Source organism: Carettochelys insculpta, chromosome 2, assembly GCF_033958435.1.
Source record: "Carettochelys insculpta isolate YL-2023 chromosome 2, ASM3395843v1, whole genome shotgun sequence".
Lineage (NCBI taxonomy): Eukaryota > Metazoa > Chordata > Testudines > Carettochelyidae > Carettochelys > Carettochelys insculpta.
The window spans coordinates 177,339,965-177,484,143 of NC_134138.1; the positions used below are offsets into that span (position 1 = coordinate 177,339,965).

At 44.3% G+C, this 144,179-nt stretch overlaps 1 protein-coding gene across 2 annotated transcripts; it reads right to left on the reverse strand.

Moving 5' to 3' along the window:
- Nucleotides 1-9,765: 9,765 nt before the first annotated feature.
- CUL1 (cullin 1) lies at nt 9,766-82,078 on the reverse strand. 2 transcript variants are annotated; one of them, XM_074988054.1, is made up of 22 exons: nt 82,020-82,078; nt 65,947-66,234; nt 57,616-57,790; nt 56,121-56,288; nt 53,162-53,212; nt 51,491-51,581; nt 50,606-50,769; nt 38,590-38,752; nt 34,538-34,668; nt 32,040-32,147; nt 31,845-31,951; nt 30,102-30,150; nt 29,526-29,657; nt 28,703-28,820; nt 26,339-26,415; nt 25,376-25,507; nt 22,205-22,297; nt 20,358-20,405; nt 20,189-20,271; nt 12,613-12,718; nt 11,031-11,144; nt 9,766-10,386 (listed from the first exon to the last, which is right to left on the reverse strand). In XM_074988054.1, the coding sequence occupies exons 2-22, from the start codon at nt 66,084-66,086 to the stop codon at nt 10,306-10,308; spliced, it is 2,331 nt and encodes a 776-aa protein (XP_074844155.1). In that variant the 5' UTR covers nt 66,087-66,234; nt 82,020-82,078; the 3' UTR covers nt 9,766-10,305. The 2 variants fall into 2 exon arrangements, with proteins under 2 accessions (XP_074844155.1, XP_074844156.1); XM_074988055.1 differs by lacking the exon at nt 82,020-82,078 and adding an exon at nt 79,402-79,419.
- Nucleotides 82,079-144,179: the final 62,101 nt, after the last annotated feature.

Here is a 144,179-nt window from a genome sequence, read left to right on the forward strand (position 1 = left end):
ATTTTAAAGTGATGCTCAAAGCAAAGGCAGGTGAAGCTATTACTCCCAACCCTGCCTTTGACCTCCTGCTTCCATCCTGCTTCACACACTCCCATTCTAAGTAGGCCAGTGCAGTGAACCTACTCACTAGCCTCAGTTGCCTATTGGTGCACTATATGCTTATGTGGATGTTTTGATTCTCTCCTTAGATACAGCTGTTATTATTGAGCCGTGGCATAAGTTCTCTGCTTTTGGTGCTCAACAGCTGTCAGATCCCCAAAGTTGCAAACAAGGGAAGAATATAATTTCACAAAGTAGGCAGGTTAACTACATCATACCAGATAGCAGTACAATTTTTATCTCCTAGTAGTTTTTTGTTTGGGTGATCATGGTAATTAACATCTGCCCTATAAACCTCCAACCAATAACCATTGCTGGGGAGGTCCAAGGCTGGTGCTACTAGCTTGCATTTCAGTGGCTGTAACAGCAACAGTACCTTTACTGGGGGTATTACTCTGTCATGCTAAAGTACTACAGCAATACATTCTAGGGTTAGACAAGTTGTCTGGTGTGAACTTCATCAGTTGATGTTCCAGCAGTCAACCAGATGGTGAAAGTTGGCCTCTTTTTTCAAAAGCTCCAGCAGAAATTAAGCATCCACACCTCATTACTGAAAAAGTTTGGAAAAACAGCAGCCACTCAGGCCTGTGGGATACCTAAGAACATGGGCTGGACACACCACTGCACAGAAGCAACTACAACTAGGGCCCAACATTATTGCAGCCTAGAGCTATCTTTTGAAGTCATCAAGTGTTCTCTACTCTGTGGCCCCCATCAGTATTTTGGAAGAGCTAGCAGAAATGGGTGATTTGTTAGCTGGGGTTCTCCACAGGCCAACTCGATGTCGTTAAATCTTTTTCCTTGTGCTTTCAGTTACTTGTTAAATGTATTGCTAGCCCTTTGACTGACTACTTGCATGAAAACTAGGAAGGCCAAAAGAGAATTTAAAGAACAAGCAAAAAAAATGGTTTACTGCACCAGAAGCAGGAAGCTTGCAAAACCAGTGGAGCCATACAACAATTGAGATGCTAAAGGAACACTCAGAACTACTAAGTCAGCTTCTGTACCAAATGATCAAATAGCTAATGTGACAATTTTTTAAAAGGGTTCTAGATGTGAGCCTGGCAAGTACGGGCCAGTAACTAACTTCAGCAAAGAATAGACTTGTCTTACAATTTGTTGTATAACAGTCAACATGGTTTTCGTCATGGGAGATCATGTTCTGGAATTTTGAGGGGTCAACAAGCACAGACAAAAGGGATTCATTGGATATAGTGTACTTATGTCCAGAAAGGCTTTCATAAAGTTTATCGCCAAAGGCTCTTATCCCATCACTGCTTCCTTTGCATTAGAGAAGGTCCTCTCATGGATTGATAACTGGTTAACAGAGGGTTAGGAATGAAAGGTCATTTTTCCCCACAAAGAGGTAACAGTGCCCCCCAGGGGTTCATAATGGGACCAATCCTATTCAACATTCATAAATGAACTGGAGAAAGGAGTAAAAAACAGCAAGATGGCAAAATTAGCTGAAGATTCAAAAATGCTCAACACAGTTAAGTCAGACTCCCTTCAAAAAGAGCTCAAGAAACAGACTGGGAAACAAATGGCAAACAAAATTCAATGCTGATAAATGCACCTTGCAAAACAATCTCATGTATGTGTATAAAACAATCTGGAGAGAGAGAGCGAGCACAATCTTGACACTGGATTAGTACTGTGAAAACATCTATTCAATGGGCAGCAGCTGACAAAGTAAATGTTGGGAAGCATTAAGACAGTATTTTATCTCTATATAAATCCACGGTACACCTACATCTCAAATACTGGATGCACATGTGGTTGTCTCATCTCAAAAACCTACAGGAATTGGAAATGGCTTAGAAAAAGGACAAAAATTATTAGGGGTAAGATGCTATATAAGGAGAGTAATAAAACTGGGATTTTTCAGCCTGCAAAAGAGAAGTAATAGAGAATATGACAGGTCTGCAAAACCATGACTGGCATGGAGAAAGTGAACAAAAGTTATTTACTTGTAACACAAGAACTAGGGTCACCTAATTATGACTTGGCAGCAAGTTTAAAACAAAAGGAAGCACTTTACACAATGCATGGTCAACCTTTGGAACTACTTGCCAGAGAGGATGATGTTAAGCCTAACATTATTCAAAAAAGAACTAGATAAATTTATGGAGGTAAGGCCTTTAATAGCTATTAGCAGAAGCTGGGAATAGGTAAGAGAGGATAGACCTCGATGGTCTGTTCCTGCTCTGTTGATTTCCTCAGGGCACTTGACAGTGGCTGCTGACAGAATACTGTTCTAAATGGATCTTTGGTCTGGCCCATTTGGTCATTCTTATGTTAAGTACATGACCAATTCACTGGAACACAGCTGATCCTTCTTCAAGCTGCAATCTGAATAGATCTTGGTAAGCCATGATGTAACAATCACACTTGGACCCATGCCACTTAACCACTGCTCTTTATGCTGAGTTTTCAAATAAAAAGTGTTCACAGCAACCATTTCTGGCACTGTCAACATTTTCTCCCCCCTCCACTGATAGCTTAGTCCTACTTCCAATGGAAGAGTGCTGACAATTCTGCAGAAACATTTTCAAACGAGCCCAGTCCAAAACCACCACTTCCTATTTCCACTGCATGCCTTGCACACAAGTCAGTGTTAAAGCTGGCAAAAAAAAACCCATCACAGACTACGTTCCTCTAAAACAAATGGAATTCACCTTCACAACAGAGTTTACATTACTGCAAGGGCAGACTAATGTAGTGACAGACCTAGTAACAACAAGCACAGAAGTCTGAAGAGGTGGTTGTGACACAAGACTTTTTAAAAACAAGTCAGTATAGTGTAGTAATTTTTGTTAACCCTTCACTAGGACAAAGCAAGAGCACTCACAATAAAACAAAACCAGAACAGTTCTATGCCCTTTAAATTCTTCAAGTCCAGAAAAGCAATGCTGCCAAGACAATTTTATTATAATCATTGTGAGCCACCTTTCTTCTATTCCCATTATGAATACTGTGATGGAATAGGTATATCTCTGGGGGTGGGTGGAAAGGTTTAGTGCCTTTGCACTGCCCAGCACTGGAGGTGCACCAAAAAAATCAAGGTGGAGCTTCTGGTCACAGTGAAGATTGGGGGGGAAAAAAACACCCTAAAAAGAGAAGTTACTCACCTGTAGTAACGATGGTTCTTCGAGATGTGTCCCCATGGGTGCTCCACAATAGGTGTCCGGCTTGCTCGGCGCTGCAGATCGGAAATCTTCCAGCAGTTCCTCCTGGATTGCGCATGCGCCGGCGCGTGCCGCCCCCCTGCGCGCCCCCGGCCGTGTGCGCGATCCGGTCCCCGCCAGTTCCTTGACCAACCGCCTCAGATGCTCCTGAAAAACACTAGACAGAGATCCGAAGCAGGGAGGATGGGCGGGTGGTGGAGCACCCACAGGGACACATCTCGAAGAACCATCGTTACTACAGGTGAGTAACTTCTCTTTCTTCTTCGAGTGGTCCCCGTGGGTGTTCCACAATAGGTGACTACCCAGCAGTAACCCAAGTAAGGAGGTGGGTAATCGGTTGATGTGCAGCTTGCCCCTGAGAGGACTGCTGTTGACAGGCGGGTATCCTCTTCGAATACCCGAGGCAGGGCATAATGCTCGGCGAAGGTGTCGTAGGAAGACCAGGTTGCCACTCTACAGCTGTCTTTTAACGCGATGCCCTTGAAGAAGGTTGTTGACGCCGCCACCGCCCTGGTGGAGTGAGCCCGGGGCGGGGCCAGCAAAGGAGCAGTTTGAAGCTCATAACACATTTTTATACAGGACACAATGTGCTTAGAGATTCTCTGTGAAGAGAGACCTTCTCCTTTTGACCTGGGAGAGAGAGAGACTAGGAGCCTGTCTGTTTTCCGGAAGGACTTAGTTCTGTCTATGTAGAAGGCCAACGCCCTCCTCACATCCAGGAGATGCAGGCATGCCTCTGTGCCGGAGCTGTGAGGCTTCAGGTAAAAGAGGGTAAAACTATTGGCTCGTTAAGATTGGACTCCGAAGAGACTTTTGGAACAAAGGCTGGGTGCAGCCTTAAGGTGACTGCCTCCTTTGAGAATACCGTGCAGTGCGGCGTTGCCATCACTGCCGCGAGCTCACTCACCCTGTGGGCTGACGTAGTAGCAAGGAGGAAGGTTTTTTTTTTTTTTTTTTTTTTTTTTAAATCATAAGGAGACGTATGGGAACTGTGGCTAATGGTTCAAAAGGTGGACCCGATAGCATGCTGAGCACCAAGTCCAAATTCCACGATGGTGGAAGCGGTTTCCGAGGGGGGTACAGGTTTACCAGCCCCTTCTAGAACCTGGTAACAATAGGATGGGCGAATACTGTGGGCCCTTCCTCTGTATGCCAAAAGGCTGATATAGCGGCGAGGTGGACCTTTAGCGAGGATAGAGAAAACCCGCCTCTCTTGAGGTCCAATAAGTATTCTAGTATTACAGGTATAGGAACGTCAAGGGGAGCTAACTGCTTGGCGGAACACCAGGCTGTGAATCGAGTCCATTTCTGCTTGTCAGTCCTCCTGGTGGAGGTCCTTCGGCTACATTCCAGGACTACTTGTACTCCCTCCGTACACGTGCTCTTTAAAGAGCTGAGCCATGGATTAGCCATGCTTGTAGGTGCAGACCCTGAGGGTGCGGGTGCACTAAGGACCCCTGAGCCTGCGTGAGTAAGGCCGGTGCCACCGGTAGAGGGAGCGGTGGGCAGTCCGACGTGCAAAAGCAAGGGAAGCCATTGCTGCCGATCCCAAGCGGGACTATGAGTATCATGCAAGCTCTCTCCCTTCTGGCTTTGTGCAAGACCTTGTGGCAAACAGATTGATCTGGGGGAACCCCCATGTACAAAAAATGCGCCGTAGCAGATCGGAGCGGATCTGCCATTCGTGCATGATTGCAAAGCGCCTGCTCAGCTGATCTGCTTTCACGGTGTGAGCGCCCAGCAAGTACGAGGCTTTAAATGTTATGTTCTTGGCGATGCACCAATTCTACAATTGGACTGCTTCCGCACATAGGGCACAGGATCGTGCTCCTCCTTGTCGATTGATGTAAAACATAGTGGAGGTATTGTCAGTATTGAATCCCGACTACTTTGCCACGTAGGTAATCTCGAAAATGTTTGCAGGCATTGAACACTGCTCTCAGCTCCGGCATGGTTATGTGCAGTGTCCGTTCCGCAGGGGACCATAGCCCTTGCGTTACCTTGTCGCCGATGTGCACTCCCCATCCTATGTGGGAGGCGTCAGTAGTAAGAAAAAATAGAAATTTGTGGTTGGTGAAAAGGTACCCCCACTAGCAGATTCTTGGGGTTTTCCCACCACGCCAGGGATCTGCGCACCTCTGTTGTGGGCGACACCACCCTGTGGACAGTGTGGGATGCCAGTTTGTAAATGCTCACCAGCCAATGCTACAGGCTTGACATGTGCAACCTGGCATTCTGTACCACAAACGTCGCTGCCGCCGTATGGCCCAGCAGCTGTAGGCACGTTAAGACCGGCACCGTGGGGCTGTATGTAATGACTTGCACCAGCGAACTGATTGCGCGGAAGCGGGCGTCGGGTAGGTACACCCTTGCTGTGATAGTTTATGCGTGCCCCTATGAACTCTATACGTTGTGTGGGTTTGGACTTTGACTTTGCGAGGTTGATGACTAGGCCCAGCAAAGAAACGTGTCCGTTGTGACGCATATCATGCGTGAGACCTCTGCCTTCGAGGTCCCTTTTAGCAGGCAGTCGCCCAGATATGGGAAAAATAAACACCCCCTGTCTGTGCAGGTAGGCTGATACCACTGCCAGGGTTTTGGTAAAGACTCTGGGGGCCGACGAGAGGCCAAACGGAAGAACCCTGTGCTGGAAGCGCTCCTCGCCGACCGTGAAGCGGAGGAAGCATCTGTGTGCCAGGTGGATTGTTATATGAAAGTAAGCATCTCGTAAATCGAGTGCTGCAACCCAGTCTCCATTGTCCAGTGCCGTGAGTATCAAGGCAACTGTGATCATCCGAAACCGTTGCTTACGCACGTAACTGTTGAGGCCCGAAGATCTAAGATGGCCTCCAGTGTCCTGTTTTCTTCTCTGGTAGGAAGTAGTGTGAATAAAAACCTTCCCCTGGAATTATTCCGGCACTCTTTCCACCGCCCTTATGAACATAAGGTGAGTCACCTACTGCTTGAGCCTCGCCTTGTGGCAGCGTCCCTGAGGTGAGGCCTGGTGGGAGGCTTCGTCGGTGGAAGCGACTGGGAGGGGATCGCGTAAGCCGTGGCTATGATCTCCAGCACCGATATGTCTGTGGTGATCTTTTGCCATTGGGAGTGGAACGGTCTGAGGCGATGATGGAACATGAAATGAGAGTGGCATGGAGCGAGGGTATTGATAGTGCAGCCCCTGACATACCCATCAAACTTGTTGCCTTTGGGCCTGACCCGAGGGCGTACGGCTTTGTTAAGAACGTCGCCTAGGAGTTCTGTACTGTTGCCACTATTGATAGCGCCCTTGGCCGTAGCCCCATTGATATTGAGCACGCTGTGGTTGTAAGTGTAGCGTCTTTGCTGAGGGTGAAAGTTTTCCCTCCTGTATGGGGGAGTATAAATGCCCGAGGTTCTAAGTGTGGCTCTCGAGTCTTTACTGGGGTGAGGGACCGAGTTGGTTGAGTCCGCAAACAGCTTTTGTGTGTCAAAGGGAAGGTCCACGATCTTCGCCTGTAGGTCCCTCGAGATACCCGACGTCTAGGGCCAGGATTCTCTATGCATGACCACTGCTGTAGCCGTTGAACGTGCCGCCGTGTCCGCCACCTCCAGGGCAATCTGGACTCCCGTCCGCGATGCTGCGTAGCCCTCTTGAACCATCGCCTTTAACACCGGCTTTTTATCTTCCAGAAGTGAATCCATGAGGGGAGTAAGCCCGCAGTAATTATCAAAATTATGGTTTGCTAGGTGTGCCCATAATTTGCCACACTCAGTAGCAGGATAGGAGAGGAATATACCTTCCTGCCAAACAGCTCTAGCTTCTTAGCATCTTTGTCCGATCCCCCGATTTATACTGAGAAGCCTTTGACCTCTGATGGGACGATCCGACCACCAAAGAATTTGGTTGTGGGTGACTGAAGAGGAACTCCATGCCCTTTGCCAGGACGAAGTATTTCTTATCCGTTCTCTTGTTCGTAGGCGGAACAGAGGCCGGAGTCTGCCATATAGTAGTGGCTGACTCCAGAATGGCTTCGTCCAGCGGAATAGCAATTTTCGATGAAGCTGGGGGTCTCAAATTTTTCAGGAGTTTGTGATGTTTCTCCTGCACCTCTGCCGTTTGAATGTCTTGCGTGAAAGCCACCCTTCTAAACGGCTCCTGAAACTGTTTAAAGTCATCCGGGGGAGACACGTCCCCGGGGGCCATGGCCTCATCTGGGGAGGATGAGGAGGAACCACTAAGGTAAACCTCCCTCGAACCCTCGGGTTCCTGCGGTCGATGATACACTTACTCCCTGGAGGATCGTGAAGGAAAGTCTCGGGGTTCTAAAATTAACTCCCCTTTAGACAACTGTGTTTCCGTCCCCGATTGGGAGTGCCCACGGGGCTATTGAGTGGCCGGGGGGGGACCTGCCCCTGGGTGTAGGCCTGTGGTTTGTCTGTGTCCAGCCTGATAAGGACGACCATGGCACCACGGGCAAGGGTCCGGGGATGGAGACCTAGACCACTCACAGGGTGTGTACCCCCGATGTCTGGGAGAGCGAGACCTCCGCGATGACACAGATAGAGGTGAAACTGGCTTGTGATAGTACGCCAGGGGATCCAATCCCAGAAATGGTGAAGGTGGCCCAAGCCATGGTGACATTGGTTGGAGGAACAGAGGAGGTTTTTTTTTTCTTTTTTCCGGATGAGCCGGTGGAGACACGGGCCTTCGGTGCAGTGTGTGTATCACAGGGGGAAGGCTTGGTGCTAACAGCAGCGCAGCCCTGTCCAGAGATGGACTGCGGTGCTGGGTTTTTGATGTTGCCTTGCCCCTCCGCTGCGGGGCCGGCACCGCCCCCTTCTGTGCCAGGGATCTCGGCCCTGCTGTCGGTGCCGGGTGGGTATCCCCCTCCGGTGCCTGCAGGCTCCGTGCCTGGCAGCCCTGCACCGCTGGTGCCGCGGGGGTCTGTGCCGCCGGTTCCGGCACTTGCCTGGCTCACGTTCTAGGCGCTGCGCGTGCCGGCTGTTGAATAATCGGAGGCTTAGCCTCTGCCACGTGTGCTGCCGCTTGCCTGAGTATGCAGCTGGTGGCTGTGTGCTCCGCTCATCCTGCTTGCTGCAAACGCACGGCAAGGATCGAGCCAGGGAGAGTTTCCTCTGTTTCTGCGCTGAGGGGGGTCAGAGAGAAAAGCTGCCCTCCTCTTATGCAACCCAGAGGGCCCTTCTGGGTGAGGCTTCTCTGGCAAGTCCGGCTGGAGAGCCTTATCAACAAGAGCATTTTACGCCTCATTGCTCTGTCCTTCCTGGCCCTGGCTGTGAGCTTAGCACAGTGAGAATGCATCTGGGTAAGCTGTAGTTCCCCCAGGTGTCGGATGCCTTCGCTATGCCCCACGGAGGCCGGCATAGCTTCACGGCATGACTCCCGCTTTTTAAAACCTGAAGAGACCATTGCAGTGAGTCCTTTATTGTTAATAGGGTACTTAGCACTTAATCCGTGCCTTTCCACCCCAAATAGTGATCACCAGCCTGCGGGGCAGCGGGCGGCCTAAATGGCCTTCACATCCGCTCTTCTCTTCTCTCCTCCTCTTTTTTCTTTTTTTGCTGATATTCTCTTTGTCTTTGCTTTCTCTTTTTTTTGTTTAATAACTGAAACAACAAATTACACGTGGAAAAAAACCACAAAGTAATCTGACTCTGGCCTTAGCCTGAGTGGATTCTGTCTGCAGCCGATGGCGGTTGAGAAGGAACTGGTGGGGACCGGATCACGCACACGGCTGGGGGCGCGCAGGGAGGTGGATCGCGCCGGCGCATGCGCGATCCAGGAGAAACTGCTGGAAGATTTCCGATCTGCAGCGCCGGGCGAGCCTGACACCTATTGTGGAGCACCCACGCGGACCACTCGAAGAAGCAGCAAGAATTTTACATTTGTAGGGATGGTGAGTGTAGTACTCCTACCATTAGGAAACTACGTTTTGGCTTTGACTGCTGTATTGCATTTCACAACCAGGAGCACTGCTAAGTCACATGTAAAGTTAAAGAGCTTAGAGCCACTTCTTTGAAAATGAAAACGAGAATTAGCAAAATATGTAAGCAACACACATGCTCTGAGGTTCAAAAATCAAAGCATTTATTCCCACTTTAAGTATATAGTTTTGTCCAGGAATGTGCATCCAAAATGCACTGCCACACTATTGATTAAAGTGGCTTAATTACTCTGATTAATCTTGTGCAAAAATTACCTGGCAGTTTAAATAGATGAGTTTAGCATCTGTTGTATCCATTTTGAGAGAAACTCAAATGCCAAAACATTTTTGCATATCTTCCAAGTGTCTGCTATTGTGATTTATTAGCACATCTTGAGAAAAATCAGTATGCACAATTCAATGCACACTCTTCCCTGTATTCAGGCGCACTCTTGTCCAAAAAGCCACAAATACAGAATCATTTTTCAATCCAGGGGTGTTTTCCTTGAATAACTCAAAAACAGGAAAGAAAGCAAAACTTAACAAATTACTGTAGCTTTCAGAATCATCATACCTTTTATTTACATTTAGAAAGTAGTGAAACAAAACAATAAAACCAAATGCAACTTGTACAGAAATCTTTTAATTTTTTTTATTTTTCACACATTAAAAAATGAAACACACTATACAAATGGTTTTCCATAGCAGATTACACATACGTCCATTCAGACTCGCTCTCAAAGTGCTGCCGAGATTTCTAAGTGCTGCCTGTGATGGCAGCTATTTATCATATAGGCAATGTATTGATTTAAATGCAGTAGCATGCAACCCTCAGTGAAGAAGGGTTTGATTCCTTTCTGTTCTTAAATTAGGTTAAATGGCATTGGTGTCCATATTTACATACTTGAAATGTATCAATCCTGAGCAGTTCCAATGTAAATCTGAGACTGGCTGATGGGAGTCCTGGTCTCAGATATTAAAAAGGGAGGTCCAAATGGCAGCAGCCTGGCTGCTATGAAGTTCAGTTGTTTTCATTCTTTCCATCATGTAACTATTCTGAGTGTCTCACACAGTCAGTACAACTGCTAATAAAAATGCTAAGCCAAGTAACTGTAGGTGTCCTTCTCCCCATCGACACGCTCCAAGTACTCCTTCTCAATCAGAATGTCAATGCATTTCTGTAGGGGAGATGTGGAAAGATAAGCAGCATGTTTCATATCATTGAATAAAACAAACCCCAGACAAGCACTTTGCCACAGATATTTTAAGAACAATAATTTTTTTTTGTTTTTTGGTTGCTACGAGCTTATCATCAGTCTTGGCTGTTAAGTACCATGCTGAATACATGTTTCTTTTAAACATTAGCACTAAAACTCTTAAGCAGGAAAATAGCATATATTTAGACTATGACCATTTAAACTATGGCAATTTACAAATTTTGACCATGCCTAGAGGAGGCCACTCATGAACACCATTTAATGGATTATATAATTTGACACAATGAAATGACACTAATTCCCTGGAACATGATTATTCGATAAGTGAGCAATGCAAACCAAAACGTATGGGATTCCTTTATTTTGACAACTGTATAATACATTATTATTTTACAATACACACTACAGCATGCTTATTGGCACATGAAGTCTTTTTTAGCCTCATGATACCATTATGTGGGCTAGCATTTGAGAAGCTGTAGGAGTAACAGTTTCCTACTTAAAGTATAATTGATTAAAAACCTATTTAAGACTTTCTAAACTCAGCCTTTAATTTATTAACAAGCACCTGAGTTAAGATACATTATTATTGTTTTGATATATACCTTAATTACTGGAACTCGTGGTTTGAATCTTGAGGAAAGCTGGGTTAGAACTTCTCCAAGCAACTGCTGATGCTTTAGAACCTTTCTCATTTTCATAATTCTCACAATAGCAGCCTAAACAGCAAAGTAGAAACAGACCTTAAACACACCTTGTCATTCTGGATCCAGCCAGTAGTTCCCAAACTTTTCACTAAGACTATCTACTAACTGCATTTGGTCTCTTTATAAGACTCATCCAGGGCCCAAATTTGTTGGAGAAGGGTGGAGCAAAATCGTAAGTCGGCATCCTCCTTCGAATTCCACCCCTTCACCCAGCCAAGAACATAAATCACCCACCGCAGTGCTCTCCCCTGCAACCATGACCCCATCTCAAGGCAGCACAGCAGCAACTCCAGTCCCATGGGGCTGGGGTCAGCTTCCAATGACAGGGATTGCAACACAGCACGTAGGGTTAAAGCACCACTCAGATTTCACCCAGACTCTCCTCCTTCACAATGGAAAGGCAGCTGAGCCGAATTAGGGAGACTAGTGTTTCACGACCTCGTCATAACACCAGGAGTTGGACTTGGTCCTATGGCCCAGGAGTCACCACGAAATAGCGGGCTCACTCTCCCAACGCCCTCTCCCCCATCCACAACCCTTCTAAGACTGTTTGGGCAACAATGTCTTCAGAACTTTATGCCTCTACCAGTGGCTTGTATCTGCTAACAAAGAGAAGGATGAAAGCCCTGCCCAGTGATAGGGCTCATACTGAGAACTTCCAGTGTCTGATTAAAATAGTCACCTCTCACTACAAGCTTGGCTTTACACATTAATCTACACAATTACAAACTGCTTTGCTTAAGCCAGTATTAGTAACGGACATCAATGGCAATATTAGCCAGAGCCCTGGCAAACTAACAGCCTACTTCATTAATCTATTTATTTTCAAAATGAGGCTCACAACTTTCTCCTCTAGAGGTGGATTCAGAGTTGCAGCAGATGCAACACAAGCCAACTCCATTCTGAAGACTCTTCACTATGCTGTTCGTCAGCAACAACAAAAAGCCTCTGCCACACTCCTATGTTTTCTACAAATAAAAGCTATCTACATATTTGAAAAAACTGTTATAGGTTTTGTTTCAAGTTTGTTTTGCAGAAGAATATCACACTAGCACAATTAGTCTTTTAGGAATAAATATGAAAAGTAAGATTCTGCAATATTTTACTGAAAAATGCAGCAGGGTTATGAACTTTAATTCATGGGGCTGAGGTATACTCAGACTTAGACTAAGTCACAGTTGTGCAATCTGACTTATCTAGTCTGACCTGTATAGAACAGGCTACAGGACATGCGCCACCCACTCCAGTAATAAAACTTAAGCTCCAGGTTAGTTAATGAAGTCCTTAAGTCATGATTTAAACAGGTTATAAGGAATTCACCATTTAGTCTAGGTAAGCCAGCAAACCACCCCTTCTCCATGCTACAGAGAAAGGCAAACTGCTCCTCTTTCCAACCCTGCCCGCCCTCAACTCTGCCAGTATGATTTGGTATATTGCCTACAATGACATGTGGTCAATCTCACACTACTATCCAACCCACCTGAATCAGCAGTTTCCTATCTTCCTCTATATTTTTGTGTGTTGTTTCCTGCTCCTGCTTCTGTTCAGTCTTCATTGGCACATTGATGTTTACCCTCAACTTTTTGCTGCCAGGAAGAGGACGGTAAGTCAATAAATAGAAACATTTGTGGTGACTCCATTTATTTCCCAGGTAGTGATCTTCAAAAGATCTTAACACTTATATTCTTTATTTTCAGAGCTGCCTCAGCCAGGTGGAACACCTTTCATAGTACTCCAGACTACACAAGCACAACTGGACACTAAATTTAAACCAGTTGCAAAACACCATAATCTCCACCAAATGGCTGCAAACTGTCAAAGTGATAATTGGATTTATTCATCAAAAACTCCTCCTCCCACTGAGTCTCCAGGATCAGAACACATCTGCACAAATCCTGGTTCAAAAGCACATGTACAAATTGGGAGAACTGCAATCAAGCTTTGAGTTTTCTTTTAAGTAGAAAATCAAAATAGATCTCAAATTATGGCTTTATTTTCAAAATAACTAAGTTAACAAAATCTAATGTCTGAAATAAGAATTTTGGTTACAAAAATCAAATGAAGACTTCTCGTGCAATTTGACTGCTAAGCTAGTACAGACTTAAATTTAAAAGGACCTTATTTTTAGCAAAAAAACAATGGTTTACCTGTATTACTCAGTTTTAAAGTTAATTTATTTTTACCATCTACATTGGTTCATTATTTATATTTTACTTCTATACATATTAAATTTGCCTAAAAATAAAATATACAAGGCTGAAGTGCTGTTCTATGTGCCAAGGATAACATTTTCAAAAGAACCAAAGCCCTTTTTTCAAGGACTTGGGTACTTAGGGAACCCAAGCTTCACTAAAAGTGAGGCTTGTAAATTATTTCTGAAAGCTGAACTTTGACAGTTTACCACATCATCTTCCTCAAGAACAAGCTGAGAACAATTCAGATTATTGTTTGTTTACAGATCAAATGCAATTAGTTCTCACGTAGGCTTTTGGGCTTTATTTGGTCAAATAAAAGATTAAAATGTAAAATAATGTTGTTTTTGCAGTTTTGCCTCTAGTAAAAGAGAAATGAAATAGATGCTGCACTCCAGTTACATGAGCATATGCATGGGACAACAGAGAATACTGACATTTAGGAGAAAAGTCAATATGCTGGTTTACTTATTATATTGTGATCATAGTAAGGAGATTAAAAAAATTGCAAAATTAATCTTCCATAATAATAGATTTTTCCTCCAGTCTAGCTATTGTTGGAATTACAAATTAATATATTTTGCGAAGATTTGTAGAAATCACGACCCAAAAAACAATACTACAGTTTGATACTTCTCAAATAAACCATATTTGTGAACATCTCTGTGAATCCACTGCACTGTTGAAAACAGTGACTGATCAGAAACATGTCAACTGATTCTGAAATTCAAAGAAAAGAAGTGGTTGATTTGTAAAAGGGAGAGTACAAAAAAAGAGTGAATATTATATTAAATTAAGCAAAACAAGTGGAAATAATCCCATGTTAAAGAAAATGGAAAAGGGACGATCATGTTACTTGCTGCTCACATTACTAAGTTACCACCATTTCACAATTAAACAGTGATTATTTCTGAACACTAGATCATAAAATTTGTAAATGTGACATAGCTACAATTACATGTAAGTCATAAGTTACTTCTAGAGATAGTATAACAATGACATCTGTGTTGCTAACACCAAGTAATATAACCATTTATACATTCGTAAGAGAGAATACTCAGCTCTCATTGCTCAGATAGGCAAGAAAGGAAAAAATACATAAGAGAAGATTTCTAAATTAAAATATTCATTTCAGTTATTTCATTTCACACAAAATGGTTAATTTTTTAGAATGTGGATTAAGTTCCATGCGCTACATTAAAAGGTTCTTAAATAAAGCAACATCAGTATGGAATTCATACCCTAGATTAAACCTACCCTTTGACTAAGCACACAAAAATCACCACTGTGCTTTAAGTAATTTGAGACACAAAGGTGAAGGTAAGATGGTAGGCCCCAAAGGCAGCACTACCATATGAGAGTGGCTGGCTAGGGGCAGGACTCTGGATACTGTTGTTACACTGGCCACTGTACACCCATAGGGGTCTCATGCCGGGGCTGGGTACAGGCTGCCTACTCCTCCCATCCTCTTATGGAGTCCAAAACAATCCCCCTGCCCTGACCACTGGGATGGGGGTAGTACGACCCAAATCCTAGTGAGCCTGAGCCAGCACCCGGGGCAGCATGGCCACAGTGCAATCAAATTCCAGCCCTAGTGCTGAGGAATCCGGGCAGTGTGGTGGTCACACTTCTTGCCCTGAGCTTCCACACCCACCACAAACAATGGTCTGGAGCCCCCCTACACTTCATCCCATACAAATTTCTTACAGGAAATGTTACAAAACAATCCACCCTCAATCCCGGTCCTGAGACAGCCTCCTCCTTGAGAGAGAGAGTGTGTGTGTGTAAGCACGCAATACAACAGTACCTGTAAAAAACAATTACTCACCATTGTAACAGTGGTGGTTTGAGATTTGTTGCTTTTATCTATTCAAGGTAGATGTGCGCATGCACACGGCTGTCAGAAAGCTTTTCCCTAGAAGCTACCCATTGGGTTGTCTGTGGACCCCTCCAGAGTGGTGCCACTACAGACCCCTGTATATGACTTTCCTGACCCAACTCACCTCCATTTCCTTCTTGCAACCACTAAGATGTTAGGGGAAGTGGGTGGGTTTTGAATACGTATGAGCAACATATCTTGAAGAACAACAGTTAAAACCATGAGCAACCATTTATTCTTCGAGTGCTTGCTTATACCTATTTGAATTAAATAGTAACAGAGTAAGCTGTGCTAGTCTATACACTATCAAAACAAAAAGCAATCAAGTATCACTTTAAAGACTAGCAAAATAGTTTATTAGGTGAGTAAGTCAGACTATGAACAGGAGGCAGCCAGACAACTCTCCAACACCACATTTTACAGACCTCTCTCCGCTGATCCCACTTTGGAATTCCAAAGGAAATTACAACAACTACTGAAGGAACTCCCTGCTGCTACTCGGAACCTCATTAAGTCAGACACACCGTCTGAGCTGCAGCCTGGATTATTCTATTTACTTCCCAAAATCCACAAACCTGGAAACCCTGGACGCCCTATCATTTCAGGTACTGGCACCCTCACCACCGGACTATCCAGTTACGCGGACTCCCTCCTCAAACCCTATGCCACCAACGCTCCCAGCTATATCCGAGATACCACCGACTTCCTGAGGAAATTACAAAACATCGGAAAAGTTCCTGATAACACCATCCTTGCCACAATGGATGCAGAGGCTCTGTACACTAATATTCCACATAAAGACGGATTACAAGCAATCAGGAACACCATCCCTGATGCCACCACAGCCAATCTGGTGTCTGACCTCTGTAACTTTGTTCTCACACACAATCATTTCCGTTTTGGGGACAATTTATACCTCCAGATTAGTGGAACTGCTATGGGCACCCGCATGGCCCCACAATATGCTAATATATTTATGGCTGACCTGGAACAACGATTCCTCAGCTCTCGTCCCCTATTACCACTCCTCTACTTAAGATACATTGACGACATCTTTATGATTTGGACTCATGGTACAGAGGCTCTAGAAGAATTCCACAGAGACTTTAACAATCTACACCCCACCATCAACTTATGCCTCGATTACAACATGCAAGAGATACATTGCCTGGACACTACAGTACTAATCAAGGATGGCCTGATCAGTACCACACTGTACCGAAAACCTACTGATCGCTATACTTATCTACACCCTTCTAGTTTCCATCCTGCACACGTGACTAGATCCATTGTTTACAGTCAAGCTCTTACGTATAATCGCATTTGCTCTGATCCAACTGACAGACCAAAAACTACAAGAACTTTACCAAATATTCATAAACCTGAATTACCCACCAGGAGAAGTAAAAAAACAAATTGAGAGGGCCAGACGCATACCCAGAGACCAGCTACTCCAAGATCGGCCCAAAAAAGCCAAGAACAGAACACCATCACCTACAGCCCCCAACTCAGACCACTGCAACGAATTATTAAAGACCTACAACCTATTCTTAATCAGGATGCTACACTCCAGAAGGCCCTGGGTGACATGCCTGTTCTCTCCTACAGACAACCTCCCAACCTCATGAGGATCCTCACTAACAGCCACAGTCTATACCCCAGGAACACCGGTCCTGGAACCTTTTCCTGCAACAAAGTGTGCTGCCAGATTTGTCCACATATCTTCTCTGGAAATACCATCACTGGACCTAACCAGGTTACTCACAGAATCACGGGCACTTTCTCATGCTCCTCTGCTAACATCATATATGCCATCATGTGCCAACAATGCCCAGATGCTTTGTATATTGGACAAACTTCTAACTCCCTTAGACAAAGGGTCAACGGGCACAAAACAGACATCAAAACACTCCAGATCCACAAACCAGTTAGTCAACATTTTAATGGAATGGGCCATTCTGTCAATGACCTCAAGGTATGTGTGTTACTGAAGAGACATTATTGCACCGTTTTGGAAAGAGAAATGGACAAGCTGACTTTTATATTCAAATTCGGCACATTAACACATGGTTTAAATCGTGATGGGAACTTTCTGAGTCACTATAGGGGCTCGTCTGCATACTTGGCTCAATCTAATTCTTGACCTTCCCCCCCACCCCTCCACACACTGATTTGCTCACCTTGATTATCTTTTTCTGATTTGTCCTCCTTGCTTACTGTTTTTGGTTCTCTGTGTCTTAAATATTGAGTCTGTTCTGGTCTGGCTATGGTCTGAAGAAGTGGGTCTGTCCCACGAAAACTCACCTAATAAACTATTTTGCTAGTCTTTAAAGTTCTACTTGACTGCTTTTTGTTCTATTTGAATTAAGTGATTCACATGCTAAACGCAGGTGGAGGGGTTGGAGTCAACATGTGGCCAACTCTAGGACAGCATCCCTGAAGGCTGCATCCTTTATAGATTGCTGCACAAGGCATAAAAATGCATACAGAGGACCACGTCACAGCACAACAGATTTCATGGAGAGGCACAATAGCCAGGAAGGCACTTGAAGAGGCCTGAGCTCACGCAGAATGCACATGACAGGTGACAGAAAAATCTTAGGAAGGTCGTAGCACATCTGTATACGAGACGTGATCCAGGAAGCGATGCACTGTGACAAAACAGGAAGCCCCTTCATGCAATTAGCAATGGCTACAAAGAGCTGTGAGGTGTTGTGGAAGAGCTTGGTCCCCCAGGAATGCCAGTTTCCAGGAGAGATAGAGAAGGGAACAAGGGGCCACAAATTTCAAGGGGGACCCATCAGCACCTGCAGCACCAGGTTAAGGTCCCAGGCTGGAACCAGCTGACAAACCAGCAGGTGAAGGAGGTTCATACCCTTGAGAAAGCACCCCATCATAGGGTGTGAGAAAAGAGATCACTTGCCCTCCTGGGGACGGAAGATCAAGATGGCCACCAGATGAACATTGAGGGAGGAAGAAGAAAGGCCTTGCTGCTTCAAGGAAGTGAGATAGGCTAGCACTTGTGGTATCGAAGTAGATACAAGAATGAGGTCATGCTGACTGCACCAACAGAAGCACATCCACTTGGCCAAGTACGATTACCCATGTACAGCTTGCAAGCTCCAAGCATGCCTGGTTGACAAGGTTCAACCATGAAGACTCCAAGCCATGAGGTGAAGGGACTGGAAGTCTGAATAGCACAGGCGACCATGCTTCCGCATGATGAGGTCCAGAAACAGGGGAAGTTGAATGGGTGGAAGCATGGAGAGCTCTATCAGCATTGTCAAGATGAAAGCAGGACTGGTGAAGCATGGTGTCAAGCATTGAAGCTGGAATCAGATCTGCCCAAGTCAGAGACGCTTGAGCACAAACAAGCAGGAGTCAAGTGGGATGGAGTTCAAAGTCACAGGTGTGCCCGGTGCTGAGAGTAAGACCAACACTGCCATAAATGGCCAGTTCAAGACTCCGAGCGGGGCCAGGACTCTGAGCAGCCAGGTGCTTGTGCCTGGACAGGCGTGGCCAGAAGAGCAGATTTGCCTCTGGAGAAGCACTGAGGGGCAGGAGCCTCAGCCTTCGCCAGGGAGTTCGTCTTGATAAGTCCCCATACTGCCCAGTTACCTATCAGGCATAGATGAAGAGCCAACTGGCACTGGATTGCCTCTGGGCGAGTCCAGGAGGACTGGGCTCGTTGTATGTGATGCTGTGGTGTCAAGATCATAGGCCCCAAGAGCATCTGGTGCTTTCTGCACAGAGGGTGTCGGAGTTGATGGAGCCAGTGCTGACAACTTAGGTGTCTTGGAGGCATGCAGAAGGGAGCACAAGTAGTGCTATGCTGGAAGCTTCAGGTGAGAAACTATTTTTTTTGGTGAGGGCCAGGAGCAGAGGGTGACATGCTGAGCACTGAAGGAAGGGCTGTGGAACTCCGCCACAGAGGTTGAAGTGCCAACTCCATGAGGAACTGATGGAGCCGAAAGCCACGTTCCTTGCGAGTCTAGGGTTTAAAACTCCTGCAGATAGGGCACTTAGCTGGTTGATGACTTTCACCCAAACAACGAAGGGAGGAGTTGTGAAGGTCGTTCACTGGCATGGACTTTAAGCAGGCACTGCACTGCTTAAAGCCCTGATACTTTTTCATGACTCTGACCCTTATAGGTGAGACCTACCCTACTGCAGAGCTCCCTACCACTAACTAGGAACAATGGTTATGCTAAAGACTACTATTTACATGGCATAGCAACAAGTACTTAGCCACAATACCAACAGCCTCACAGGCAGCAAAAAGGACACTGGAAGGAAGTCGGGTCAACATCATCATATATAGGCCAAAACAACAGGTAGTTGTTAGGGAAAACTTTCCGATAGCTGTGCATATGTGCGTGTGTGCAGCTAACTCGAACAGATATGTGCAAGAACTCGAAGAACACATTAAATTTATTTTCATCCCGTTTGGATATGTGGCTATAAAAATGGCACTGGGGTAACAGGAACAAAAAGTTACTTCATAGAGAATCTTGGTTTTTAAAGCACTTTGGAGCTTAAATCTCTACATAAGCACAGTGATCTCTTGCAGGGACTGATTTTAATAGTCACGTGCTTAAAACTTTGGATTTGGTACTTTTTTTCTTTTAAACAAAAAATGTAGTAAGTAAATTAAATGCAATTTACTTGGCATGTGTAAGTCAGGACTAATGGCCAAAAAACAAACAAAATTCAGTGATGGCATGCCAGCCAAATGTATCTATGTAATCAAAGTTTGTCTAAATTAAACCAGTTTTTACTATGCCCCAATGATTAGCAGAAATCATGAGCGGAAAGTGCGAGAGAGTACGTGTGCTGACACTGCTGCTAAGTGCCATTCTGTTTGCTTTAAAGTCCCAGTAGAGTGCTTGCTCAATCATAGCTACTCTTACAGCTAGCATGAGCTTCTGAGAAACAAGTCAGTATCATTCATACATAACGGGCTTATATGATTACATTTTTCTTACTTTTTGTAACCAAGATATAGTTTTATTAAAGTATCTGGCTTCAACTCCACCTCATCAACATTTGCATTTTCATCTTCCAAAACCTACAAGAAACAAAGAATTAATATAGATAGATATTTGCTAAGATGTTTTGTATAAATTAAATAAGCAATAAAGCAAAAGACCTTACCAATAACTTTGACTTCAGTAAGATCTGTAGAACTTGTGCCAAGATATCCTACAAGTTACAGGAGAAATTATCAGCGCAAACTTTCAGCACAGTTTTTGTTCAACTGTTCAAAAGAAGGGCTCCCTAACACTAACTAGGAACAATGGTTATGCTAAAAATGGCACTGGAGTACCAGGAACAAAAAGTTACTTCAAAAAGAATCTTGGTTTTTAAAAGAAACTTTGGAGCTTAAATTTTGTCCAATGAATTTTGACAATGGGTTATAGCAAAATAGTTGAAAGATCCTGAAAGCATTGGAACTATTTATATTGCATTTTTCATAACTATAAAAATATGTACTGTAGACAGAACTGAAAAAAATAATCACCAATAAATACAGAACAATCACAAAAATACAACATATAGAACATTCAGTGAGAATTAGTGACTGTGAAATATCACACAAGCATATGGGAAATACTACCCAAAGACTATTTCATTCATGAGAAGTAAGAACTCAGAAAACACAACATAGCAGAATTAGAATACTCCTCAAGCCTTAGCGACACCGGGGTTTCTTTTCCATCACAAACACTGGAGGCTAGTCCCTGAGGAAGGTGCACCAGTTTACATCTCAAGTACAGACACGTGAAGCTCCTCTTTGCCCTGATGAAACTGAGCCTGGTTTAAATCAGGTCAACCACCTATGTAAATAGCAGATTTGTCTGGTTTTAATTATGAGTTTGACTTAGGTGCAGCTACATCGGTGGTTGACAATATTCATATCAGAGGCACTTACTTAGTGTAGATAACACCTATGAATTTTCTATGAAACATCCACGCTCTAATTTGAATGCATAGATTTATTCTCTCTTTGGCAGGTTACTTAAGTTTGCTGACCAGAAATAACCTGCCTTTCCCCAATATGCCTTAGCAGATCCCATGTGACCCTTCTGGAAAAGAGACACCTGTTTTGTAAGCAGTTGAGGTACAGTCTGATTTTGAAGAAACAGTAGGGAATTGCCTCTCCCATAAAACAAACACTTAGCTAATGCACCTATGTTCTCAATGTGTTATCTTTCAGAATGTAAATCAGGTGGGAAACTCCCATGATAAAGGGAAACCACTATATTTCTCCAAAACAGGAGTTTTAAAACAAAAACGTGCACTGGAAAAATCAATGAATAATTACAGGACCAGAGGAGGAAGGTAGTGGGTAATATTATTCTAAATGAGTCAGCATAGGAATCATTTGAGATGGTGTTTCATTAGAAACCTTAGAAATAAAACCTAGAAGAGGTTATGATTACAGGTTGCACCTCCTAAAACCGGTACTCTCTGGTCCAGCTATATCCCTTGTCCAGAAGAATCAGGGATGTTCCTAGACCAGAGAGTGCAGGCAGGAGGGCAACCAGCTGGCAGCCCCACACAGAGCCAGAGACCAGGGCTGGAGCGCTGCCATTCCCTGGCAGCCCAGCACAGCTGGAGTGCCAGAGAGCCGGCTGTGGTGATGAGCCAGCCAAAGAACTGGGAAGCCAGAGGGTCAGCAGGGGGCAACCAACAACCGGGCACAGGGAAGGGGGCATTAACCTCCCATGGTCCAGCAAAATCCTTTGTTCAGAACCACTGAGGTCCTGAGGATGCCGGACCAGAGGGGTACAACCTGTATTGGAAATGGAACATGAAAACAGTTGACCAGCAAAGCAGCACAAGTGATAATTAAGGAACAAAACCTAGCAGAGTCAAACAGATTTGACCTCCTGCTCCCCTTTTCATGATAACTGTAAGTGCGTTGAACCCTACGACAAGACACTTTACTCACAATGGTAATACAACATTAGTATAATATAAGACAATTAAAACACTACCATTTTTATCTGAGTGCTGTCTGTCAGCTGTTGCACAGTATAAGCGTCTTCTGTGTTGTACTGCAGTAGGATTGCCATCTGGAATGTCGATGCCTTTCAAATACCAAAGAAAGAAAACAAAGGCCAAAGAGAAAATGTAAGCAAAAATACACACAACTTCAATGCGTATTTGAACTTAAATGCCTTGAAAAATTCACTAATCATGAACAGAAACAGACACACGCACCTCCCACCTCTTCCAAACGGAAACCTTGACAAACTCTGGTAGATTAAACAGTTATGGCTAAGACAAAAAAAGGTTTATTAAACTCTATTAGAAACAATCGTCACTGTAAAACAGTAAAGATGAGATGTACTTTTAAATGACCCTTCATATGTAAGCCTACCATTTCTTCTCTCTTATTAAACAGCATTTGATTGGATGTTCAACGAAAATAATTTGTCAAAGATGTACTTTAAAAAAAAAAACGGAGTGAGGGACTGTACTAATTGGCTACATCTACACTAGCCCAAACCTTCGAAATCGCCATGCAAATGTCCATTTCGAAGATGACTAATGAGGCACTGAAACACATATTCAGGGCCTCATTAGCATGCCGGCGGTCGCCGCACTTCAAAATTGCCGCTGCTTGCTGCCACGCGGCTCGTCCAGATGGGGCTCCTTTTCAAAAGGACCCCGCCAACTTCGAAATCCCCTTATTCCTATCAGCAGGTGATTTCGAAGTTGGTGGGGTCCTTTCGAAAAGGAGCCCTGTCTGGGCAAACTGCGGCAATTTCAAAGTGCCGTGGCCGCTGGCATGTTAATGAGGCGCTGAATATGTATTTCAGCGCCTCATTAGTAATCTTCTAAATGGCCATTTTGAAGACTTGGGCTAGTGTAGACACGGCCATTGTATTTTTAAAAGAAGACTGAGTAAATTTTCCTCTATGCCCAAGCATGAGAAAGTAAATAGGTACAATCAGTGCCTTTTTTGTGCCAGTACTTGCTCGTACTGAGTACCAGCATCTCGGCAGCCCCAGCCATGGGATTGGCTAAGCGAAGTGGGCAGGGAGCTGTCTTTTTGTTTTTTTTTAAAAACACTGGATATAATGTGTGCAGTACAACTAAAACAGTGGGAAATATTCATGCCTTCTGATACATCTGCACAACACAAACAAGTGAGGATTGTAAAGTGTGAATGATAACTGAGAAATTAAGCCACATGCTTTCCAACTAAGCTCTTGAAAGAGCTACATGCGACTGCCAATAAAACACAATTTGCTATTTAAAATAGGAAATAAATCTTCATACCCAGAACCTTAAATGGAATTATTATGAAATGCAGCAAGTCTCTCTCTATATTTTGCATGTGCCGGTATTATACTACCTATGTTCCAGTATTCTTAAAATCTAAATCCTAAGCTCATGACCAATTCAACTACCTGCTGACACTTCCTTCCATGTATCTTTGTGTCATAGCTATAGCTTGTTTTTTTTTAAACCATGCTTTTTTATTTCAAAATATTCTGCTTCAGCTTTTTATCCAACTAGGCATATTTTCCATTTCAACCCAAACACAGGACAGGATTTCACTACTTGACATTAGAAACACTTTACATACAACTTTACATAAGAGTAATTTTATCAAAAGGTGAGTTAATGAACTACAGGGAATGAACCTATGGTTTGTTCAAGTTTTCCAACCGTAGTAGTAATATAATAAATATACACTAAAAACAAATTCCATATTATGAGTAAGGTGTTTGAGAAGGCAAAAGTCTCAGTTTTAGATACTCAGATAAAAGACCTGATCCTGCAAACCATTATGCACACACAGCTTTACAGCCAACTGGATTACTCATGTGAGCTCAAAAGTGTCCTTATGTGTTAGAGAGTTACAACAGATACAGGTTTAAGGTCTGACACTAGGAGCTAAGAATCAGATTTCCTTGTGTGCGTACAGGTACTTGCACTAGCTTTCATCGAGCTAGCACAAGCATAAATAGCAGTGTAGCCAGGATAGCATACACAGCAGCAGTAGAGGCACAACTGATCAGAACCCAGTACACACATGCCTGAAAACATGGTCTCAGCCATGCCTCCACTGACCTTACCAATGCTACTGCAGCTACGCTGCTGCTTGATGAGAACTAGCACGAATGTGTGTACATTAGCTGAGGAATCACACCTATTACTCATAGTGTGGCTATAGCCTTAGAGAATTAAAGAAAACAGCAAATGAATTTAAAATGCTAACATCAAATTCTATTTTTAGCATTTGCTCACTTTAATTTCAGTGCTCAGAAAAGTACAGAATAGATCTGAACATCCCCTGTATTTCTATTACGCTGGCCATGCACTAACATAAGTAGGCACTGTTTTAATTTAGGACAGAGTCTAAGTCAGATACAGTCTCTCCTTCAAAATCAGAAGTTACACCTTACTGAACAACTCTGGCAGGACATAAGTACACAGTCACTTTTAAAAGGAGCATAAAATAGGTACTTGGCTTATAAAACTCTAAGCTCCCGATCTCATTTTTTTGAACAATTTATCTTCTTACAATGACTACATCAAGGACTGCTTGCATACACTGATTAAGACAAGCTGGAAAACTTTTGGAAAAAAAGCAATGGAAAAACTTTTAAGGCCAGCTTCTCAAAAGAGCACATCATCTATTCAGGCACTAAAAGGAAGCGGGAAAGGTATCCAAAAGGAGTCTTTCAAAGGTTTGAGCACTTTAAAATCTGCCTGCTTCATTTTTATGTCTAAGCTGGCATTGAGCTCTTTGGAAAATTTGGCCTTAAACATTTTAAAATGAAACAGTGATAGGCATAACTTGTAAATGATCTTCCATCTTGCTGTTTAACCACCTCCAAAGTTTAGAACTAAAATATAGTTTCTAATTTTTTCTCCACCTGTGCAAGCTCATGTTTTGCTATAGTAGGTATGCCTGTCTTTATTTTTAAAGTACACAAAGCATTTTTTTTCTGAAACTTCTCTCTCCAATACACAAAATTACATACATATTTTGTTATTTGTTTCACACACACACACACACACACACACACACACACAAAAAACACTTCACATTGAGCTAGAGAACAGCAAGCTTGGAAGAATTCATTTCAAAAATATTTGGACTATTAAATTATTCATTACACCTTTCCCTAACACAAGGTTATTCTTACCTGTAACGTGTATCTATTTTTGAAACAGTTGGTAACCAGTTCCCCTTTGGATAGCTGATACAACCAGGTCAATTTCCTTCCACTGTGACGACTGGCATAAAAAGCTGTAAATCTCTGATAACTGCGTTCCAGCTGTATAAAAAAAATGAACATTTCCATCACTGCATTGTCACACTCCAAAGTGCATTTGACTCTACAATGTATAAACCAGTCCAAACCACCCTATGTTAACATGCCCTCTCCTGGGGTATAGGAAGGGAATACAAAATTTTAAAAAAGGTTCTTCAGACTTGTATATGAGTTTCCTCTTGTGATCAACTTAACTTTACATGTCATATGGAAAGGAAAAGAAAACAGGCTCATGTTCTTCTGGTTCTTGGCAAAGGTAATCTCCTTTCCCCTCACTTCTCCTCTCCTATTCACTAGTTACTCAAGTCTTGTCTAGCCTGAGGACAACAGTGATTAGAAACCCAGTCACTGTGTCATCTCAAGAATCAAGAGATTGAAACCTGAGTAACTGAGAGGGTCAACACTTATTAACAAAAACAAGAACTTTAAAAGTATATACCCATTTTACCTAAATGACTACTGAAGGTTTTGGAGGAAGGTCATCTTGGTTAAAGATTTTCTGTGATCCATAAATAAAAAGGGATTACATACCTCAGACCTTCCCCTGGAAGGTCCTCCAACACAATCAGGAAAGACAAGACTTGACATTGCTGATATTTAAAAAATTAAAAAATAAGCAAGAAAACACTTCAGACTCTTTATACACCACAAGAGAGACTTAAAATTTAGCTCCTTATTTGAATAAATAATTTGCAGGTCATCTTTAACATTCAAAAGTGTTCATGTCTTGATATTTTATGTCAGAAAATATCCAAGAATTCATTTTAGGTCACCTCTGAAAAAAATTCAACTGAAACTTTAGTTTATTAAATAGACGATTAAAGAGTATCTCACCTCAGAAGGCAGAGCAAATGTGCACGACTGCTGGAAGGGCCATGATCCAGAACTCAGAACCTGTATACTGAAATCCACTAGAAAAGAAACATACGTAGATTAATAGGGTAACACATGGATGTCCAACCTTTTGGCTTGCCTAGGCCGCATTGAGTGAAGATAGTCTTGGGCTGTGTACAAAATACATAATATAGTTAATGTATATAAACCACATAAAAATGTTAAAAGTTTACGATCTTGCGGGGCCGCATTACTAGCTGTCCAGGGTCGCAGGTTGGACACGCCTGGGCTAACAGCTCTCCCCTCTTTGGTATTATGGATATGTCCATGTGCAGTTTGGGAGATGACAACTTCAAACAGGAGAGGTTTTTGTTTTGCCTGGCCTAAAATAGTTTGGACCCTAAACACGGTTCTACACTAGGATAATAAGTCAATTTCAGATACACAGTTCTAGCTTTGGCAATTGTGTAGCTTTAATTGACCTATCTGGCAGAAACAGCGAGGAGTACAGGGGTTGACTGCCAATTCCAGACAGATCAATTTCACCATACACACAAAATTGAACAACAGAGGATTGACCCTGAGCAGGTCAATTTTCTGCGTCATATAGACAAGCCCTACTACAAAAGATCATTGGCATTACTATCTGTAAAATATAATGTTAAAAATTGAAGAGTCTGAGAGACAAAAGTAGGGTTGAAAGTTCAGATTTGTATTGACTCCAAATATAACTCAGAATTCCCTGATATTTCCATCAATTTAAGCTAATTCATTAGACTGCATTTAATTTTCATAAAAAGAGAAAATGCAAGGTTTTCCAAAAATCAATGTATAATCATTTAATTAAAAAACTGTTACTGGCAAGAATATAAATAGCAATTTTATGATTGTAAAGTGCTTTTGTGACTCTGTGGGTAGCAAAGCAGTGAGTCTCAGAGTGCAGTCAACTGGGACTAATGCTACAGGGATAAAAACAGAAGTGTAGATGTAGGAGCAGTGGAATGGTGGTGGGGTGGAGTTCTCACTTCTTACCTGCTTTAAGGTCAAGGAACAGGGGAGAGGACAGAGACGCATAAAGGAAAGGGTCTCAGAAGGAAGAAATAGAGTGTGGGGGGGGATAAGGCTGTGGAATGGGTGTCGGTGGAAGCCCCCATGCCTTTAGGGAGCTTCTGGTGCTCCTTTGTAGACAGACATTCTCACTCAGGTTGCGGCTCAGGCGCTTAGCCCTAGCAAGAAGATGTGGGTCTCAGAGATGGGGCTCCAGAATTATGGGGAATGTCTACATTGCCATTTTTAGCGCTGCTGACCTGAGACTTAATGCTGTAGGGCTTTCTGTGCAGTGTAGACACAGGTACCAGCCAAAAGTGAACACATTCTATATTATAACATTATATAAAACCGGAAATGGACCTTGCACACCAGACTATAACAAAGTAAAACCCAAGTGACAGCTATTATGAAGCATTCTGTTTCAACAAAAGAAGAAATCAGAGATGTCTCAATATGAAAGCAAGAGGACTATTTAATGAACTAAAGGTGGACCTGCCTTTTTTCAGTATTATGTCTAAGAAAGTATCCCTGCTTAAACAATGATTTTGGTCAAAGACAAAATTATAACATCAGGCTTCACTTTTAGCAGAGGAGCATACACTAAGGCCATATCTACAAAGCCCAGGTCATCAGCTCCGCTGCTGGCAGAGCTATGCGAAGCAGGTTTATTTGCACACTCATGTGGCTAATCAGTATAGCCACACGAGATTTCACTCTCAGCAAAGGGGTCTGCCGACAGGAAAGAGGTCACGTAGAGGTGCCTATGCCAGCTAAACCCTCCTCCTGTCACCAGTCCCTGAATTTTTTCAGGCATAAGGGAGTGGCAACAGAGCAGGGTTTAACCAGTAGAAGCACATCTACACAGCCTCTTTCCTGCCAGCAGACCCCTCTGCTGAGAGTGAAATATCACACGGCTATGCTAATTAGCCGTGTGAGTATCCAAATGGGATGCCATTTGCAATTTCCAGAAACATACTTAGCACACCTCTGCCGGCAGCAGAGCTGACAACACAGGCTGTGTAGATGTGCCCTAAGTGGAACCCTCTCTTTGTAACAGCTAATCCCCCCTGTGATCTATAAAAAATTAAAAAGAACCTATTCATATAAGGAGGCATGATGTGCTGTATGAAGACCCAAAAAAGTCTATCCAAGCTGAAGTTTTAATAACTCTAGTTTTCAGTGGCATGCTAGATGAATTAAATACTTTCCTCATTCAATAAATACTTAGTCAGTTCCTTGTATCACTACAAGGTGTGGCTAACTGAACAGTAACTCAGCTTTAAAGAAAAAGGTTATATTAAGTTTAATACTTACAATCTAATGGCTCTGAATTTGTCAGGTGCTTTTTAAATTGCTCATTCAAGTCCTTGCTTACACCAATGTCTTGGAACATTCGCTGAAGTTTGGAGGTGTATTCAAAACCACAAGCTTGCTGTAATTAAAGAGCAGAGCTTTGTCTGCAAAACCATGTATTTTGACACAAGGAGAACGAACACAACGAGAAAAATAGCGTTTCTCGGAATCAATTTTGCTAGGAGAAATATATGACGACTTATTCCCTGCTTGTCCAAAAAACACTGAAATTTTTGAACCCATTTAGATAACTAATGTGAATTTTATTGTTTTTTCTGTATATGGCCTGTTATGGAAACATGACAGGAAACACTGCTATGAAAATTTACCAGTCTCAGTATATGATCTATTTACTAGCCCTTTATAACAAATATGAAACCGAAAAGTTACGAAAAGCCCCCACTCCTTAAAAAATGCACACAGATAAGATTTGGCAAGATTGTAAACAGCAACGTAATTACCAAATTAATTATGAACTCAAGTGTACTGACTATGATTATTTCACTTATTTCTATTGTCAAATTCCAGCACACAAACAAATCAATTGTTCTTCAAGTTTCAAGGGAACTGAAAAAATAGACTGGACAGCTGTTTTAACAGTTGTTTGCTTCTAACAAGACTGCTTAAAGATTTCATTTCAAAGCAAAACAGTGACTGAAAACCTATGGGGTTAAATGACTTGTGAACATGAAGTTTTGTATTTTTCTGATAAAAATTCAAGAGCTGCTTGAAAGTTCAACTCAACAGTGCTTCCGAAGCCAGTGCTAAGAAAGGAAAGATGTACCTTAAGTTTAGAGATCATGCTTGCTTCAGCATCATCACTAGCACTGTTCTGGTGTACCAGTCTCTTTGCCAGCATCTTGGCATAGAACTTTTGAAACACATCTTTGTCCTCAATGTACTTGAATACAACCATCTGGAAAAGGGCAGGGTGCGGGAGAGAGAAAAAAGCTTTTTTGAAAAATAAACAGCCTTGCAAATTTGTATCAAATCCAATTTTTATTTCATTAAAACTGTAATACAGTTGAGGTTTTTTTTAATAAGTAATGGAGTCTTTTTGTTACATGTTAACCTCTGAAATAGTTTAGAAGAGATCAAATGGGTTTATACCATAATAAAAACTGAAAGAAATGTTTTTGTTCAGCTTTCTTAGGCATAATATTATTTGAAGAAGAATTCTTTCAAAAACAGGAAAGACTTTTGTTTTAGTTTTTTAAAAAAATGTTACCAAAAGCTTTACATATGAAAAAATACACAAGTTTTGACTTCATATAACCTGCAACCTTCTTCGATGAGCTTAACATTTTTGTAAAATTTAAAAGGTTATGTAGGGGAAAAAAACTGTATTTCAGACACTTACTACTTGATTGAGTGTATCTTCTAGCTCGGCTTCTTCTGGATTCTTTGAGCTGCGGTCAAAGAAGTGCATTACTAACAAATTTATTATCCATCATTTAGCAATATCCTGTCACATTCTAGATGCACGACATGGTATGTATGGAAAATTGTTTCACAAGTAAAGAGTGCTGGTAAAAGGATGTGTGACTCAAAACCCGTGTTTCATAGAATTTTTAATACACGAGCAAGTTTCTCTTCAAAAGAGCAAACACTGTTTTCCCACACTCTAATATAAAAATTATACACAAACTGATGAATTTAAGTTACAAAAATAGAATTTTAGTTGAAGTTCAGACCATCAAAACTGAACTGAAAACAGGGCAGGAGCTTCATGACGGCTAAGAAAGAGCTATGTCCACAGTGAAGCAATGAATCCTGCACAAAATTTCAGGGTGTCTTCTACTGAGTGTTCTGTGATTATCTTAGACATTGCCTAATAATTTCTGGAATTTTTACACATGCATTCTAAAAAGACCAATGTTATAGATCTGAATCTTGGAAAGTTGAGAACATAAACAGACAACACAAAGCAAGTTTTTCACACCAACTGTTCATCAAGTATGCCTCAACCCTAATCTAGGCACATCAAGCACCCTAAAGGGTTCATGCTAATACTTTGTCTTTCTGTGAAACAAGAAACAGGGTTGCCAACAGGGAGTTCCACAGCTGATGCAGGTCCCGGGGCAAGGTGGAGGGGGGCCCGGCTCCGCACCCTGGAAAGGGTAGGGTTAAGGGCAGTCAGCCCCAGCTGATCATGGCAATGCCCCTGCCACCCAAACCCCTTCACAGCAGCGGAGCAGCATTTCAAAGGGGCCCTGAATTCTGGCCACCACAGGTGCCAAAGTAGCAGTGGCTGTGGCCAGAGCTGTGGGCCCCTTTAAAATGCCAGGCCCAGGAGCAACTGCCCTTTTCCCCCTTTACCCCCATCCCCAGTCAGCAGGCTTGGCTGCCAATCAATTTCAATACAGGCTGCACCTCTCTAATGCAGCACCCTTGGGACCCGACTGGTGCCAGATGAGAGTTTGTCAGACCACAGGATGTTAATACTGTGGGCTCTTAGAAGACATTTAAAGGTAAATTACAGCTAAACAACAGCACAGAACACTGAAAGCTGGAGGTGAGAGGTGGCTGGAAACAAACTTCGTGGGATCATGGGAAACTTGGCTGCTCCCATAATAAATGATCATCCAGCTAACTAAAATCATGCTAGATTATGGATATTGCTGGATGAGTGAGTTCCGAATTATAGAGGTTCGATCTGTACTGACTCCGGTCCCATAAGAACAGGATTATTAACTGAATCCACGAGTTACTCAACCATTAGATAGCAAATACTTTAATCAAACCACGGATCACCAAAGCGTACAAGGCAGCTTTTTGTCCTCAGTTTGCACTCAGATGGAGGGAAAATACAGAAAATGAAAGAGGAAGGCAAGAGATTTAAAATAAAAGAGATAATGTCTTTTCCCTTCTGAACTGAAAGTTCAATCAAACATAGGGCTTATCTTTGCAAACCTACATTTGGGAAGTGTTCATATTCAACTTACCAAGCAGCCATTATTGCATTTTTTTTTTTTTGCTTGAGTTTAACCATGTATGTATATTTTCATATAAGGCAATATGTAATTTCACTTCATAACTATGTTTACAATTTTTTTTAAAGAAGTGCTAGAAAAGTGATTTTTAATATTTCCTATAAACATACCTTTTCTTTAACAAGGAATCACAGTATCGTGCCAGCAACTCTGGAGATTTACTGGATGACTGAGCCATTTTTGTCACAGCATTATTATTTATAAATCGACCACAAGCCTGAAAATTGCACAAGAAAGTCAAAGTTTTGGAAATCCCCTACATCAGAGAGATATAATAGTTACCACAGACACTGAACAAAACTTACCTTATCTAGTGCAGCCACAAATCCAGCATCATTGTTGAAGGCAGACATGACGAGAGCATTGTATTTCTTATGGACATCCAATACTGTTTGTACATACATTTTTGGATCCTGAAAAACAATACAGTCTGTTGCTTGCAAGGAAACTTGTTAAACTTTTTAAAAAATTTCTCAAAAAAAAAAAAAAAGCATCTGACCTACGAGTGAAAAGTTTAAGAAAAGGGAGATTACAAGTATTTTAGAAAAATAAATAAATAAAAAGCAGAAGTAGATTTTAGACTACTAAGAGCATTCAAATATAAGGAAATATTCTAGTCATTACTACAGTAACACCTGTAACTTGCTCAGGTTTGATTTATATATACTTGAGAATGCTGAATGTCCATGGAACACTCCTACTGCATAAAGTATAAAAGGAAAATAGATGATTTAGTCAACCACAACTATATAAGTGTTTAATAAGGAAAAGTTTTGAAGATTTAAGTTTAATTAAGTGCAGATCTAAAAGTTCATTCTTCTATAAACCAGGTGACAATTTCTAAGACAAAACCATGCAATTAGTTTTCCAATAGTAAGATCTTACTTCTAAATACTTTACCAGAATGCAAATTATCAACAAATTTTAGCCAAGATAGAACAAAAAGCTAACACAAAAGGTTCCTCCTTGAATAGCTACATGCACTTCAAGAAGATTCAGGATCAAGAACAGCCAGATGGCAAGAACCAGAAGGTAAGGTTGTCAGAGATTCTTGTAAGACAAAAATGGAGGCTCCTCATCTCAACATGCCATATCTGAAGATATTAAATGTTACAAGATCATGGGTCCAGTAAGTAAAGAAAAGCAGCTATATATAGGTATAAGAAGAAGTATATTCAGAGAAGTAGGCATGGTTGGACCCAAGGAAATGCAATGGAGGTGCTGGCTTGGGATGAATAGGGAGACAGGTATAAGGAATTTGTGGAAGGCAAAGCAGAAAAAAGGAAGAAAAAGGCAATGTTTCTTTCACTGTATCACCTGCTAGAAACTTATCTACTTCTTTGCTCAAAAAAACATAACTGCTTAATCACAGCTTTCAAAGCCTCTACGCACGATGAAGCCATCAATTTATTTTTGTAAGACAACTTTTTGAAAACCAGACATGATTTTGCTTCTGAAGTCCAAGCTCAATTTTTGTACATAATGAGAATATACTGTTCTCCCTAAACTGCCTATCCCCTCCATAAAATTAAAATACCTTCAAGTATGTGAAAAACAAACACATTTGATATTCTGCAACATGTGTGTTTAAAGTTACTTAAATACTTTTCAATGAGGCAATCCGAGTCTTTTTTGATTACAGGCAGGTGCCTCATTACATGGATTTCTTTACAATGCCAATTATAATTAACCAGCACTACTTTTCCTTAACAAAAACATTGTACTAATAAATAATTGTATATCGTTGTAAACAGAACTGTTGTAGATGAGAGGATGAGAAACAATGTGTGAAGCACTGTGTTCCAACGACCCACTTCTACAGATGGAAAGGATAAACTTTTGAGTACCACAGACTTAAAAAGGAAACCTGTGATGCTCAAACGCTTGTCACATCAACAGAAGTTAGTCAATAAAACACTAAAAAAATTACCACTCGTCTCAATTTTATACAGCCAACCCTCGGTTTTCCAGGCCCCAATTTAGTGGACTTCAGGAACAACGGACATCCGCTAGCCCTCCCCGTTGTTCCCAAAGTCCACTAAATCCACCAGCCTTCCCTCCACCCACACCCCGCCACCTGGACGGCCACTAGACACACCACATGCACTCATGTACATGCCCCATCTGTGGTGGGAGGAGTGCATGGCGGTCCCGGCTGTGGGTCCAGCGACTCTGGTGAGTCACCTACATTTATTGGGAGGGGAAGGCAGGGGGGTTTGGGGGAGCCTGGGTGGAGAGAGCAGGGGGCACTATGTAAACCCTCATATTTAAAGAGCTTTCGGGTTAATGGACCTCCCCTTTCCTGCATTAGTCCATTATATCAAGGGCTTACTGTATAGATACATTCAGTACATGATACTGCACATGAAGGTAATAAATGGCAAATCAATTTAAAATGTTACAAGTTGACAAGCACAAATACTTAGGAAGCAATAAAGAATAAACAGCATGTTGTCGTTAGACCCCGAATATTTCTTCAAATGAAGATTTTCATATATTTTATGAAAGGAAGAAATTTATCAAGCATTACTGAAAGGGTTAGTTCCAGCAAATGGGTCAGTGGAAAAGGCGGCACAAACTGGGCAATGGATGAAGGAGAAATAAAGAAGCTTGACAAAAAGTAGCAATAACATAGTTGTACTATGATTATTTTATTTTCAACCTACTCTACTCATTTGCAAACTCTCTAATCCCCAATGGTGTTATTCTGTGTCTTTATACACACAGGACTATCAAAGGCATTCATGTCACAAAATGAACTGTTAACAGTCAAATATGAAACTATATCTGAAAAGATACTTGCATTTAGAGCAGCTTCTCCACACTTCTCAATAGCAGCTAGACCCTGATTATGAATGTGCGTTTCCAACAGTTTTTTCAGCTCTCCAAGGCCATCTTGGATTCGAGATACAAGGTTATACATGCGTCCCAAGTCTGGAAAAAAAGGAAGCCAATCTCTCTCATCTGTGTTAACTATGATTTCCCTTCTCCCAACATTCCAATTCCATATTTTGAAGTGGCCAAAGAATAGAGCCACATATTCATCAACCTACGCACACTTGCAAATATCACGTAACAAACCAAATTCACACTAAACAATTCTAGAGTAATACAAAGAACCTGATGGAACTGAAGGATAAAAATCTGTGCCAATAAAAAACAAAAACAAAAGACAATTCTGATTAAGAATTAAACCATTTCTTATTTCCAGTACTTATAAACATACCAAGAAGAGAAATCATCATATAAACTACAGTAAAAGTTAAATTATTTCTAGTTTTCATTAAGTTCTCACATTTGAGTGGAGGTGCTCCAAGTCATATTTTAAACTTTGAGTATGTAAAAATTAGACTTTTTTTTTTGCTGTTGAGCCTTCTAAAATTGATACCATTGTTTCAGCACCACCAGCAGAAATAGCGGTGGAAATGTTAATGTAGTGTAGGCTCCAACTGGCCACCAGTGTAAGAGCTGTATTCTGGAATCCTCTCAAAGCATGTACATATAGCATAGTACTTTAAGCCTCAGAAACCACCTGCAGCTTTCTTTTAAAAAAGCCACACTAATTCTCCCACTGGTGAGAATAAAGCAGTGTTAGTAACTGTAGGAAATCTGAGGCAAAACAAGGGTAGGTGTGACTGTTGAGAGAAAAGTCAAAAAATGAGGTATCTGAAGATGTTGCAGGGAAGTACTACTGTTTCCTCTCCAATTCCCCACTTTTTCTGGTGGGGTGGGAACATTTAATCATTGTAAGTTTTAGCAAAGTCATTTTTTTTTATTTAAAATTTATAAATCCAACTAAAGAGAGATGGACAACTGACAAAAACCCCACTACAAAATTCAAGGTCCCAGCATGAAAAACAATGGGCTTGTTTATTGGACATAATTTTGCAACACTTTAAAGACACGCATAAACACACTGCAGCCAAGATCTTCCAGTGACTGTGCAGCGTCCAGACTAAAGGGGTTTGATGCCAAAGGGCAATTACTCAGCTCTTTTTGAAAATAAGGCCTTTTACAAGGTCTCAAGTTGGGCACCCAAAAAAGGAAACACAAAAACATCACTAATCACTACAGAAAATCTTGCTCTTAGTAAACAGTACTCAAACTTAAAGGTAAGCAACCAATTAGCGGTTACGGATTAGGTTCCATGAGATGTGATAATCCAACTGGGTGATGTCAGGTTTTTCAGTTATAACCTACCCATGGTAGGAACAATTTACTAGATGCACCAAATTAGTGCACGTTAAATAAAAAGTAGCATTGCTCACTAATATCTACGACATATTTAAGAGAATTTGTTTGAGTCCATTTGTTCAAGAACTCCTGATAAAAATGGTAAGAGCTAGGACCACCAAGTTTGGTATGCAGGTTCCTCTTATAACTTTAAACCAAGGTCAAGGTTAGGTTGTGCTAGGACAAGGGGATGTGTGTGGAATGTGACTCTTTCTCATCAAATGGAAAGGAAGGGTCTGGTAGCAGGGACAGTTACTTTCCAGTATGACCACATGGGGACAACAAGTGTGTGTCCCCATTGCCCTAGGGAATAACACCACTGGCCAGGTAGCGTGGCCCCCAGGAACACCACTTTCGACTGCCCCCGACTCCTGCACCCTAGTACCTCCCGCCCCGACTCCTGAACCCCCACACCCTGAGCCCCTTGCCCTGACTCTTACACCCCTCACCCTTAGCCTCCTACCCTGACTCGTTCCTCTCCCTCTGTGCAGCTCAGGGAGGGAGGGAAACAGCCAGGACAGGATGAGACTCAGATCTGCAGCATTTCAGAACTGCTGGGATAGAGGGGGAAGAGTAGCTAAGCACGGGGACCCTATGCATGACAAGGGGGTCAGAACGGGGATGTGCAGGCTGCATACAGAACACTGAGTCAGACAGGACCCACAAACTGTAGGTTGACCACCACCGATATATTAAGATTGCCTCAAGCTTTTCCTGAAAAGATTTTCTGTATAATTCAAATTAAAAAAAAAATCACATCCATAGGTCCTCTTTTTTGTTTCAGGTCTCTAGTAAAATCTTTGGAAGATTGGAACAGTAACATGAACTAATGCTGTCACTAGTGATGAAACCAGGGTTGCTGAGTCAGGCTGTCTTTATTTGGAACTAAACAGAAGACAAATGCAACAGGCTTGCTGACGCTTTCACGGATTTATCATGTATTTTTTTCCTAAGACATCTTATATCACACCCAACACAGATATTTATTCCCAGCAGTAACTGTACTGATGTGCATAAATATCAGTTGACTAATACACACTATCTTGTATATTATTTGCATAATATGTATAAGCAATTAGACAACATCTCAAGAAAGAGAAGCCTGTAACATAGCATGTCTAGAGTACTTTATATATGAAAGACCAAAAAGACAGCGCATTTTTGGGAGATGAGCTATAAAGAGTATCCTATGGTATGTACCTATAATACAATTTTCATTTCTGAGTTAAGACAATCTAAAACAGCTTTCATCAACATTTCATGGGATTAGGTCCAACGACCTGAGACTTGACTGGGCTAGATACAAAGGATTTATATTAAGACTCAATTTCCAGGCAACAGTTTGTAACCATACTGAATCACAAGACACTGGATCTTAAAATGATCAAGGAGAAACCACTGTCAGTTATGCAAGTGAAACCAGTTTAAGGGAAAAGGAAAACTTTTTAGGAACTGGTGGCTCTTTAAAAGCTGCTCAGAGATTTGGAATCATAGAAGTTGGTGAAATTAATGCACAGACAGAGGAGGAACCGGACAGAGATGCACATTAAATGTCATAAATCATTTATCACCATATGGTACACAAAAGCTCACATGAACCTTTGTAATAAGCTTAGTGATTTTTTTTTTATAGTTAGTTAAAGGCTTATTAGACAAGAAATTTATATTTTACAAAGGCAGTAGTTTCCTATTTTTCAGTATCCATACACTGCAAAATTGCTTCAATCAAGTGGGAAAGAATTTTCTGATTTATAGTGCCAATCACTTAACAGCTATTATGAGAGGTAAATTAAAGCATATATAAATTTAGCATACATACATTTTTGGCCAACTAACCCCATTAATGTTTTTTTTTTTTTTTTTTTTTTTTTAAAAGTCTTAGGTATTGATGGTTTTAGTACAGCAATGGGTTTCTTACCTCTTCTTCCTGCTAGTGAAAAAAGAGTAAAACTTCATAGGGCTAACCCTTAGTACCTTTAAAAATAAGTAGTGATGGCCATTCTAGTCCTCCATTACAGTTGCTGCTTTTAGTATTTATTAATGTTATCTCTATGATCAAATCATTTCACTGTCCCTGTCTTCCACAGTGTCCTCTGAAACACACTAAATCTTGACATTTAGCAGATCTATTTTATCTCCCACAGAAATCTTACATCTATTATACTTCAGATAATTTCCTCATGAATAAACCTTTGGCTATTTATTCCTCAAATTCTGCCCCCCCCCTCTCTCTACTCCTATAGCCTCCATTTTAGATATCGACTGAAGTGATGCTAGTAGAAATGAATATAAACTTAAAAGACCCATTTCCTCTAATAAAAAGGATCCCTTTTGACATGAATGAAAATTACTTGTATCTCATCATGCAGTCATTTCCACCTTTTTCTTATGCATTCTATCTGTGCCTCTAGCTGGTATTTTGGAAGCCACCAAAGCATATCCTCTGGATTTCGTTTTATTAAAATTTCCCATTTTGCAGATTTAAAAATTTCTTTATTCAGTGTTTACCATACCTCTTGATGTGACCCCAGCCAAGACATCTAAGTTACAATTATTATGATCATTAGTACTATTAAGGGCATCATCTCTAAAACTCCAAAACTGAAATTTGAACTGACTCACCTTCATTTTTGTCAGCATCGAGTAAATTCTGAAACTCCGTATGAAAAATCTCCAAGTGTTTTTCAATAAGTACTTGCTCGCATTTTCGTGCTAATTCATCCTGTGTGCTCTCGTGAAGATAAACCTGAACTCTACGCTGTTCCTCCAAAAGACGAGCTTCTGCCTACAGAACAAAGATTCATGTACTTATGTATAACACCTGGGAGGTAACAGCAGTAAAACCAATGACTGCAGTGTGAACTGCTGATTTTTTTAAATCTGTTAATGTAACATTATAGCTGTCATTTAAATACGGATAATATAATTCTCACAGAAGAAAGTGTGTCTGCTTTTTGTTTATATGTAATATTTTGTGGTAGTGTCCACACCATTAATTGTGTATTTTAATTCATAAAAACAGGATGGAAATACTTTTTTCAGCGATATATCTCCAAAAACCAAAAGTTCTTCAAAAGAAGTGAGAAAACAGCCAAGGCAGAGAACCAGCAGAATTTAAGACATCAGGCTTTCCAGCTTACAGCTAAAAATAAACAAACAGAATGTCCTCCATGCATACACAAAAATTAACAGACAAAAGTATACAATATTTTGATCCATGGAGTATGACATATGTTTCTGCTGACCCACTATCAACAGTCAGTAGTAAAATAGCATCTATTCCAAAATGTAAAACTGAATTTGTTTTTATACGATCAAGTGTGTTTTGTTTTTAGAATGTGCTAATGGTTCTCTTTATAAATCAGTCTGTGAGAACAGCATGTTAGATGATGAGACACATAGGACACCTCATTCACAGCAGACTACCGATATTTATTTAAAAATCCATCACCATAGAAGGAAAATCAGAAGACAAATTTTTTTCATTTTCTTAATAATTAGCAATATAGACTAAGCATGAAAGACACTATTATAGGTAATACCACACTCAATTTTAAACCTACATGTTAGACTAAGTTCTTGCACAAACTAAAGTTTTCAAATTACGCAGACTTCAGTCTTTAGCCCAACCTATTTTTATAAAATGTACTACATGCCTCATCATCTTCTCTATGTCATGCATGTGGATAACAAGCTTCCACAATTACAACAGTAAGGACTAAAAATATTAAAAACAAAATCAACGGTTTGGGAAAGGGATATAAAGCCCCACCCTTCAGGGAAAAAAAAATTCTAGCCCACAGGGATTAGGAATTAATGTTTCCTACAAGTAAATTATTTTCTTTAATTGCCCACCACAAGGCTTACTGCACCTTCTTCTGAAGCATCTGGTACTGACCAGTATCCAGAGCACTGCTCTGGAAGGACAGCTGGTTTGATCCATGGCAATATCTACAAGTCCAGAGACTGTTGTTTAGCCACTTCTTTTCATATGTAGTATCAAGAAATTTAGCAGCCAAAAGATATTTTGTAAACTTTAAATTTATTCATTTCAAAAACATGGGCTCAAAATAATTTCTGATATTTCCCCTATTCAAGTTCCTGAGCCAATTTCAGTGCTTTCATAAGTATCTTTAAAAGTATTTCACTACGCAAGGGGAGAAAGACAACCCCACAAAGAAAGCAATAAAAACAAGAAAAAGTAAATGTTTCTTTCATCTGTTGTAATGATCTTAAGTGCTTCTATAGCACAGGAGTAGATAAACCTCAGAGTGATTTTCATTATTTTTAAATCTGATTGGTCTCGATGAAGCCATCCTTTTCCTATGGCTACACACCACTTTGCAGCTTTACTCATCCCCATTTCCCATGGAGTGAGAGCACATTGCCCCTCAACTCAGCAAATCTATCTGCCCGACTGTCCATTTCTCAACTTTAATTGAGATTGACTCTAGGCTGTTTACACAAGGAATCATATCTGAACCTCCACATGCTTATGCAGTCCTGATTTTGTGGACAATAATTCACTACAGTAGTATGGGAGTGGAAATTACTGCACAATAAACACTATTCATCTTCACCAAGAATTTAGCTGATGTCACTATGTATGAAACCCACTGAGAGTCAATCAAGTGCAAACTGCTTTATTTCGTCTCAGTTTACTAATATAGATGGGGATAATGATTTTGTTCCAGGCATTTGTGTTGCACAGATTACCATAGTATTTGAGCAGATGACCATAGTATACAAGTATATGAGTCTGAGAAGCTGAAGAAAAATTAAACCACTTGCAGTATTGGAGTGAGAACACCCTAAGGGCACTGAAGAGGGAAAATAATCTGATACCTAATAGCAACGTAACAGTTCTCTTAACTTGTGCAGGTATTTCTACCAGTGTAGCCAGATCACAGAAAATAATCAGTGGAGAAGAAATCTGTTTCAGTGACCTAGCATCTAGCCCTACTGTACACCCAGTGGAGATCCACATCTCTTGTGTCTGCATGTGTTGTGTTCCCACACATTCTAGACTGATGTCTAACGTGCAGCATTTTTGTTTTTGTTGGCTGAATTATTACGAGGTTGTTCCTTCTGTTCAGGTAACTGGGAGCTTCATTTCCTTGTTGGATCATACTCTGTGAGGAGAAATTCAGATGGTGAAGGCGATCTTGGAACTGGTGTGTTAAAATTTGACCTAAAATGGATTCCCACTGAAACTGTAAACTGCCTTTCTGAAAATTTCTTTAGCACTCTGATCACATTCATCTTTCCCAACTTCAAATCACCATCTTGGAAGCAAAAAGACCCTATTCTTTTTGGCTGGGTCTACATGTGCCCCTTCCTTTCAAAAGGGGCATGTTAATGAGCAGGTTCGAAAGATGCTAATGAGGTGCTGCTATGAATATGCAGCACCTAATTAGCATAATGGCAGCCATGGCAATTCGAAAGTGCGGATGTTTGAATCACACGCTACCCATGGAGACAGGACCTTCCAAAAGGAACCCCCCACCCCCAGCAAGTTTTCGAAAGCCCTTCTTCCTATCTGGTGATAGGAAGAAGGGCTTTCGAAAACTGGGGGGGGGGGCCCTTTTGGAAGGTCCTGTGTCCACAGGCGGCGCGCGATTTGAAAAGCCGCACTTTCGAATAGCTGCAGCCGCCATTATGTTAACGAAGCGCTGCATATTCATTGCGGCGCCTCATTAGCATCCTTCGAACCCGCTCATTAACATGCCCCTTTCAAAAGGAACGGGCACATGTAGACACAAGGTGTGTGTGTTTTTCAGGCTTCCAAGGTTGTCCAAAATCCTGTTAAATTCTGTAAATTTGCCATTAACCCTTGGTTCTTGAAATAGCTGCAAAGACCTTCAGACAGCTTTTTTGATGTTCTATCGTGAGAAAAACCTAGATTAATCCATTGTCTAGATTGGGAAAGAAAGGTTACTCACCGTAGTAACGGTGGTTCTTCGAGATGTGTCCCCGTGGGTGCTCCACATTAGGTGTCGGGCTCGCCCGGCGCCGCAGATCGGATCTTCCAAGCAGTTTCTGCCAGACTGCGCATGCGCCGGTGCGCGCCGCTCCCTTGGGCGCTCCAGGCCACGTGCGCGATCCGGTCCCCGCCAGTTCCTTGACCAACCGCCTCGGATGCTCCTGCAAAACACTAAACAGAGATCCGGAGCGGGGAGGATGGGCGGGTAGTGGAGCACCCACAGGGACACATCTCGAAGAACCACCGTTACTACGGTGAGTAACCTTTCTTTCTTCTTCGAGTGTCCCCGTGGGTGCTCCACATTAGGTGACTACCCAGCAGTAACCCAAGATAGGAGGTGGGTAATCAGATTATGTGCAACTTGTCCCTGAGAGGACCGCTGCCGAGAGACGGGTATCCTCTTGGAATACCCTGTGAAGGGCGTAATGTTTGGCGAAGGTGTCACAGGATGACCAGGTCGCCGCTCTGCAAATGTCTTTTAGTGCAACGCCCTTGAAAAAAGCCTGTTGATGCTGCCACCGCCCTAGTGGAATGAGCCCTGGGCATGGCCAGTAAAGGAGTCTTTTTGAGTTCGTAGCACATTTGTATGCAAAATACAATGTGCTTCGAGATTCTCTGCGAAGAGAGACATTCTCCTTTTGATTTGGGAGCGATAGAGACTAGGAGTCTATCCGTTCTCCGGAAGGACTTGGTCCTGTCTATATAGAAAGCTAGCACCTCCTCAAGTCCAGGAGGTGTAGGCGTGCCTCTTTGTTAGAGTTATGAGGCTTTGGATAAAACGAGGGTAAACGATAGGTTCGTTAGTATGAAACTCAGAAGAAACTTTAGGAACAAAGGCTGGATGCAGCCGTTTGGTTACCGCCTCCTTGGAAAAAACAGCGCAGGGTGGCGTTGCCATAACTGCCGCAAGCTCGCTCACCCTGCGAGCTGACGTGATTGCGAGAAGAAAGGTCGTCTTTATCATAAGGAGGCGGAGGGAAACCGTGGCCAAAGGCTCGAACAGTGGTCCCGTTTTCGCATTAAGCACCAGGTCCAAGTTCCACGAAGGTGGAAGCAGTTTCCGAGGGGGGTATAGGTTTACCAGCCCTTTGAGGAACCTGGTAACCATGGGATGGGCGAACACCGTGTGCCCTTCCTCTTCGTGTCTGAACGCCAAAATGGCGGCAAGGTGGACCTTTAACGAGGATAGTGAGAGTCCTCCTCTCTTGAGGTCCAGTAAATACTCTAATATCACAGCCATAGGTACCGAAATGGGGGGCTAGCTGTTTGGTAGAACACCATGCCGTAAAGCGAGTCCATTTCTGCTTGTAGGTCTTCCTGGTGGAAGTCCTCCTGCTACTTTCTAGGACTTGCTGCACTTCCTCCGTACATGTGCTCTCTAGGGAGCTGAGCCATGGATTTACCACGTTTGTAGTCGCAGGCCTTGGGGGTGCGGATGCACTATGGACCCCTGGGCTTGCATGAGCAGATCCGGCGCCACCGGAAGGGGCATCGGTGGCCGGTCCGACATGCGCAGGAGTAGGGGGAACCATTGCTGTCGATCCCACGTTGGGACTATCAGGATCATTCGGGCTCCTTCCCTCCTGGCTTTCTGCAACACTTTGTGGATGAACACTGTGGGAGGGAAAGCGTAAAGCGGGGGCCCCTCCATGAGATCGCGAAAGCGTCCCTCAGGGACCCCCGTCCCAGTCCTGCCCTGGAGCAGAATCGTGGGCACTTCTTGTTGTGCTGAGTAGCAAACAGGTCTATCTGGGGAAAAACCCCATGCGTGAAAAATCGGTCGCAGCAGATCGGGACGGATCTGCCACTCGTGCGTGAGTGCGAAACCCCTGCTCAGCTGGTCTGCCTTCACATTGTGAGCACCTGGTAAGTACGAGGCTTTCAAAGTTATATTGTTGGCGATACAGCAGTTCCACAACCGGACTGCTTCCGCACATAAGGCACGGGACCGAGCTCCTCCTTGCTGATTTATATAAAACATGGTGGAGTTATTGTCTGTACTGATCCCGACTACTTTTCCTTTTATATGGTCTCGAAAGTGTCTGCAGGCGTTGAACACTGCTCTGAGCTCCAGTATATTTATGTGCAGTGACTACTCCGTGGAGGACCACAGCCCTTGCATCACCTCTTCGCCCATGTGTGCTCCCCACCCTATGAGGGAGGCATCTGTAGTAAGAAAAACCAATGTGTGTGGTTGGTGGAAGGGTACCCCTGTTAGCAGGTTCTCAGGGTTTACCCACCATTGCAGGGATTTGCGCACCTCTGTTGTGGTTGACGCCACCCTGTGAACAGTGTGTGCTGCTGGTTTGTATACGCTCGCCAGCCAGTGCTGCATGCTGCGCATGTGTAACCTGGCGTTCTGTTCTATGAACGTCGCTGCTGCCATGTGGCCCAGCAGCTGTAAGCACGTCAGAACCGGCACCGTAAGGCTGAAGGTGAAGACTTGCACGAGGGAGCCGATGGCCCGAAAGCAAGTCTCTGGTAGATACACTCTCGCTGTAATAGAATTTATGCGTGCCCCTACGAACTCTATGTCCTGTGTGGGGTCTATCTTTGATTTTGTCAGATTGATAACCAGGCCGAGCGAAGAGAACGTGCCTGCTGTGACACATATCATGCGTAGTACCTCCTCCTTCGAGGCCCCTTTGAGTAGGCAGTCATCCAGATACTGGAATATAAATACCCCCTGTCTGTGCAGGTAGGCTGACACCACTGCCAAGGTCTTGGTGAAGACTCTGGGGGCCGAGGAGAGGCCAAACCAGAGGAATCGTAGGTGAGCCGGATGAATAGTTATGTGAAAATACGCGTCTTGTAAGTCGAGGGCTGTGAACCAATCTCCATCGTCTAGTGCCGTAAGGATGGAGGCGATTGTGATCATCCGAAAGCGTTGCTTGCGCAGGTACCGGTTGAGGCCTCAAAAATCTAAGATGGAACTCCAGCCTCCTGTCTTTTTCCCCGTGAGAAAGTACCTCGAGTAGAACCCTCTCCCTTGCAGTTGCTCTGGCACTCTTTCCACTGCCCCTATGAGCATGAGATGGTCTACCTCCTGCTTGAGCCTTGCTACGTGGGAGGCCTCCTGGAGGTGGGGCCTGGGTGGAGGTCGTGGCAGTGGGAGCGACTGGAAGGGGATGGCGTACCCCGTGGCTATGATCTCCAGCACCCATTTGTCTGTGGTGATCCTTTGCCACTGGTTATAGAATGGTCGGAGGCGATGGTGGAATAACCGCTTCGGATGACCTTGTGCGATGGTAGTGATGGCGCAGCCCTGGATCTGTGTGTCAAACTTGTGGCCTTTGGCCCTGCCCCGACGACGCACGGCTCTGTTGGGAATGTAGCCTGGGAGTTCTGTACTGCTGGTGCTGTTGATGTCGCCCTTGCTCGTAACCCCTGTGGTACTGGGGACGCTGTTGCTGGTACTGGTACCGTCTTTGTTGAGGGTAGTACTTTTTCTTTCTGTACGGAGGGGTGTAAATCCCCAGCGTCCTAAGTGTGGCTCTTGAATCTTTACTGGAATGAAGGACCGAGTCAGTTAATTCAGCAAACAGCTTCTGCGAGTCGAAGGGAAGATCGACTATCTTTGTCTGCAGGCCCTCGGTATACCCGGAGTCTGGAGCCAGGACTCCCTTCGCATCACCACTGCCGTAGCTGTGGAGCGTGTTGCTGTGTCCGCAACATCCAGGGCGATCTGAACTCCCGTCCTTGAGGCCGCGTAGCCTTCTTGCATGATGGCCTTGAGCACTGGTTTCTTGCCCTCTGGACGCGAGTCCATGAGGGAGCTTAACCTAGTGTGGTTGTCGAAATTATGCTTCGCTACATGCGCTGCGTAATTTGCCACTCGCAACAGTAGAGTGGAGGAGGAGTAGACCTTTCTGCCGAACAGCTCTAGCTTCTTGGCATGTTTGTCTGTTCCCCCGTGTTGCGACGACTCCACCACCAAGGAATTTGGTTGTGGGTGGCTGAACAGGAACTCCATGCCCTTTGTCGGCACAAAGTAATTTTTTTTTTTTTTTTTTAATCCGCTCTCTTGTGGACAGGCAGAATAGTCGCAGGAGTCTGCCATATCATAGTGGCGGACTCCAAGATTGCGTCATCAAGCGGTATTGCTATTTTGGAGGAGGCCGGAGGTCTCAGATTTTTGAGGAGCTTATGGTGTTTCTCTTGCACCTTTGCTGTCTGGATGCCTTGCGTGAAGGCCACCCTCGTAAAACAGCTCTTGGAACTGTTTGAGATCGTCCGGAGGATGGACATCCCCTGGGGCCGTAGCCTCGTCCGGGGAGGAGAGCGAGGAACCACTAGGGTACGCCTCTCTGGACCCTTCCGGTTCCTGTTGGTGATGGTACATCCGCTCGCTGGAAGCTTGCAAGGGAAAAATCTCGGGGTTCCATAACCAGTTCCCCCTGAGATACTTGAGTCTCTGTCCCCGTTCGCGATTGCCCTCGGGGATACGGGACCGTCTGTGGGGATCTTTCCCTGGTAGACTGCCAGTGGTGTCTATGCCCTGCATGATAGGGGCGACCGTGGCAGCATGGGCACTGCTCTTGGGAAGGTGACCTAGACCACTCCCTTGGTGCATACCCTCTGCGTCTGGGGGAGCGAGATCGTCAAGAGACCTGGGACACTGGAGAGAGCGATTCGTGATAGTACTCCAGCGGCTCAAACCCCAGGAAGGGTGAAGGTCGTCCCAGCCAGGGCGAGGATGGTTGTAAAAATGGAGACGGGGGCTCCAGGTAGGCTAGGGGGGACCCCTGCCTCCTAGTCGGAGTCTGCAGCATGAGCGGAGGGCTGAGAGAAAGCAACTCTGCAGCCCTGTCTGAAGAGGGGCTGCGGTGCCTTGTTTTGTGTGCAGCCTTCCCCCTCCCTTGAGGGAGTAGCTCCGCCCCCTGACGTGTAGGGGATCTCGGCCCCGTCCGCACCGTGCTCGGCACGCTTATGGGTGGTGCCGCACGGGTGGTGTCCTCCGGTGCCTGCAGGCTGCATGCCTGCGCGCTCTGCACCGCCGGTTCCCCGGGGTCGGTGCTGCTGCTTGCGGTGCCGCCGGTACCGGCGCTTGTTTAGCCGCGGCCCTGCCCGCAGAGCGGGGCGGCTGTTTGATTATCGGAGGCTGAGCCGCCTCCACGTGGCTCTCCGTGCCGCTGCCGATCAGCTGGTGCTGTGGCTGGGGCTGTGCGCTCCTCCCATCCCGCTCGGTGTTGCTGCCGGCAGGGATCAGGCTGGGGAGATTTTCCTCCGTTTTTGCGCTGATGGGGTGAGGGAGGCGGCTTTCCCTTTTATGGGCCCCAGAGGGTCCCTCCTGCTGCGGCCGTCAAACAGCATTTCAAGCCGCATCTCCCTTTCCTTCCTTGCTCTGGCTGTTAATTTTGCACAGAAGGAGCATTTCTGCGTGACATGGGACTCCCCCAGGCACCTTATGCAGTGACTGTGCCCATCAGACGCTGGCATTGCCTGTCAGCAAGACTCACATTCCTTGAATCCTGAATAGGACATTGTTGGTGAGTCTTTCAGTTGTTAATGGGGTACTTAGCACCTTCTCTGTGCTGTTTTCCCCCTCTCTGATAGCCTGCCGCGGCAGGAGGGCTAATGGCCCTAGGCTCCTGGCCTCCGGTGCTCCGCTTGTTACTAGGACTGGACTGAATGCCGTCCCGCTTGTTGTTTGTTTTTTTTTGAAAATAACAACTGGCTAACTTAACAGTAGACTAAGAACTTGAAAACTTTAAAGAAAAACAGTTAAAACCATTGAATACGCTAACTTGGCCGTAGCCTAGTCGGATTCCGTCTGCAGCCGACGGCGGTTAAGAGGAACTGGCGGGGACCGGATCGCGCACGTGGCCAGGAGCGCGCAAGGGAGCGGCGCGCACCGGCGCATGCGCGGTCCGGCAGAAACTGCTTGGAAGATCCGATCTGCGGCGCCGGGTGAGCCCGACACCTAATGTGGAGCACCCACGGGAACACTCGAAGAAGAATTAATGTACTGAGATTCTTTCAGTCTTCACTGCTGTAGCCAGTACCATTTATGTTCGTGTGTGATGTCAGACATGTAATACATTGATTGACTGAGGTCAGACAGAAAGCCAAGGCAATAAATCAAAGGGGAAATGGGAATTGCTGATTCAGCAGTTACTGGAACACTAAGATAGATATGTCAGAGATTGACTGACACAGTAACTACCCTAAATCCAGTGATGTTAGGATGGATTTTAATGTATCCCTGAATTTTCTGCAAATCATCCACTTTAAAAATCAAGTGTCAAGCTAGCTCGTTTCAGTCTGAGATAAAAACAAAACAGCATAGCATGCACCCTGGTACAACTATAACTAGGACTATGATTGTAAACCATTGTAAAGTATGTTTTCATCAGAGGCTGCATCTATACTAGCTCCCTACTTTGAAGGGAGCATTGTAAGTAGGGGTATTTTGAGGAGTTAAGGGACTTCGAAGTACCCGTGGGTTAGTACACATGAGCGGGCACTTTGAAGTTTAACACTTCGAAGTTGCTGCAGGGGAGAATTAGCTTAATGAAGTGCTGCACATACACCGCAGCACTTCATTAATAACCTCCCAACACCCTACTTACTATGCTCCCGTCAAAGTAGGGAGCAAGTGTAGACACAGCCACAGTATACTAAAACCTCATGTTTTCATCAGATGGGAAGGAAGACTGGGGGAATTTACTGAAAATCAATATAACAGCCATTATTTCAGATAGCGTCTTTTTATTCTGCATACAATAAGACTGAGCAAAGGAGCCAGGCTGAAAAGTGTTAAAGACTCTGTTTCCAACTTGTTCCTAATTGTCTGAGAGACTTCCCAATTAAACTACCCAAAAATTTCAGTTCTTGATGGAGATATTGTGTAGGATCCTTTAACTCCAGAAGATCCAGGAGACCTATATTATTTGATAATCCACTTCAATGAGGACCATTCTGGAAGGCAGTGGTATGGTGGCTGGATTTCCTTGTGTAGTCTTCAAGTGCCTACATACACCATTTAAGTGCCACTGACATTTTTATAACCACCACTCAACTAGCACCTAAAACCGCCTTCCACCTACATTTGTCACAGCGTTTCTGGCATTTGCAAACCCCTGACACTTCCACACATCTAATGACCAACTTGGAGTCTGAGTTAAAATTACATTAAGCAGGGCCACTAAAATATTCTAAACCTAGGTAAAAGAACACCTACATCACTGGTGGGTCTCAGTCCCACAGGCATATTCAGAGTAGACTTAAGATCTCACACCTGTCAGACCTTGAAACCCAGGGTTCAGATGCAGGCCACTGATAGCTGGGCAAATCAGCACTTACACACAAGACAGCCTGAGGCAAACAAGCACGATCAAAGCATCAAGCAGGAGACTGATATGCAGTTTTGGCTGCTAGGCACAGGCTACTTAAATTGGCACCTAACTCCAGGAGAGGCTTTGCAGATGAGGATCCTGAGCAGGCACAGGTGCCTCTCTGTGGTCCAGAAGCCCCTTCCCTCAGCAACACACTGGCAAAGTTAGGTGGCTCACAGCTCAGCTCACTAGCTTCTGAAGATCCCTTGCTTAGGCATGCAACTGTACAGAAATTGTACAGAAAACATGGCTCCTACCTCAAGACCAATGAGCAAAAGGAAATTAGAGATAGCAGTAATGAGCAGATCAAGAGCTTTGATGATCTGGACCTTTGTCTCTTAAAAACTAGACAGGCAAGTTTTGGTGGAGATCACTTCAATTCTTAAATAAAGCAATGATTTTAGAATACAATATTCAGCCATCATCCTGTTTACAATCACATTTCATCCCCACATTCTTTCATGTGCTTTGATCTTTCTGGAAGTCCATGTGGATATCAGCCACAGGAGAAAAGATTTGGAGTGAAGCACGTTACAACACAATGATCACCAGATTCAAGGTACACTAGTATTTGCCATCTCAATCCATGTTTCAGTTGCACAATCACTTTTTGAACGTTGGCAGAATAAAATGTCTTGAAAGATAGTGTTGGTGACAGACATCAAATAAAGTCAAAATGCAAAAGCCAAAAAGAATGTCTCCAATTTGTTTTAATGTCAAGAGAAGATGATCATTGCCTGCACTAATACAGCTGGATCATTGTGGAAGCAACATCTGAAACATCTTCACACTGCAACCCAAGCAAAAAAGACCTCTCCCTCCCAAGCTGGAAAAATAAAATCTCCTTAAAAAAAAAAAAAAAACTGCAGAACTTTTCCTAAAACCTGCTTATTGATGAAAGGAGGATTTTGTCTGGCCAACAAAGACAATGCAAGCCTTTCAGTACCATGCTGAAATGGAACCCATGGGGCTGGTGGCCCCCAAGACATAGTTAATAGCATTTTCATTGGAAAATTTGATAGGCCTTTGATACACCTGAATTTATGCCATCGCCTTGTTTGCCTTGCCCATTAAAAAAGGAGAATTTCAAATCACTGTAAATACATTGAAAGGGAGGAATTTCATACCAGCTTAGAGCAACAAAGATAGAAATAAGAGCATCTCTGTCAAAATTGCAGTGGAAAGACAGCAAGCATTTTTGCTTTACTATAATAATTGGCATCTTAAGAACTCAAACATTTGTACTAGTGCTTACCTCTAATGGACAGCTGGATACAGGAAATAAGCACTGAACTCTAGCTACTTAATCATAGCTCACCTTTTTCATGTATTCTGTGACTGGGTTCTGTTGCAAGAATTCAGTACTTTCTCTTGTATAAAACCTCTCTGTGTCAGCAAGAAATTGAGATTCAAAAGACTCTTTATATACTGTTAGTGTAGGCCCCTTTGCAAAGGCATCATCTTCATTCAGTCCCAGTTCCACTAAACACCAAAATAGACAATGATTAATTTACCATTTATTAAATGATCCACTGTATGTACTGAATGTTTAGAGTTGTTTTTAATTAATTATAAATCACAGAAGTGCATCCTTAAATCTAAACCAATAATGTGCACTGAGAGATGCTCCCATTAATCATGAATGTATTCTGTATAAAATTTTTGATTCAAACAAATTTATTGAGGATACATTAAATGGTGGTTAATGTGGGCTTACAATTTTCACCTAAATAATAACTCTTTAAAATAAACTGATTCTCCTAGCTTGAGCTCTGGAACAAAGATATTCCTGTAGCCTCTTGCTCATCTTCGAGACAGGTATATTTTTCAGACTGGAATAAAGTGTTCTTTATCTTATTACTCAACTGAAATATCATAACATTTAAGAGCCTCAGATATGGAACAGGATCACATTGTACTAGGCATTGTACAAAAGGAGAAGAACAATTTCTGAAAAATTGGTGTGTTACATCACAGAAACCTGAACTCCATCTGAATCCCAAAGCCTGACAAATCCACTATATCAGAAAAATCAGAATCAAAGCTGAAAGGATATTTTTAACCTATACCAAAGTATAAAAACACTGTGACATGCAGTTATCAGGAACTTAAACAGAATAGAATCATTGCATTCTCTTATGACACTTCACATTTTTAAGTCAATTAATTGTGCAGCCTTGAACCTTAAGGAAAACTCATTTACCATAAGATTGTACGACTCCACTGATCAGCCTGGTATTGATAGTTTCACCATTTCTTTCCTTTTCTATCAGTTTCAACACAGCATTTGTTACCTTTGAAATATGGATTAAAAATGAGTCAACATATACTAAAACCAACTACTTGATTAACAAACACAATAATCATTCAGGCATACATATCCACGTTCAAGACAATCCATACCCTTGAAAAAGATTTAGGCATTGCACTAATCTTAACACTCAAAAGAACTCCCGAAAACATCACTGAAAGTTGTGCATATTACGCAGGGGTCTTTAAGGAGCTGCTTGCAGCTTCAAGCACTGCCGCTACTGACTCCTCTTGTGGCTCCAAAGGCTGCTGCTGCTTAAACATAATGTAGGGTTTTTTTGTTTAAGAGGCGTCAGCCTCCAGAGCCTCTGAGCAGTCAGCTGCAGCAGGGAGCCCTCCAGAAGTCAGCCAGCAGGGCAGGGGGTCCCCAGAGGAGAAAGCTGGCAGAGCAGGGAGCTGCCCACTCCGTGCGTGTGGGGGAAACCTGCAGCACAGCTTGAGCAACGGGCGGCTGAGCCTGCCAGAGCCACGCAGAGTAGGAGGCGGCAGGGGCCATGAAGGAGAGTTATGCCTCTGCTCTGAGGCAGGTTAAATCTGGAGATGGGGGGTGGGTTTGCAGCTGACAGGAGTTAAGCCTGGGGATACAGGGTAAAGCTGGGAGATGGGGGTAACAACTTTGTAACTGGTCCAAATCACTGCAGGTGTGCTGTTCTTAAATTAGGGGTTACAAAAAGTATGGTTTGACATTATTTATTATTTTTGATATATTTATTAAGTACTGTCTCATATTCACATGAATTGTGACTCTGGAAGTATGGATTTTGTAACTAAATTTGAAAAAATGGCTCTTCTCCACTATTTTGGTTGCAGACCCCTGAGCCAACAAATGGCAAAGAAGTACAACACCATCTGTAGCTGATTGTTATAAGCTACTTTTCCACAATAAATATGCAACCTCAAACTTTGGTTAACACATTCTGTAATTTACATTTGAAATGTACAGTACACCTTGCCAATCCACGCTTTGCTAAGCCAGTGGTTCTCATCCAGGGGTGTGCGGTTACTTGGGGGGGGGCAAGCTGCAGAAAGGTTTCACGGGTTCCACCAAGCTTGGCCAGCATTAGACTCATTAGGCTCCAGGCAAGAAAGCCAAAACCATGCCATGAAGGACTGAAGTCCAGGGCCCCAAACCCCCTCCCCATGTGGCTGAAGCCAAAGTTTGAACAATTTAGCTTCACAGTGCCCTACCCCCCGCCCCCGGCAAACAACTGCCCTGCTTGCTACCCTTAATGCTGGCCCTGGCTTTTATATGCAGAAAAACAGATATTACTCCACGGCTGGGCCATGAAGGTTTTATAACATGCGGAGAGGGGGCCTCTGAAAGAAAAAGTTTGAGAGCCTCTGTACTAAACCATACCTATTAATGTGCATGCAAAGTTAGCAGCATTTCCCCTTCCCTCATATGTAACAGATGCTGTAGCTAACACCCAATATTACTAAAAATTCATTTACAGAGAAGCAGAAACCTTTTTTTCTCCCTGTTTGCAGTTCACCTTGGAATAATTATTTCTGACAGTTTAATACCTAACCTTATGAAATAATGCAATATTCAGAAAATACGTACCTGCTTATTTAACGGCCTGAACAAACAATCCCTCCAGGTCACTAAGGCAAGCTAAAAATTTTGAAGGAAGAAGAAGAAGAAAAAAAACAGTTATTTATACACAGGATAATCTTTATGACAAATTGAAATACTGCGTTACGATTGAATTTAATTTTAAGAAGCTTTATGTTATGGCATCAAGTCTCTGGGGAGGTCTATACTAGACCTGAAAGTCAATCTTAGATACACAATTCCCACTATGGCAATTGCACAGCTGGAATTGACATATCAGGCTGTACACACAGAGGGAGGTCGACAAGAATAAGACAGAAGAGATTTGTAGCTTGTGCTCTAACAGAGTCCTAATAAAAGAGGCCAAAGAGCTCATTAGCATCTCGTAATGAGTTTCAGCTGGCCCGATCAATTCATTTTATTCCAACTCACAACGTCATAACCAGTATCTAGATAGTATCTTGTATGATATCAATAGAAAGCTAATGATGTGATCCCTAATGCTATTACATGATGTATGTATGGAGGACAAATTTAAAATTACAGACATATTGGAGTTTGTTACCAAAAAGTACATGCCAGGCAGGGCTGAAGTTACCCCAACCTAGACAAAGCAATGCGTTCTGCCACCTTGAGAGTTCTCCCAAAGTACATTAGCTACATTAAGAGAAAATATGAATTCAATTTACACAGAACGTAAACAGTACAAACAAAGGGAAGACACATCCACTCAGCATCATGGCATGGAGAGGACATTGCAGGAACAGATCAATTTGTATTTTAGCAAACACCAGAGGGTAAGAAACAAGCATGAAGCCATCCTTTATAGTGAAATTCCAGACCCCCTTCTTCATGGCCTAGACAAACTTACTATGAGGAAAAGCCTTAAGAAGAATCCAGTTCAAGATGCACTGGACTATAAAAAAGAGTAGCAAAGAACCCCAACTTACGATTCACCTAAGATGACAAAAGAACTAAGCACCAAAGTGGTGGTCAGCCATCTTACAGGAAGGTAGACTGGTTAGGTCAGGCATGTCGAACTCAAAACCTGCTGAGAGCCACAAAACCAAAAACTGATAGCTTTCAGGGCCACCAAAGAAAATGTACTTCTATCCGAAAGTCATAATTATTTATTGTAGATTACATTTTAGGCATATTTTATATTATTTTTCAGATCTTGTCTGAACACAATAATTTTAGTTGTGAATTTAATACTTAATATGAATGTTATTGGTTTTATAATTTTGTTAATAGTTTGTGTAAAAGTGTTATTTGGTCATATATATGGTATTTTTAAAATATAAATTTAAGGTACTCACTCCTGACCCTGGGCAGCTCCCAGCCCTGGTCAAGTCCATGGGGCTGGATCTGCCAGCAGGGTTCCGCTCTCTGACTTGGGGCTGCAAGTGAATTCCACTGGACCACATGCAGCCTGCTTGTTTGACATGCTTGGGTTAGGTACTACATGGTCAAAGGCTGTAGCTTGCTTTATGATATCTTAACCCCAAGTGTAACCATTTCTAATGCTATCCTTTTTGCTTTATTCACACAAAATCCCATCTCCTTTTGTTAAAAATCTGATTTTACTTTTCATCAAAATCAACCCAGTGCTGTTTGATTTCAAGTGAATGTTAACTCCAGTTAATATGATAAGCTAGTGGATAATGTATCTTTAAAGGAACAAAAGAACTTTAATCTCTCTCAGAATGGTCCAGGAGAGGGCTGGATATCGCAGAGCACATGGTTTTGGCAAAATTTGAGCTGGTGGGATTAGTCTCATCTTGCTAAGTGTAACCAAGCTGATGGAGGCCAGAGTGTGGCTGTTGTAGAAACAGAAGCCTGCTGGAATCAAATTCAGAGCAGCTTACCACAGAGACACACTCAGTGCATGGGTGTATGATAGCTGGAAGCATCAATACAAAAGAGCTCCAGCAGCACATGATTCTGAGGAACTCAGTGTTACAGGCTGCAAGTGAAAACTAGTCATGCAATTACCCAATTAAAAAGTTAACTGGTTAAACATTTAAAATTTTATTATTTAACTGCTTAGCCAAGGGCTGGTGCAGAGACACTGGGGTCCTTTGGTGGGGGATTGCTCCAGGCAAGGGTTGCCGTGGTCTGGGGCCTGCTGGCCAGCCCACCACAGGTAGGGAGCTCTGCCAGCTTCCACTCCATGGACAGGTCTGGTCTCCAAATTGGATAGGAGGAAGGGGCTGATCCATCTGAATCTGTCACACCATGGCAGCTGTGGGTGGGCCTGGCCCCACAGTTAACTGGTTACCGGCTAAGCATGCCAGTAAGACTAATGTTTACTGGTTAACCTTTTACAACCCTTGTCTAGACTGGTCCCCAGAACATGGCATAGCCAGAAATTAGAAGAACGCACAATCAGGAAAGAGGCTCGAATGGAATACAGCCCATTAGACAGCAAAATAAAAGGAGAACAGATCTGGAGGCTGTCACACGTAGCTTTCAAAGTGGGGAAAAAAAAGTCATTTTTTGTGGGAGACAAAAAGCCACTGGATGGGAAGAAGAGGAAAATATGATTAAAATAGCACAAGATTTTTTGAAGCAGCACCACATTAAATTGCACGTAAGATGTATGTCCAGAAAAAACAAAATTACAAAACAATCAGATGACAGTCCCAAACCAGAGCACTGAACAATATTTTGGAGGAAGGGAGGGCAAGGTGGTAAATGTTGGAGGTTATATAAAAATGACATGATTTAGCTTATCTAGACATGGAGAAGGAAAAAGGTATCACAGAAGCCTGCAACTCTGTCAAATTCTGGTGAGCTTAATACAAAATTATGAGTTTTAAGGTATGATTTGTGACGAGAAAGCAGATGCCTGCTACAGTAGGCTAGGAACACAGTACAGATATACTTATTTCCATCAGAATGTTTTAATTAAAAGTTCAAACTAATTAATAAAATACTTGACGAGAAAGCTCTTTAAAATACTTACCGAATAAATTTCATATATTCCTTTACGACCTTCATCACACTCACGACGAACCCAATGTCGATTGAGGTAGGCACAAATCCCATTCAGCACTTTGCTTGAAAACCTATAATCTTCCCATTGTTGAGTATAAAATTTCAGAACACTCTCATCCATCAAGTCTTCACCATCCTGAAACAGGGAAAGGACATCAATAAGTAGACAAATTATTTTAAATTTAATTTTAATTTAAGTATAATGCTATGCAGACACACAAGTAATCATGTACTGTAAGCCAAAATCCCTGACATGGCTGCTGCCTCCAGTAAGATATCTACTACAGCAATGGTTACAGCTGCAGGTAGGAAACACAAGTATTACTAAATCCATTCTTACTGTGGTAGTTGTCTGGTAAAACGTTAGAATTATGGCTCATAGTAAAAATGCTTCAGCCCTACCCACTTCGACAGCCTCCCCTTTTACTACCACCTGGGGACCTGCAACAGTGATAAAGTTTAAGAACTAGATTTCTAGGAATAGCTGCTACCCAAGAGACAAGAGTGAAGACTGTCTCCCTTTTCTTGGAACCCTTCCATATAGCAACAGTTAAAAATCTCTCAGAATGGTCCAGGAGAGGGCTCGATATCACAGAGCACATGATTTCGGCAAAATTTGAGCTGGTGGGATTAGTCTCATCTTGGTAAGTGTAACCAGAGCTGATGGAGGCCAGATTTGCTACCTGCAAATCTCCTTGACAGAGGTAAGGTATCACTCCCAGATCTTACTATAGGGTTGAAATCTGGAATGTAAGAAGACTAACAGAATACATGAAAAGCTGAAATTTCTTTTTATACTAGAACAATATGGATTGTGGGAATATTCTGGATACAACATGTGATACTCTTACACTGTTGTCGTTGCACGCCTGCAAATTCTAATTGTTGGGGCCACTAGACAATTTTGTATTCTTGCTTAAATTATAGAAAAGAAAAAAAATGAAAGTGATTGTTTACATATTTAAGAATCAACATCATCCCAAAAGCAGCAAGGAAAATTTTTCCTAAAAGAGAGGTCAATATACCATTGTGTGAGTTTTATGAGTATTTTACTGATAAGTACTGTCGGCATTTTCACCAACATGAACAAGTTTTTTTTTTTGGCAGTAGGGTTAATAGTGAACTCAACTGCTATATAAACAAAACTCAGTCACACTCACTGCAAATTTTAAAAAAAGTACATAGAATAGATTGTGCCCATCAGCAAATGTGAAAAGTTGTGTGTTTGCTTCAGTGATTGACTTATGTACAAGAGTCAATGTACATAAGAGTACAAGTACATTGACTTATGTACAAGAGGTGAAGAGTCAAAGGTTATTGAAACAATTAAGATGTTAAATGTCATGATTTTCTACAAATCTGATCACTCAATTTGACCTGCAATGACCTCAAACATTTTTAAGTACTATTCTGACTCCAATCCACCTGAATGTAATTATTTAGTTAACATGATATCAGCTTACCTTAAGGAGATTTGTCAAATAGTTCTTCAAAAATTCTTTAAGCCTTTTGTACAGTTCTAAGCCAACAAACTGAGCTCCTCCGGGTGTCTGGCCTTTTTTAGATTTAGAAGGAGGTACTCCAGCTCCTCGTGCTTGATTAGACTGGTGTACACTAGTACAGTAGTTATAAACATGACTGATACAAAAAGTTAAGGAATATATGAGTGTGTATGATACACATTCCATGCAAATGCTAAGAGTTCCATATGGACACAAAAAATGAATAAACAATAGTTTAAGTGCCCCCATCCCCACCAGCCTTTCCCCCATGATGGCCACCTGTTACGTCAGCAAGTAATATGCCATGTTACACAGAGGAAAATGAAAGAGCGATTAAGTTATTCGTCCAAAGTACCTCAGTCTGTAGTAGAACTGAAAGCAAAACAAAGTACTTCTGACTGAATTAATATCATAGTTCTCAAAAGGTCAAAAGTTAATTCTAAGAATTTCTTTCTTGTTTATTTAGTTTGTTTCCAGCAAAATACACACAGAAAATAATAGCAAGAGAAGAAACATCACAAAATATATTTAGAGGTGATATATCAGGAAAAGTCACCAAAGCATTAGATAAAGAAATCTTTCCCATTTAAGATGACTGCCTTCACTTCTTGCTAGAATTACAAAACTAATGACTAGGGAACACCAGAGATACATCCGTTTTAATAAACCATTTATAATGCCTTCAAACTGGTAACAGAAAAATTCATTCATACTGGTTTGGGTAGGAATATTGTCATGTTGAATAATCAAATTTATCTAAATACACAGTGGGATCTAGGAAAACACTGTAGGAATTGATGTTCTGACCAATCTTAGTCAATGTCTTTATTATTAAACTGGAAGATGAAGTAAACCTAACTAATTTAACTGAACTACATGAAAAACTCGCACAAAGCCTAGACACCCCTTAACTGTCATTTAAACTTTAAATGGATGCATAAGCATCATTCTGACCTGCTACAGAGCGGTGAAGTTGAAGAAATCTGGGCACTAGTTTGAACAGAAAAAGAAAGGAACCAGCAACATGGAGTGAAAATAAAATGAGACTAATTTTTGAAGAATACAAGTTGAGGAAAAACAAATAAGAGTGCATGCCCTCACACAGAGGGAAAGAGAAATACATGAAAAAGTTATGTGGCAAGAGACCCAGTATCACTAACGGACAGCAAAGTACACATTTGTTTGCAATGTGATGTGATTAAACAAAGGCCAAAGCAATTTTGGGCTGCAAACAGTTATCAAGTCGAGGAACAAAGTAGTGATAATTCCTCTATAGCTTTAGTTTGACCAGACATAGAAAACTACATTTAGTTCTGAATGCCACATTCCCAGGAGAAAATCTAATTTCTAAGTCTTCCAAAGAAATCAGTGGAAGGCCCATTGCTGCGGACTCAAACTGAAGTACACAGAAATAGGAAACGTCCTATAGAAAGCTGCTTTCCATTGACTGGGAAATGGGTAAAATAATTTAATAGTCTTTATTTTTCACTTATGAAGCTATCGCTGCAAGTCTATGCTTTATCCACTTGGCCAGGATGTTTATCAAAAACAAGTTACACATTAGGACTTACTTTACTGAATGTACGGTTCTATTCTGATGTGTGTATGAAATTCTAGAAAAGCCAGCATAACAAAAGGAAATCTGTGAGCAAAAATTAAATATCAATTGAATTAGACAGCCCAGCATACATTGTGCACTGGAGTCATTTTGCCCAGATTTGCAGTCTTGAAACACATTTTAATTAAAAACATAACCCCTAAAAGATAACAAACAACACCCTACCCCGCCTATTTTCAGAAGCTGTACAACTGCCTTTAATATTAAGTCTCACAGATTCTTAAAACTCATTCTCAGCTTAATCAAGAAAGCACCTAACACCTCAGCAAACAATGGCTCAAGGTCTTTATAATCACCCTTTTTTGTTTCCCTCCCCTTGCTCATTTTCTTCTGCATCCTAACTTGCATGTTTTTTTTGAGAGAGTCAACTACTTTTATCCCAAGAAATATATTCCACTTGCTTATTCCTACGCATTATCCTACCTCAGTACCAAGCATTATGATTTCCTATAATTCTAAGAAATCATAAAAAACTGGATTAGTGCTCAGTGACACAAGCTTGATTCCCTGCACCAATCTTGGATTCCCCAGACACTCAGTTCATAAAGATCTACCAGAAATATTGCCCTTTTCTAGAAAAGATTAAGCTGCTCTTCAACTTTATTTTTCCATCACTTCTGGAATCTGTCATTTCCCTTATTAATCTGTAACTCAGTTCAAGAATCTCTGTTTAAGATGTGACGAATAGTACTATATGTAATATAACAATACTATTGTCCCTCAATTATACTGTATACCTCTATATAGTATCCAACTTTCATTCTATAATAATGTTACGTTGTCCACTGAATGCTATATACTCATCTTTCCAAATAAGCTGGTACAGCATTATGCTTTAGTCGTATACTGGCCCAGGACAACTGGGGCTCCATGCCCTGCCCCCCTGGACTCTTCTGTCAGGGCCAGCTGTGCCTCCATCTTGGGACCAGTAGGGTCTCAGCTCCCTGGGACCAACAGGGGCTGCCCACCCGGAACGCTGGCCCTGGGGAGCCGCTCTGTGGCAGCCAGCATCTGGCAGCCTGCCCCAGAGAGCTGGCCACCATCATTTCAGAAGAGGCCCAGGCAACCTCCTCTCCCCTTTTAGCCCTGGGCTCATTTCAGGGCTAAAGAGGCAAAAATGTAGTGGTCTGTGAGTCACAGGCCATCAGACTATATGTATCTAGTGGTCACTTCTGGGCTTAAACTCTAAAATACATTTAGACAATATTCTTGAACTTTGCTTCTACAGAGAATTGTTCAAAACAGCTAACGCAGATTAAACTTAATCACTTCTGTGAGAAAATAAATTTTTACTTATATTCCCATTATTTACTATGCTAGCCATCACTCGTGCTGCAATTAGCTGTAAATAAATTTCATTCTCTATAACAAAACACTCTGAATTCATGGAACACAAAATTTATTTTATTAGTTTGTGACATTCAAGAAAATACAGTTCACAGTTGTCTTACTCCTTTCGAAACAAGGCTGAAAAGGAAATTACTGCAACTTACAATGGACCAATGGATAGATCCCTGCGAATCCACAGATATCTGAGGGTATCTGCACCAGCAGATATTTTTGTGGATATGAATGCAGACACAAACTTTTTTATCCAGAACCCTGCAAATCTGTGGCTATCCGCTTTATATCTATAGGTATCCACAGATGTCAGTGCAGGTATCTGCAGCTCATTTTTACAGATGAGGATACAAATTTTGTATCCACACAGGGCTCTACTAACGGAATTGTAACAATGGTAGAGTCTATTCAAACTTTGAGCCACATCCATTTAGCATTTCCTCCAGCAAATGCAGTTAGCAGCATAAGGCCCCTAAAGATATTCAAAAGAACAGGCAAACCCTGGTTATCCGACCCCCGGTTAACTAACACTCCATTTTACCTGACACCACCTTAAGGTAGTGTGGGAAGAAACGGAATGTTTGATAACTGGGGGATCAGATAATCTCCCCCAGCACAGCTGAGTTGGCAGCATGCCCTGGGCAGCCAGCAGCCTAACAGGGGCCAGAAGTGGCGCCCTGCCCAAGCTGGGGGTGGCTGACCACCCAGACAGCGGAGATGGCACCAGGGCAGCCAGTGGCTCTCCGGGACTCCACGCACTGGTGTCAGCTCCAGGGAACCCGTCTGGGCCAGGTGGGGCTCAGGGCTGGTGGCAGCTCAGGTCCCAGGATGAGCCAGGGCTCTGCACCCCATGGCTGGCAGGGACTATTGACCCAGGACAACTGGGGCTCCATGCCCTGGCCCCTGGACTCTTCTCCCCAGCGCCTGCTGTGGCTCCATCTTGGGACCAGTAGAGTCTCAGCTCCCTGGGACCAACAGGGGCTGCCCACCCAGAAAGCCAGCCTTCAGGAGCTGCCCTGTGGCAGCCAGCGTCTGGCAGCCTGCCCCAGAGAGCTGGCCACCATCATTTCAGAAGCAGCCCAGGCAACCCCCTCTCCCCTGCAGCCTCCCTCTCCATGACTCCCCTCCCCACCCACTCCCACTTACCTGACATTTTCGGGTATCTGACCATCAGTCAGTCCTGATTATGTCAGATAAGTATGGTTTTACTGTAGGTGGGAAAAGAGCCATACTGCAATGCTCAAAATGTGTGCACCATCAGTGAAGCATTTCCCTACCAGATAATTTTAGCAGTCTCTGCCTGGCTACAATCAATCCCTTTTGACAAAAAGCTGAAAGAGAGGCTACACATCTTTTTCACATCTGTATATAAAAATAGATGTATCTGTTCAGCTGACTAATCTAGAAATTTCTAATTTAAAATCTTAACATAGAACTTTTGAATTTGAAATGTATAAAAAGTGATGCTCATTTGAATAGCGAACAGCCTGGGCTGGCGCAAAAAGATCTCAAAGAAAAACAGGATTAGAGATGGCACTAGTGTTCCCTCTAATTTCTTTCAACCATGGGTAGAGTAAATGTTATTAAGTGCGCCCAGGCACATGTGGATGTTCACCACCACAGAAAAACGTTCTGCCAGCTATGAGCACTCTGGTCATCACCTGGACTGCACCTGAACCTCTCCTGGGTGGCTGCCCAAGCACTCGGTTTACACGAAACACTGGATAGCACATCTCTCATTTTAACTCCATGCATGCTAGTCAATACTCCAGTCATCCCCAAATAGCATTCCACTTACCATAGTACTGTATAGGATCACACAACACCCTGCAGAACCTTCTAGTATAAAGCCTTTAGTTTAATATTACATACGGAATACCTTCCACATTCTTGCACACTTAAATCCAGATAGATGTACTCTTTCAATTAATCTAGATTAAAAGGACCCTGTCAAAAACAGCCTCCATCTACTATACTTGCCCTATCAAGATCTATGCTGCAAGCATGAAGTAAACTGATTGCTCTGTCACATGGAGATGGAATTGAAACTTCACCAGGTCCAGGAAGCCAGGCTACTGATGACCAGTCTGCTGAACTCAGAATGAAGTCTCCTGCAGACGCCGCTTTCTTTCGGAGAACTTCCTCATCAGCGGCATTGTTTCAGAAAAAAATGGGAAGAAAGCTGTGGCTAGACTGGAGTTGTACATGTTTGTTAGCAAGCTGTGCCAGCATGTAGAACATTGTATGTGATTATTTTATATCCTGAAAAGTGGGAGATAGGGTATGTCAGAGTGGAAGACATAACACAGCATACAGACTAGGGATGTTAAAGTTTAATGGGTAAACTGGTAAACAACACCCTAACCATATAAGACTTACTGGTTATGGATAACAGGTATAAGCTGAAACAGCCCTCCGGCCGCTATGGACAGGGGGCTGCTCCAGTCCCATGGGGTTGACATGGGTGGGGGTGCTTCAGCACAGCCAGAGTAGACCCTCATCTCCCTGGTTTGGGAGCACACCCAGGCGGGGGGCTCTGGCCTGGCTTGCAGCACCCCATGCAGGAATGGGGATGGGGTGGTGCTGGAAGTGGGAAGCCCGACTGGAGAGGCCACTCCATCCCACGTGGGCTGGAGGGGCCTCCCTGCTACAGAGAGGACACTGCCACCAGGCTGGAGCAGCCCTGGTTCCCAGCATGTCACAGGGTAGAGTGGCCTCCCCCAGCCACCCGCCTCCCTTTAATCACTTAAACCTAATGTTTACTGCTCAGGTACTAGCATGTAACCACATTTTTTTTGCATGATGTTTAAAATTATGGGATAGATGCACACTATTCTCAAACCAGTTTTATAACAAACCAACATTACTGTAGTAATAAACAATATTACCTGCGTATTCTACAATGTAGTGTTGCCTTATAATGGCAAAAGGTAAGGTAATAAAAGAGGTTAAAAAATGAACTGCACTCAGAGCTGAATTTAGTGGATCTTATTCCTCAGATACCTGTTGAAGAGTAAAATCAGATCTTGTGTTGATGAGATGCTGAGATATCTTACATGATACTGTTTCACTAACCAGTAGTAACATTAACACATGGTGGGTGCCTAACATTACAAAACATCTAGATATAGAACACAGAAAAGATTATCCTCAATCTGTATTTTAAATATATCTCACCTAGTGTGACCTAATTGGTACTATCTGTACTCTATGCGCTTGGAAAAGTAAACAACCTAAGAGTGAAAACAAAAAAGCTTCTCCAGCAGATTGTTTTTCATGCTTCCACTCAACTAAGAGATTTATAAGAGGATCTCAAGTCTTTACACTGCAAGAGATTTTTAGACACAAAAAACTTAATACAGCCGAATCTATATTCTCAAAAGTTCTAGTTCATATCACTTTCTTAAGATTTCGAGCAATTCAATTAAATGTTGTATATTTTCTTCCTCATTCAGCCAAGCACACATTGCTCCCTCTAGATCAGTGGTTCTCCAACTTTTTGGCCCACTGCCCACAGCACTCAACACATACCTTTCCATGTACCACTAGCCAGTCACTCATGATGACAAAATGCTTTTGATCATCTTTAAATACTAAATTATTCATATTAGGTTACTGGAGCTATAACAAAAAGGAGCGTATATAACTGGTAAGAAAGGAAATAATATTAATCAAAATCAAAATAATTAAACACTATGCACTTCAAATTTATCATGTTAATTTAACAAACTTAATTTTAAATAAAGTAAAATATTAACTTATGTTCTAAAGAAAATGTTTCAACATTGTCTTTATGGCAGGGTTGGGGAAACGTCTTTGGGCTGGCAGCCTCTGATTCACAGAAAAGTCAGTCAGAGGTCAGACAAGAGCGAGGCAACCCCTCACAAAGAAACCCAAATCTCACAGATTTGGCCCTCATCTGAGCTACCTCACTCACCTGGCATTCCAGACTACGGGTAGGGGAGGGGACACAAGGATCACCAAGGGTCAGTGCTTCCCATGGGCCAGATTAATTCTTTTAGGGTCCTAGGTCTAGCAAATTGAGTGTGTCCCTCCAGGCTCTCGGGTGAGGCCAAAAATGAGGGGTTCAGTGTGCGGGGGGGCTGTAAGGGAGTGGGATGGGGGTGAGGGTGGAAGCTTGGGTAGGAAATATGGTGCTGAAGCAGCCTGGGAGTGAAGATCTCCGTGGGAGGTAGCGTGCTGGAGTAGTATGTCCAAAAGGAACAGTGCAGAGACAGGCTGCACGTGGGGTGTCTGTCCATAAGGAAGGGTGCAGGAGCAGGCTATGGGTAGGGTGTCTGGCCAAGAGGGAAGGAAAGTGCAGCAATGGCTGGGTATAGGGTTTCTGACCAGGAGGGAGGCGCAGGAGCAAGGGAGGATTCACTGTCTGGCCAAGTGGGAGGGTGTAGGAATAGGCTGGGGTGCAGGGTCTCGGAGGGGAGGATGGGGGTGTGGGTCTGGGCATGAGAGGTATTGGGGGGCACTTACTAGCACTGACACACTATCCTAACAGGCCGTACCACTATGTGGGAAGAAGAAGCAGGGAGAGCCCTGAGCCCAAACCCAGTTGCAAGGCAGTCGTGGCTCACCAGTGGTCTGCGGAGCGCAGTTTGAGAACCAGTGCTCTAGATCTGGGGCTAGAACAAATGGTAAAGCTCTGCATCTTTATTTATTAATGAAGCTGTTGTAAGTAGGACTACTAGTGACTTTTAAAAGCACCACTGGCACTCAGGCTGTAGGTCAAAAGGTCAAATTTTGGCACTCCACCTCAGAAGGGTTGCTAACACCTGACGTAGTCCATACTCCAGCCTATAAACTTTGAAACAGACTCCAGTGTTCTCTAGAGAAAGATGCTATCCTCTGGCTGGACAGGCCCTACTGCAAGGTAAAATTCTTCCACTACTTCCAAATAGATAAGCCTTAAAGCAAAATGAAAGAGTGGAAAGAAAAAAACCACTTCCACTATACATATACATGATGAATGATGATATATGGTGCACCTTGTAAAAATTAAATTATACATTAAAAATCACCTTTAAGTGTCTGCTGTCAAAGAATAAATAACATTCCACTTCATATTTTATAAATAAATACAAATATTTGCAATACAAGAGTTTATCAAGCTAACCACATTCACTAGTGCGCTTTTTATTATACCAGTGACTGGACCTTCTATTTGTTTTTGTCATAATAAAATAAGGAAGGCTCACCTTTTTCAAAAATGAAATTTAAAAACACCATCGAATGTTTAAAATACTTACTTTAAGGTGACTTTAGTTCTTAAATGATAGTAAAAATATTTACCAACATTTTTAAAGTATGTATCAGGATACGTGTAGAGTTCCATATATCTGGATTTTGCCATGCTTTGTCTGGTATAAACCTGTTGAATTCCAGCTCTAAGATCATCCCATATCTGGTCAAGACCAATCTGTTTAAGTCCATGTGGATTCTGACTCCTATTTGACGACATTTTGTATTCCCTGTAAAAGTCTTCCAGAGTAGCAGTCTGAGATCTAGCTATTCCTCCATCAGATTCACAAATAAAGTAACATTCTAAATTCAGTGACTCAAACGGGTGTTCTTTACATACGAAGAATGATATCCCGTTGGAAGATAACCTAATTAAAAAAAAAAAAAGGGTAATCAGTTAACATTCATGGACATCAGACAAACTGTTCACAAAACACATTTTGTGTATGGACATTTCACGAGTTGTGTCAAGAAAACCAGGGTCTTGTTGGCAAAACTTGCCAGTGTAACCATAGCTGTGGTACATCTGTATCAACAATACAAGTCCAAATTTAATTAAAAAAAACACCATTAAAGATTATTGTCATAGCTATATTGATATAAATCATCCAGTTGGACAAAAATGTGAAATCAAAGAGTATACCTACATCAGTGTTTCTTACTTTTTGAGACCACAGAACACCCAACAATAACATTTTTTTTATGTGGAACACCTATGAAAGTTTTCTTCAAAACAAAAAATTGTTGTCAGACCAAAAAACAAAACCAAACAGCAATCCGTACAGCAAAAACAACATGATGTTATCTAATCGGGTATCATAGCAATGAAGTAGTAACACTGTAGCTAGTTTTAATCATAGAAAGTATATACTGCTGTATGCTACCAAAGAAGTGTCAGACACTTGCAACACACCCGCAAATTGTTCACTGAACACCAGTGTTCCGTGGAACGAAGCTTAAGAAACACTGATCTACAGGTTAATAAAATACCTGTTGCACGGCTGCAGCTGGCCTGGGTTAGTTGACTGGCTTTCAAGGTAACAAAGAGGTAGCTGTGTTAATCTTTATCTTAACAAAACAAAAAAAAGCAGTCATGTAGCACATTAAAGACTAACAAAATAATTTATTAGGTGATGAGCTTTCATGAGGCAGACCCACTCCTTCAGATCTGGAGATAATGATATACTGGAAGTAGCACTGAAAGTGAATTGGCATGACCTTTATATAAGAGATACAGGCAAAAAAAAAACAAATGAAAACTGACAAATCAGATACATAAGAGAGCAAGGAGGAAGGGGGAGGAGGAGAGGGGAGAAAATTACTGCAAGTGACTTGACTGAGATCACTATGAATATCAAAGATGGTGAAGCTTTGTAATGCATAAGGTAATTACTATCTCTATTGAAGACAAGAAGCAAAATTGAATTTGAGCATAAACTCCAGTTCAGATGTTTCCCATTGTAATCCGGTGTTTAAGTCTTTGTTTTAAAATGCATATTCTCAGGTCTTTAACAGTATGACCCGCTCCATTGAAACGTTCAGTGACAAGTTTACGTGTATTCAGTGTCTTAATGTCTGCTTTGTATCCATTCATTTTTTGGTGAAGTGACTGACCAGTTTGGTTCAATATATCTGACACAGGGACACTGCTGGCACATGATGGCATATATAACATTGGCTGAGGTACAGAAGTATGAGCCCCAATCCTGTAACTGACATAGTTAGGTCCAGTGATGGTGTCTCCAGAATAAATATGTGAATAAAGTTGACAATGGGGTTTATTGCAAGGAAAAGCTCCAGGATTAGTAATACTGTGGTATGGCCTGTGGTTGGCTAGTGCGAGTTTTCCTGAGGTTAGGTGGTTGCGTGTAGGAGAAAACAGGCCTCTTACTGTAGCATCATGTTCCGGTACAGGTTGTTGATAATATGCACGATGTGTGTGTGTTGAGTTGGGAGTGGTGTTCTGTTATTGACATTCTTGGTCCTATCTTGAAGTAGCCGGTTTCTTTCAAGGCTTGGGCTGAAGGGCTAAAACTTGCAGTGAAGCAGCTAGTATTCAGGCTTGCAGGAAAGGATGTCAGAACTCCAGCCCAACTCTGAAAGCATACACCCCAATTTTTAGCTCCAAGGCCTTGGTTGTGAGATTTGCGCCATAGATTTTTCACTGCAGCGTAGATGTATCCAAACTGACTTCATTCCAGAATAATTACTCTAACTCCAAAGGGTGCAAAGACCCCTTTGCTGCTCCTAAGCAGTGATGAGTCATACCAGATGTCTTCGTGACTGTCATCTCATTTTACTTCCTATTACCTCACTGGCTAGTATTACACTGTATAAGAATAATTTTACGCAGCTGCACAAAAATTTCCTGTTAAATTTTTTTTCCAGTGGTACCTTATTTTTAACCATCCATCCAAAGAATGGCAACCGAGACCTACTGAAATTCTTGTCACTTACGCTGGTGCCAGTACCATAAAGAATGCTGCTGCTTACATTATAAAAGTCATAATAGAACTACTCTATATCTCAACATTCTTGCTAAAACTCTATACCTAAAGGGCAGAAAAATAGAGAAAATGTCCTTCCTTTATACTAAAACATTAAAACTATGCCTTGCAATAATGATGTGGATACAACAGTTGCAAAAAACGATATTATTTGAAATCCAGTCAATAAAAGTTTGCTCTTAATTAGCCAATAGAGAATACTGTATTTCTTTTAGAAATTCCTACTGAAAAGAAACTGATGTGCATATTGTATGAAGCTTATATAAAACTCTACCAATATTTATCCATCCACATCAACCAACTCAACAAACACACCCTGTGTATTATGAACATGTGCTACTGCAATTAAAAACAATGGTGCTTTATAAAACATTTTCACGAATTTTTCCCTTAGAGGCACAGCCTCAACCTGTATACACCCAATCATTTAAAAAATCAGGTTCCAAAGCTGAGTAAACTACAATTCTGTTACTTTAAATTCTCAACTCTTAAGTCCTATCAAGCAGGTGATCATTTTCTGACCACAACACTCACAGTTCTTCGGTAAAATTTTCAAACACATTTATTTAACTTAGGTCTTTATGTCTCTTTTTCAAATAAATTCAATCAGACACTCTTGAAAAGCTTAACTCTTGCCTTATTTCAAACCACAGAAAGAAAACACTTTTCTATCACTCCTAGCACAAAGTACACCTAAATGTCTGATTTCACTATGCCAACAGGCAGTAAAATATTATTACAAAAATAAAATTTCATCATATAATGCAGTGCATTCAAAAATCTGATAGGCACTGAATACTAGTAATGAAGTTTAAATCTTGGCAGCCTCATTATATACTATTTTACTGATTAATAACAGAACTCTACTCTTTATATTTTGCTCACACAGCACAAAATATTGAATTTATGTTTCTAAGAATGAATATGGTTCTCAGTATCACAGACACGGTACACGCCTGTAAAAGTATGCAAGCAGTTGTCAGTCCGTGGCAAAATTTGGTTCACTCACACTACTCACTGGACAGCTGCTGCAATCCTATCAGTCCTTTCTTCGGTGGCCACAGCATAAAAGCAAAACGAAAGACAAACCAAAATAGAATAAAGCTTAACACAGCCAGAGTCAAAAAATGCAACGTGAAGATTATTGCAGGCAAAAAGTCTTTAAATAAACTCTTCTGACAGACCAATTCCAGTAGTTAAAACAAGAGGCACTCTTTTCTAGTAAGTCCCTCCTGCCCCAGAAATGATCTTTTGACACCTCAGTCAAACCCCATTTCCCAGACCAGTAATTTCTCTGCACTCTTCAGAGAGTGAACACACCTGTTAAACTTAAAATTACCTGCCATGATGAATGACAAGGATTTAACTGTATGGCCATTAAACAAAGGTAACTATACGCACACCCTATCACCGAGATCAGTAATTATGCTATATAAGCACAAGCACATGGGTCCACAAGAGCAATGAGCACTCTACACATCAATTCTGTAAACACATAATACTACATAATGCATCCTAGAATCCTCAAGGAGCTGATAGAAGAGGTAACTGAGCCTTTAGCAATCATTTTTGGAAAATCGTGGGAGACGGGAGAGATTCCAGAAGACCAGAAAAGGGCAAATATAATACCCATTTATAAAAAGGGGAACAAGAATAACCCGGGAAACTACAGGCCAGTCAGCTTAACTTGTGTGCCAGGAAAGATAATGGAGCAGGTAATTAAAGAAATCATCTGCAAGCATTTGGAAGGTGGTAAGGTGCTAGGGAACAGCCAGCATGGTTTTGTTAAAAACAGATCATGTCAAACTAATCTAATAGCTTTCTTTGATAGAATAACGAGTCTTGTGGATAAGGGAGAAGCGGTGGATGTGGTATACCTAGACTTCAGTAAAGCATCTGACACGGTCTCACATAATATACTTATCAACAAACTATGCAAATACAACTTAGACGGGGCTACTATAAGGTGGGTGAACAACTGGCTGGATAACCATACCCAGAGAGTAGTTATTAACGGTTTTCAATCCGGCTGGAAAAGTATAACTAGTGGGGTTCCGCAGGGGTCTGTTTTGGGACCGGTTCTGTTCAATATCTTCATTAACGATTTAGATATTGACATAGAAAGTACACTTACAAAGTTTGCAGATGATACCAAGCTGGGAGGGGTTGCAACTTCTTTGGAGGATAGGGTCATAATTCAAAAGGATCTGGATAAACTGGAGAAATGGGCTGAGGTAAACAGGATGAAGTTTAATAAGGACAAATGCAAAGTGCTCCACTTAGGAAGGAACAATCAGTGTCACACATACAGAATGGGAAAGGACTGCCTACGAATGAGTACAGCAGAAACGGATCTGGGGGTTATAGTGGACTACAAGCTAAATATGAGTCAACAGTGTGATGCTGTTGCGAAAAAGGCAAACGTGATTCTAGGATGCATTAACACGTGTGTTGTGAACAAGACACGAGAAGTCATTCTCCCGCTCTACTCTGCGCTGGTTAGGCCTCAGCTGGAGTATTGTGTCCAGTTCTGGGCACCGCAGTTCAGGAAGGATGTGTAGAAACTGGAGAGGGTCCAGAGGAGAGCAACGAGAATGATCAAAGGTCTAGGGAACATGACCTATGAAGAAAGGCTGAAAGAATTGGGCTTGTTTAGTTTGGAAAAGAGAAGATTGAGGGGGGACATGATAGCAGTTTTCAGGTATTTAAAAGGGTGTCATAAGGCAGAGGGAGGGAACTTGTTCTTCCTTGCCTCTGAGGATAGAACAAGAGGCAATGGACTGAAATTGCAGCAGGGGAGGTTCAGGTTGGACATTAGGAAAAAGTTCCTAACTGTCAGGGTGATCAAACACTGGAACGAATTGCCAAGGGAGGTGGTAGAATCTCCATCACTGGAGCTATTTAAGAAGAGGTTAGATAGATGGCTTTCAGGGATGGTCTAGAAAGTGCTTGGTCCTGCCATGAGGGCAGGGGGCTGGACTCGATGGCCTTTCGAGGTCCCTTCCAGTCCTACTCTTCTATGATTCTATGATACTGTGTCACTAAAAGCTGAGTGGTAGACAAAGCCCATGTGAAGCTTGTACTAGAGTTTAACTGAATTGGTTTTTCAACTGATTTATTTAAACAGGTTCATTTTTGCATTACTAGCCATACCTTTCAGTCTCCCTCTCACACAACCCTGAGTTTTTTTCTTCAAAATTCGTGCATCACAATAACCTTCTTCTTGGTAAAGAGGCCTGAACCACGACTTCCTCCAAAGCTCCTTCTTTTCCTCCCTGGTAGTTACTTGACAGAAAGTGAGGCACATATTTCTTTGAGAAGTCTAGTCGACTTTCGTAACTGTGCTAATAGAAGTAGCAAGGGGCTAAGCTTTGTACAGGCTCTCTTGTCCAGATTTCTTTCATCTGGCAATATCCATAACTGGGCATGATTTCAGTTAGCCAGACGACCACTTATCTTGGGTGTGGCCAAGTTTCCCATGGTCTTATAAAGCTTGTTTACAGCCACCAGCCCTGGCTCTCAGTGTTCTGTGCTGTTGTTTAGCTACAATTTACCCCTACATTTCTTGTAAGAGCCGACTAAGCAGAGGAAGTGTTAATAGCTGGGTTATCATATCTGACCTTTCAAAAGAGGGTCACCCCTGAGAGGGAGCGTATCTCTCTCAATATCTACCAACTCATATTAATGTGCTATATATACTTGAAGACATTAATGCTATGTGAGTTGGTAGATACTGACAGATATACTCCCCTAAGGAGCATCCTCTTTTTTAGACGGTAACCCTTGCTAGACATTATTGACCTCCTGTGGTTCCCTGTAGGTTTATGTGTATTCCAATTCCTGATGGCTTATTTATGTCCATTCATTCTTTAGTGCAGATTCTATTTGGTTTGTCCAACAACCACTGCACAAGATAAGCAGCAACTAATACATTCAGTTTGCAGATCTATCAGTTTGTATGTCTAACCTCACTAACCTCCCATTTTCTGTTCGCTACCTCTTCTCCCCCTGAGGGAACCACATCTGTACTACCAGCCTATCACATAGCAATTTTCCTAGCTGTACAAAATTGTGCAGAATTGAAATTTCACCTTACTCCTTCTGCAGGGACCAGTCAGCAAGCACTAAGTGAAAGAGCTGTAGTAGAGCAACTTTTAAAATACACAGAACCAAAACATTCCCAAACCAACATCGCACCTCAAGTCAATTTCTCTTAAATTAAGGCACAATACATCTTTAACTTAAACCTCTGCACTTTCCTTTGACAGATTTTCTCCACTGTCATGAGACCATAGAGCTGTTCATGAATTTGCACACTAAATTTAAATAGCCTAGAAGAACTGTAGTGAATTAAGCAGAGAAGTATAGCTTTAATACTAAACTGTATTAACATGAATTAAGACCTTACCTCACCATAAACACAAAAGATGAAAAAATCCATTTCATACCCAGGTACACTAGATGCAACACAAACCCACAAATAAGATAATTTGTTCAGTTAAGGTTTAAATTTCATCCTCAATTCGACCTGTTTCCCCATATTTTCCTGATTTATAGCTGAAATTGAACTTCAACATTATTTAAAGTAACTTCCATATAGTTTTATCTTGTAAATTTTACAGATAAAAATTCCTCTGACTATGAGGAACTCCTCTGCTGCTCCCAGATTTTAGGAAGTCACCCTGACCCCTGCTGGGAGTTTCTATATTAGCACCAGAAACTAGAACCACAAGCTGCCGCACACAGACTAATAGAACTGTAGGGAGGGGAGCATCTTGCAACATTATTAAGTTCAACACCCTGTTTTCCCTGCCAGCTGTGTCCTTCTGCAGCTGCTCAGAAGAGAGTCAAATGCTGCCCAGCTGATTGGCAGAGCATCCACAGGTAGGTTTCTTGTTTCTACTGGTGGTGCACATTAGTTAGCATTTCTCAGTGCATATAAACATTTTCTGCCTGTGATTAGAAAAAAATCTACACTGCAATGTGGCAGGAAAAAGTAAACCCTGACAATACCTAACAGGTGTTTGTCCAACTTGTTTTAAAATACTTCCTATGGTGAGTATTTCACAACCTCCCTATGTCAGAGACAAAGCACCCTTATAGTTAGAAAGTTTTTCCTAATACCCAACCTAAACCTCCCCTGATTGACATTAAGCCCCGTGTTCCTTGTCTTACCCTCAGTGAACAAAGAACAAATGATTACATCTTCTTTACACTAGCCTTTAACATACTGAAGATCTATCAGGACACCCTTCAATCTTTTCTCAAAATTAAACATGCTAGCTTTTATTTTATTTTTTTTAATCTTTCCTCATAGGTCAGGGTATTTTAAACATTTTATCATTTTAGTTTTTCTCCTTCAGACTCCTTCCAATTTGTCCACATCTTTCCTAACACGTAGCACCTGGAACAACACACAGACTCCAGCTCAGACTCATTAGCAATGAGAAGAAAAGGACAATTACCCCACTTGCCTTACATAATGCTCCTTTTAAGGCACATATTCTGGGGTGTATTTTTTCATCTGTGATCCCCACTATAATGTCTACTTCCTTTTCAGAAATACTACTACCTAGTCAGTTATTCTCAGTTTTACACTGTGCATTTAATTTTTGCTTCCTAAGGGCACTGGCAATTTACAGCAGCACATCTGCATCTCCAAGGAGTGTGACAAATCCATTCCCCTCAGAGATGTAGCTAGGCTGACCTAACCTGAAGTGGGGACAGCACTAGAGTAACAGAAGAATTCTCCTATCAACCCCGCTATCTCCTCTCAGGGACACTGATTACCTGTGCCAATAGGAGACCCCTCTCTTTGGTGAAGGCAGTATTTACACTTAGCCACTGTCACACTAAGTGTAGGCATGTGCTAAATGAAGTACTTTGTGCTTCTCTTTATTGAATTTCATGTTCTTGCATACAGACCAATTCTCTAATTTGCCAAGGTCATTCTGAATCTAATTCATAGCACTTGCACTCCTATCCAGCCTGGGAACATCTGCAAATTTTACGCACTCTCTCCATGTCACTATCTAAGACATCAATGAAAATACTTAATGGTACAGGACTCAGGACTGACACCTACAGAAAATCATTAATAACTATTCTTTGAGCATGATCTTTCAATCAATTGTGCACCTATTTTTCCTAGTTTGCATACTACAATATCACGTGGGACTGTCAAATGCCTCATTAAAAATCAAGATACAAAAATTTAGACATGCCACATAGAAAAAAAGCAGTTAACTACCTTTTGTTACTGTTGTTTTTCAAGATGTATTGCTTGTGTCCATTCCAACGGATAGGTGCATATGTTGCATGCATGATGATGGGAATGTTTCTGCACTAGTGGAGGAACACCAGGTCAACTGTGCAGCCCTCTGGAATGTCTCCTTCATGGCAATTTATAGGACTCGGACAAACTCCTACCCCTTCAGTTCCTTCTTATCAGAATACTCCAATAGAGGGAGACTGATGGAGTTTGGAATGCACATGAGCAACACATCTCGACCAACAATTACCAAAGGTAGGTAACCATTTTTAATTCTTTGTGTGATTGCTCAAGTGTATTCTTATAGATGTCTCCCAAGTAGTTTACCTGGAGGAGAGGAGGAAAGTCATCAAGGTACCGCCTAAAGAACTGCTCTACCAAATGCCACGTCATCCCTTGCCTGCTGTACGATGGCATAGTGTCATGTAAACATGTGAATGAATGATCATGCTGCTTTTGTGCAAATGTCCTGAATGGGGATTTGCATGAGAAATGTTACAGAGGATGCCCATGCTCTCATGGAGCGAGCTGTCACAGCCAGAGCTCGGACCCTGGCCAGATCAAAGCAGACCCTTGTGAAGCATGTGATCTGTGACAAGACATTGGGATGACATGGGGAGTTTCTTCATTCTTTCAGCTAATGCAAGAAAGAACTGAGATGACATATGAAACGACTTTGTGCATTCAACATAAAAGGCTAGGGCATGTTTGACATGCAGTGAATGGAGAGCTTGCTCTTCAGAGTTGGCATGAAGTTTTGGAAAGAAAATCAGGAGGAAGGTGTCCTGTTTTACTTGGAAACTGGAGACTATCTTAGGCAGGAATGCCAGGTGCAGGAATTGCCCTTTGGTCTTTCTAAAAAAGGACAGCATATACCAATATGGCTGAACTCTCAGCAACTACGAAGGCCACCTTCCAGGACAGGTGGGACAGGAGGCAGGCTGCAAGGGTGGACACACAAATGTGGACAGGACCAGCTTAAGGTCCATTGTGGGACAGGGTATCTGACCTGGGGATACATCCTTTCCAAACCCTTGAGGAAGCATCTCACCATGGGATTGGCAAACAGAGATCTGTCACTCACCATCGGGTTGAAGGCCAGATATGGACTTAATAGATAACATAAAAGACAGTCAAGCACTAGTGGGATAGTGATTTCTAATGGGCAAATCCAGAAATGCTTCCCTTTTACTATGTATGCCACCTCGGTTGGGGGTTTCCTGCTGCTCAAAAGGATCTCTCTAACCAAGTCGGAGCATTGGTTCTCTAGTTGGTTCAACCATGGAGTTTCCATGACGTGAGGGAGAGAGACTCCAGTTTAGGGTTGTTGCAACTGACCGTGGTTGTCAGTGATGAGATCAGGATGAACAGGGAGGGCTACTGGCCTATCCAATATGCCCAGCAGCACTGTGAACCAGCGTTGCTGGCGTTATGTGGTTACAATGAGGATGAGTGCCGCCTTGTCTTGCTGGATCTTGAGACGACCTTGTATACAAGTGGGAAGCGTGTGAATGTATACAGCAGGTGACTGGATCAAACTATGTGGAACACATCTGATATGAAGCCAGGAATGTGGTTCTGGAAGGATAAAACCAGTGATTCTTTCCGTTTCTACTTGTCATGAACAGGTCCATATGGAGGATGACCCCATCTCTGAAAGAGGAAGAGTGTAATATCTGACAGGAGGGACCACTCACGAGCCTTGAAGCAGCTGAGGCATTCAGCCTGGTTGTTCTGAACCAATGGGAGATATGAGATGGATGCATTAAGCTACACAGGCGTAGGGCTTATATGCAAAAGGGAGAAGACTAAGCACCACGCCGCCTGCTTATAAAGAACATTGCTGAGGTGTTATTTGTTAATACTGAGATGCACTTGCCCTGTAGCTGGGGAAGAAAGGTCTGGCAAGTAAGGTGAAATGCCCTGCACCCTCTGACACTGGTGCGCAATAAGAATTCTGATTGTGACCAGAGTTCCTGGGTTCTGAAGTCACCCAGATGCACACCTCTGCTCATCTCTGATGCATACGAGCCCAGAGAGCAGGTTAAGGAGAGGCAAAGGACATGTCCACACAAATCTATTGAGACTGGAGCCACCAGTTGAGGGACTGTAGAACTGAGGTGACAAGGATGACTAGCTTGCCCAGCTGAGTACCTGTTGGGCTTCCACACTCTGGTAAAGAAGGCCTATAGCAGGCAGAGGCGTAGTCTGGTGTGCTGAGCAACAAACATGCAGGCTGCCATGTGTTAAAGGAGCCTCATGCAGTTGAAACATGGAATTTCCAGATTGTTTCAATCATGTCCAGCATGGAAGGGAAGTCCAGTCCTTCTCCAGTACCCCCATGAACCCACTGAAGTCAACAGTGCTTGAACTGACACACCCTCTTTTCAGTGTTTCAACAAGGAATGCACCACACTGTGGTGGGTACTCACCTTCTTGGCCAGAGACTTGCCTCTGTCTGCCTTCTTCCTCTTGTGGCACTAGACACTGCAAATGGTGCCACACCGAGGATCTGGTCTTCCATGCTGTGGAGCAGTTTCAGTACTCCTTGTGGCCCTCCTTTCTCACTGCCAATGCATCACACACAAAAGAGACCAGAACCAATTCCTGCACTGGGTGGTCAGTGTGCCAACTCTGTAAACAGCAGTTTTAAACACCAATCTCTTTCTCTCTTCTTCCTCAGCTTGAAAACCTTGCAGATGCTGCACTAAGTGTGCCTCTCCTAAACACTTTAAGCAGACAGCATGTAGGTCCCCCTTTGGGCTTAGGCTTGCCACAGATGTCACAGTGCATATATTCCTGGTGGGGTCACTTTGTGTCCTCAGGGAGAACTAAGAAGCAAAAAATAAAGAGGGGGCACCCCCCCAAGACTTGTTATTTGTACTAACTATAAGCAAACTGGCATGAAGGTGAACTATATACAATAACAGCAAGGAGTATCTTGCAAAGCAAGAGAATGAGTGCTCCAACCACCCTCACTGGTGGTAAGAAGGAACTGGAGGGGCAGTGGATCAGCATGCCCATATATATCACGCCATAAAGGTGCCACTCAAGGGGATTCCCACCTGATAGCTCTAGGGGGAAAAATATTCTCATGAGTAGGCACACAGTGCGCGCACACACACACACACACCCCTATTCGAATGCTCATGATCAATCGCTAGAATACTCTTTGTCACTGCTGTACCTCCTCAGATGCAGAAGTATCAACAGCCCTAATAACTACAGAAGGAAAGCACTTATGACCTCCCTCTCCAGTCAACAGGTAGCAGCAGGCCAGAGGAAAAAGCCTCCCATAATCCCCTAAACCCAGTAATAGTCTTCGATTCACCATGCCTCTCGCTTTGTATAAAAGTGAGGTTTGTTATTTCAACATGAATTTCTCTCATACAGTGACATGAATAATCTTATCTATAACAGGATCATTAGTGAGAGCAACTTTGACAAGAACAACAAGCATTGTATAAAATATTACCATTGCAGGTGTACACATCCTTAATTCAATACCAGATCCAATAGTAACTTTTCAATTAATCCTGGAATAAAATATACAACTGGGAAGATGCTATAAAGATTAAATGTGTTTCAATCCTTTACTTTTTCTATGAGATTTAAAACTGTCAAACTACACAAATCCCACAAGGCCACCTAACAGTGAACATTCTGACACAGACAATCCTTGCCAAACCAGAATAATCAAAGGGGAAGAGGAAGGAGATGGAGATACTCTTGTAATTCTGTCCCAGATTCTGAAAACAGAAAATAAGAATTATGTTGTTAATTTGAGAAATGAAGGATGGTGCTGAGGTCTAATACTACGCAGAGTGATCTGAGATACCCGTAGTTCTGCCACAAAATTCCCGCACAAGAGTTTCGTAATCTGTAAAATTGGGTTAATAATTTCCCAACCTCAAATGAATAGTAATTCAGGTTTGTAAACCCCTCAAATAGGAAGCACTACAACTGCAGAACGTGTTATACTAAAATATAGTCTAAAATCTCTTTGTGACTAAGAGTACATATACAAATTCGACACATTAACATGTGGTATGAACAGAGACATCAACTACCTCCTGCATTACAAGGACTGCTTCCCTTCCTTTGATGCTCATAATTATCTCAGACAGGACAATTAACATCCCCCCACCTCTCACCCCCTTCTTTCAATCCCATTTGATTTGTCAGTTTTTATTGCAATTTTTTTTCTGTTTTTGGTCCTCTGGACTTAGTCAGTCTGTATTGGAAAAGAAACTGATCTGATGAAGTGGGTCTGTCCCATGAAAGCTCATCACTGAATAAATCATTATGTTTGTCTTTAAAGTGCTACCATTTCCATTGCTTTGGTTTTTCTGAAACTAGTTTACCAGTTTTGACAGTGCAGCAAAGAACCCCATAACTAAGTTTATTGTTAGTTTCACTAGTATCCTTACTCATTGCTGCATACAGCAGAAAACCATAAAAATACATTGTATGCTGCAGATATTGTTCATATGCATGTCCTCCAGATTCTGTGTCACCTGCCAAGGTACCACATCTCTACAGATTTTTCCTATAATTCATGGATACAAACAAGATTATACATGGTGGTAAATACAAACTCTCAATCATGGCTGCAATAGAACAAAGCAGTTGAGGCACAAACAGAACTTTTGTGTGTAATACCAGTAATGTGACTGTTCCACCAACTGGCTATAAAATCCTCAAAGCTGTTGCATAACACAGCCTTTATATTTATCTTTAGTAGAAAAATGACTTACTGTTATCAATTGTTGTTAGTAATGGGTATGTCACCCAATCCCCATCCTCTAAACATGTGTTGAAGATGATTTAACTGCTGGTGCACATGGAACAACATTGTTGTCAGTAACATTACAGAAAGCACAAAGGAACCAAGTAAAAAATCACTTTGTCCGCTAGCAGTGAAATTATGCCCAGAACCAGCAGAAGTAAGTACAGAGTAAGTACCTTATTCTGGTAACCCTTGTCACCAGTGAATCATTCTTTAGCAGAATGGGCCTGTGTTTCGTATACTCAAACTAACAATACAACAGCAAAGAAATGTAATTAGTGAACAATATTTAACAAAGCATTAAATGTCTCCTTAACCTTCATTTTATTAAAAACAGGACAATTTCATGTTAATATTTTTTGCAGCAACTTTCATCCAAAGGATTTTGAACCTTATGTACACACACAGCACAACATAATGCAGCTATGTTAGGTGGATTAAGAATCAGTTTAAAATAGATACAAGTAAGACACACACAAGTCAAAATAAGTCTTCACACAGGAGTTTGCATCAAGTTAGCTAATTTTGTTTATGAAGATGTAATTGAAATCAGTGCAATCTTCTCACTCAGACAAATGCTAAACTGCAGGCACAAACTAGTTTTATACCAGTGTGACAGGGTCCACACACAAAGTATTTTAATTTAATCACGCATGATGCTTAATTCTGTCTGCAATGTTCAAGCTACAAGGCTAAAACAATTAACATTAACAGATCAGAAAACTAATAGTAACAAGAGGAGCAAGGCAAGGAGCTCAACTACACAAAGGAACAACTGGTAATTTTTAAATCAAGTTTGGATGGTTTTCTACCAAATATACTCTAGTCCAAAGAGGAATTATTTCAAGGAAGTTTTATATCATGAAGGTCAAAGTACATGATCACAGTTGTCCTTTCCGGCCTTATAACCAATGACTCTTTTGAACCACAAAATCACAGAGGGAAGCAACCAATTTGCAAGTGGGTCATATCAGGTCAATTCAATGGAAACCTGTTCTTTACCATAAATACCCAGGGCTGCAAGTGATGAAAGTGGGCCAAATTACTACACAGCTGCTTTTGAAGACGAAAAAGATTCCAGAATGCTACATCCCAAACATCCCTCCCTTCTCAAAAAGCACCAATTCACGATACTGTAAAAGCAACAATTTCTGAGTTGCTATTTTACGTTAACTCCCCACTCTCTCACTATTCTTTCCCTCAACTTTTCCAGAATAGCAATGTTTAGTATACTAAAGTGCCTGATGGACCAGACTATTATCCCCAAATAAAATGTGAGACAAAAAAGAAACTGTACTTGCCATAAATAAGGAAAAATTGATTCGGGTACAAAGAGGGGTGGTTAGACTAGCTAGTCATTATAAGCGGACAACTGAAAACATAATTGGAGACATTAATAAATAAAAGGGAAAACTATCCACGAACTGGATAGGAAAATGTGTTCAAAATTAAGCCAACTGGCACTTCCTCATCCAAAAAATAAAAAAAGGCAGCACAAGAGGATATAAGTAAAAGGGGAGAAAGTATGTGGGTTCATAGGAAGAAGTGTAATGGAACAATAATGAGTGATTTTAGCAAAAGATTTGAGCACAAGTAAGTGAGCTAAGCAGAGGTAAGCATCATAGTGCAAGAAATAATTTTTTGGAAGAATTACAGCAGGGGAATAATTATGGTGAATGAATCCTCCACACCAAAGGGCAAAGAACGATTAAAGGGATAGGGAAAGGATTCCAGTTTAAGGGAAATGATCATTGTTAGGCTGAATGGTAGTGGATGGCAGAATGTGAACAAGAGGATTTTAGGTATATAGCTGAGGAACACAAAGGGGCAGGGCTGCAGAGGATTACAGGGTCACTCCCTGAGGATGAAGGCACAAGCAGGGGGCTTTGGGGAATGGTTAGTTGCAGTCTTGAGGAGTGGGAACCGACTGGAAGAAGTGGGCTGATAGTGGGGCCAGGGACAACTGGGATGACACACAAGTCTGGCCAGCACTCACTGGGGGTGGGGTTGAGGAGCTGTGAAAGACTATTCCGAGGTGACTGGGACAGCACCGGGAATGAGCGGGGCTGGCCAAGGGGGCTGAGAGGGCCAGAGACGGAGAATGCCCTTTGGGGGAGAGGAAGCTGCAGAAACAATACTGAGGCGTTGTGGCGGCAGGAGGCTCTGGGCCCACACTGGGCCCATGCCGGGGGTACTCGGGAGAGCGATGAGGGCGCGGGACCCCGGGGGGGTGCAGAAGCCGGTATCACCGGGACGATAAGGGAGGGGGAGGGGGAGGGGGAGAGGGGGGCAGAGCGGCCCCTGGGGCCATACGAGAGGGAGAAGTATTTCCAGTGCGTAGTCCGAGGCCTCTCACCAGCAGCCAGGGCGGGCTAGGGCGGGGGGGGCAGAGGGGCCGCATCCCGGCCCGGACTCGGCCCCTCCCGCGGCTGCCGGGCCAGGGGCACACAACGCGCTCGAAGAGTGCCACGAGACGCGGCGGCCTAATGACCCACGGCCCGGCCCGGCCCGGCCCGCTCCGGCCGCCGCCCCGCCGCGCCCGGCCTCACTGCGACACCGCGGCGCCGCCGAGGCCTCGGCACTCACCAGCATCGCGCGTCCCGCAGAGTCAGGCCCGGCCGCGCCGCGTCCGCCCGCCCCTTCCGCCTCCGCCAGGCCCCGGATCCGCCGCCGCCGCCGCCCCCCTCCCCGCGCGGCCGCGAGCGCCGCCCCCGCCGCACAGCGCGCCCCGCCCCGCCTCAGGGAGCGGGAAAGGGGCCGCGTTCCGTACGGGCGGTGGAGGTGTGGAGGGTGCCTCAACCCCAGCGGGATTCTGCCCAGCACCCACCTGCCGACAGCCGCCGGGCGGGGGGGCCTGGGCCCCTCGCGATCATCCCCGGAGAGCGCGAGAAAGGCGGATGTGCAGAATGCGGAGCTCCCACCATCGCAGTAGGCTGGAGGGAGAAAGAGGGGAGGTTAACTCGGCAACCGCCCCCCGCCACCCCCCAACGCACCCAGGCTGCGTCTAGACTAGCAGGTTCTTCTGGAAGGTTTTTCGAAACAAGGGGGCACTTGCAGAAGATCCCGCGGAGCATCTACATACCAAGGCCCTGTCTACACGAGCCCCCGCCTTTTGGAAGGGGCATGGTAACGAGGGAGTTCGGAAGATGCTAATGGGGTTCGAAAGGGCGGCTTTTGAATGGCGCGCCACCTGTGTAGCTGGGGGCCTTTTGAAATGACCCTGTGGACTTCAAAAGCCTCTTTTTCCCATTTGTTTTGGGAAGAAGGGGCTTTGGAAGACTGGAAGGTCCGTTCGAAAGGCCCCACAGCTAGACGGGAAACACGTCATTTGAAAGCAGCACTTTTGAATTGCCGTGGCTGCCATTATGTTAATGAAGCACTACATATTTCATCGCAGTGCCTCATTAGCATCTTCCAAACTCCCTCATTAACATGCCTGTTCCCAAAGGAGAGGGCTTGTGTTGATGCACCGCAAGTGTTTGTTGGAAAGTAAATCAAAAGACTGGGGCACGCCTTTCGAAATGTCTCTTTCTCTCCTGTTTCAGGAAGAGTGCCCCCTTTTGAAAGCTTTGCTTGAAGGAAAATGTGTATAGACATTCCAGAGGCCCTTTTTTTCAAAGGAGTGGTTCTCCTAGGGCCTGATCCATGGCCCGTTCTTTTGAAAGAGTGGGAGCTGCGAGGATGTTCCCTTTCTAAAGAGCAGATCACTCTTTCAATCTGCTTTTTTGTGTGTGGACACACTCTTTTGAAAGAAGCTCTTTCAGAAGAGGTCTTCCGGAAGAGCTTCTTTCAAAAGATTTCTGTAGTGTTGACGTAGCCCTGGAGAATGGAAGACCAACCCTCTCGCCTACAGCCAGCATTAGAGAGACAGGAGGGGAGAGGGCTAAAACACCCTTCTCAAGTTAATAAACTTTTATTTACGCCAGTTCTATTAAGCCTAGATTTCTCTATTGTCCTCTCTTGGGGGATGGATGTAATAATACATTTGCTACCAGTTTGTCACAGTTGTGGCATGATTGATGTAGACTAGCGGGTGTTCACGCAGTCGTAGAAATTGGTGTGGGGGATGACTATAACTCAGACTTGTTTTTTTGTTAACTGATACCTTGGGCTCTAGTGGCCACAGTTTAAAAGAGGTCTCATATGTGAGAGACTCACTCCTGCCCTGTTGGTTGACGTTTCAGGCACATTTGTTATTTACAGACATTCATGTGAGATCTAGAAGATGGGATGGGGTTGGGGTAGGGGTAATGCATTCATCATCATTATCAATAACAATGGGCTCAGTGCCAGTTGATGTCTGATGCCTCTCTCACTGTTTCCTTCTACCTTTCCCTGTCCAGTGCAGAGTGGCTTAGTTTCTGTAGACTAGCTCCACACCAATCTACTATATCAGCTACCCATTCTCTGTGGGGTCTGTCTCTCCTATTTGAACCATCCATTATGACAAATACCACGGACTTGATTTTTCATTTGTCATTGATTCTGCAAATATGCCCAAGTAGCTGTAACTTGCATTGTATAACCTTCTGAAGGAGGTTCTCTTTTGGTTCTATCTTCATATATAGTTATTCATTAGTGACCTTCTGCATCCATCCTATTCTCAGGATCTTTGTATAACAACTCCTCTCAAATGCCAATATTTTTCTTCTTGAATCTTTCATTATCACCTGTGTCTCAGATCTGTACAACATGCTGCTGAATACACACATTTTCAAGATGCTCAGCTTTGTTTCCAAGCTAATCGCTTTGCTTTTCCAGATCTTATCCATGGCCTTCAAACTCTCTCTTGCTTTCGCTATTCTAGTCTCTATTTCCTTCTTACAGTCTCATACATTGTGTTGCTCCCCAGATACGTGAACTTCTCTGCATTCTCTAGTTGAAGCCCATCTACAGTGATCTTACTTCATATTTCCTTATCTCCAAACACCATTGTTTTTGTTTTATCAATGTTCATAATCAGTCCATACTGCTTCCCTTCCTTGTTTAGCACCTGCACTGTTTTCGCTAGCTTCTTCTCATCTTCCTCAATGATAACTATACCAGCTGTGAACCTCAAGTTATTAATCCTTATCCCGTGCTCATATATCCCGTCTAGCTCTTCCTTGATGTTGTCCATCGCTCTCGCTAGCTGCATGATGAAAATGTTTGGCAATATTGGATCTCCTTGTCTCGTACCTCTAGTTGTTCTAAACCAACTTCACATTTTTTCACACGTTCTCATCACTGCCTCAGCATTGTCACTGATATCCTTAAACAACCATATCAGTCTGCTATCCACTCTATATGAGTCCAACACCGCCCAAGTCACTTTCTGATCTATACTGTTAAACGCCTTCTGAAAATTGACAAAGCAAGTGTAGATGTTCTTGTTCTTTTGTTGAGTTTTCTCTGATATCAGTCTTAGTGGCTATGTCTACGCTAGCCCAAATCTTTGAAATGGCCATGCAAATGATGCAAATGGCCATTTCGAAGATTACTAATGAGGCACTGAAATACATGTTCAGCACCTCATTAGCATGCCGGCAGCCGTGGCTCTTCGAAATTGCCACTTTTCGCTGCTGCACTGCTTGTCCAAATGGGGCTCCTCTTTGAAGACCCAGGAACCAGATAAGAATAAGGGGATTTTGAAGTTCCAGGGGTCCTTTCAAAAAGGAGCCCCGTCTGGACGAGCTGCACGGCAGCGAAAAGTGGCAATTTCGAAGAGCCATGGCTGCCGGCATGCTAATGAGGTGCTGAATATGTATTTCAGCACCTCATTAACAATCTTCGAAATGGCCATTAAATGGCCATTTTGAAGATTTGGGCTAGTGTAGATGCAGCCAGTGCCAATATTTGTTGTGTGGCACTTCTGTATTTCCTGAACCTGCTTACTCATCAGCTAGATGTTCTTATATCTGCAATCTTAGTCTTTCCGTCAGTGTCATCATCAGCACTTTGCCTAGATGACTCATTAGGACAATCTTTCTATAGTTCTTGCACTTCAATGCACTTCCTTTCTTTCATATTGTCACTAGCATGGATCTTGTCCATTCCTTAGATGCCTTCCCTTCTTTCCATGATGTATTGCTATTCGGTGTATTTCCTGAATCACATTTTCCTGGCCATATTTAATTATCTGTCCCGTGATCGTACGATTTCTAGGGCTCTTGTTCTTTAGGCATATCACTGCTTTTTCTACTTCCTCCTTTGAAACATCGGTCTCGCTCTTGATGCTCAGCGGCAATATGGCTTTCAGTTGTTCAGTCTCTTTGAGACAGTTGGGTCCAACTGTGCTTTGTATAGATTGGTGCAAGATCTCATCCATCGCTGCACAATCTTCTCCTTGTTCATGAGCACCTCTTCATTCTCATCTTTCATCACCATCAGCCTTGGCTGCTACTTTTTATTAATATTCCTAATCATCTTATACACCTCCCTGGTCTTACATTCACCATAATACCTCTATATCTTCACACTGCTTCTCTAACCATTTTGCCTTATCCTTCCTGGCCACTTTCCTTACCTCATGTTTCACGCTATATTGCTGTTCCGCCCTCTTGGAAACATCCATTCTGATCTTCAACGCTCTCTTCTCTTGGACCAACTTCAGTGTTTCCTGTGTAATCCACTTCTTATTGATCTTCTCTTCAACAGTCTGCTCATTTGTGCCTTCTATTGCCATGGCTATCCCTTCAACTCTCTTATCTAGGTCTTTCTCTGTGGCTTCATTCCTAGTCTTCTCTTTGAGTGCTGCTCTGTACACATTCCCGATTTCTTCCTCACCTAGCCTTGCCATAGCTCTTCTTTTCTTAAACTGTGTATTACACTTTCTCTTGAGTTTCATCATCTTATCACAGCATACAGGAATTGTTGGAGGAGACATCAAAGGCCTGGTTTTGCTCTGTGGTATCCTGCCATAACATTTTCAGTTAAGTTGGGTTGAACCTGAGCAGTGTTTGAAGAGGATAGTTAACTCGTTTGCTCTCTATAGTTGATACCTTCACATGGGGATGATGGCATTGTGCTGCTGGATGTGCTGCCTTTCAGGAGACAGTAACCTCTCTACAATTACTAAAGGCTGTAAGGCATATCTTGAAAAATCGACAGCATCCTGACAAAGGATCAGTTTCGATAATGTGCTGACTAGTACTACTTACAGGGCTGCTACCATTTCAGTTTTGTATCACATTGTCACTGTTTATCCTAAATTGTTGCCTCTTACTCATTTTGGCCTATGCTCACTAACATGTTTTCGGAGGCCACATGATCCTGTGATAGAACTCCTCCAAATTAAATATCAATACAATATACTGGCAAACTCATGCATTTCATTTATTCCATATTGTACAAAATACTTAGGGTAGATATTTTAAAGAGTTAGTGGTACTAGTGCTATTTTTCTTTAAAAAGATCTTTCTTTGAAATCAAGCTTCCCTAGTACCATGAAGGGAGAGAGAAAAACAGTAGGAGTATTTCTATTACAGTAGCGCCTAGAGGCTAATGAGACTGAGCTCAGAGCCTCCTTATCCTAAGCACTAAATGCACATATAGGCTACGTCTACACTAGCCCCAAACTTCGAAATGGCCACGCAAATGGCCATTTCGAAGTTTACTAATGAAGCGCTGAAATGCATATTCAGCGCTTCATTAGCATGCGGGCGGCCATGGCACTTCGAAATTGACACGCCTCGCCGCCGCACGGCTCGCCCCGACGGGGCTCCTTTTCGAAAGGACCCTGCCTACTTCGAAGTCCCCTTGTTCCCATCAGCTCATGGCAGACAGTGGCGACCGGCGGGCGGCCAGTAGGAGGAGCGGCGGACGACGGCAGCTGGCGGGCAGCCGGTGACAGCGAGGGGAGGCTGCAGACAGGTGGACAGCTAGTACTGCCCTGGTGATGTATCTGTGGGCTTTGGGTTTGGGACTGCACCGCAGAAGGTACGCCCTGTAACTGTGTGTGGGGTAAAGGGCCAAGAGCCCCCGCAAGAGACTTGGTTCAACTGCATATAGGGATGGTATCTTGGTAAAGGGGTTTGTCTCTTTTTTGCTTAGATATACTGCATCTGTCACTGTAACCTTGGGGTAGGTTATGGTCATTAAACAAGCCATTTCTATCTCAGACTCTGTGCTTGCGGGGGGGAGAACCGCCTTACAGGCACCCAGCATGGGGGTGAAATTATCCCAGGCCACTGGGTGGGGGCTCGAGCCGGTTGGTTGTATCCTTGACAGGAAAACCCCACAGGAGTTGAACCCGGCCCTTCTGGCAGGCGTCTGGCATTAACAGAAGGGTTACATATGCATATCCCTGTACTTAATTAAGCCTGACTCAAATGTGTACATTGATGAGAATTGATGTGTAAACTTCATGCAAACTAGTGAAGGGCTTGTTCGGATAGCAGTAACTAAAAGCATTGGGAAAAAAAAAAGCAGTCTACCCTTCTGAGGTTTTAAATGCATTGTGTATATCTCTGTAACTGGATTGCCCATCAACATGATTGGAGCTTTGGAACTGTAAATGAAGAAGCATGCTAACTTCAAAGCAAGTATCATGTTTGACAGTGGGAAATCTCCAGATCTACTTTTTAGTTTTCTTTATTTAGTCAATAAAGTAAAAACCCGTGCTGTGACAGAAACAATTGCCAGATTACTTTCCAGGTGAGAATCGATCTAGGGAATGATCCTGTATCTCTGAGCTGTTTGGACACTTTCAGGGAGCATGCCAGATGCAAGACAGAGATCCCCAAAGATATTTCAGTAACTCCAGAAAACTAGGAGATTATTACATTTCTGCTATCACTTTGAACTTACAAATTTGGATTCATCTGTTAATGTATTTCACCTGCTTTAAACCTCTCATTAGCACTCTTCTTTTTCTTAGATAATGACCCTTTAGTTAGTTTATAGAGAAAATGGCTGCTAGCATAATTTTTGCTGTGGGGCCGGTATCCGCAGACCTGGAGTGAGTGACTGGCCTTTAGGGTAGGGAGTAACCTAATGTGAGATAGTTTTTGGTTTTAATACCATTTCAACACAAAGTCTGCTTTGTCCAGGTAGCAAGATGAACTGGAAAGCTTAAAAAGACTTTTTGTGACTCCATGGTAAGATTGGTGTAGTGATCCAGCAGTACATAGATGTGAGATCTAATTATGGAATATACCATGAGTTTGGAATGCCTGCCCTGTTTTCTGTCAGTTTGGCATTGGAGTGGAGCTCTCGGCTATGAGCTACTATTGTGGCTGGTACCATAGCTGGAGTCTAGATACAAGGCAGAGGTTGAAGCCCTCTGGTCAGCATCCAAGGGAGCCGTGAGGTGGGCCACGGCTGGAGCAGGGTAGTAACAGAGCTGGAGCAAGGTCAGTGGAGGACAAAGACAAGACTGGAACAGAATCCAGTCAAAGATGTAGGAACTAGATCAAAAGCATGCTGGAAGTGTAGGGCATCTGGTGCACCAGGAGACTGCAGGAGGACTGCTGGCTGGGTAGGACTGTTGTACAGATGAACTGAGTCTCTGGCAGGGTTGAGGAAGTACCTGAACCTAAGAATTATCTGACCCAGGCTCTACTCCTGGATAGGCTGCTGCTGCTTGCCTGAAGACTGAGTCACTGCAGACTCTGTGGGAAAGTAAGCGTTGCTGCTTACGTGCATGCAACCTCATCTCGGCTGTGTTGGAAGGCACCTATTAAGCCTCTGGGGATAGGCGGACACAAGTCTCTCAACATCTAAAGGCTCCTCCTTCCAGCCTAAAGGGAGGAACCACTGGACCCAGACATCAGACGGACTACAGAAACAACAAATAGAAAACAGGTACGTGAGTGAAAGTCACAGGTTCAAAAGCAGAGGTCCAGAGGTGGGCACCGAGAAGAAAACCCCAGGCAGCAGCCACTGCTCTTTGACGATGTCTAGAGAGGCCTCGTGGCCAATTGTGGGGTCGTGGGTGATATGTGCATAGATCAAGAAAAGTGGGGAAAAGTCTGCCAGAGCTTAAGGAGATGGTTTTGGAGTACTCAGAAAAGGCGATGCGGTCTGGTGCATTCGATGTAGTGTATCCACTGACTTACACTCAGGTTTCCCTGTCTACAGAAGGGTCAGGTTCTGGAGGAGGTGGTGAACTGTGTTTAGCACACAACCATCTTCAAAGCTCTGTGAAGGAGCTGACAACTAATATCGCCTGTGAATTGTGGGGCCATGGTAGAATATGAACCTACCCACCAAGGTACCTCACCCTTCATGCATAGCAGGAGGTTCCACCACTTGGTGTCAGGGCAAGATATGAGGGTGAAGAAGTAAAGAATGTGGAGCACAAGTGTGTATAGATGTGTCCTAGATACTGTTTGGAGGCAGAATGGCTGCATGTGATGCAGCTAGCTCAGGTGGTACATGGGGGTGGCTGAAGAAGTTTGGGGGCAGAAGCCTAATGGTGATGTCTAAAGGGGTGAGTGCAGAGCACGTGCAGGACCTAACTGAGGAAAGCACTTCTCCTGGAGTGTATTAGAGGGCACACGAAGGGTGGAGAGCCCCATGTGCGGGCCAGACACCAGGAAGCCCACTCTTGGAGTGGCAGCTGAGTCCTGGTTTGCTTACTAGTTTGCTTCACAATTACCAATGCTTTCTTAGCAGGTCAAGGGTAGTTGATGCATTTTAAGTCACACTATGGAATCTGTGTGGTTTGCATATGGGGAGAGATATTTTCCATGGAGAGTACAGCATCCAAAAATGTCTAGGGTAGATTCCATCAGTGCATTGAAATGTACAACTTTTTTACCAGACCAAGTTTACAATGCTGATGGGACAAGTGTTTTTGTGTAAATGTCCTCCAAGTTGCACATCAGTTGTGCCTGAATATATTTCAAGCAAGGAAATGATTGCTTTCACAGGCAGTGCTAATGGAAGTGGGAAGCATTATTTATAATTGGCTTGTGGGGGTAAAGCTAAAATCACAATCATTCAAGGGCAGTGATGTGCAGCATCTACCAGTTCATTATTATCACCAGCATGGATAGATGCAGAGATTTTCCAAGACTGGCTTCATACAAAATTTGTGTCCCCTATTCAGAACAATCAAAAGAAGTAACAGTTGCCTGAAAAAACAATTTTATTTATGGCCAGTGTTCTCTCTCACATCCTCAGGATTCAGGAAGAACAACTAATGACAGACTATAACCAGATTTTTTCCATTTTCTTGCCAAGTGAGACCTCTGTTATGCAGCCAGTGAACCAATCTATAATTCATACTTTCAAAAAATTACAGAAAAATATTATTGAGAAATTATTAACTGAACAACATGGGATGTTTATTTTTTGGACATCACTGCCTCTGAAAGATGCCATTAATGATTCTGCAAAGTCATGGAATGATGTCAAAGACACCACATGGCAACATGCCTGATACTAACTGTGGCCAAATTTTGAAGTCAACAAGCATTTCCTTAGTTTTGAAACAGAACCAGAGGAAAACAATGATGTTCTTGAAATTATAAATCACCATCAAGATTTCGAAGAAGTGGATGAAGAGAATATCCCACAATGGCTCCCATGTAACAGCAACCAGCCTTGATATCAGATTTTTGATTACTTTAAGATGCATGTTGCTGTTCAAGGGCAACCCCAGGAGGAGAAGGCAAACAATAATGACTAAGACATGACTGAGTTTGTACCAAGTGCAAAAATCAGTGCAGAGGCTGCAGTGTAAAATCTTTAGAATATTCTTCTGTCCTGTGAACAACAAGATGATACAGGTGTGTGCTGTTATCCTGCAGCTGCATTCAATATGTGCTGTAACTTCACAAATAACAAGCACATTAGGCTACGCCTATACAACAGCCCTATTTTGAAATACCAACCAAACATAAAAAGCATTTTGAAATAGCACTTAGCTATTTCAAAATAGTATTTCCATTCCATAGCAGTATTTCAAAGTAGTGCCATTGGAGCCCTTTGTGACCTATGTCAAAATAAGTGTTACTCCTCATGGAATAAGGTTTACCACCATCAAAAAATGCATCCGTTATTTCATATTTATTTTGAAATAGCATGTGTGTCAGACAGTGCCATAATTATTTTGAAATAACTGCTATTATTTTGAGATAACTTGGCTGTATAGAGATCCTTAGAGACTGACACATTTATTGGGTGATGAGCTTTGGTGGGTAAAACCCACATCTTCAGATGAAGAAAGTGAGACATAAGATTTCTGTGCTGATCAATTTCAAAAATCAGTTCCACACAATTCTAGATAACAGAAACTTAAAGTTCCACTTGTGCTGTTAGATTATATCCTAATGTATTAACCAAGAATATTTTTTTCATTGAACAGTATAAGTTTAATGTTGATTTTGGTAATGTTGCAGCATAATTGATTTAAAAAAAAATCCCAAAATTTTGTAACCCATGAAGGATGTCCCAAGCATTAATGTGGGTTAAATTTTATATAGTACATTACTTATTAAATTCACTGTTAGAAACTTAGGTCTTGTCTACACTAGCCCCAAACTTCGAAGGGGGCATGTAAAAGAGACCAAGGCCGTGTCTACACTAGCCCCAAACTTCGAAATGGCCATGCAAATGGCCATTTCGAAGTTTACTAGTGAGGCACTGAAATGCATATTCAGTGCTTCATTAGCATGCAGGTGGCTGTGGCGCTTCGAAATTGACGTGGCTCGCCACCGCACGGCTCGTCCCGACGGGGCTCCTTTTCGAAAGGACCCTGCCTACTTCGCGTCAATTTCGAAGCGCCGCGGCCGCCCGCATGCTAATGAGGCACTGAATATGCATTTCAGTGCTTCATTAGTAAACTTCGAAATGGCCATTTGCATGGCCATTTCAAAGTTTGGGGCTAGTGTAGACGCAGCCTCAGTGGAGAATAGCAGTGACGTGCTGCACTGCATATGTAGCATCTCATTAGCCAAATTCCTGCCACAGTAACTTCAAAGCAGCTTCGAAGCTCCAGCAAGCCATGTAGCTGCGGGTACTTCGAAGTACCCATGCAACTTCCATGTGCCCTTATCCCCAAAACCTTTGGGAACGGGCATGTTAACGAGAATGCATTTGGGAGAAAACCTTTGGGAGTCCTTACTTAGACGTGCCCATGGCTATACGGATTGCCGGCACTTTGAAGTTGCTAATTTCAAAGTTGGCACAGCAAGAATCAGGCTAAGGAGGTGTTGCACATTTCCCTGCTCGAGCCTGTTTACATGCCCCCTTTGAAGGAGCGGGCTAGTATAGATAAGCCCTTCGTGTATAATCTTTTTTATACTTTTTTATACTCATGACAGTTTATTCAAGTATAATTATTTTTTTGTCATTTTGTATGCTGCTTCTTAGACATGATTTGATTCTTTTCTCATGATCTGTAGTCTGTGTAGATGACTAGAACTGTCAGTCAATCACTGAAACTATTGAAGAGGGCCTACTATTGACCTTATGAACGAGAAAGTTCTTTTGATATTGTGGGTATTAAGGAAAACATTGCTAATATACTTTACACAATACAGTACTGTAATAGGGCTGCAAAAACATTAGTAGATAATGTAGTCTGTAGAGCACATCCAAGCCACGTCTACATGTGCCAGCTACTTCGAAGTAGCCGCGCCAACTTCGAAATAGCGCCCGTCATGGCTACACGTGGCGGGCGCTATTTCGAAGTTGACATCGACGTAAGGCGGCGAGACGTCGAAGTCGCTATCCCCCTCAGGAAATGGGAATAGCGCCCTACTTCGATGTTCAACGTCGAAGTAAGGAACGTGTAGCCGTTGCGCATCCCGCAACATCGAAATATTGGGGTCTGCCATGGCGGCCATCAGCTGAGGGGTTGAGAGACGCTCTCTCCAGCCCCTGAGCTTGATGGTCGCTGCGTGCAGTGGCCCCTTAAAGGTCCCCGCCCCCTGCCTTCCTGTGCAGGAAGCTGAGAAAGCGTGCAGGCGGCAGCCCAGCCACGCAGCCAGCCTGCACGCTCCTCTGCAGCCACAACAACCCCCCAGCGCTGCAATGGCTGTCCCCCAGCACCCTAAGCACCCCCAGGGCACCCCCCCAAAGGGAGCCAGGGCTCCCAGACCGGCAGCCAGGCTGGGAAGCAGCAGCGGGGCCCCTCCTGGACGGAGGCCGAGCTTCGGGACCTGCTGGGGCTCTGGAGTGAGGAGAAGGTGCTCCAGGTAATGGGGAGCAAGAGGCGGAACGCGGATGCGTTCGCTCGGCTGGCCGAGGGCCTGGCCGCCCGGGGTCACCCTGCCCACGCTCCTGACCATGTCAGGAGTAAGGTGAAGGAGCTGCGGCAGGGTTACACCCGGGCCCGGGATGCAGCCGGCCGATCTGGGGCCACCCCCATCACTTGCCCCTTTTACAGGGAGCTCAGGGCCATCCTGGGCCCCCGGCACACCTCCTCCCCTCCGGCCACTCTTGATACCTCGGCCGACGAGCCCCAGCAGGCCCCGGAGGCGGAGTCCGCCCCGGAGGTAAGCCCCGCACCCCAGGGGCCCCCCCAGGAGCCCACCCCTGGGGCACCGGAGGAGGAGGGGGAGTCCTCCTCCAGCGACGGGGGGCTCCAAATAATCCTGCCATCACGGAGCTCCAGCAGGGCATACGCCCACCGGGTGTCCCCCAACCGTGGGAGTGGACCATCAGGTATGTACCCCCCCGGTGCACACCCCCGGGGTTGAGGGGCGGGAGTAACAGATATGACCAGGGCCCTCCCCATGCCCAGATGACCATGGCCCCAAGGACAGCAGTGGCATGTCCCTCAGAAGAGTGCATCAGCCCCTGCCCCACCAGCACGACAGTGCCATGCCCCATCCCTGGGGATGGGGGGAGCGGAACCTAGGGTCCCCCGGGGGGAGGGGGTGGGACACCCATCAGCAGCAGCAGCAGCATCTCCCGGGGACGGGGATGGGGAACTAGCAGCAGAGGGGTGGGGGGGACAAGGGCCACGGCTCGGGGGCCACACTAACGGCTGTCTCCACTCTTCTTCCCCCGATGGGTTCTGCAGCTGCACCATCGGAAGGACCGGAGAGCGCCGGCGAGGTGTCAGTGGTCCCGGAGAGCCCACCGGGGCCATCACTCCAGGCCAGCCCCTCGGCGGAGCACCGGCCAGCCCCAGGGTGGGGACGACGGCGGAGCCAGCACCACCTGCGGACGGCGACGGACCCCCAGCTGCTGGCCATCCTTCTTTGGCAGCTGGAGGTCTCCGAGCAGCGTCTGTGGGTGAAGGAGCGGCGCCTCCAGCTCCAAGAGCGGGCGCTGGCCTGGCGCCAGGAGGCATGGGGGGCCTTTATGCGCTCTTTTGAGCGCATAGCAGCCTACCTGGCCCCCCATGCTGCGCCGGCCGCCGCTCTGCCCGCCCTGCCTGCTCCACCCACCGCTCCACCCGCCGCTTCACCCGCCATTGCACCGCTGTCCGCCACCGAGGGCCCATCCGCTGAGGGGGACCTGGGGCCAGCTGACATCCCCTGGCCTTATCTCCCGGTCCGCCCGGCCCCCAGCCTCCCCTGGCGTGGGCTGCGGCCGAGGCACGGGTCGCGGCTGCCCACACCCAGCGCTGGACATTTGGGGGTGTGGGGCCCAGGATGTGCCCCCCCCTTTGTATATATCCCCCTCACCTATGTTTTGTAAATAGTTTGTATTAGACCCCTGTTCTGTTATGTTATGATGATACCTGCCCCCCCATGTAAATAGTTCTCCCCTTCCTTGTCTTCCCCTTTTTTTTCCTTTCATCTTATAATACGTATATATATAATATTTATTTTGGCTGTACATAGTTATAATATAAGAAGAAGAGTTCAACATATATATTTTGGTTTGACGAAAAACATGTCTGTTTTTATTTACAAGAAAACTCGGGGGGCAGTGTGCTCTTGGGTGGTCTGTGGTGTGGGCGTAGGGGCAGGGAGTGTTGTGGAGGATGGGGAGGGTGCAGTGGGGGGCCTGCCAGTGTTCACCCCGCGGCCTGGTCGAACTGGGCCCGCAGGGCCTCCTGGACCTGGGTCCCTTCAGGGTCCACCTGGTGACTGGGGGCAGCGGGTGGCTGCACATCGGCCCTGCCGGCCTCCACAGTCCAGCCCTGAAAGAAGGCCTCCTCCTTGCTCTCATCGAGGTTGTGGAGGGTGTTGCACATGCCCACAATCTGGGGGATGTTGGTGGGGCCCGCATCAAGGCGGGTGAGGAGATACCTCCACCGCCCCTTGAGGCGGCCAAATGTGCGCTCCACCACCTGGCGCGCGTGGTTCAGGCGCATGTTGAAGCACTCCTGGCTGTCTGACAGATGGCCCGTGTAAGGGTGCATGAGCCAGGGCTGGAGGGGGTATGCCGCGTCTGCGATGACGCAGAGGGGCATGGTGGTGTCCCCCACAGGGATCTCCCGCTGGGGGATGTAGGTCCCCGCCTCCAGCCGGCGGCACAGGCCCGAGTTCCGGAATACCCAGGCGTCGTGGGTGCTGCCAGGCCAGCCCACATATATGTCCAGGAAGCGGCCCCGGCTGTCCACCAAGGCCTGGAGGACTACTAAGTGGTAGCCCTTCCGGTTTAGGTAGCATCCTCCACTGTGCTCCGAGGCGTGGATGGGGATGTGGGTCCCATCCACAGCCTTGAAGCAACTGGGGAAGCCCAGGGTGGCAAAGCCCGCGATGGCGGCATCCGGGTCCCCAAGCCTCACGAGCCTGTGGAGGAGCAGGGCGTTGATGGCGCGGACGACCTGCAGGGGAAGCACATGGGAGAGCACCAGTGAGGGGTGTGCAGGGTGTATGTGGCCCTCCCCTGCCATGGCTGCCTCCCCCTCCCCCCATGGGTCCTCTTACCTCCATGAGGACAGCCCCGACGGTGGCCTTGCCGACGCCAAACTGCTGGCCCACGGATCGGTAGCTGTCTGGAGTGGCCAGCTTCCAGACAGCAATGCCGACCCGTTTCTCCACACTGAGGGCACGCCGCATGAAGGTGTCCTGGTGCCTCAGTGCGGGGGTGAGCCAATGGCATTGCTCCAGAAATGTCTGCCGGCTCATGTGAAAGTTCCTGAGCCAGCGGTTGTCATCCCACTCTCCAAGCACCAGCCGCTCTCACCAGTCAGTGCTCGTGGGGTAGCTCCACAGCCAGTGGTGTGTGAGGCGGGGGGGGGAGGGCGGGGTGCTGCAGGGTTGGGGGTTGCTTCCTCCTCCCCTGCAGGCAGCTCCTCCTCTGTGGCTAGGATGTGATCAGCTGCCTCCTGCATGGCATTGAGCAGGGCGAGCACTGTTCCTACAGGGGCGGCTGTGTGGACCTCTGGCTGCTGCTGCTGCTGCGGCTGCTGGGGGTCCATGACTGCGTCGCTCGAGGTGTGCGTGCCTGTGGCTCTGCAGACCATGTGCTGTGCAGGCTGAGTGTGTCTGGGAGGGGCCCCTTAAGGGAGCAGCTAGCTGTTGCCCCGGAAGTGCTAGTCTGCCCTGTGACCCTGTCTGCGGCTGTTCCTGGCACCCTTTTTTCGATGTGTGCTACTTTGGCGTGTAGACGTTCCCTTGCAGCGCCTATTTCGATGTGGTGCTGCCCAACGTCGACGTTGAATGTCGACGGCACCAGCCCTGGAGGACGTGTAGACGTTATTCATCGAAATAGCCTATTTCGATGTCGCTACATTGAAATAAGCTTTTTCGATGTAGCATACACGTGTAGACGTAGCCCCAGAGTCCAAAGACTGCCTGCTATATACAGACTGAACTAATAATTTCACTCTTATGATGTATTGGAAAAGTGAAGCTAAACTGTCACATAAAAGAAATTGACATCTAAAGACAATTCTATCTCTTGAATTTAGACCCACTCATCTTTTCAAGATGGGATGTAATCAGCTGATAAGGAAGTGACGAGAGTATTTTGAAAGGTACCGCTATGGAAGTGACTCGTAGCAAATGCCACCTCCAAAAAAGATTGCACATATAGCTTGTGAATGTTTGATTGCTGATACAGATATTTTCTGCAGAAGATGATGTCTTGGCTCATGATGTGGAAGTAGATCTAGAGGTTTTGTGCTTTTAGGCCACTAGGTATTTTCACCAGCATTTGCTTTTTAGGCTTGCTTGATGGAATTCTGTATTCATCTTCTTCTGATAGCCTTCTGCTTTATGACAATGTTTTCACAGAGTCCCACAGAAAAAGTTGTCAGAGGCCTCATTATGCAGCCATAAAACATTGTTCAACAGTAGCTGGCAGTTATGAGATGTGTAGATCTCATAAGCTCACTTTGCAGATGACACAATGTTACGCACTTAAAGGATCTGTAAACTGTCAATGGGCTTTGGAAACCTCAAGATTTGAAGGTCTGCATAAACTTGCGAGAGCTCAGGGCCATGACACTTTCTCACTTCATTTCTCCCTCACCCAGAGGTCAGGCTCATGGATAGCATAGTTTTAATGTATGACTTCAAAAGACATGGAGAAATCTCAGGACACTCCGGCTACGTCTACACGTGCACCCAACTTCGAAATAGCTTATTTCGATGTTGCGACATCGAAATAGGCTATTTCGATGAATAACGTCTACACGTCCTCCAGGGCTGGCAACGTCGATGTTCAACTTCGACGTTGCTCAGCCCAACATCGAAATAGGCACAGCGAGGGAACGTCTACACGCCAAAGTAGCACACATCGAAATAAGGGAGCCAGGCACAGCTGCAGACAGGGTCACGGGGAGGACTCAACAGCAAGTCGCTCCCTTAAAGGGCCCCTCCCAGACACACTTTCATTAAACAGTGCAAGATACACAGAGCCAACAACTAGTTGCAGACCCTGTATATGCAGCACGGACCCCCAGCTGCAGCAGCAGCAGCCAGAAGCCCTGGGCTAAGGGCTGCTGCCCACGGTGACCACAGAGCCCCGCAAGGGCTGGAGAGAGAGCATCTCTCAACCCCCCAGCTGATGGCCGCCATGGAGGACCCCGCTATTTCGATGTTGCGGGACGCGGATCGTCTACACGTCCCTACTTCGATGTTGAACGTCGAAGTAGGGCGCTATTCCCATCCCCTCATGGGGTTAGCGACTTCGACGTCTCGCCGCCTAACGTCGATTTCAACTTCGAAATAGCGCCCAACACGTGTAGACGTGACGGGCGCTATTTCGAAGTTAGTGCCGCTACTTCGAAGTAGCGTGCACGTGTAGACGCAGCCTCCATGTGTCAGGAGGTAATCCAGTGTGTGAAAATGATGGAATTTAGAATGGAGTGACCCCATCAACCCTGGAAGAAAACAGCACGCCCAGAAACTTAGAAGAGAAACATGAGCATCAGTGTGAATGATAAGTCAAATTTTTCATGTCTTGTCTTTGATATTTGTCAGGTAGAGCCAACCAGAGATGCAGTTGTTTTATTAAAGATACAAGAAGCTACAAGTCAGCAAGTCTCAAATTCAGTCTGAGAAAGGTAAAGATGCACAGTGCGTATCACACAGTTTTCATTTACATAGATGAAAATCATGCCTTTTTATTATTATTTTATTTAGGAAAACTCCACAGGATAGATTGGAGTTCTTGGTTAGAGCACAGCAGATCTGGTTCTCACAGATACACTATTTTGTCTTTACTGTGGCTCTATTACAATTAGAAAACTAGCTACCACTGGTAGATTTTTGTGCTTTTGTCCCATGTTAGGACATACCAGAGGTCTCTCGAAAGAAGCCTGTAATCTAGACATAACCCAGGAAAGCGTGGCATGAAACAAAGAGGCTTTTGGATTTCTTGAAATCATCTGTTCATTTCAAGTAAACTTTTAGTTTTTCATTACATCCATTTTATGTCATAATTCTGCCTGGTCATGTCTAGTATTTGAATAGCAAGATGGGAACACTTTTTCTTGATATCTCTTGAAATTAGTGTTACACTTTCAATTAAAGTCAGGTCAAGTAAATAGCAAGGTCTCTTCTATTTAGAAGGTATACTGTTGCTCCTCAAGTGATAGAGTTTCTTGATAGGACACCCCTTCTTATGAATACTAGGTCAGAATGTGAAAAATCTCAGGTTAGCTAACTCAAAAATTTTCTAGTCCGACTTTAAGGGAGCATATTTAAATCTTTTTTTAAGATTTTGAAGTTCTGCTATGTTCTGAAGTCTCTTAATTAGACAGTGAGAAGAAATTTGTGAATGTGAAGGCTTTGGTATAGTGACAAGTGTTGTCTCAAAGTTAATATTGCCAATTTAAGGAACAGATTATCCTGTAAAAATGTGAAGATTTATTGCAGTTTATTGGGATTAATTTGGCTGCCCCTCCACTAGCATTGGATATTTATTCTTCATATTATACTATTTGTATCTGGGGAGTTTCTTGGATGTAATGAGGATGTCTTGCTCTGTCTGGCAGAGCTGCTTTTCTCAATCTTCCATTCAGTAATCAAGTGACTAATTTAGTAAAGGTGGATTCCAGTGTTAAAGCATATGCCCTGTTAACACAAGCTGGAGGTTGTGATGATAATGGATTTACTCACTAGTTTTAAGAGCCTCTGCTACTTCATCTAGGGAGGGGCAATGAGGAAGATGCATTCTTTTTCTCCATTATCTTATGAATCATCTGGAATATATAGGATAAAGGACAGGAAGCATACAACTAGGTGCTTGCATTGGGAAATGAATCCTTAGCCTCAGTAGTTCATTTAGTCATAAGTGTGAGGGGGTTGTCAATTGCTATTGCCCTTGGCTACGTCTACACTGAAAGAAATTGTCGAAATGGCCATGCAAATGGCCATTTCAAAGATTACTAATGAAGCGCTGAATTGAAGTATATCATAGAAACTCTAGTGACATTAATTTTGACTAAGACCTGGGAGTGTTTCTGAGGCTTTGAAAATATCAAGAGGGTCCCATGTATGTGTGCTGTATACTTTTATTAAGATGTTATCAAACTGTCCCCTCTTCCTCTCAAGTTTGTGTTTAGTTTCATATGACTTAGGGTGACCATACCTCCCCAGGCCAAATACGGGAGAGGGGGATGAGCTAGTGTCCCGACCAACACGGAAGAGATGGTCACCCTACCAGTCAGGCCCTGAGGGGGCTGCCACATTGATAGAGAGGGGTTCTCCTTGGCTGTGGGGGGCAGCAGCAGCTCCTGGCTTCCCTGAGCAGCAGGGAGCTGGGAGTCAGGCAGTAGCCAAGCTGGTCCAGCTCCGGCTTCCCCAAGCCACAGGGAGCAGGATCTGGGCCAGCTGTATCGGTGATCATCCCAGCTCCTGCCAGGCATGGGGAGCTGGGAACTTGGCAGCAGCTGTGCTGTTCGGGCACCGGGGAGCAAGGAGCCAGCAAATACAGGGCAATTAGCCTCTTTTTAGAAATAAATTGGGATGCCTTCCTGGTGCCCGAAATACAGGGCTGTCCTGGCCAGTACAGTATGGATGGTCACCTTAATATAGCTTTCATGTTTCAAATGCAAAAAATATAGCTAAAATAATGGAGTGGAGGCAATCTCACCTAATTATGTAACAGCCATAAATATTAACACTTCACCTTGTATAGTTACGTGAAAATCTCAAATCGTTTTACAAAATTTAATCCCTTCCAATAGAGAGGCAGAAAATTAAGTGGTTTGCTCAGGGTGACAAAAGGAATGAGTATTAATATCAAATCCTGACTGTAAGTACTGGACCATATTTATGGGCGCTGTACGCCATTCAGATCACTGGTGATGTAATATCTGCTCATGCCATGGTGCACATAACAAAATGTATTCTGTACAAGGATGGAAAAATTAGAGGGAACTCTGGATGAGAGATCTCCTGCTAACTGATATCATGTGGCCATTGAAGGAGTGGTGGAAGGAGAACAGGCAATACTTCTGTGTAAAGGAGTGAACTAGGGAACAGTTTTATCATATGCCTTTGGAACAAAGATTATTTCCCTCAACCCTGTGGAGCTTATTTGTGGGGCACAGAAACAATTTAGACTATATGCTTAATGAAGCATTTGCCTTACAATCGTATTCATTTTCTTATTTACATTTGAATTGCACCTGGATATTGGTGGATTCATGGCAAGGAAGCACAAGGACTTTCTTCTCTTCCCTGTATTTTCCATGAGGACTGACTACATTGTCCCTTTATGTCCTTTGAATGTGCAAGCCACTCCAAAGATAGCAGCAAGATCCTGGCTCTACCTTGCATTACCCTTCCTGAAGGTGGACTACCCAAACACTGACAAGACTGGGCATCTATCGATAATGTGTTTTCTCCAAAGTGGTGCATGATTTAACTGCCACAATGTTGATGTTAGGTATTTTATCTCGTAATGCTTATTAATGCAAATGTCAAAATAGCTAATTTGGGATCCGTGCTTTGCCATTTTCTATCAAACCCTGCTACAAGATAGTTCTCTAAGTGAGAAATTAAAACTTGGTTGGATTGTCTTCTGACTATGCAGACTCCTGCTGTGACTGAGATGGTAGGAATTGTAAAGGTCATTCTGACCCTTTCTAGCCTGCATGAAATATTGTGTGTCAACATACTACTAGCTAGTAAACTACAAAGTGGGTGTATGTTGCGCAGTTCCTGCTAGTTCTGCTCAGCTGTCATCCACAAATATCAGAACTGTTCATTTGTTGCCTCTTTCAGAACTTGTTATCTGTGTGTTTTTTAAGCACAAAACAGGAAGTTTCAACAGGAAAAGTGCTTGCTTAATTGACACGGGAATTGATCTTAATCTTTCTAGCTTTGCAGGATTTATTTTGTGCAGAATAAAAACATGGCATTACCGAAAACATTGGGAGAAATACAGTGAGTCACTGCGGAAATGTATTAAGTTAATTAGCAAACCATGTAATAATAGATGGGAGCTCTGCTTTCATACAGCTCAGTACTGATTAAAGAGACATTCTTGATCGGAAGCTTAATCTGCCTCCCATGGGAGAGAAGCAAGCAGAGTTCATTTTGTTGGCTAACAATCTACACTCACTGTGTTTTAATTCCAAATATAGCTAGAGTGAGTTCTCTATCTTACCCTACGGATGCTGATAAGAAGATAGAACAACCATACTCATAAATTAACTCCCCCCCGCTTTCTTTACAGAGATTGATGTATATAGATCACCTTCACTGGAGACACCACTTTATTATTTATTAAAATTGCTCATCTTGTGCAGCTGTTAATCATTTCCACATATGATTCACTTCACATTTATAGCCATCAGTTACTAGCAAGTTTATGACAGATCTTTTTCCCATAGGGTTCCAATGCAGTCCTCTCAGAATTCTGAGATTCATCTACATGTTTCTAACTTTAATGTGTTCCTTCTTTGAGTATATGAAGCCAGGAGGTACCAGGCAAGGCTATATTTGATCTGTGAAAGTGCAGTTCCTTTGCTTTCCAGCAAACTGAACTACTCAAAACCTCTTGCAGAAGTCTCTTCCCATTTCAGCCTTGGAAAAAACAATTGATGCCCTTAACTTCCCTGGTGCTGGATTCTGCAATCTTCCTGTCTTCAACAGCAGCAACACTAACATTAGGCCATCAAACCAGCTCTACCTTATTTTCTATTACAAGTTATTTTTTTCAAGATATTTACATGCATGGTCTCCATAATCCTAGAAATCACAAAACTGCATGGAAACAGTATCATATATAGAAACATTTATACACTAGGCAAGAGAATTTTGTCTGAGATGGATAGGTTTGAATTGGGAGAGCACCCTCAAGAAATTTTGAAATCTAAGACTTAATTTTCTAGCTCTTAAAATAATTGGGCCACATGACAGTTTGTGTGTACTTCATTGTAATTCTGGTTATTTTTTAAAAAATACAGTATCTAATATAATAAGATTTCCCTCCTGTTCGTCCTCTCTTTCCATTTCTTTCTCCTTTTGGCTTTCTAAAGTCTCTTTCTTTTGTTTCGTCATTCTTCATTTTCCTACAGTGTTTTATCCATGCCTACTGTTTATTAAAATTTATAAACTTATACCATGCCGATGAAACTCCTTACAAACAGTTCTCTTTCATCTCTTTCACTTCAAGATACACCTAAAAGTCATTATTGTGGGTCTCATGCAAGTATTTGGTATTACTCTTACATATTTCTGTTCATGTACATTCATTGCTTTCCTGTGGTCTCTCCTTTGGTCTTTCATGTTTCCCCTGTTATTCATTATCTCTTATCTCCTCATCCCCTCTCTTTCTCCTATATGCTCCAGTACCTTTGAGGTTTACCTTTCAGAATCCTTAATGAGACAGCACAAAAGATGACAAAAGGTTCAAGTTAATTGCAAACAACTATATACTTTAGAAGAGGACATCTTGAATACATAGAGAACAAAATAGCACTGATGTGAAGCTTCAACTCCAAGCACACATTCAATATAATAATGATACTTTGCTATTGCTCTTACATATTATCTTCCATCTGATGGTCTGAAACTGCTGTAGAAAAATTAATAAATTAGTTTCATGGGATTTTGGATGAGGAAGGTGGGTATTGTTACCTGCATTACAGTCAGAGCTGAGATACAGAGAATAATTTTGTCTGTGCTGAAGCAAGATCTCAGGACATTTATACTGAGGTGAATTTCAACATTTCCAACTTGGGTTTCAAAAGGAAGATGGGTAAATTCATATTTAGTAGCCTATATGAAATTAGCCTGATTTTGAGAGGTGTTGAGCACCCACAGTTCATGTAAATTTTAGCAAGAACTGCTGGTACTCAACATCTATGAAAATTAGGCAAATTTTATTTATATCACTGAAGTGAAACATCCACACTTTTAAATTTTGTCATTGGTGATTTACCCAAAGTCACATGAAGAGTCTGGAAGAACATAGAATGCAACCCAGGGCTTCTGACTCATTCTCGTGCATTAATCACAAGAAAATCTTTCTTCCATACTTGTGCCTCCATTCCACCTGTATCTTAGAATGTCTTATCGTTTGGTACAGTTTTTTGCAAACTATTGCATGCAGAAGCTCAGTCTCCCAGATAGAAGAGAAGGTTACTCACCTGACGTAGTAACTGAGGTTTTTCAAAATACGTGTCCCCATGGGTGCTCCACTGTAAGTGGGTATGGCAGGACCCTATGCACCTGAAATCAGAGATCTTCATTAGCCATGCCCATTCAACCATTGGACTAGTTCCTTCTCTATCACAGAGATTATCGTTGATGTCCAGAGCAGCGGGAAGAGGGCAAATAGTGAAGCATCCAAAGGGACACATCTCAAAGAACCTCATTACTGCTCAGGGTAAATAAGTGACTCTTCTTCTATAAGTGATATCCCTATTGTAGCTCCACTGTAGGTGACTATAAAGCAGTACCTCTAGATCTGAAGAAGTTGGTCTGTCCCACAAAAGCTCATTACCTAATAAATTATTTTATTAGTCTTTAAAGTGCTACACAACCTCAAATAGTCCCTTACAGTATTTATTAACTACTTATGCTAAACAGTTTGGTCTATCTTGCATTTAGCTGTGATACTCAGATTCAATTTCCTGACCTGAAGGAGAGCTCCACATGGCCTGAAAGCTTGTCTCTCTTACCAATAGAAGTTTCTCCAGTAAAAGATACTATGTCTCTCTAATATTCTGGAATTGATAAGGCTATAACTACACTACATACAGTATAGGATGAGACATTTGTAGCATTAGAAGTTGAACACGGAATTGATTCACTCTGAGACTTGGTCCATTGGGTCATGGTGGTTCTCAACAAAAAAGCTGTATGCAAATAAATAAAGATTGAGGGGCAATGATAGAGATGAGACAGAGAAGTGGGAGAGAGCAGGGATTGGGTGATTTACCTTTGATGTCATAACCCAGAGGAAGGATGTCAGAATTCCATAACTGAAGATAGAGTTGTTCAGAGCACAGCTGAGGAGGAGGAGGGATAGGGTAGGGGACAAGAGGGAGCTTTGCCTCTGAGGTCATAATCCTACGACCCAATAATAAGCTATTCATAGGGCTATAACAGAGGGAAGAAAGAGAGCCAAAGCAGGAGTAATCAGAAAAAGGAAAGGGGGCATGTAGTCCCATCAGCAGGCTACTTACCTTGGAATCAAGTCCACCTTGAATTTGGAATGCCCTTACAAAACAAAGGGAGGGAAAGCCCCACACCTCTTAAAACATTAGGCTTCAGAGGAGCCAACAGACATGCCTGGCCGTCTGGGCTGGATCCATGCTTCCAGAAGGGGCAGAGCCTCAGGCAGAAGGGGTGGGGCTTGGGCAGCTAGTCCTCTGCACCAGCCAGACTATGCTGTGCCTTTCCCCCCCGCCAGCCTTCAGTGCCACCCAGGGCTCCAGCTGTACCTGCTGCTACATTACTAATGTTAATGGGCCTGGATCAGGATAAGGCAATTAACCCATGCAACTCCTTGCCTGGCCCCTCTTTAGCTATGTATATTGATGAGAAAAAAAACAGTCAGAATCTTGCCTTTTTAATGACCAATTTACTTTCTAATTATATCAACAGAAGCAGAATACATGTGGAAAATACTTTCATATTGAGTATCTAAAAAAATATTTGAAGATGTTGACTTATTAACCTTTCAGATAACTAGCATATTTAGTCTGTTACAATGAGGGTTTTATTTAATTTTATGAATAATTTAAAATAACAATTACAAAGAGCTCTGAGTGATTTCTCAGCTATATACATCCACAAGAATTGGAGGGCCTGCTTTTTAATGGCAGAAATATTCTGTAAAGATTTAAGCATGCAAGAGCAGCCAAAGGCTATGTCTGCACTAGAGGGCTTTGGTGACAAAACAGGCATTTTGTTGACAAAACCCACAGAGCATCCACACTAAAAATGCGTTCTGTCAACATACTGTCGATAGAACTTGGCACTTTTGTCAACAGCCTTCTGCCTCTCCCCCCTGTGGCAGAACACCTTTCTCAACAGAATCTGTTTACAAAAAAAGCTATGTGGATATGGCTCTCTGTCAACACACACAGCTTCCAGGTTACCAGGCTGTGCTGTGCTTCTAGCTGGCGGTTCTGTTGATAGAGGGATGGGCAATCTGGCCACTCTCTATCAAAAGAATGGATTACTTTTCAATCTGCTTTTGTTTGTGAACACACTGTCAACAGAAGTTTTCTCAGAAGATCTCTTCAGACAGTGCCTTCTGTTGACAGATTGTTGCAGTGTAGACATAGCCTGAGAGTTTGGAATGCTGGAATTCCCGGGCAACAAAGAGCAGGATACTATTAGATATCTCTCAGAGGGAGCAAGAAATATCTTACTGGAAAAGGATAAATCAAAACTTTGCTTGGGCTTCAAGAAAATATGGTACAGTGAAACCAGCTTGTTTGATGAATGACTGGATTCCTGTATTTTTTATTTATGTTTCTTGTATTAGGAACGTTGATGATTCAGAACCAAAATGTTGCAAATTCATGTGAAGCCCATTGGTCCTGCAACACTAAAACCACATCCTTGTAGAATGAGTATATCAAAAAAGTTAGATATCTTTTCACATCAAAAGTTAAAATTAAAACTAAAACTAAATAATAAAGGTCTATCACAGACTATATATAATGTGTGTGGGTTCTATGCATGTATTTTTCATTTAGAGTTAAGCAATTTTTTTTATGTAAGCGCCTTCAATGTTTGTATTATAGCAAAAAAAAAAAAAAGAAAAAGAAAAAAAAAGAAAAGAAAAGAGAAGAAGAAAACCAGTTTCAGCTGTGTCCTACTTGATAGATTACTGGCAACTTTGATTGCTTCTACAAGGGTCAAACCTTATTACATGCATTTTTTTTTTTTTTTGGTTTTCCTGAAGATCTATAATTTCATTTGAATGAGCATATATTTTCAGGCTTTATAGGATTTTTTTTCTTATATTTTACTAGTTTTACCACCAGACACTTTTCTGGTAAGTGTCCAACAATGTAAGTGTGATTGCAATATAATAAACATCATGGCTTCATCTATAATGGGGTTTTGTCAACAAAATTTGTGGAGCATCTACACACAAAATGCGTTTTGTCGACAAAAGCCACGTAGATGCTCCAAGGGGCCCTTTTGTTGATAGAGCGGATCAAAAGATTGATCCGCTTTTATGTGTAGAAGTGCTCTGACAACAGAAGTTTAGCTGGAACAGCTCTTCCTACAGTAACTGCTGTAGACAAATGCTTCTAGTGTAGGTGTAGCCCATGAGTATAATAGATATTTTAAATATAAAAGCCGGATGTGGAATCATCAAACAAGGGGATGCTTTTGAATTTGCATGACTAATAAAATATTAACTTCAGTGTAACTTCTGACTTCTCCCTGGCCTTATGCATGAGCTATGCAATTAATATGCATTGATGATCAGGTAGAGCTCTCAACATATTGTCTTCTTGGTCTCAGATCTAGCCAATTTAATTTATTTGCAATTCAGAAGTGACTACTGTAGTCTCATCCCTCTTCATGGGATGAGTTTAAAATAAACCATTCAAAAAAGTAGAGATTAGAGATTATGCATTGAGGCAAATAATACAAAAATTTCCTGACAGAACAAACTAAAGAGTGAAGATGAGGCAAAATCTTCAAACTGCATTTATCTCCTATTTACTACCACATCCACTTCAAGCCCTGGAATCCATTTACAGACTCCTTAAAGTGGTAAGGCAAGGTTTCTCAAAAATTGGAAATGGATTTCTCCTGTAGGAATATAAAAACACAAATGTGAAGTTTTTAAAGGTGTACCTGCAGTGAGCCAGGACTGGTGGCTGTTAAACTTTATGGGACTACAGGAAACTTGGCCACACCCATGGTAAGTGGTCATCTGGTTAACTAAAATCATGCCAGATTATGGATGTTGCTGGATGAGACAGTTCTGATTAGAGAGGTTCAACCTGCACTTGGGTCCCATTGGGTCAGGTTGTGAGGCTCTAGCAGGGATAGGTCCTGTAGACAGGTGTCATTTACCAGTAACAAGGGTGATGAATTCCAGCTTATTACACCTTGCACTATATCCTGTGTAGTATGTGGTGTTATACTTTTCTCAAATAACAAATGTACCCTATGCAGAACCCTGTTTTATGTAAAGAATTCTGGGGAGAGGTCTCCAGCCAAAAGTAATGCAGTGAGTCACCTCAGAAGAAAGCAGTGCCCATAATTTGGGGGATGGCGGGCAGAGTGTGCTCAACACTAGGAACTTTCAAAAAGAAAAGGGAGAAAAAATGCCCAACGAAGTAGCCGGTATCCTCCATCAAACAAGAACTGTTGGGAGTAAATCTGTTCTGAACTGACAAGAGCAGCATGCATGATGGACCCTTTAGGTTTGTAGTGCTCATGATAAATTATAAAATTACTCAAAACCTTGCTTCAGAGGTACTATTTGTGCTTGAGATTACCACTAAAACAAAAATGATAGAAACAAAGCCAAGTACACAGACTGAAAACAATGCCCCTGAAAGTTGAGATGTTTTAATGAAAGATAACAAGTGACAATTTGGAACCAGGCTGCCCACTAAAGTATGCTGCAAGTGCACTTTATTGATCATATTTTCAGTGGAGTGGATTCATTTTATTCCTGTCTCCACGAGGACTTATTATTTTCACCAGAACAGTTCCAAGTGCTTCGCCTCCCTGGTTAGGCTCAAGAAAGAGAGATAAACTATGAAGAGTTATGTCAGAAGAAATACTTTATATACAGACTTGGAATATATCAGTTTTTAATCTAATCAATATGAATATGAAGCCAAATCCTGAAGTCCACTGGTGTCAGTGATATCATGCCATTGAGGTCAACTAGAATTTTGTCTAATGACATAAGGATTTGGCCCATCATAAGATCCTGAAAATATTAATGCCTGAAGAGCTTTGTGTAGTTCAAACATGTCTCTTCCACGAACAGAAGCTGGCCTAATAAAAACATTATTTCACCCACCTGCTCTTCTGAAAATATTGCAGATTGTAACAAAAATCACAACTATTGTGAATTTAATGGCAAGTTCTGTCCTGTAGCTGAGCCAGTTACTCCTGGGAGGAATTCTGTGCCATTCTGCATGCACAGAATCCGTGCCTCCCACAGAATTTTTTTCTCCACTGAATATAGATTCAACTGGTGGGGTGCTGCAGTTATGCTATTCACGCACTAGGGTCTGCTGTGGCACCAGCAGAGAAGGCAGCCAGCCAGCAGAGAGGGGTGGGAAGAGGCTGTTCTCCTCACAGCAGGTCCAGGTTCAGAGACAGGGGATGAACAGAGTCGTATGCATCAGGATGCTGAGGAGGGTGGGTCACAGACTGAAGTTCAGAACTCAGAAGGGCTACTGGTGAAAATAGACTCAGGCACAGGAGCTAGTAGGGTAATAGAACTGAGTCAGGAACTGACTGGGAGGGGGACTTCAGGACTGCATTGAGAAAGGGGCAATGGGTGCAGGGCCACATGAGTACAGGGGAAATGAAGGGTGCAGGGCAGTTTGGGGATGGGGGTGCATGGACACATGGGGCAGATGTGCCTAACTGAATGCGAGAGGCTAAAGGTTGGCAAGTGTCTGCATGAGGGAGGCTCCCTAACAATCCCTCCCTCCACTCAAAAATCAGTTACATACTGCTCCCACCCACACCCAGCAACCCTCCAGTGCCTATTGCCCTCTCCCTCAGTGCCTGTATTACCCCTGTTCCCCCAAGCCTTTGCATTGCTTCCGAGGGGCTTAGAAAACATAGAATGATAGATGTTTAGGGCTGGATGGAAACTCAGGAAATCACCTAGTCCATCCCCCTGCCTGAAGCAGGATGAACCCCAACTAAATCATCTCATTAAAAATGTTGAAATATGTTAGTTTTTATGTATGTGTATTCACATTTATATGCCAATGAATTAAGTCTTTACATTCTACAGACTTGTTATCTTACACGAGCCAAATGTTTTTTTTTTTCATATGAACATAACCAAAATTTCCATTGATTTGGATTACATTAGACAGGTTGGCAGATCCCTGGTAATTGCAGGGATGAAAAGTGGGGCCCGAAGTAAAAAGTTTGCTCACCCCTGAACAGTAAAGCTCTGCATCTTAATTTATTTATTAACAAACCCTTTGTAAGTAGGACTATTAGTGACTTTAAAAAGTATCACTTGCATTTGCACTGTGCATAGAGATCAAAAGGTCAAATCTGGGCACTTTGCCTCGGAAAGGTTGCAGACCCCTGCATTACACAGTCTCCCTCTAATGGTTATACACTCATCCTTTGTTAAATGAGTACTTTACTTATGGGTACTTGCTTAAACCAGCAACACATATACTTACCTTTGTTCAGTTTGTCACATGTGCACAGTATTTCAAAAAGACCGGCCCTCTGTCGAAAGAGCAAAGGGAGTGTCTACACATGCCATGTACTCTTTCTATGTGAAATCGAAGGAACGCAGCCCAGACGTCGAAAGATGGACCCCGACCCTGTACAGGAAGAGCGCCACCCTTCGAAAAGCAGTGTTGAAATAAGGTACGTGTAGACACGCCACGTCCCACTCTTTCGAAAGAGGAGTCCTCCATGATGGTGCCTAGCCTGAGCACGGAGACGCCCTGCCCCGCCAAACGGAGCTCTATGACCCACAAGTCTGGCCACTCTTAAAGCCGCACAGACCCAGAAAACCCATGGCAAGAAGCTGAGAGCAGGCAAGCTGCGAAAGCACAAGCCCCAGGCAGCAACCCTCTCAGCCACCCCTGATGACAGTGACAGGCACATGGCCAGCGCCCGGCAGTCTCCTGAGCCCCAGGGACCGCCTCAGAGCCCCCACAGGGCACCCAGGTGTCCGTCCCAGAAAAAAAGAAGAGGGCCCCCTCCTGGACAGATGCAAACTCAGAGACCTCCTGGGCCTCTGGAGAGAAGAGGAGGTCCTCCAGGAGATGGGGGTAAAGAGGAGGAATGCCGCTGCCTTCGTCTGCCTGGCCTGGGGACTGATCAGCCAAGGCCACCTGGAGCGGACCCCGGAGCAAGTCCGGAGGAAAGTGAAGGAGCTCCAGCAGGGCTATGCCCGGGTCCAGGACGAGACTGGGTGCCCAGGGGCAGGCCCCTCCACCTGCCTCCACTATTGGGAGCTCCACAGCATCCTGGGGCCATGGGACAGCTCCCCACCCAAAGCAGTCCTGGACAGATCAGCAGACCAGCCTGAGCCGGAGGAGATGCAGGAGCCAGGACCAGCCAGCCCGAGCCAGAGGGCAGACACCACCTGGGACTGGTCCAGCAAGGAGGGCAACATCATCATCAATGCCGCCTCGCGGTTGTCCAGCCGGGCCATGGGGAGACGGGCACCCCCAGAGATCATCGAGGTCCCCCCCAGTAATTGCACAGTGGGGCCAGCACCCCGGCAGGCAAAACAGGGGGTGACACCCCTGCCAGTGGACCAGGCACAGGCCCGGAGGCCCAGGGCCAGACATCCCAGCTGGCCATAGCCCTGAACATGCCCCCTGCACCTACCAGCACCACCCAGCACCCAGACCCGTGGACAGTTCCAGGCACCCAGTTGCCCAGTGGGACGCCTGTGGGCCAGCCCATACCTGGGGATGGTCCCACCCAGGAGGGAAACCCATGTGCACTTGACGCCACAGGGATGCCATGCCCACCATGGCCAGGCCCCGGGGGGGTCAGGGGAGGCAGGTCCTCGGGGGGGACAGGGTCCCAGGGTGGAATGGGGGCCAAGGTCCTGTTCGGAGACTGACATACTATCCATCACCCCTTGCAGGTGCAGCAAGCGGGGGCCCACACAGCCCATTGGCATCAGTGGTCCCCGAGAGCCCCCTGGAGGCGTTGGACAGGGGCCAGGCACCTCCAGCAGCAGCATCACACCGGGTGCACAGCTGGAAGTCACAGCAGCGCATGGGGATGACCCTGCTAACCTTCGCCAGGCAGAGCTTATGGAGCGTCACCTCTGGCTGGAGGAGTCTGACCTGGCGTGGTGGAGGGAGGCCTGGGACCGGCTCATGTCCTACCTGGACGCTATCCATGGGACTTTGCAGGAGCACATGGGCAATGTGACCTGGCTCCTAGCCCTCCGCACCACCTCCCCAGCTGCCCAACCCCCTTAGCCCCCTGCTAGGCCCCCCCAGAAAGGACCCACCCAGGGTTCTCTGCCCACCCCCCACAGAGTCTTCCACCCCACCCCACACTGAAGCCCCCCTCTGCCATCCCACCATGCCCCTACCTTCTGGTGCTGCCTCCCCTGTCCCAGCCCTGCCGTGGCACCCACTCCCGCAGCGTGGGAAGGCGATCCCAGGGACGGCATGGCTCTTGGCCCACAACCCCCTTGCCCGAGTGACCCTCCCAATTCTGGCCTCCTCCCCACCCCCTCCATGTTCAGCCGCCCCACCCCTCTCTTGCAGTTCTAGCCCCCTTCCCACCCCTCTCCAAGTTCAGGCCCCCGCCCCTCTCCCAATTCTAGCCCCCTCCCGACCCCTTTCCAAGTTCAGACCCCCCATCCTGCAACATACAGAAGTGTACCCCCATGCACATTGTAAATAGTTGGACGTTTATACCACAGTTTGTTATGGCTTATTGTTGGTAAAGGTTTATATTGTGCACCAATGCCCATGTCCCATTGTCACATGGGGGGAAGGCATGGGTGCAGTGGTGGTGGCGGTGGTGGTGGCTCCCAGGGGTCCATACCAGAAAAAAAGAAGAGGGCCCCCTCCTGGATGGACTGCAAACTCAGAGACCTCCTGGGCCTCTGGAGAGAAGAGGAGGTCCTCCAGGAGATGGGGGTAAAGTGGAGGAACACCACTGCCTTCATCCGCCTGGCCCGGGGACTTACCAGCCAAGGCCACCCAGAGTGGACCCTGGAGTGGTGGGGGGATGGATGTATGGGGGGAGGGGGATGGGTGGGCATTGGGGTGGTCAGTGCGGCCCCGGGGCGAGACTTGCACGAAGGGCCTCCTGGATCCGGACACCATTGCAGTTCGCTGGGTGGCTGGCTACAGCGGCCAGCCGCTCGAACCCCATGGTGGCCTCAGCTGCCCACCCCTGGATGTAGGCATCCCCCTTGGCCTCCACAATGTTATGGAGGATGCAGCAGTCACCCACCATTTGTGCAACATTGCGCATCCCCACCTCGAGGTGGGCAAGAAGACACCGCCACCGCCCCTGGAGGAGCCTGAAGGCCCGCTTGATCATGTGCCAGGCCTGGGTGAGGCGGGTGTTGAAGGCCTCCCTACTGGGGTCAAGGTGGCCAGTGTAGGGCCGCATCCGCAACTATGCATAGCGGTATGGTGGTGTCCCCAACTGGCATTTCCTGCTGGTGGATGAAGGTGCCGGCCTCCATATGCTGGCACAGGCTGGAATTGCAGAAGACCCTGGCGTCGTGGGTTCGCCCTGACCAGCCCACATAGATGTCCATGAACCGGCCTTTGTGGTCCACCAGGGCCTGGAGGATGGGGATGTGCGTCCTCTCCAGGGCACTAAAGCAGTTCAAGAAACCCTCGATGGTGGCGTCCAAGTCCCTGATGCAGACGACCCAGTGCAGGAGCATGGCGTTCAGGGTATGGACAACCTGCAGGGAGGGAGGCCGTACACTCTCGTGAGGGTGTGGCAGGGTGTTCCCAGCCGGTGACCCTCTCCCACCCCCCCACCAGCCAGCAACCCCCCTCTTGGCCCCCGCCACCAGTGACCCCTGAGGGGTCCCTGTGTCCATGGGCCCCCTTCTCCCTTCCTGTGGTGGGAGTGTGCCCCGGGCCTGGCTTATCTCCATGAGCACTGCTCTGACAGTGGCCTTGCCCACCCTGAACTGGTGGCACACTGAGTTGTAGGGGTCCAGGGTGGCCAGTCTCCACACCGCAATGGCGACTCGCTTCTCGAGGGGGAGTGCAGGCCTCATGGTGGTGTCCTGATGCCTCATTGCAGGTGCCAGTCAGTGACACAGTTCCTGGAAGGTGTCCTGGCTCATATGAAAGTTCTGGAGCCAGGTGACATCATCCCATTGCCCCAAAACCAGTCGCTCCCACCAGTCCGTGCTGCTGGGGTGGCTCCACAGGTGCTGGAGTGCAAGGGGGTGGGGTGCAGGCTGGGTGTACTCCATGTCCTTGTGGGGCTGTTCTGTCTCCCAAAGAGGAGGGGAGCGGCTGCGGCGACTGTGCAGAGAACATGGGCAACAGTGCCCACGTTGTCTGCATCCAGTGTGAGGAGCAGGGTGTTGTCGGCCATGGTGCTGCTGCACTGGGGTCTGTGTCGCTGCTGGCAGCTCGGCAGGCCTCAGCTAGTGCAGGGTGGAGGAAATGAAGGGGGGGTCCCTTTAAGGCAGCAGCTGGCTGCAGGCCCCGGAAGGGCTGGCCATGAGATCCCCTCCGCGGCATCTCCATCTCCCTTCTTTTGAAAAAGCGCTCGTAAGAGTGTGGCTGCTCCCTTTCCAAATAATGGGACGGGGTCTTCGAAACAGGGGGTTGGAACTGTGATCTGCCTTTGCCGTGTGGTCTTGTTTTTTTGAAAGACAATATGACGATTTCTGAATTTTGATTTTGCTATTTCAATGGTGGGCTCCTGTGTAGACACAGCCTAGATGAGTGAACTCCACCCCCCCACTAATACAAGCCTTACCCACCTCCCCACACCTCCAACCCACTGTAGGCTGACCTCCCCACTGGCCCCACAGCCCCAAATTGTTGCAGCCTGGCTCCCCACTGGCCCCGTGGCCCCAATCTGCCACAGACTGACTCCCCTGCCAGCTCTGCAGCCCCAAACTGCTGCAGCCTGTACCCCTCACCGGCCCATGGCCCCAACTCCCCACAGCCTGACCCCTTCTCAAGATAGTATCTCTGAGTTCAGACACAGTGAGGCATTCCTCCTTCCCAGTAAAACTTTTAATGGTAAATTTAGTTTTAATCTTTCACAGGCTAACATAACTTTTTTTCAAAAGCAATTATAGTGACACAGAACCAACGTGTCTTCAGTATCTGAACATCCATTTGTTCGCTTCAGCTTTCCACCAGTGTTTTTCTTTGTAAAAACACTGGATACCATGGCTCCACCTGGCAATAAGTCCAGCGACTAGAAGGTGACAGTGATCATAAACTGTGGAAAGACACCACCTAGTGGTTTAATGTTGAATGGTCATGTTTGTCAGTGAGTGCAGTAGCCAGTGTTCTGTATTTCGTATTGATTGAGTAAAGGAAGAGAAGGGATGGTTTGGTATGTTCGGCTTTCTAACAGGTAGGAAGGGTGGCATAGAGGGAGGAGAATATGCTTGTTTCCTGACTGGGCTTAGAAAGTTTTTGGATCCTGTGCATATGATTACTGAGTACATTCATCCCTCATTAAAGGAGTACTTTATTTATGAGTACTTGCTTAAACGCGGGACACGTATACCTCCCCTAGTTCACACAACTCTCCCCTGCTAATACCAGCCTTACCCCCTCCCCGCGGTTCCAACCCCTGGTAGTCTACTCCCCCAGCTCCGTAGCCCCAATCCACTGGGGCCAGACCCACCCCCGCCAGCCCCACAGCCAGAACCCCATAGCCCTGCAGCCTGACCCCCCCTGCCGGCTCCGCAGCCCTGTACCACAGCTGCATAACCAGCCCTGCGACCCTGCAGCCAGCCCCCAGCCCCACAGCACTGAAGTGTAACCGGCTCCGCAGACCTGCAGACAGATCTCTCAGCCAGCCCTGTGGCCCTTTACCACAGCAGTGGCAGCATAACCGGCTCCGCGAACAGACCCCACCCCCCCGCCAGCCCTGGGGCCCTGTACCGCAGCAACGTAACTGGCCCTGCAGACCCGCGGACAGACCCCCCTGCTGGCCCTATAGTCCCATACCGTGGCAGCCTAACCAGCCCCGTGGCCCCCCGGACAGATCCCCTTGACAGCCCGTGGCCCCATACCACGCCAGTGGCAGCGTAACTGGCCCCGCAGACAGACCCCCCCGAACAGCCCCGCAGCTCCATACTGTGGCAGCCTAACTGGCCCTGCAGCCAGACCCTTCTGCTGGACCCCCAGACCCACAGCCTGACCCACCCCCCAGCAGCCCCAAACCACAGAAGCCAGACCGTCTTGCTGGCCCCACAACCAGACCCCCCCACCCACTGCCTGTACCCCCTGCGGCCCCGCAGCCTGAACTCTCCACCAGAATTTAACCCTCCCTCCCACTCATGGCCCCAAACTGCCCCCAGCCTTTAACCCTCCCCAACCCAAGGTTAACTTACCTTTCAAAAGCAGCGCTACCTGCTGCCACTCCTTCCCCGAGTTAGAAACCCTTAGGAACCAGTTAGAGAATTTTACATGTATTTTAATAGGAATTCAGTGTCCCTCTTATGAGTTTTTGCCTACGAGCAGAAAGTTGGGAACCAATTGTGCTCATATAGTGAGGGATGAGTGTACTAGCATACCAATACTTTTAAATTGTAACTGATGTCAGATAAATGCTAATGTAGATTCTATTCTTGCATACTAGGACATAAGCCAACATGAGTTTCTAACAGTGTACACATGAAACTAGCCTTTATCCTCCTCCTAAGCTTGGTAAAAGTGATCCTTAGCATGTAATGGTCAAATGGATTTTAGAAAAGCCACAGAAATTAGAGAAATAATCTGTTTTGGAACATTTATTCTATTCCCCAGCTAATGCAGTCTCATCACTTAAAATGAATTTAATAGTGCTTTACAGAATCACAGAAAGTGATGGTCTTTTCAAAACATTCACATTATCAATGACTGGTTTCCTGATTAGAAAGAAACTAGTTGGCTGAACTCCAGTTTAAGTTCAGGGGGTTTTAGATGAAGAATCAAATTTGATACAAGTATGTTTTCTTGAAAATACATGTAACGACTTTTAAGGAAAGCCCCATTGCGGTTAAAAAATACAGAACATTGGAGCATGAGATAGGTTTGAACTGCCTTCAGTAGTGCTGCTGACAGGATAAAAGCCTCCCCCTACCCTTTTTTTTTTGGTCTACAGCATATTACCCTGTGAGTTGCCTTGAAAACAACAACAATCTGCGAACAATTCTTGCTGTAGGCAGGGGTGGTAACACCGCTCATCATTAAGACAATTAAGACATGTCCCATTCAGTGTTCCTGCTAATTTTTTCCATCCGTGTGTGGAATAATTTTGTTATGTGAAACAAGGCATGTGCATATGTGTACCACCATTAGCGCTCTGCTAATCAAGGGGGTGGCACCTGAATCTCTCCTGGGCGTCTGTACAAGCACTCAGCACATAAGAAACACCGGTCTCATTGTAAGACCTCCTTATTAGTTGCTACTAAAACTTGGTCAAATTTAGCCATTTGGACTGCAATTTTCCATGCCGGATTTTTCTGCTTCAGGCTAATTTAAAAAAAAAAAGAAAAATCGAGCAAAACCATTCAGGCATTCCTGCAAATTAGACTATGGAAAAAATCTATTGTTTTGCCTCTGCTAAAATTTTCTGAACACTTATCTTATCTTATTTTAGAAAATCTCTGTCTCTGTGTCTACACATGCCCCTTCCTTTTGAAAGGGGCATGTTAATGAGCAGGTTCGAAAGATGCTAATAAGTTGCTGCAATGAATATGCAGTGCCTCATTAGCATAATGGCGGCTGCGGCAATTTGAAAGTGTGGCTTTTCGAATCACGTGCCACCCGTGGAGATGGGACCTTCTGAAAGGACCCCTCCAGTTTTTGAAAGCCCTTCTTCCTATCTGGTGATCGGCAAAAGGGCTTTCGAAAACTGGTGGGGTCCTTTCGGAAGGTCTCGTCTCCACGGGTGGCACACAATTCGAAAAGCCACACTTTCGAATCGCCATGGCTGCCATTATGCTAATGAGGCACTGCATATTCATTGCAGCACCTCATTAGCATCTTTTGAACCTGCTCTTTAACATGCCCCTTTTGAAAGGAAGGGGCACATGTAGACCCAGCCTGTTAGGATTTACTTTAGACAAGGGACTTGAAATTTGGGAGGGAATGTGACCTTTTCATCAGGGATGTTTCTTTTGTCATCCACATTATAAGCCTTTGAAAAATAAGAGTTTGCACCTGCTTATTAGAGCCTGACAGCTGGAATTTCCAAAGACTCTATCTGCATTAGCCATGCCCCAGTCAGGGCTGAGCAAGACTTTCTCCTGAAATGGCAACTGTGGGCTGCAGCAGGCTATGCCAGGGCAAGGCAGCACAGCCAAGAGTTGAGAGCCTCCACCACCTGTGCACTGCAGGCAGGTCTACATGATGGGCATAAGTCAACGTAAGTTACATTGTTCATGTGTCTGGAGTCAACCTAGTTTAGGTCGACTTACTGCGATGTCTACACTGTACTGGATTGATCGGAGAGTTAAGATGTTCCAGAGCAGATTCATTCTCTGGTTTCTCTAAAATCCATTAGAATATTACATGCTAAATATCACTTCTACCAAGTTTAATCGGAGGATAAAGGAGAGTTACTCTCATCAGCTTACCTTATGCTTCTTGTTCTGGGGGAGTACTGGAGTTGATGGGAGAGTTGTCTACAGTTGATTTAGCAGATTTTCATTAGGCCAGTTAAATCAACTACCAAGTGTCAATCCAAGGTAAGTGTAGATATGCTCTCAGTGTTCACTCGATCTCCAGCAGCATTAGAGGAAGCAGCTGCTTGACTCAAATGCAGAGGAAACAACAGCAAGACCAGGTGGGGGAAAATAAATTGGGAAAAGAAGGCTGGAGGGCTTGGGACTTAAAACAGTGCAAGTGGACACTAGGACTACTGGGGCTTGGTCCATGCTAGGGAATTAACTTGAATTTAAGACTTAGGTTGATTTTGTAAAGCATCAGCCTTTTTTAACCTCCAGAACTATCCCACAATGCGCCCAGCGTGTCCTTTTTGGTCATCACTTTCCCTTCTGGTCTTCTCCAGGTGGTTACATAAAGCAGGTATCATCAACCTGGGAAGTATGAATTCATTTCCTTTCTGGCCAGCGTGGCTAGCAGACCTCAGGAACACACCTCAGGAGCACACTTGGTCATGAGTTCACAGGGTCGCAAGAGAACCCCAGCATGGAGCAATCAGGAGATCCAAGACTCATCACTGTGTGGGCGTTGAATCTGTCTTGTTGCAGCTCAGAACCAGCAAAAGACATGCAGAAATTTATGCCAAGATTTCACAGGGTCGCAAGAGAACCCCAGCATGGAGCAATCAGGAGATCCAGGACTCATCACTGTGTGGGCGTTGAATCTGTCTTGTTGCAGCTCAGAACCAGCAAAAGACATGCAGACATTTATGCCAAGATTTCACAGGGCATGCTGCAGAAAGGGTACAACACAGACGCTTAGCAGTACCATGTTAAAATCAATGAGCTCAAGCAGGAGTGCCAAAAGGACAAAGAAGCCAATGGTCCATCTGGGTCATCTCCATACTCATTCCACTTTTATGAGCAGCTGGATGTGACTTTTTGAGAGAGACCCAACTTCTTCACCCAAAAAATAGCTGGATTCCTCCGTAAATACTGCTCTGCAGACCTCTGGCAGCAGCAAGGAGGATGAAACAGGGGATGATGTGGTGGATAAGGAAGAAGTGGATGAAAGAAGTCTTCAGGCCAGTGGAGAAGCTGATTGTGGAAACAGCCAGGAGCTATTTTTAACAATGTAGCTGGTCCCCTCATCCCAGAATATTTTGGGGGACGCTGGAGAGGGCACTTCTGATGAGTATGCTTTTTCTATACTGCTAATAGTATGGTGCAAGCATGGTGGGGTGGATCTATACCTATTTCCCCCAGAACATTTTGTTAATATTTCTGGGTATTGAGTGCTGATCCTGGTTGGACATCTCTATAAAGGTCTCAGACAGGCAGTTTTTGATTTTTCTCATGTGATTTTTGTGGAGTTCTGATTCATTCTGTGATAAGACACCTTGCCATGCCAAGCCACTAGTAAGTAATCTGGAATCATGGTGCCACAGAGCATTCTTGCAAATATCCCAGCCTTGTGCCCACACAGGATGAGCATTTGTTCCTTATTCCTTGGCTGAAGTCTCCTTTGGCAACCTAGAACAAGTATGGGAAGAATCATAAGTCACTGCATATGTTAGCACAAGCTCATCTGCCATACAGGGCTCCTGGGACAGGATGAGGGGCCACAGAGCAAAGCAACACTGTGCATGTCCCCTTAAAGTTCTCACACTGATTCCGAGTGTCGTGTGTGTAAAATCTCTGTGAAATCAAGGATAGCATTGAGAAATATTCTTGCTGCTTGCCTCTGCCTTTTAAATCGGGTAGGATTACAGGCTCCCACATGGTCTCCTCCTACTCCCATCAGCAGGCGGGTGATCCAGCCCTTGCCCAGGCACATACACAGGGCTACAGTACTTTTAAATCACTTTTTACCAGGTACCTCGGGCTGAGAAATACTCTTGCTGCAAGCTGGTGCCTTTTAAATCATGGTGAGGGTTACAAGATGTTGCACAGCACCCTCCCACACCTCTTGAGCTGGCAAGCTATCTGGACCTTGCCCAGTGCTCAGTGGCATGCCCCACATGGGGACAGAGCACTTTTACATTACTTTTTCCATGATACACAGTACTTGTTAAGTTTTCTCCTCTAAGCCTTTGTCTTTTAAATCATGGGAAGGCTTTTGTGCTTACACTACTTCAATGACTCCTCCCTGCGCTCTGATGAGTATTGCAGAGCAGTTAATGGATGTATGCAGTGCCTGCCACCTTCCTCACCTGCCAGTAGCTTACCATAACTTCAAGGTAAATGTCATCTATAGAAGACCTTGAATTCTTCTGGGGAGAGTGAAGGCTGAGAATGAATCAGAGTCCAAGAGTGCTTTTGTTGAGGACATATGTTGCTACTGTGAAACGGATGCCCATTCATTCTATGCCTACATGCATTATTTCAACTAAAGATAAAAATGTTGTTAATAAATAAATAAACAAATAAATGTTTGTACTTGAATGTCTTATAGGCACTGTCCTTGGAAGTAGGAGTGTCAGGAATGCTGGGCCACACCTGGCTTCAGCGAGACTTTCCCAGATAGTGGCTCATTGCCCACAAAAGCTTATGTTCCAAAATATCTGTTAGTTGATAAGGTGCCACAGGACTTCTTGTTGTTTATTCATAAACCTGGTTTTCAAAGCATCCCTGATTTGCATTGCACCTCCCTGTGCTCCCCTGCATTCCCTTGTGTCCAGCTGCTCATAATTACTGGTCAGGAGATCTGCCTCTGCCCTCCACACTGGCATGAAAATTTCCCCCTTCGCCTCACAAAGATGATGAAGAACACAACAAACTACTATGACCACAGGAAAGGTGTCTTCACTAAGGTCTAAATGGGTCAGAAGGCACCTGAACCTGGCTTTCAAATGGCCAAAGGCACATTCTATCACTGTTCTGCACTTGCTCAGCCTGTAGTTGTGGGCGCCTCTGTACGGCTTCATGAGCCAAGGGAGCAAGGGGTAAGCAGGGTCACCAAGAATCACTAGGGGCATTTCCACATACCCAATGGTCATTTTCTGGTCTGGGAAGAAAGTCTCACTCTGGAGCTATCTAAACAGACTAAGCTGCACATGTCACACACCTTTCCTGATCATCCTACACTGATGTTGGTGAAACAACCACTGTGATCCACCAACATGTGCAACACCATGGAGAAGTACCCCTTGCAGTTTATGTACTCTGAGGCCAGGTGGTCTGGGGATGTGCATTTCATTTATTGCCCCACTGCAGTTAGGGAATCCCATGGCAGCGAAACTATATGTCCTGCAAAACAAAAAAGCCATACCAGAACAGACTCAATATTTAAGGTGAATAACCTGGTTAGGTTATTCACAGAATCATGGGCACATTTTCATGTTCCTCAACTAACATCATATATGCCATCATGTGCCAACAATGCCCAGATGCTTTGTACATTGTACATTGGACAGACTTCTAACTCCCTTAAACAAAGAGTTAATGGGCACAAAATAGACATAAAAACACTCCAGATCCACAAACCGGTTAGTCAACATTTTAATGGAGTGGGCATTCTGTTAATGACTTAAGAGCTTGCGTGTTACTGAAGAAAAATTTTTGCACCACTATTCGAAGGGAGACAGCCGAGCTGTCTTTTATATTCAAATTTGGCACATTAACACGTGGTTTGAACTGGGATGGGAATTTTCTGAGTCACTACAGGGGCTCATTTGCATACTTGGCTTAATTTAATTCTTGACCTCCCCCCCTACTTTCTACCCCTCTACTCTCTGATTTGCTCACCTTGATCATTTGTTTCTGATTTGTCCTTGATTACTGTTTTTGGTTCTCTGTGCCTTAAATTTTGTGTCTGTCCTGGTATGGCTATGGTCTGAAGAAAGGGGTCTGTCCCACGAAAGCTCACCTAATAAATTATTTTGTTAGTCTTTAAAGTGCTACTTGACTGCTTTTTTGTTTTGATAGGATATAGACTAACATGGCTCCCTCTCTGTTACTATTCTATATGTCCTGCAGATTTCCTAGAGTCACTGTCTTTTGCAAGAGAAGATTATTGATTGCCTGGGCTACCTGGATCAGAACAGCCCCCATTATAGATTTGCCCACTTCAGACTGATTTTCTGTGGACCAGTAGCAGTCTGGCATTGCAAACTTCCACAGAGCGATTGCCACACATTTGTGAACTGTCAAAGCAGGCCTCATTCTGGTTTCCCAGTGCTTCAGGGTGGGTGACAGCAATTCACAAAGTTCCATGAAAGTGGCCTTATGCATGCAGAAGTTTTGCAGCCACTGCTGACAGCCCCCATGCCTGCAAAACGATGTGGTTCCACCAGTCAGAGCTGCTTGCGTGGCTCCAGAACCTGCACACCACAGAGTACAATGCATCCAGTGCTGCCAGCAGTTCCACATTCTGGTTCTCAAAATTGCACAGCTATGACCCTTACCTTGCAGTTTGGTGCAGCGGTGCTGACAGCAGCCATGGGCCCTGGGGCAAAGTGAGAGGGGGCCCAGCTCCCTGCCTCAAAAGAGGCAGGGCAAGGGGTAGAAGCTTAGGGCAGTCAGCCCTGCCCCTTCTGTCCCTCCCGCCCCTCTTTGCATGCAGACTGGCAGCACAGTGCTCCGCAGAGTTTCAAAGGGGCCTGAAGCTCCATCCACTGCCACTGCTACTGCAGCGGTGGTTGGAGCTCCAAGCCCCTTTGAATTCCTGGGTCAAGGGGCAACTGGGCTCTTTGCCCACCTCTGACACCTCCCTTCCCCTTGCTTAGGTGTCTAAACCAGAGTCAGCCCTTTCTCACAAAAAATTAAAGAGGTGGAACTGTCTCCTTACACCCAGGGCACTGTGTAAATCAATCTCATAGAAAACATGGAAATTATGAAAATTGCCCCAACCTGTGATCTTTTTTTTATATAAATTGTTAAAACAAAAATGTTCACAACAAAGTCTTTAATATAAAAATTACCTTAGCTAGTCAGTTTCAAAAAAAAGGAGAATGAGTTTTACAGCTAACTCTAATCAGTTTCGAGGCTGGCTGGCCATGTACCCATTCAACCACTTAAATGTAACTTGTTTCAGTCTTCAGGTTAATGCCATACATAAGTAGCTATAACACAGCTTAGCTGTGCACATAGCTTTAACTCCTCTATTTTTTGTACGGTCAGTACATTGTGCACAAGTCTTAGGGTATGTACACACCCACCCACCCACCAATGCTGGTACAATTTATGTCACTCAAGTGGGTGAATAACCCCCTATTCCAACAGATACAATTTACACTGCACAGGCCCAATCAGAAGTGGGTCAAGAGAGCAATTTGGCCGGAGCCTCAGAAGACAAAAAGGCCTCAAATTTTGACATTTTTCTATCAAGTCATTTCCACTAATTATACACCTTGCAGTTACAACAGAGGCAACAAATGAAGTTATAAATATCCTCAAAACTTGATTTAAATCATAGTGGGACCTCAGACTTTCACCAATATTTTGTTTGCATTCTAGTTTTTCTCTGCATGACTGCAGACTAGTGTAGCTTCTGTGATAAGTGAGTCTGTTATGAAACTCTGTTTACAGTCTTTGGATAGTTTAGAAGTTTTTTTTTGAGAGTTGTAATCAGTTCTCTGAGTGTAAAGTGATTTTGCTTGGTCTGAGAGTGAGTTTAATCATTAAATGAGATGTTTATCTCTGCGTACATTTTCGTATTTCTGTTTTTTCTTATGTCTTCGTATGCAATAACTATATCAAGCTCATCTGTAAGTTACCTTTTTGTCCAGTATTAGACTCACCTTTAAAGGCTTTTTTTGTGATAATACACTTTTAATAGTAGCTGTTTAATAAACTTCATATCTAATCTGGCAATCACCCCTTGTTCATATTTATAATAATGCACACGTTATTAGAAGAATTTAATAACAGGAACATGTTAGCGGATGAAAGGTGGGCAAGGTATGGGTGGGCGTGGTGCTGTGCTCCTGGAAGTGGTGTGGCATCTGTGTAAAGGCACCCGGAGCACATCCAGTGGCACTCCAGGGATGATTTGAAAGAGTCTGGGGCTCCAGACATCACTGCTGCTGCAGTAGTGTTGGCCCCAGCCCCGGACCCTGTGGCAACTGCCTCCTCTGCTCGCTGCCTCCTGTTGGCAGGCCTGTTACAACCAAGCTACCCGATGGCTTTCTGTTTTGACCTGCATAAGGCCCTCAAAGCATTAGAAAACTGAAGTTTCACTCCATGTGTCATTTCCTGGAGAATGGTTTTGTTGCAAGTCACCAGTGCTGACCTCTGCCACAGCAATGCTAGGGCCTCCACCCTTGAAATATCATAGGTGGAGCTGTGAGGAGACAGTTGGAGCTAAGAAAAAAAATGAGGTTAAATTTTGAGTCTTTGTGGACACATTTATAAAGACGAAAAGGAAAGGATGAATGGATTCTACTTGGAATTTCATCAGGTCATTGTGAAAGAAAGATAAGATGGCCTGAAGGCCACTCAAGTACCCAATTTAGAATAGGCTGCTCCCAGGCATGTTCTCCACACCCTCTGTTCACCTTTTTGGTGATTGCAGGGGGTTACACCCAGCTGGTCTGAGAAGATTCTGGAAATCAGCATCAGCCTGAGTCTGCAGGATCCCTTGCTTAGATGGGAAGATCATTTCAAGATGCTCAGTTGTTTGCCACCTGCAGTCTCTCTTCTATTAAAGAGAAGCAGAAAAAATTCAGTGGCATGAACTTCCTTCAACCACAAGGAGATTCAAATTGCAGTGCATAGCTAAAGACTGAGAAGGCACAAATGCTTTGTAATATCATCCCTGGGTTGCTGAAGACAGGAGAAAGTATTGTTGAACTACGGCTGCCTGGTCTTTTCCAGACCGGTTGCTGCACTCATTTACTCTCTGTGGTTCTGCTTCTGTTCAAAAAGGGAGCTTAGGATGAATGTAGCAATTACTGTTGTCAGTCCTTGGGAAGAATTCTGGTACCATATTAATATCTCAGATTAACAATTTGAAATACATGGTAAAGGCCAGGATACTCAATGTAGCTTTAGACTTGATGTGGTGCTAGACCGGTTGCTCCACTGTTGACAAGATCTTTACCTTGAGATTGTGTTTTCAGAAGACAGTTGGATTTCATAAATCATGCTTGTCTCTTTGGGATTTCCAAGGATAATGAAGTGACATACATCAATTAAGGTTTGTGGTAGAAATGTACCATGTGATTACTGTCATAATGTAGCATCTCAAAAATTGTCTTTCTTTAGCTTTGTGAAAAATCAAAATAGGTTTAAATTCAGATGAAATGAAAGTAGTTTAAGTTCAAAAGTGCAATTTATTTTTGTAAAGTAAATTGTTTTAAAAATTATACTCCTCAGAGAAAAACTAGTAATTATACATGTAAGTCGGGCTGCATGTGATTTATTTCTGGAGGTTCACATCTGGGGAATAAATAAATGTCTTCTTTTAGATGATGTGTTCTTATCACCTTACAGGTTTTTTTTTTCTATTAACAAGGATTTTATTGATCTTCAGATCAAACCCAGGATTTACTCCAAATATTTGCATCCAAATCTTAGGTGTTAAGGTCAATTTTTGTTTGTTTCCCATATCTATGAAAAAAAACCCTTTTTTCCCAGGGTTGCCACCTTCCATTAGACCTCTTAGCATAGCCAACATCATTCTAGACAAAGCAGAGCGGAAGGGACACCTCTCCTAAGTTGAAAACTCCACTTATCCATGTTAATAAATCATTCAGTCAGTTGTTTAACCACATTTTAGATCAGTGTGAAATATACTCAAGAGACAAAATAACCAATATTAAAGTTATTGCTGAAAGTCAACAGGAGCTTAGTACAGGAAAGAAAGTTCAATATGATGCATATTCTCAGCCAACATGGAGAAAATATACTGAGACTGAAGGAAAACAACTGGGGAACTCCTGGAGTCATCTAGAAGTTTTGTCTCGAGACAGAGTGAAGTGGAGGAGACTTGTGGCTGACCTATGCTTCACTCAGGCTGCGTCTACACGTGCACGCTACTTCGAAGTAGCGGCAGTAACTTCGAAATAGCGCCCGTCACGTCTACACGTGTTGGGCGCTATTTCGAAGTTGAAATCGACGTTAGGCGGCGAGACGTCGAAGTCGCTAACCCCATGAGCGGATGGGAATAGCGCCCTACTTCGACGTTCAACATCGAAGTAGGGACGTGTAGATGATCCGCGTCCCGCAACATCGAAATAGCGGGGTCCTCCATGGCGGCCATCAGCTGGGGGGTTGAGAGATACTCTCTCTCCAGCCCTTGCGGGGCTCTGTGGTCACCGTGGGCAGCAGCCCTTAGCCCAGGGCTTCTGGCTGCTGCTGCTGCAGCTGGGGGTCCGTGCTGCATATACAGGGTCTGCAACTAGTTGTTGGCTCTGTGTATCTTGCACTGTTTAATGAAAGTGTGTCTGGGAGGGGCCCTTTAAGGGAGCGACTTGCTGTTGAGTCCGCCCCGTGACCCTGTCTGCAGCTGTGCCTGGCTCCCTTATTTCGATGTGTGCTACTTTGGCGTGTAGACGTTCCCTCGCTGTGCCTATTTCGATGTTGGGCTGAGCAACGTCGAAGTTGAACATCGACGTTGCCAGCCCTGGAGGACGTGTAGACGTTATTCATCGAAATAGCCTATTTCGATGTCGCAACATCGAAATAAACTATTTCGAAGTTGGGTGCACGTGTAGACGTAGCCTCAGAGTACAAGGGGTTAAGTCAGTCCCAGGAAGCTGTCTCACACCATATTGTTATATTCACTTCACACAAAAGGTATGTTTCCTACGAATGCTGATTTTACGAATTACAGGGTGCTTTCCACACAATTAAAATCCAATCCATCAATTTGTACAAGTTCCTTAACTTGCTGCTCTGTACCTTCCTTATCTTTGTTTTGGATACTAGCTTCCAGGTCCACAAACATGCCGCCCCAGATTGTAGCTGGGCAGAATATTAATGTATTTTGTTTACACCAAGTTTCCTTGAAAGCTGACTTCAGCTTTTCAAAGTGTTACAGAATACTTAGCATAAGCGAATGGGATTACAGAAAACCATGTATCTACTAGAAGTACACTTACACAGAAGCTAATTATTAATATTAATACAGTGTGCTTAATACTTACTAGTAGGTGATGTGACTGATATAGATTGATAATGTGATATACATTAGCCTGTTGTATATTGGTCAACATCCACCTTGAAGGCTCACTGCAGAGTGACACATAAAACTCCACCACATTCCTAATCTCTGCGAGATAGAACTCATCCCACATTTGGTGTCTGGGGAAAACCACTTGGGATGTTTAAAATCAAAACAAGCAGTCAGATCCTTAACTATGAAGCCATATGCAGGAAAGGAAGCTGTTCAGTTAATAAGAGTAGAAAACGTACTGCAAGGAGTACTAGTATTTGTACATTGGACATGCCTTGGTGTTGGAGACATGCCTTTCTGGTGTTCCTTATAGTGTCACGATTAAAAAAAAAAGTTGATCACAGTTAATATCCAGAAGGGATGAAAGGTGAGCAGAGAGGAACCCAGGCTAAGCTAACAGTATTCAAAGATGCTGTTGTGCTAGAACCTGCCTCCTTCAGCTGTCACACATACCCTGTGTCATGGTATAGCAGCTGGCTCATGAATTGGGTCAGGGAGAAGAAGACAGGCAGAACCACAGTCAACTGGGGGGTTCAGGTCAAGGAAGGATAGTAGTGGGTATCTGTATTTGTAAGCCAGGGCACAATGCTGTTAGAATAGTGTCATTATTTTTAGGCAGCAATTGCATCAAGGGAGGCCTAAGCTGTGTATGCATCTATGTTGCCATGAGGTGAGTGAACAAGGACTCTTCAATACTAAAGATTTGTTCAAGATTATTGGTTGGATTAAATCAGAGCAGACAGCTGTTTCTCGGAGTATGACAGGAATGATACAGTACCAAAGCAGATACAGAGGCTCACCCTAGCCTAAGACCCTCAATATCATGTAGCACCGCATGTAGCTCAGAGAAATGGCTCCGATGGATTAGGCACAAAGCTGATTTATCACAAGGAGAGGGCATTTCCTCATTAGCATTTTTAATAACACCTGTTGCTGAGGTGGACATTCCTGGGGTGTTCCTAAAATCAGATGATAAATTCAACAGTCCTTCTTCAGGGTTGCCAGCATCTTGGAGCTACACATGGCTCTTCAAGAAGCCCTTTGCAGCTCCTCAATGCTGCCCCATCCAGCAACTGTCTCTATCAATAGAGAAGCAATAGAGAAGAACTGCTTTGCGCACGAAAGCTGATGCTCCGAAATATCTGTTAATCTATAAGGTGCCACAGGACTTGCTGTTTTTGCAGATACAGACTAACACAGCTGCCCCTCTGATACTTTGCACCTTTGATATTTGTAGCCATCTCAGACAAATCACTTACGAGACTCTTGCAGTAAGTAATTTTCTCCACCCTGCTCTCTACCCGCCCTTTGGATCCCCCTTCTGTTCCATATAGCTGATTTGTCAGTTTTCATTTTTTTATTTGGATCTCCCCATAGCCCCTGAGTGTCACCCCCTCAGCCCCTGAGTGTGACTCCCCCTGCCAGCCCTTCCAGCCTCTGAGTGTGGGGTTTAAGCTGGGGAAGCGGGACGGGGGAGTGGTTTGCGAATGAAAGGCTTGCCCCTACCACAACTCTGATGAACTATAATAATAAAATCACTAACTCCCTTTTCTATGAAATAACTACTATGAATATATAAACATGAGGGGGCACAATTTATATTCTTACCTCAGGTGCAAAATTCGCTAGCTATGGCACTGCTTCCCCTGCCCCAGTTTTGAATTGCCTTGGGTCACCAAGTCTTCCTGAATTGTCAAAATGGGTCCCCGTCTGGAAAAGGTTGGGGACCGCTGCTATACCAACAAACTGAAGGCCTCAGGAAGCTACTGTGCTGCTGGGAAGAGGAACAGAAGAAAAAATTTTAAAGAAATACAGATGGAACCTGAAAAGTAGAGACTCTCTCTCACATATAAGGTCTGCTCCTGCTCCCAATGAAATCAGATGCAAAATGCCCACTAACTTTAATGATGCAGGATCAAGTCCATACAGTAGCTACTGCTATGCTTGTACCTATAAAGTTGCTATATTTTTCACAGGTTGTGTCAACGTATTGGCATGAGCAATAAAGCAGGGCTTCATGCTATATGACAGGGTGAGCAAACTTTTTACATTGGGCCCCACTTTTCGTCCCTCCAACTAGCAGCTCACTGCTCCAACCTATCTAATGTAAACCAAACGGACAGACACTTTGGTTATGTTCATATGAAAAACCCAAAAAACCGAAAAAAGCCCGCCGTCCTTTCAGCACAAGTAATAAGTCTATAGAATGTAAAAACTTTGTTAATCAGTATATAAATGTGAATATGCACACATAAAACCAGTAACCTATTTCAACATTTCAATGAGATGGATAAGCCTGACACCTAGCAGCCATCATGCTGTGCGCCTCCCCTTTTGAAATTCCAGGCACCCCCAGCGGGGCCTGCCCCCTACTTTGCTCACCCCTTCCATGTGAGATAGTCAGAATGAGTGGATGACTGACTTATTTGGTATGGCGCAGTCCTGGCTGAGGTGAATTTTAACAAGTTCAGTATTTCTCAACCAGGGGTACGTGTCCCCTTGGGGCTATAATGAGGTCTTCCAGGGGATACATCAACTCATCTAGATATTTGCCTAGTTTTACAAGCGGCTACATAAAAATACTAGTATAATCTGTATATTCTATACATTCATTCAGACAATGACTTGTTTTTACTGCTTCGTATGCCTTATGCTGAAACGTAGGTACAATATTTCTATTCCAATTCATGTATTTGATAAGATGGTAGAAAGTCAGCTGGTTTTCAGTATCAGAGGGGTAGCCGTGTTAGTCTGGATCTGTAGCAGCAACGAAGGGTCCTGTGGCACCTTATAGACTAACAGAAAAGTTTAGAGCATGAGCTTTCGTGAGTTATCAGAGAGGTGGCCTGTATAGGGCCACATAAGCCAGGGCTGGAGGGGGTATGCCGCATCCCCCACAAGGCAGATGGGTATGGTGGTGGTATGCCCCAGAGGGATCTCCCTCTGGGGGATGTAGGTCCCCGCCTGCAGTTAGCGGCATAGTCCCGAATTCCGGAAAACGCGTGCGTTGTGGGTAGAGCTGGGCCAGCCCACATAGATGTCCTGGAAGCGGCCACGGCTGTCAACCATGGCCTGCAGGACCACAGAGTGGTAGTCCTTCCTGTTGACGTAGCGGCCACCACTGTGTTCTAGGGCGCAGATGGGGATGTGGGGCCCATCAAGGGCTCCAGAGCTGTTGGGGAATCCCATTGCAGCGAATCCCTCGACGGCCGTGTCCAGGTCCCCAACTCAGACGACCCTCTTCAGCAGCAGGGCATTGAGTGCACACACCACCTGTGAGGAGGGAACATAGGTGACTGTGAGGGTTTGAACAGTGTGACCCCCTCACCCAGGCCCCCCTTCCCAGGCCCCCTTCCCAGGCCCCATTCATCCATGCCCCGCTCCCCAGCAGGGGGTTCAGCCCCAGGCCTCCTTACCTCCATGAGGACAGCCCCAGCTGTGGCCTTTCCCACGCTAAACAGCTGTCCCATGGAGCGGTAGCTGTCTGGAGTGGCCAGCTTCCAGACAGCTATTGCGACCCTCTTCTCGACGGTGAGGGTGCGCCACATCCGGGTGTCGTGGTGCCTGAGTGCGGGGGTGAGCCACTGGCAGAGCTCCATGAAGGTCTGCCGGCTCATGTGGAAGTTCCACAGCCACTGGTCATCATTCCATTCCCCCATAACCAGGTGCTCCCACCACTCGGTGCTGGAGCGGTAGCTCCAGAGTCGGCGGGGCACCCAGCGGGGTAAGGTGAGGAGGGCCTGATGGTCGGGGGCATCTCCTGTTGCTCCTGGGGAGGGCTGCCATTCTAGAAGCTGCTGGGCGGCTGCCCAGGCAGCATCTAGAAGGGTGCCTGCTCCGCAGGAGGCGGCTTGTAAGGCTTCCAGCTGCTGCTGGATATCCACGTCTGCGGGCTCGAGGTCTGTGAGGCTTGTATCACCAATGCAGGGCTGCTTGTGCAGTGCAGGCTGAGTGTGTCTGGGAGGGGCCTTTTAAGGGAGCTGCTTACAGCTGCCCCGGAAGGGCTAGTGTGCTCTGTGACCCGGTCCGTGGGCTTTCCTGGCCCCTTATTTCGAAAGAGGGGGCTTGTGTGTGTGGATGCTCCGCATTTCCTTCCGGGGAGGCTCTTTTTGATGTTCTCCGGGGCTACTTTGCCGTTGAACGTTGACATTGCCAGCCCTGGAGGACGTGTAGACGATTATCGTCAAAGTAGCCTATTTCGAAGTTCTTACTTCGAAATAGGCTAGTTCGACGTTGCGTCCTAGTGTAGACGTAGCCATTATGTTTCATTACATGTGCTTGTTTAAAATATATGTCTTTTGTAGTTAGTAGACATATTTTATTTAATCCAGAATGTTTAAATTGATATGTCTGGGAAATGTCATTTGTGCTGGCAAGGTGTATGCATTTTGTTGCTCTTAAAGAAATAATGGATTCAATATAATTAGTATTGTTGAGGTGAGGACTTAGCAGTACAGAACATTCATTTCTCAAGGAAACATCTAAGACTGGGGGGTATTTGGAGTCACCCTTCCCCATAACCAAGTCTGGTAAGAGCCAGTGTGTAGGCTGTTGGTTGGCTGTTGTTACATACAAGCAGGACAAAGGTGGCACAGCTGCTCATAAGCGTGAAGTGTACCCTTCTATTTCACACCATGCATCACTGAAGCTGTCTACCAGAAACTTTGTGTTTTCCAGCTTATACAAGACCATATTAAAAGCCAACTCACTCTGAAACACAGAGACCCCTTTTAGCATAGAAGAAGGCATGGAAAACTAAAGACTAGCATTACTGATCTGAGGACACAAAAACACTGAAATGTTGACTAATAACTAAAGTTACTCAAACACACCACATGTGTTCTTATTTTCTCTGTTCATCCTAATTACTGCATTGCAGGCGCCACAGTGTCAGACTAATTTATGTGCTGCCTGTCACAGTTCATAGAAACTGCACCTGTCTTTGCCCTCTATAGTTCACCAATACACCCACTCTAGCTTCCCAGCTCCTCAGCTACCACTTGGAGCTACATAGCTCTCTCTCTCCCTCTCTCCCCCTTTATCCCTCCCAAAGCAAGTCCAGCTGTCCAAGCAGGCCCACTTCCATTGCTGGTCAGGCATTATAAACAGCATAATTGCCCACAGTTAAAGTGGTTTCTTCCACCAGAGAATTAGTTCAGGGTTTCTCAACCTTTTTTAAGAAGCACTCCTTTTTCAAATATATGTACCCTCAAACTTCTCTTGTATACCCCTAAGAGTATGCGTACCACTGGTTGAGAAACATGGTTCCAAGGTAATCTGAGACCTTGAAACAAGTGCCATTCAACCTTTCCAGATTCCTGTACCTTTTCCAGGAGTCAGCTTTGTTTTGCGTACCACGAAGTTGCACCGCAATTAAAAACTACTTACTTACAAAAACATGCACAAATATCACAGAAGGCTGCTACTGAAAACCAGCAATGAAGAGTCCTGTGGCACCTTATAGATTAACAGAAAAGTTTAGAGCATGAGCTTTCGTGAGTTAACTCACTTCTTCAGATGCTGGCCGAGTCCTGGGCCTGGGTGTAACCCTGCCACAACTCCTTGACTTTACTCCTGACATGGTCAGGAGTGCAGGCAGGGTGACCCCGGGCAGCCAGGCCCTCGGCCAGCCGGGCGAATGCCTCCGCGTTCTGCCGCTTTCTCCCCATGACGTGCAGCACCTCCTCCTCTCCCGCAGAGCCCCAGCAGGTCTCGGAGTTCAGGGTCAGTCCAGGAGGGGCCCCGCTTCCTACCCTGCTGGCTGGAGGCCTGGGACCCTTGGGATGGCCCAGAGGGGGCGCTCTGGAGGCTGGCTGGCTGCCATGGTGTCCGTCTGGCTGTGCAGGGACACCTTGTGGCAGGGCTGCTGCGCGCACACTGCCAGCTTCCTGCTACGGGGTTTCCGGGTCCCTAAGGCTTTAAGAGCCGCTGAGTGCAGAGATCATAGAGCCCCGCAGGGGCTGGACAGAGCATCTCAACCCCTCAGCTGATTGCTGCCATGGAGGACCCCGCTATTTCAAAGTAGCGGGACACGGATCGTCTACACACACCCTACTTCAACGTTCAACATCGAAGTAGGGCGCTATTCCCATCTTCTGATGGGAATAGCAATTTCGATGTCTCGCTGCTTAACTTCGATTTGAATGTCGAAATAGCACACGGCGCATGTAGATGCGACGCATGCTATTTCAACATTGTGCTGGCTACTTCGAAGTAGCTGGCTAGTGTAGACGTAGCCAATATGTCAGAAGCAGTTAACACCAAAAAAAAATTTAAATACAACTGGTGCCTAAGTAAACAAACTATGCTAAAGTCCAGTGAAGTTTTCTCACTGCATGCTTTCAACAGTGTAACTCACTAGACTTCTTAGGCCAGGGCCCTTTCTCCCAGAATCCAGCAAATCCTTCCTTCCTTTGTCACTTCAGGGCCTGTGAATGCAATGGGCAGGGAGAGTGAGCGGGTCTCTTGGGGTGTTTGTACCTCCTTTTTATAGTTTCAGCAAAACATTTTCCAGATGGGCACCAGGAAACAGACGGTCTATGGGAAGGAGGTTCCCAGCTGCCTGAGCTTTCTTTGTGTCCCTTCTTGCTTCATGACTGTGTTTGCTGCTTAAATGCATGAGATGAGGGTCTGGGATACTTGGGTCCCTGGCTTATTTTGGTTAATCCAAACGGTATATGAACCATGAGTTGGTCACCAGCATTCAAGGGAGCGTGATTCCTTACTTCACCTCAGGGAAGACAACCATGTCAGAAAATTCCCCACTTCCTAGAGGGTATGTTCAGGAGATCCAAAGGCAATGGGAGTAACCCCAACAGAAAATGTGGTGTGGAGACCCTTAAGGCGGTTAGGAGGGAGGATTCGTCAAACTTGCTTTCTGGCATCTCCTTGCAGTAGCCTCTGTTCCAAACATACTGACTTCTGTTTTTCCTTTGGATTCAACTGGGGCAAGCGAGAGGGGGATAGTGCCACTTGGGCAATGAACTTGCTCCAAACACTAGCTCAGGCAATGCAGCCTGTAAGAGGGTGCCAAATGGAGAGGACACTGCATCCTTGCCAATAGCATTGAAAGAACACGGGAAGTGGCAGTTACAGGTTATAAGCCCTACTCAGCAGGTAAAGAGGAGGATGCCATGGGTCACTTTTGTCAGTGGGAGGAGTCATCATGCTCCACTGATCACCTACTGCCCACCTCAAGCTGGGCAGACCGTGGTCAATAAGTGTGCTAACCCGCCACACCTGCCTTCCTCATTGGGTGAATGGGGATAGACCAAAAATCAAAATGTAGATGTAGGTGACGTACCTGCCAAAAACAAAATAATAAATCAACTTGCCTCCAGCTCGGTAGCTGGAATGTGCAGACCATATGTTCAGGACTTGAATCTGCCCACGACCTTACGAACACTGACTCAATATGCAAAACAGCAGTCTTAGATCAACAGCTACACAAACAGAACATTGATATCGCTGCTTTCCAGGAAACCAGGCTGGCAGCTGCTGGGTCAGTGAAAGAAACCAACTATATTTTCTTCTGGAAGTGCTTGAGTTCAGAGGAACATCACCTCTGTGAAGTTGGATTTGCTGTTCGGAACAATCTGGGGAAATCAATACACCCACAGCCGAATTGGAACTTATTATATCCCTGAGGGTCTGCATCAAGTCAGGATATGTCAACATCATCAGTGCTTATGCACGCACATTGGCGTTGTGCACCGAAGACAAGGACCACTTTTATTATATGCTTCAGAAAGTTATCAACCCCTTTCCAACTGGTGAACAACTGTAGATCCTTGGGAACTTCAGTGCAAGAATTGGACATGACCATCAGTCCTGGCTCATCTGCGTTTGGTCATCACAGTATTGGGAAAATGAACAAAAATGATCAAAGACTTCTCAAATTCAGCTCTCAGAATCAGCTATACATCACTAATACTTCCTTTAACTTGAAAGTCACAAGGTTTCGTGGAGCCACCCCAATCTGGTCACAGGCATCAAATTGACCTTTTATTGGTATGCAGAAAACTTCTCAATGCCGTCAAAATTACATGCACATATCACAGTACAGATTGTGACGCTGATCACTCCTTGATCATCAGCAAGTGAAAAATCATCACAAAGAAACTCTATATGACAAAGGAATGCAATAAGCTGAAAATCGATACCAGAGATGCGCTGAAATGTTCTGTCTTCGCAGATGATCTTACTTGCAAAATGAAACACAAACCTGACCAACAAACTGTTGATGAATCATGGTCCATGTTGAAAGATGCAATGTACAAATGTACCCAATCTGTCTTTGGAACATATAAATTCTCTAACTAAGACTGGATTGATGAAAATGCTGACATTCTTAGGCCTCTTCTTGAAGAAAAACACAAGGCACATCTGAATAACGTAAAGAACACTTCTCAAAGCACAAGAGATCAACTTCGACTTGCAAGATCTGTTCTTCAGAGAGAATGACAAGTTTAGTAAATCCATACCCAGCAGCCCTGGGACCAGGAGGTTGCTGGATATTCAAATATTCTGGATATTAGAGAGGTGTACCTAGCAATGCATAACACGAACAAAGGACAAGATTAGATATTAAGAAACAAACAAAAGTGAATGCAGAGTGCTTTATTTACCAAAAACAGGGCCGTGTCTACACTAGCACAAATCTTCAAAATGGACATAATTTTGAAGATTACTAATGAGGCACTGAAATGCATATTCAGCATCTCATTAGCATTCCGCTGACCACAGCGCCTCGAAATTGCCATGTTTTGCTCCTGCACAGCTTGTCCGGACAGGGCTTCTTTTGGAAAGGATCCCGGGAACTTTGAAATCCCCTTATTCCTATCAGCAGATAAGTAATTTGCATGGCCATTTTGAAGATTTGTGCTAGTGTAGATGTAACCTAGTAGTATTGTACAGTAAAGTTATACTGTATTTGCTGTATTTATTTGTATTTACTTTCACTACACTGTACTTATTGTGATGGACCCCTCGACTGTCCCTAAAGGATCCTGTGCTTCCAAGTGGCTCCTTGTGTGGCTCAGAGACTCAGGAAAGCCCCCTTGGCTGCCCTGGGATTTCCCAAAAGCAAGGGTCTCCCTTTACTGAGCCATTTTCATCACAGGCTAATCTGAATTTGAGGTGGAGCAGGTTCCTTCTCCACCAGCCTTGAGCTGCTCCAGCCCTACTCCAGTTGGCCAGCCCTAGCAAGGAAGAGTAGTGGGGGAAGTCCAGTCCCACCCACTGCCCTGGACTCCAGCCCAGGGACCCTAGGGGAGGAGGGAGCCAGTGGAGTTTTTTGCCCCTGCCTCACAACAGCTCAACCTCTTCACCCACCACTACCCTCAGGAGTCTTTTCCCCCTCTGGTCTGGTCTGGTCGCCACTCTGTGAGCCACCTTCTCCCTGGGTACCACACCCCTCTCCCACCTGGTGCCTGGGAAAAGCCTTTTATAGAAAGCCTGAAGACCTTTATTGTTCCCAGGTGCTTCAGTTATGGCCTGATGCTGGCTAACCTTTGATGAGCCCCAGCTGTCTATGCAGCCAGCAGGACTGCACCCTCTGTGAACTTACAAGGGGAACAAAAGGGGGTTTCTCCAATGCCCAAAATGTTCCCTCTCCTTCAGGCATCTGTCAGCTGCAGTCTGAGATCTGCCACCTTATGGAAAACATGAAAAACATAACTAAATTTACTTTTGCAGTTTATTTGAGAGTTCCAGATGATAGAATGCCAGCTATTAAAGAGTTTACTGTAAAAGAAATGACTGTGCAGATGTTTGTCTTCAAATAAAAGTGAAAATACCCATTTAAATGTCTAACACTTAATCTAGCAATTTATTTGAGATGGCTTTGCTTTCCAATTACACTTGGTCCAGCAGGGTTGATTGTTTCTTAGTCAGGATCTTTCATACTACTGTTTTCCTTTGTCTTCATAGGTGAAAGATAAAAATGGTCTGTCTCTCTGTTCCTTATATTCCCAAATAATTTTTTTGGTTCTTAAAGTTAGGAGGGGCTCAGGGGATCGGTGTCCTGTATCTCTCTGGTGTTCGGCAAACATGTTAATTCTTTGTCTCATGTTCAGGCTCAAGACAACCCCCAGTGTTTCGCATGATAGCTTTAATATGTGAACTGAGATAAACCAATATTCTTTTCTTTAGAACAGACCTATTTATTTCATTTACCTACGTTAGGCTCTCCTCTTACACATGTTCTAGTAACATGATAAAGATGGAATACACCACTTCATACATAAAATTAAGATCTACATTTACAGTGAAATTAATGACCAGCAGGCTTTTCATGTGATACCTTAGAAAGCAAATTTTGGATAAGCATCTTTGCAGCAGTGTGCGGCTATGAGCACAGGGTTCTGTAGGATTACGGTTCATGCTATCCTGAAGAAGCTCTTGCATAGCTATCCCCTTTCATTTTTAGCACAAAAGGGAGTAAAATGTTGCCCCTGGCTATTGTAGAAGCAACTCTGGTCAGACACATGGATGAATTAGAGCAGGACAAAGCATTTGCTGACACCATGGTGAGGTCTTAGGGAAAGTGACCCCCCCCCAAGGGTGAAACCACCTCTATTTCACCTCCTCTCATAGCTAGAAGCTGGCCCAAGCTATCTGATCCCTCTAGACACCAAGGACTCTATTTGGGCCACAATGTTCTCTGCCACTTCAGCCCCTCTCCTGGCTGGGTGCTGGCCCTACTCTCCTGCCTCCTGCCTCAACGACACCCCCTCTGATCACAGACCTCTGGGCATTTGCCCACCCCAAAGGCCAGCCCTGGCTGCATCCAAGGAGCTTTCACCAGCTCGTAGTTGTCTTATTGAACCTATAAATTGTACTTGTTCGCTTGTGCCAGTAGATGGCACTCTTTATATTAGATACGTCATTACATATACAACAGTGCTGACAGTCATGCTGTGTTTCAGAAGGGAAAGAAAAAAGATTAATTGTGAAGTGTGTCCAAAGGCTTTTTAGCTATTATTTTAAAAATGACACAAAGGCAAAAAAAATTGGATTTTTTTTGGTCATTTTTCACCCTTCCCTCATTCTCACCCTCATCTTACCTCTCTAGCATGGAGTTGTGTTTGCTATTCCTTTCTCCTCAAAGATAGGCTCCCTAGACTGTTAGGATAATATTCTCAGCTGGGCATCAAAAGGGTTGTCTGCCTCTTCCTACCACGTGTTAAAGGTGTAGACTGAGCTTCCTAAGCAAGATCAGGTTCCATAGCTGGCCTGAAGTCCATACCAGTGCTGTGATGCCCCAGCCCCTTTCGTGCTCACTTTCACTAGGTCCTTCTATATCAGGGGTCAGCAGCCCACGGCATATGTGCCAAGAGGGGCACATGGGCTGATTTTTATTGGCAAGTGAGGCTGGAGCTCAGCCCTGCCCCTCCTTCTTCTCCATGCAGTTGGGAGCTTGCTCAAAGCCATGTCTCCTATGCATTAACAAAAGACCAGCTAATGCTACCAACCACCACTTAAATAGGAAAGCTCTGCATCTTAATTTATTTATTAATGAAGCTGTTGTAAGTAGGACTGTTAGTGACTTTAAAAATTATCACCAGCACTTGGATGGTACCTAGAGATCGAAAGGTTAAATTTTGTCATGCTGCCTGGGAAAATTTGCTAACCCTTATTCTATATCTTGCCTCTTCATAGGTGTTTTCCAGTAACAGCTGTGTGGGTGAGCAGTTCCCTTACTTGCTTGATAAACAGCTCTATTTTCTCCTTTGATAGCTGTCAGGCTGCTCCTTTTATTCCCTGGTACTCTTTCCCAGAATGCACCACAGCATCTTACAAGAGTTAGGATACAGATGTTCAGGCCTACCGCTACAGGCCTATACTTAAAGAATGTAGCTGTATTCTTAACAGTTTGCTAATTACAGGGGTATAAAAGAATCAAAATCACAGTCTATCAGCATATGACAGTCAGATGTCTTGTTCTTAAGCTAAGGCTTTTGGTTAAGTAGCAGGAGCATCCATAAGCTGGGAAACCTACAGTCAAGTCCTGACACATCCCAAACGAGTCACACTGAAATAAGGCAACTTGTGGCTGTTAGAAAGGCAATCCAAGCCAGATAAAGGATTTAAAGAGAACTGCTAGCTTTCTGTCTGGGAAGAATACACATCAATAGTTGGGACTGTGAAATCTTTATTGTTTCGAGAACAACAAAAAGTCTTGTGGCACCTTATAGACTAACAGATATTTTGCAGCATAAGCTTTCATGGGCAAAGACCCGCTTCATCAGATGCATCTTTGCCCACGAAAGCAAAGACTACAAGACTTTTTCTTGTTCTCGAAGGTACAGACTAACACGGCTACCTCTCTGATACTTTACTGTTTTGTCATTATGCTACCCACCGCTCTATTGTTTCTCTATGGTATCTGGTTCACTCATTGCTTATGTCTGCTGTATAATTGCCAGGATGCCAGTACTTAAAAGGTCAAACACTGTGGCTCCCAAAAGCATGCTAAGGTGCTGCTATAATGCACGTCTGTCCATTGTGGCACTTTGTTCCATTCTCGTGGTGGCTGTGCCACATACAGACAATACTACCCCTGCAACAGTCTTGGTTAAGAGAGGTATTTTAGTCTGGACAGCATAGAGGTACAGATCCAGAGTGTCAGTGCGGGCAGAATCGCGGGCAACAAACCCCCCGCTGACCCCGCACCAGCGTTCCGTCCAGATCCCCACAGGGCCTCAGACGAGGGCAAAGAAGAGACGGCAGAAGACCGCCGACAGGCAAAGGCCGCTCCGCTCCTCAGCAGGCTAATCCCACCCACCTCCGGCAGGGGGCCTAGAGACCAGCGTAGTGCTAGAGGGGAGAGGCTGAGGAGAAGCTAATTCCTGGTAGGTCAGGAGCTGGCTCGCTCGTTAAAGGCAAGGGTGAGATGAGGAGAGGAAAATTGAATAAAATGATGATGATATTTATTAACAAAAACTGCAACTTACAAACAAACAACACAGTATGTAAACTAAACTTATAGAACTATTCACTAACTTAACTACGTCTAATCATATTCTAAACACTTACACTAAACACCAACAAGAGTTTCATGGAAGGAGTTTGTGAGAGACTTTTCTTATAAAACAAAAAGGTAAAGAGACTTAATGAGTTTTGAAGTGAGTTTTTCTCCGAGCTAGGGAAGATAAATTAGCTTTTTACCCCTATATGCTCTGGATGGCTAGATGAGCCACCCTATTGGAAAACCTTGAGGTCCAGCCTATCAAGGTTTCCTCCCAGCTGAGATAATATATGAGGGATTTCCCAGTGGGGATTGGAAAGAGAAAGAGGGAAGGTTAGGAGAAAGAAGAGAGAAACCTTAGCAATAACAGTTAACTAACAAGGCTTTAACTATGGGCTTATTAATCAATTGCACAGCTTGGAGCAAATAATTTTAACTCCGGGTTATGGCTCTTAGTTGATCCAGTAAAACTGCAACCTGAGCCACAGTCTGTTAAATCCCCCTACACAGCCCGAATTAGGTTTTAGAGTTAGTGTCTCAGGGCGTAGAGGGGGTTTTACGTGTCCAATCAGGTGTAAGGGTCCAGTCCGGTAGTCTAGTTGAGTGCGTTGGTCACATCCGGTGAAGAAGAATCAAAGCGACGAGCAGCGAGAGCGTAGGTGCTGCGAAGGTGGCAGGCTCTAGGCTTCGATTGATGTGTGCGCAGCACTCCACCCTAAGGGTGAGGCCAGTTCGACACACACCAAATTCACCTTTGAGCTGCTTGTCGGCGGCGAGGTTGGGGGTGCCGCAGTGATTTGACAGGCTCTGGGTACTAACGAGCGAGAGCGCAGTACCCCACCCTAAGGGTGAGGCCAGTTCGCCCCTCACCCAATTTACCTCAGAGCTGCTGCCTAAGCTCTTTTAGTGTGAGTGATTCAGCTAGTACCTCAGCAGGGCGGACCCTGCTGGGCGGAGGTGGAATTGCTTCAGGGAATCTTCAAAAAGGCAGGAGCTCTTCAAAAAGTCTTCGCCTCAGAGGCAGCTGGTACCAAGTGCCCCGAGCACTGTGGGGCGCTGCCTTATATTCCCTGATCTCATACATTATTCATGAGTCTATTTACATACGGACATTCTGAATGTCCTGCTTTCAACCAGGTCCTTCTCTAGAAGCTGCCTCACCTTTGTCCAATGAGGAGCCTGGATTTCAAATCCATGATTTTGAAATGTCTGTGAGTTCAGGTTACTGGTAAAACCAACTGACACAGAGTGACCGTTACAGGGGGCTGCTAACTGGCAGCCTATGTACCTTTTAGAGTCTACCTGCCCCTGTAATGATATTAAAGGCCCAAGGCTTGTTTCCCCTGGCCCATGGGGACGATTATGCCTGAGGGATGAAAAATCCCTGACACAGAGCAATTCCTCGGGGGGAGGGGCACACTGAATAACATGCTGATTTTTCTGAATGCAATTTTTGCAGACAGCGTCTTTCAGAGATCACTTTGGTGACCTTTTCACTCTTCAACATGACAGACAGCTTGTTGCATCCCTTTGGCATGTCACAGTCTTGTTCTTCTGCCTTGGATGCAAAAGCTCCTGCTATGCTGTGATGCTTTGGTGGACAGTGGGTAACTCCCCAGGCCTACTCACATTTTTTTCATGTTCAAAGCTGTAAATTTTATCTGTGTGCTGTCACACAGTGTTGATGCACATAGTTAATATTTGTTTAATGCAATTAGGGAAACTGATGGCTGGTTGATTGGCTAGCCTGACATCCTCACTCTCTGGATCATCACCTTGTTGTGGGGAGTGGGCTTGTGCATTCCAATAAACTCGAGAGCGATGTCGTAGGGAGTCTTATTCTCCTGTCAGAGTCACCCATGGTGGCAAGGTCAAGGGGGAGGGTCAAAACGAAGAACAACCCTAAAAGTCTGCAATGTCAGAACAGCTATTTTTATAGACTAAACGTATGTATGAAGGTGGGAGGGGAAGGTGGGGCTCAGACAGGAAAAAAGATTGAGTGTCTCTGCAGTGGAAAGTCACTTTTTTTGAAAAGTGTTTGATGGTTATTTATGTATTGGAAGATTTTCATTAACACTTAGTCGCACACTAAACTTGCTTTAGCATTCCACTCATTCAAATGCCATTCGTCTCAGAAACAGTCTGCCAGTGGTGGAGTGAGAAGGTACAAGAACTCCAGCATCTCGCAGACACAAACGATACAAGAGGTTTTTTTCAATGCTACCAAAGGTGTTTATTGACTGAAAAACCATAGACTCAAACCCCTGCGATCAAAGGATGGTACCCAACTCTTGAAAGACAATGAAACCATTGTTTCTTGTGGGAGGGAGCACTATAATGAGCTATTGAACTGCCCCTCCACCAGGGTCCTTGAATCCCTTGACCAAATCCCTCACCAACTGCCTAAGGATGATCTTGCAACACTTCCTACCCTGAGTGAGGTCCAAGCTGCCATCAAAGTGATGAAGTGCAACAAGGCAACTGGACTAGGTGGAATCCCCACTGCAGTCTTCAAAGAAGGTGGGCCAGAGCTCCACAAACAACTCCACCTCCTGATTCTCAAGATTTCAGACAGGGAGCAGATGCCGTGAGATTTCAGAGACACAATGATCATCAGTCTCTTCAAGAAGGGTGACAAGTCAGACTGTGGAAATTATCATCTCCCTCCTGGCAATGGCAGGGAAAAATCTTTGCTTGAATCCTTGCAAACCGACTCTTGCCACTCTCAGAAGAAATTCTCCCAGAATCACAGTGTGGCCTTGGAACAGCCGACATGCTCTTCCCTGGCTGGCAAATGCAAGAAAAAATGTAGTGAACAAAACCATCAACTTGACCAAACCATTTGACTTAGTCAATTGCAGCACCCTGTGGACCAAAGATCAGCTGCCCAAAAACTTCATTAGCATCTTTAGGCTGCTTCATGACGACATGACCACCACAGTATTGAGACACAGTGGATCCCAAAGCAATCCCTTTGAGGTCAAAACAGGAGTCAAACAAGGCTTCATCATCTCCCTGTGAAATTTGCACCTTCATCACTATGATCCTTCACCTCCTTGATGGCAAGCTTCCATATGGTGTGAAGATTGTTTATAGAATGAACAACAAGCTTCTCAATCTCTGGAGACAATCTTGATTATCCAGTACATGGATAAGAACAGGGTTGCTGCTCTTTCTCCTGCAGCTCTTCAGACCATCTTAAGTGCCTTCGCTGAAGCACATGAAAATCTTGGCCTCACACTGACCATTAAGAAGACCAAGATGCTACACCAACCCTTGCCGACTGGGCAATCTCCTGGACCTTCTATTGAGGTTAATGGAGAACTGATGGAAAATATGCTGAGCACTTCCCATACCTTGAAAGTCATCTTTCTGCTAAAGTCAACATTGATGTAGAAATCCAGCATCATCT

Bases quoted from the DNA above. Each gene is read 5' to 3' on its own strand.
- CUL1 (XM_074988054.1), bottom strand. From the start codon at position 66,086: ATGTCGTCAAATAGGAGTCAGAATCCACATGGACTTAAACAGATTGGT. The intron at 38,753-50,605 runs GTGAGCTATGAT...TTTGTTCTGTAG, and splicing joins TCACAGAATACATGAAAAAG to GCAGAAGCTCGTCTTTTGGA. The intron at 34,669-38,589 runs GTGAGTCAGTTC...CTTTTTTTCCAG, and splicing joins CGATGCTGACAAAAATGAAG to ACTTGGGACGCATGTATAAC.